This window comes from Epinephelus moara, chromosome 18, assembly GCF_006386435.1.
Source record: "Epinephelus moara isolate mb chromosome 18, YSFRI_EMoa_1.0, whole genome shotgun sequence".
Classification (NCBI taxonomy): domain Eukaryota; kingdom Metazoa; phylum Chordata; class Actinopteri; order Perciformes; family Serranidae; genus Epinephelus; species Epinephelus moara.
The window spans coordinates 20700207-20844385 of record NC_065523.1 but is presented as its reverse complement, the minus strand read 5'-3'; the positions used below and the strand labels follow the sequence as shown (position 1 = coordinate 20844385).

The 144179-nt window shown below is 43.7% G+C and overlaps 2 protein-coding genes across 2 annotated transcripts in view; one reads left to right on the top strand and one right to left on the bottom strand.

Moving 5' to 3' along the window:
• The first annotated feature begins 23254 nt into the window (after positions 1–23254).
• Positions 23255–134205, top strand: adgrl1a (adhesion G protein-coupled receptor L1a). The gene is made up of 25 exons (XM_050068817.1): positions 23255–23999; positions 72258–72442; positions 86987–87200; positions 88358–88467; positions 104190–104397; positions 104619–104883; positions 106680–107007; positions 108823–109119; positions 110545–110648; positions 113439–113624; positions 113813–113851; positions 117121–117301; positions 118029–118151; positions 119073–119281; positions 119385–119558; positions 120156–120365; positions 120873–121093; positions 121404–121470; positions 121652–121743; positions 122572–122740; positions 122932–123087; positions 124259–124355; positions 128680–128802; positions 131477–131494; positions 131638–134205. The coding sequence occupies exons 2-25, from the start codon at positions 72373–72375 to the stop codon at positions 132552–132554; spliced, it is 4578 nt and encodes a 1525-aa protein (XP_049924774.1). The 5' UTR covers positions 23255–23999; positions 72258–72372; the 3' UTR covers positions 132555–134205.
• A 6761-nt stretch (positions 134206–140966) lies between these two features.
• LOC126405223 (uncharacterized) overlaps positions 140967–144179 on the bottom strand; it is a 6722-nt gene continuing 3509 nt past the window's right edge. The window contains exons 12-16 of the mRNA XM_050068856.1: positions 144026–144082; positions 143867–143923; positions 142724–142813; positions 142335–142410; positions 140967–142235 (exon numbers count right to left, since the gene is read on the bottom strand). Coding sequence (XP_049924813.1) covers positions 142179–142235; positions 142335–142410; positions 142724–142813; positions 143867–143923; positions 144026–144082 — 337 coding nt within the window. The 3' untranslated portion in view covers positions 140967–142178. The remainder of the gene's footprint in view (positions 142236–142334; positions 142411–142723; positions 142814–143866; positions 143924–144025; positions 144083–144179) is intronic.

Here is a 144179-nt window from a genome sequence, read left to right as displayed (position 1 = left end):
CAGTTTTATTCCTATCTATAGTCTGAAAGTTTTTAAAGAGGGTTCTTTCATACATCATTCAAAGCCTGATTTATATAATATTTTATTCCTAAAAACATGACGAAAATGATTTTTTGATGGCTGTTAGCAGTATTTTCTGATTTATGAAGTGACTAAAAGAGATATCCAAAATTTCTTCTGTAAAAAAATATGACACTAATATGACGACAAAATGAAAAACCTGGCTTTATTCAATATTCAGATTTTTTTTTTTTCTTGAAATGAGTGCATATTTTATTAGATCATGTCTCACGTGCATATTTAAACATAACATTTCAGAAAACTTGTGTAGTGTAAGAATAAGTTTGAACGACATATTGTGATTAACTAACAGATATACAATGACATAAGGTGAATAAGTTTGAGATGCATGTTGAAGTTAATATCCCTGTTTATGCATTATTATATGTAACTATGCATTGTACTCACACACACTTTTACTGCATGAAGACACGTGGAACTAGGGTAAAGGGCACCTAGAACTGTCAATGTTTTTAAGTTCGAAAGTGCACTCAGTGTTAATGTATACTCAATGTTTTTTAAAAAATGTGAGACTTGGCTCAAACACATTGGTGGAAAATGATAGAGCCTCTCAACTATCTGTAGGACTTTGGACGCCAACGTGTCTCACATCCAGGTGGCATGAAAAAGAATACACCAATAGGATTGAACCCACCCAAAAAAGGAAAAACATGCCACCAGTGTGTTTGGGTTCAAGTGGGCAGGATTAAGGAAAAGAGTTGGAGATTCAACAGAATCTTCACCAGCATAAAAGAGGGCGCTCAGAAAGTGAAACCTCAGTCTTGTTCCGGAGCTTGACTCATGAGTTGTATGTGTTTTTGCTTGTGAACACATTAAACTCGGTTGCACCTGACTCTAAGTGTCTCCAGCGATTTTCTGAGTATTAGCTGTCTGATTCTAAGATACTTAATTAAGAAGAAGACGAGTCCAACCAAACAGTTGAAGACAAGATTGGGAGCCATCAGGCCCAGCTCCAGACATCCAAATCTGCTTCATCACTTGCAATACAAAAATAATTCTCTTCATGTAAGTAATCAACTGAGGAAGTTTCATGTTGATGCTAAACATTTTACCCTGTGCACATGGGGTGTCTCTCCTTATGTGCATAGCACAGCGACAACTGTAAGCAAGCCCGTGCTGAAATGAAATAACACATTCATTCACATGCACTCCCATTCCTCATTTACTACACTGAAGGGTCAGCTGTGATCAGTAGCTAATGCTAGCCACTTGCTTGTAGATTTGTCTCTGGATTGTGCCTTCTCTAGGGGTTCTTTGAGTTATAGGCTTTAAAATGTTCATAAAATTAAATTCTGTTTGTGATAATACTTCTTCAGTCATTCAATGTGTTTCCATTCAGAAATGACCTCTCTATATATTTGTTGTCATTGTTAGTTACAGAGTCTGCCACTCCTGTGCTGGATTCAAATTATGCTGACCTTAAACCAAATGGCTTTTTAAATTTCCAATGTCGGAATAAAGTCATGAAATTTTTGCTAGAGTTATGGAAAGCTCCTGGGATTGTTTGGCATAAGTTGGTCATAAAACTCAGTCCGAGCTGTCTTACATCAGTCTGTTTGTCGTCTTAATGTTATGACAAAATAATCCATATTTAATAGTATTAAAGTTTTTAGTTTTGGCTCATGCAAACAGTGAAGATCTATGATGTGAACAGTGTCAGCAACCAATAGGTGTGCTTTCTTCAGCAGCAAAGAGGAAGAAGCTGGGTTTCAAACGTAGGCTGTAAACTACTAAACTCTCTTCCTACTAAAATAGTGCAGCTAACCAACAGAGGCTGGTAGCAAGTTGAGGCGAACTGACAAGAACACTGTCAACATATGATGCCTTTTTATCTTGTGTTTCTGGAGTTATGTGTTTTTGCTGACACGTAAAGAATTATATCATACTCTTGAAGGGAGTTTGGCCTAATATTATCCACCAGGAGCAGGATGGGAAATAATCTCAAAAGGAATCTAGTCATAGTCTTGCAAATAGTGACACTGCAAGATCCCCTGTCTTTGCAAAATCTAAAAACTCACATTGTCTTCAGATGTGAGACTGTGTCAGAACTTTAAAAGTCCTTTCAAAGTCATCTAGTGTATGGCAGGCATTAGCTACATGTGTGAGTGATTTGTGGTTGAAATTATTTTTGCGTCTTCATTCAAACAATGTGGGTTTGTTTGGCTGCACTCGAAACAGACCAAACAGTTGCTCTTCTGTTGGATTCCTGATAAATTAGCTGCTCAATGAGTGTTAAGCCACATTTGCTGATATCACCATGGGTGTCTCTAAATCCATCAGAACTGAAATCTAAAGAATTACAACTTTAAATGCAGGATCCATCACCAATTGTGAGAGGGTATAAAGGAGAGCTCTACTGTGTGGTGCCAAATGAATCGTTACCAATAAGACTAAAGAGTGTGTAATCCGTACTCCAGTTTACACATGTCTGTTGGAAGTGACTAGCCACTTGTCTGCAGTTAACTGTGAAAGCCTGCAATTGTGCAAGATCATAAAGAGAGTGTCTCCTTCTATCTCATAGTTAGCCCTCCCTCAGTCTCAGCACAGTTATTTGCTGTTATTTGGAGACTGAACGGCATTGTTCTAGCTCGTCTAAATGAAACATAAACTGTTCCGAAGTTCCAATAAACTGCTCCAAACATGTTTGGTGTGATCACACTCTAAGTGTCCCCTCATGCCGGCTGCAATCGACACAAAAACTCCTGCCTCAGTCTTTGCTAACTGAGAAAGTGTTGAAGCTAAAACCTGGTCTTACTATTTCATACAAATGATACATGTTGTTGAGCAATGGACATTTCTAGTCACACATTGTCCCCTTCGTAAACCTGTGACTCCTTTCCATACAGTATGTTTCTTACTGTCATAAACCTGAATAAATCATTCATTTGATAGATAGATGGCCAATTGTGCATGAAGATCCTTTTCAGAAATGACAAACTGACAAATGTGCTTTATCTCTCTGCATAGGTGCAAACCTTTTTCAATCTACCAAAGGTCAACACAGTAAGAATAATTTTTAGCCTTTAGAACTTTGGTATTAAGATGATATTGGTGATATCTATAATTATTATCAGTATTTTTATGCCTCAGTGCCAGCAGATGCATTATGTTTTCAGGTTGTCTGTTTTATCCGTTCTCGTGTATGTATTATCTCAGGAACATCTGGAGCGAATTTCTTCAAATTTGGCACAAACGTCCACTTGGACTTAAGGATGAACTCATTTAGATTTGGTGGTCAAAAGTCGAGGTCACTGTGGCTTCACAAAACAGGTTTTTGGCCATAACTAATCATAACAAAATTTGACACAAATGTCTTTATATGATAAAATGATAAAGTGATGACTTTTTATATCCAAAAGGTCAAAGTTCAACTTCACTGTGACATCAAAATGGTCTGCAAAAACCCTTTTCTGGCCATTATATAAAACCATAAGTCAGGAACAGAATGGATTGCTGACACTGTGTTCACCTTGAAACTGTGGTGATTGTATAGATCTTATGCGCTGCCAGGTTGAAGGTGTGTGAAGCATCCACAGAATTTGAATTTTTACCATCTTTGCAGCAACATCCATATTTGATGCAGGGATGTCAACAGTTAACTGCTGAGAATATTTTTCACTGGTTACACATAGTGGTCTGGTGGTAAAATTTTGCTTCTCTTCAGTTTAATGCACTGTGCACCAACTTGGGCTGTTGGGAGCAAGCTATTAGCACTTCGGCGTTACAGCTAGTAATTCATCATTCATTCTGACCCAACAGCGTTGCTGTGTAAACATGGTGTTCACCCTCCGGTGTCCCCCCTCAATTTTGAGCTGCAAGTCCCCTTTAAAATCATTAACTACTGGCAGCATTCTTAGCTCTAGCAATGTAAGCACGGCTGGTGGTGCTAACATAGTTAACAATACTAAAGAGGATTTCAGGCTCAAAATAAAGCCGCTCACTCACCGGGGTTACTGAGAGAGAGAAGCCGGAGGACTGAATGGCGTTACTAGTGGTAATCGTTGAACGAGCAGCATCGCTAGCTTGCTTCCACCCAAACTGGATGGTGTGCAGTGCAGCACTGCCAAGGCTAGTTGGCTGTTGTTCAGCAAAGCCAACAGAAAATAAAATAAAATAAACAGCAAGACATTTACAATTTACATCACAAAGCTTTCAAATTTCCCCACCTCTAAATTGATAGTGCTTCAAAATGTGGCACTAAAGATCACTGAGTCAATGGAGTGCCACACTTAAACAAATGGCTTTGTGTATTTCACGCCATTTTGCACTTCTTTTTTTGTCTTAAAAATTAACCTTACTAATGGCTGTCCAGGATTCAAAAGCAAAATTAACTGAACGTGACATTCCTAATTTGAAGCACTGTCTACTGTCATGGCGACACATCAGTCTGGACTGACATGGATGTAATGTGCAGCGTGACTGGTTGGCAGACGCATAGCCTACAACAGAGAGACGGTAATCGTAGTATTTATTTATTACATTAGTTTTGATGTCAAATGACCTTATTCCCCCTCAGCAATCAGCTAGTGATTTTATTTTATCTAGAGACCACCTACATGCGTGCTAATATGATGGAAGCAGAGGGGAATGTACTGCAATTACAGTGCAAGAAATCCCATATAGGAGAGCTGTGTTACTATAAAGAAAAAAATGAACCATCCTTGCACAGAAAAAGGCACTGACAAATGACCTCTCACATATTGATTGCTGTTCACCCAGACCCTCACGCGCAGCATAATAACACCCAACAGCGAGCACAGTAGCGTTGATATTTGTTGTGCTTTTTTTTATATTTCCTATTTGTCCTCAGGTTTAGTTTTAATGGCTGAGCAAACCAAGGAGAGAAACACAACACGGTATTCTCCCACCATAAATTAGATTTGCACCTCCAGCAAACTTTCACTTTGCTACTTGGTAACTTGTCTCAGTTCTCATAAGTTTTCTAGTCTCCAGACACCCCCCCTCTTCCCTCCCCAACTCTCATCCTCCTGGTCAGTGAAACCGGTCCCAGCTGCACTTAAACAGAAACCCAGAGCTGCGGACGTAGACACATTCACACACTCCCACTCCCTCACCGATTCCCTCTGAGGCACATAGGGTTAGAGTAATATCCAAAGTGCAGGTGGGACCTCGCTTTCGTAGCGAGGCTGAACAAAGCAGGGCGAGAGCATGAGCCAAGTAATGGAGTGATGATCACTGCAGAGATTGAACAATCAAAGTGGGGAGGCCGGTGGTGGGGGCACTCATGGACTTAGGGAACTTGCACACTAATTGTATCTTATGACTAATTGGTAAATTAGTGAAACCTATTTCAAGGCGCCAGGCTTAGCTTTGGGGGACACCCACAGCTCATTATAGACTCATATTCTGGGCAGAGGAGGAGAAAAATAAAGGAAATTATACAATTGCTCAGGTGAGAATGGCAATTAAGCAAGTGCTTAAGAAGAGGAGGAAATGAAGCCTCATACACGCATAATTTACTATACTCTCTTGTGTCTGGCTTTAAATCACCGCCGATCCAGGGCACATATTTATGGTGGCATAGAGAGGGAACGAGCGCTGCATGTGTTTTTGTTTGCACTTATTTGCATCAATGTGCATATGTTTGTGTGCAGACAAACATGTGCATAAGTATGTTTTCCTGTGGTGTATAGATGTAAACACGCATAATTATGATAATAACTCAGGTTGGTGTGGTTGCACCGCAAGTCTGAATCTATTACTTAAATGCAAATGACTGAATTCTTTAATGATGTCACCGCAAGGTCCATAAAATGTAAGCCTGCTCTCCCAGTGCAACCATTACAAACCTTCCCTGAACAGTGTTTTTACACATTAATGCTATGATTTTGAGCAGTTTAGGCCTGATTTTGTGAAGAAGCCTCAGGAGGTAGACGATGTCGTCAAAGACCAGCAGGATTTAGGAGCGGAAGAGGCCAACTTTGTAGACAGATACACTTCCTAATGTAATTCACTGGAGATATGGTCATATTTTTAAGATTCAGGCCAGGAAGTATTACATCAAATAAAGCAAATTTAGACATCTCAACTAAACAGTCTTGATCCATGTAGAGCAATGGTTGCAGAGATGAGAACACTGGTTGAACTGGTTTCCCAGCTTTGAGAGCTCGCTGTTCGTTTTCTCAAATATTGATTTATTTGTCGAAGATAGCACAAATTACACCTCAAATTCTGTTTAAGGGTAGGTTTTCGCTGCTCCTGAGTGTAGCACTCTTGAGAAAACTGTGAGCTAAGTATTATCCAAAAATACACACAGAAGTATGAGGCTGTAACAGACCAGCTATGGGGAAGTGAAAGCTAGAACTGTTGCCAAGCAGATGGAGCAATCAAGAGGCGATATATGTGTTATGGAGTCATCTTTTTTTGGTGTCTTCAATCAAAAGATGTACTTTTCACACAGTCACAGCGTGTTGTCAAAAGCTGAAGAGGTGAGACAAAGAGTTCTTCTGGATGAGTTCTTATCTTTCAGTCTCACTCATCTCATCCCTTCCCCCTTAACACACAATCACCGCACGTTGAGTATTTCTTCACCTGGCCCTGCCTCCTCGTCTGCTTTTGTTCCATCTCTTCATCACTATTTGGAGGACATTTAAGATATTTCCACAAGGACACCATCGATCCTTTCAACCCCCCCCCAACCACCCTCCCCATCCAATTTGCCAGCAGTAAAACTAATATTGTCTTTAATCAGATGCAATTAGGCCTGCAAGTTAAGATCTCCTCCCAATTAAAACTCATTAGGCCCATAATGTCATTAGGGGAGTCTTGAGTAACCACTGCTTGCATAGGCGGCCCACTCATCACAAACAACAGTGCAAGTCAGTAGCTGTGGCCCACGTGAACTGTTTCTTAAAGGGTAGCACAGAGGAGAGAAGGCTCAGGCAGTTTTAGTGGAGAAATTTCAGACTAGAGAAAACCAAAAGTTCAGCCTCACGTCTGAGAGAACTACTTAAGATGGAAATGTTAGCTTTAGCACCAGCCAGAACAGCTTTCTAATCATGACTGCACTAATCTCTATAAACAGATATCTCAGATTCTCATGCACTGTTCATACGTTTACCTACAAAAAGTGATGCTCCACAACTCGTATAACCCACATAATCGGGAAGGCTGCAATCACTCTGTTAGGCGTCTTTAAGGACTCTGAAAAATGGTATATAAGTATGGCAATTTAATAATAATGTGAATAAAGAAGGAAATGGTATAAAGAGCAAAGGCCACATGAGGAGGCCAACACATTCTCACTCCCAACCATGTCACCTATCGACATTTGGTCATGGACTTCTTTCAAAATACCCTTCCATTTTCACAGGAAAGTTTGAAAGTCTCTTTCAAAATAAATGCACTACGTCTGTACAACACCGTGGATTTACGTTTTTTTCCCCCTTCAAACAGTAGCACATGGTCATGTTTAGGAAAAACAAACAGGGATTGGCTTTATAATCTTATGGGACATGAACACTCTCTTGGGTGAAAGTCGGTCTGTGTTCGATCCATCCACCCCTCCTGCTCACCCCGCTGGGACTTTCGCTGCCTTATTTTTGTTCTTGTTTCCCCCTGACACTCCTGGGCGCTGTTAAACTATTACAGCGACCGGCTGCGTATCATGGCAATGTTAAAGGACAGCTTTATTCGTCTGTGTCTGACGCCACAAGTCACTGCCCAAGCGCCAGATTTTGATGACTTCGGAGTGAGACCGGATTTAGGAGGCAGGTTGGGTGGTGGATGGGTCAAACAACACTGGACTTTCCCCCTGGAGACCGGTGTTCATGTCCTGTGTGAAACAACAACAAATTTAACTTTTGAGTTATTATGGTACATCGTTTTTATGAATCTAACCTACATGACTTTATGTTAACTACGTAACATTACGTCAAAGCATGTAACATCATTCGAGGGGTGCTAATTCATTAGATATCATATGAATTGTTTTATAGGGAAACGTTGAAAATTTGCATTTGTATACAAGATCTTTGGCAACAGGACAAGATTTTTGAATTGGAAGCATTCAGGTTTGTGTTTGAAGTCCGAGTAGAATTGACCTATCACGTTTGACTGAGGGTGCATGCAGGTAAAAGCAAAAGAGGTGGAATACATTGGCCGAAATGTAATCTCAAACCCTTCAGCTATTGGCTGAAGTTATTGGCTTTTGTCCTTATTTATCTGCATTCATATGCAGATATCTGATTATAGAGATTAGCCAAAATGTTGTCTGGACCTGTCTCAAGTTGCTAATCAAATTGTAAAAAATGAGTGGTGCACAGAGGAGGAAGTCTTTGCCTGGATATCTGCTGGCTACACCTGAACCCCTGAAATATTAGCTCTAGAGGATATATTGCCATCAAGCTGTCTATGATGCTAACTGTACAATCTCTTGACCTTGTGACTATAAAGTGAAGCTCTCTGTGTGTTAAAGTTTAAACAGTGCATGAGTCATTCTGTTGTCCACACGAAGACACTTTTGTAGCAACATAGTAACCATGGCTGCCTCCACCAGTTCATATCATTCTTGAAATATGAGTTAAACTGAGTGACCCTTTTAAATATTCCCTATGTGAACGTTTGTTTTATTTAAAGTAGAATCTGGTATACATTTGTGAACATCGTATTAAAGGAAGCAGAGCAGATAAAGTACGAGCAAAATGGAGCTTTCGGAAAATCTCACAAACATGCATAGAATCATCAGGATACTTTGATAAACTGGTGTCATTTGAAATGTTGTATATTTTGACCTAAAACAAAATGACAGCGATGATCATGGTATTTCAACAGTGATGATTCAGTGTTCAGTAAATTTCTCATGGTGTTAGTCATTTTAAATGTTCCATTTGGCATCATTTTTGTCCTGAAGTTGTATAAATACACTGCTTTAAATTATGATAATAGAGCACTGACGCAAGTGAAATGTCGTAGATCAGCTAAGCAGGGATTCAAAGCTTAATTATCCTAGAGTGAAACTATATAAAGCCGTCTTAAAGGAATGTCTTGATTATGATGATTTTTTGGAACTGTCATGACTAGGTAGTTGGCAAAACGAAATTTAACACATAGACCATCAGTTGTTTAGAAACCTGACCCACATATATGCACAATAATTGTGTTATTTGTCTCTATATATTTGCCCAAAGAACAACAAATCAGTTGGCAGAACATGTTACTTCTTTAACACGACTGTAAAGAAAAGCAGTAGCAAGGTCAAATTTTATATTTTCATAACCGACTGGAAAGTAAAGAAATAAACAAATTACCACATACAGAACCTAATAAAACATTAAATATCTACAAATGCATGACAAAATGAAAATATATGAAGTAACTGACTTTCTATTTTGCCTGCACTATGATGTATAAAAGTTTCTAAAAAAAACAAAAAAACAAACAAAAAAAACCCAGACAGTAAAACTGCTGAAGGTATATTATATTTGTGGGTCTCTGTCGTGCTCAAAAGCAGTTCATCATTGATTCCTGCGCCCACAGCTGAAGAGTTTTTTTCTAAAGCCTTGAGACGGCACTACCTTGAAGTTAATGTGCTAAAGGCACACAGACATGGTGCTCTGTGTAGACAGAAATATACACTATCTCAACAGTCTCTTTGAAAGCTCTCGCAGTGCACAGTTTTACTTGGCCATGTAAAAGACCCTTAAAGAATATCATTATGTAATCCTGCAAACTTTAAACTACCCGAGCAGGAACCCATTTAAAATGTACAGTATGCTGGTGATAAGGCAAGAGCGGCTTCATGGTGAAAAGGACATTTATCAGTACAAGGGTTTCAGTTCTGTGGGTAGGGCCTTTAAAACGTCTGTGTGACACCAATCAGCGCTAATTACCGCAGGGGTTTGAGTTTTCCTCCCGCCTCTAATTGGCCTTTGCTGTCAATCAACAAGTGATTTCTGTTCAGAATTGAACTAAGGGGAATGATAGAAGCAGCGATGGCGGGATAATTGAAAATAATTGAGCAAATTGCGGATTTGAGAAGTTGGCTTCATCAGCACTGCGGGGGCGGAATATGAGCATGTGGAGAGAAGAGAGGTGAACAGAGGAAAAGCCAGATCTTAATGATAATGAACAAAACACTCGCCTCCATTTTGCCTCCACCCCCGAGGATAGATCTGCTTATCTGAATAATCAGCCTGTACATGTCTCAATGTCACATGCATGGGAGAAGATGAGCACCTTTGATCTCTGCATCCTGAGCTTCAGCAGCTATTCAGCCAGCCTGAGGGCTTACATCCTGGCCCCAGTCTGAAAAGCCTCTCAAGCACAGAGGAAGTGTACCTCTGTGGTGCAACTGTGTTGGAGTCTCTGCATATAATTAAATGTGTGAATTCGGCACTGGGCATGTGTGAGACTGAGAGAGTGCGTGTGTCCATATGGAACATTTTTACATGTCCGTTTTGATGGCTCTGAAAGTGTCCGGTATTAAAGGGGCAGTGTGTAGGATTCAGTGGCGTCTACCAGTGAGGATTGCAGATTGCTGAAACTCCTCCCTAGTGCCAAGTGTGAACTCCTGGTTAGAATTCTTTCAGTGTTCTTTGTTCAGGAGATTTTTACTGGGAGCCAATCCGCAGAGGTGTCCTCCTCTCCAGAGAAAATGGAGGGCACGATCCCAGTCCGAAGTCGTCGAAATCCAGCGCTTCGGCAGTGACTTGTGGTGTCAGAAACCAACGAAAAAAGGCGTTCTTTAACATTGGCATAGTTTAACAGCACCCAACGGCTTCAGGGGAAAACGCAGCAGGACAAGGACAAAAGCTAGGGCGACGAAAGTCTGAGAGGGGTGGGTGGGAGCGGTGGTGGATGGGTCCAACAAATACCAACTTTCAACTGAGAGAGAGTGGCGTTCGCGTTCCCGTAAGATACTAAAGCCAAACCCTGTTCTTTTTTCCTAAACCTAACCACTTCCTTTTGTTGCCTAAACCTACCGATGTAGTGCGTTCATTTTCGAAAGAGACTCTATGTTAATGCTAAATTTCCTGTGATACGAACGGTGTCGCAGAACATCAACAACCAACGCACTCAGGGTACCTTGCACGTCGTATGTGGATGTGGAAAGTCCATGACCAAAACGCCAATATGTGACGAGGTTGGAGTGAGAATGTGTTGAAATGGAAGATGTGATTAAAATCTTTAAAAACACTGGATGAAGCAGTTTCATGCTCTTCCCAGACGGGCTGCTGGCCCAGCACCTGCTAATGTGTGTTCACCTTTTCCTCTGATAAATTAATGTGCGCTCACCTCTGTAGAATCATGGTGGTTGAGAACCAACTCCCTAACCAGATACAAACGTCTCATTCCAAGGTAACAAAAACACACCAATGCTTATTTTTATGTGATTATACACTAAAGAAAACATACTTATTATATTATATTCCTTTTCTGCCCATATATCCCCCTAAATCTTACACACTGGACCTTTAAGTTACATTGTAAATATAATATCATGGCTAATGTATGCGCTTTCTGTACAAACTTTATTTTGGTTTTGCTGTGTGTATGTACGCAGCAGCAGAAATCAGCCCCGGTCTACTAGATTTTCTTCCGTGGGTGGATTTGTGTATCTGATAGAGTAGCAATACTGACAAGCTATTGGGACTAAAGGCGGTCCCTCAGTTTCAGTTGTTTGTCATCTCTTCCTTTTCTTCCTCCTACTCTCCCCGTCCTCAAGAGCTGCTTACCTTCCACGGCTTTGAAAAAAAAACAAAAAAAAACATCTCGCCTGCAATTTACATTTCCATATGCTGCCAGTGGCGCCAGGGAGAGTGGATAATTGGGTTGAAAGTGGTGACGGTGAGAGCAGGATAGAAAGGGATACAGAGAAGGCCAACTGAAAAAAAAAACCAAAAAAAAACAAAAAAAAAACAAGCCATTACAGAATGGTTCTCTTTTTTTCCCCTTCACTCGTCATTTTGCCATGCTGCTCTTAACCACTTGTGTAGCTGAAAAGATTTACCTTGGCCTCCCATTCTCTCTCACTCCCGCAGAATCACTCTGTACTTGCCTCCCCCAGAGCCTCGCTCCCGCCCTGCATCTGCCTCATCCATATTCATCCTGCATTTCTCTCTCTCCCTGTCTCTCTCTCTCCCCGGCTTTCTCTCCCTCCCTCTCCCTCACTGTGTCACCCACAGCATGGCGTTAATACACCAATTAGTACTAAGAGCAGATAATGGACTATGTCATATTGCAAAAGGGAAAGAGGGACACAGAGACACAGCGAGTGAAAAAGAGAAAAAGAGAGGAAGATTGAGAGGTTGAGTGAGAAAGGGAGAGGGAGACAGGGAGAGGGGTGGTGGAGGTGTCTTTATGGATGTGGTCTCTGAAAATGTTGAAATGCTGCATTTGCTGTGAACATCCATCCAATGGAAAGAGCGTGATGGGAAGAGCGCTTCGGCGGTCACAGGGTTGCTATATAAAAGCTGAGGTGTTACACCAACGCTTTGCTGGCTCAAAATACTGACGTCTGTTTGGCTTTGTTGGACTTTTAAACCCTTTTCATTGGTTTCTTCCCCTTTCACTACTGGGAATGCCATACGGTTTCCTCTCCTGCCACGGTGCTCATATCTACGCCTACAGGCCTTGTACTCACTACGCTGCATGTACGGTACTGGGCATGCATGAAAGACCGTGAAGACTTCCTGCGGTGATGCTGCTTCTGTAGTACTATGTTCTTATTTCATCATAAATAGAATATTGATTTTTCTAAACCTTTACTTGTGATTAAACAACACAGCAGCATGATGAAAACATGCAACTTATTATAGAAGCATTTTTTATATGTTTGTTGAAATTCTTTTCACAACCCAATAGAAAGCAATAATGAAACTGTGAAAAAATACACAGTATCTGCATCTGTCACAAGCCTATAATATGCCCATCCAATCATTTTATCCCGGCAGAATGAAATGGTTGGATAGCTTACCTGTCTGTCAAGAGAGGGGGTGTCTCTACTTGTTGTTCTACAAATGGAGATGCTCGTGCACGTCCCTTTGATGAAAGCCTGAGACGGTGGCAGAGAATCCTGCAGAGGAAGTTGCTATTCCAGCACTGGCAACAACTGCCTACACTGCAGAGCAACCCAAAAAAGGAAGACACACCTATCAAAAAGAGAGTCTGACAATATATGAAATAAAACATGTCAATATCCGAAGTGTTTCAGAGACTGAGAGAAAGTGTTGCTAATAGTTTAGCTTTCTGCTAACCATTGCTAAAGGCTCACGGATGTGGCTTTGCATTCATGTTTATGTAGCTAACATGAGCAGGGGCATAAATATTGACAGTGCAGGCAGTGCGGTTGCACTAGGGCCTGTGAAATGGGGAGCCCATAGACAGAGTGGGCCCTTGCCACCTTGAAAATATGCCTGTGTTCATAGAAGAACTCTCATTGAATTAAAAACAGCGCCAATTGCTATATATGCTGCTGAAAATTAACAAATCCAACTCTGTCATGTTTATTTTTTCTTTTTTTGTGAAGTAGTCCATAACATCTATAACAAAATTATATTCTCATTTTATAGCTACAAATCAACTATTCTATAACTATTAAAATGTTAAATTAAATCAATAGATTCTTAATTTACTATTTTCTTTGGTATTTTTTGTTACATACAGATATGTAGTGATGATTGCTGGGTAATATGTATGTTGATGTTATCCAATGTCAAGAGTCTGATCATGTGACGAGATGATAAGTGCATGATAGGCGTGCACTAGGGCCCGCCATAGTAGCGTTCACTGGGGCCCATCGTAACTATCTTACGCCACTGAACATGAGCAAGAGGCTTGAATCACAGTGTGTCCTCTGCAAGCATGGTCCCACTCCAAAGTTGTCGAAATCCAACGCTTTAATGTCAGCATGATACGTAGCCGGTTACTATTATAGTTTGTCAGCGCCTGGCAGTGTCGTTGTTCACGTCCCGTAAGATTCTAAAGCCAAACCTTGTTCTTTTTGCTAAACCTAATCACATGTTTTTGTTGCCTTAACCCAACCATGTGTGTTTGTTGTTGAAGGAAAAGCAATGTCAATACGCGGTGTTGTACTGATGTAGTGTGTTTATTTTGAAAGAGACTGTACGTAAATGTTAAATTTCCTGTGAAAATGGAAGTGTATCTTGAAAGAAGACAATGCATGTAACAGGCAGAACTTGACATGGTGTCACAGAACGTCAACAACCAACGCACCCAGGGTACCTTGCACGTGGAAAGTCCATGACCAAACGTCAATATGTGATGAGGTCAGAGTGAGAATGTGTTACCTTTGCATCACTGCCCTACCACAGACCACTTCACTGAGAGCAGCTGCTCCGGAGCCTGACCCCCAGTCAGTGGCCACGGCAACCCTAGTCAAGCTAGCGCAAACCTCAGCTGCGGAAACTCGACTTCCCACCAGAACAGCTAACAGGTTTTACCCGGCACCACAGCCTGGGGGGGGTTTGCGCTGGCAGAATTCAAGCTGCTACAGCTGCAGACTGAAGGTCCATCTCTCGAGCTGCTGCCCGCTCACCTCCCTGGGAAGCAGTCCACAGTGGCGGGGGGTGAGGCGAAGGGACGGTTGGGTGGCTAACGTTAGCTTGATAATTCTTGTCTCATTTGTGGTCTGAGAAAGAGAGAAAGAGAAAGCGGGGCAAAGAGGGGCTGAGTGAATGCGCTGTGTGCAACTCCACAATGATACAAGATTAAATAAATTGATTTATTTATGGGATGGGAAACACTGAGTTGCTGAATGAATCGTGAGCATGTGGCTGGTGGGAGGGGCTTGGGACAGAGAGGGGAGAGCTGCAGGAGGAGGCTGACTACCCCAGCTTTAATGTGCCACCAATAAGCCTAAATACAAAGTACATAATAGTAATTTGTATGAAACAGCTGCATTTGAAGTAATGTGTTACAGCTTTTTCTAAATCACTGATCAAAATCAATATCAGTCATTAATTCATTAAAACTAATAAGTGTATGTCAATAAGAATACAACTTTACAAAACTACTGCATGAATTATTTCAGACTGCACCCTGGAAATGTGATGTACTTTCATAACAAGTCTTGTAACAAAAAAAAAAGGTTTTGTGGTAAGGAAGATAATTTGTCAATCACTGCAAAACAAGAAGCCGTATGACTGAAAATAGGAGCTATTTGCAAATAGGGCAAGGTGTTATGTAAATAATGGTGCTGCATAAACATGAGCTCTGACTAGGAAAAATTGGCATTAATCAAACATGAGCTAGAACAAATTAAAATATGCCAGCTGTATGACTCCATTTTCTCCTCCTTTTCTTAAAAAAAAAAAAAACATGAAATATTCAGGCAAACAGGACCACTGACGCTCTGTTGATAATGTCTGTGTTATCGTGCAAGACATCGCTCTATTGAGAATATAAATGCAACATGGAACACAAGTGAACAAAAAGAATTATTATTAACAATGACTGAAATTTTCACAGTCATGGTCGAGCCTGGGTGAATTTATTCAGTGCTAGAACGTCCCCGCACACGAGTACAAAACCACTACAAAGCTACACAGTGGCAGGCTCTTATCTTGGACTTCCTTTCATTTTTTTTCCCCATCCCCTGCGTATTTTAACCACTGCATTTATCAACACTTATCTGGATCATTTTATTTGGGGTGAAAGCAGGAAAGTAATTATGATGTGGTGTCTAAAAATTGAATCTACTTTGAATATAGCTGGACTTTTTTTTTTCAGTGCTCGATCCAAAAAAATCTATCAGTTTTTCTGTGTGTTCCTGAGATGCATCTATTTATTTCAGAGCCTCCTCAGACAATACAGCCACTGAATTGCTAAAATAAGAGACATTTATTGTCATCCTTAAAGGTATACTATGCAGGAGTTGTCGGCTATTGTTTGTATGTTTGTAAAATGTTTGTCCTCTTGGTGTTTCGTCTTGCTATATTTGTGTTTTTTCTGCATTGTGTCCGCAATTTTCATAGCTTCCTTTTGGATGTATGCTGCTTACGACCTCGCACCTGGGGCCTCTTTATAGAAACTTCCTAGTCTCATATTCTATCTTACCTCAGTTATCTTGGATTTGTAGTGTTACACAAATATGTTGCCTAATTGCAAAGAAAAAGAAATCTTTTGTGATCTTAGGATAGTTTGTCGGTGAAGATTCTCAGTTATCCAGGTCATGGTAATCTTAAGTGCTATATCGTCGGCAACTGGACTTGCTTGCCTTTCTTGAAGATGTTTCGCCTCTCATCCAAGAAGCTTCTTCAGTTCTAAATGACTGGTACAAAGTTGCAGGCGTACCAGTCATTTAGAACTGAAGAAGCTTCTTAGATATAGCACTTACAATCTTAGGATAGGAATTTAACTATTTCAGAACCGTTCTAACTCTGGGATATAGTAATCCTTATTTAGGATGTTAGGATGGGATAGATACTGTCCTAAATTGAAAATTCCTGCCAAACCAACACATTCTCACTCGGACCTCGTCACATATTGACGTGTTTAGTCACGGACTTTCCACACTCCACATATGATGGGCAAGGTACCCTGGGTAAGTCGGTGTTTGACATTCTGGGGCACTGTGTCAAATTCTGCCTGTTCCATGCATTGTCTTCTTTCAAGATACACTTCCATTTTCACAGGAAATTTACTGTTTTCATACAGTCTCTTTCAAAATAAACGCACTACATCGGTTTAACACTGTGAATTGATGTTTTTTTCCCCCCTCAAAAACAAACACTTGGTTGGGTTTTGGAAAAAGAAAGGTTTGGCTTCAGAATCTTATGGGACGCGAACAACACTCTCTCAGGTGAAAGTTGGTGTTTGTTTAACCCATCCACCCACCTCCCGCCAACCCTACTTGGACTTTCACTGCCTTAACTTTCGTCCTTGTCCCACTGTGTTTCCTCCTGACGCCACCAGGTGCGGTTAAACTATAACAGCAACCTGCTGCGTATCACGCTGATGTTAACGGACACCTTTTTTTGGTTTCTGACGCCGCTGGTTGGTTTTCTAATGCTGTTGGTTTCTGACGCCGCAAGTCACTGCCAAAGCGCTGGATTTTGATGACTTAGGAGTGTGACTGGGCTTGCCAAATTGGCAGCAGCACTTTTGTTAGGTCTGTATGGCAATGACAATGACGATGGGGAACAACAGGAAACACGAAATAAAATGATTGAAAGGCTACTCCAACCATATGATGACACACCAAATGTCAAATAAATGATTCAAACACATTAATTAATTAATCAATTCATTTTAATTTGCAATGAATTCAAATAATTAAGAAGTAAAATTCCCGATAGTGTGTCCTCCAACCACACAATTAGTGTCTCAGACTCCTCGTAGCAAAAACTGCGTGTCTATGATAGCAAGCTAGCAGGCTGGTGGCAAGCGAGAGCTGATGATTTTGTGGCATGTCCATCTGGAGTAACCTAACAATATCATTCTACTGAAACATACAGGCAGTGTGTACATTCTCAACAAAGATACAGGCGTGACAGGACGAATCCCGACTGAAGAATCAAATGTACAGTTATAGTCAGGATTTCTTTCGACAAGATAGGAGGTGTGAGATCGGGTAGGACACAGCAATGAGTTTAAGACTGCATTTTCTACCTTTGAAACTTAAGTTAAACTACAACAAACTATTAGGATATTTTTCTGTAACAAGGCCCCTGGTTGCTATCTTTTTAAAAATTCCCAACCTCACCAGCACACTGTGCCAAGCCATGTCCCAAACGCAGCAGAATAAGAACAAAATAATGAACCACAGACAGAGGGCAGATAAAAACACCACCACACACTTCTAGTGGGTCATAAGTTATGATTGAGAGGGATTGTATACATTGTTTTTTAACAAAAAATCCTGCATAGTACACCTTTAACATTCACCTTTAATGTATGGTATACTCTACTCTACTATGTATTTTGACCTCCCTGCGAAATGACAATCACAGTCATCATTTTGGAAAGACTGGGGGTCAGGGGATAGTGATATCTGAGGACAGTGAACTTTACACATGAGCAGTCCATATAGCTTTAGCTATGAGGTAACTGTGTTTCTATACATGTGTGGAGGTTTTTCAATAAGCTATTCAATGTGTTTATAGTGTTTAATACCTACTGCATTATTGGAGAATATAGTTCAGCCTCACAACCATATAATTTTATAATATCCAGCTTTGATTAACCAAGTTTGAAGCATCTATAAATCCCTGCAGAGGAACCTTTACAGGTATTTCTCTTTGACCATTTGACTTTCTATGATTACGTTATTTGCGAGTTAAGTGATCAAGCAGTGAGGGCTGCAGCGTTTCTAACAAGGGACCACTGCCTGTGCTTAGTAGGCCAATCAGCACTTAATCATGTGTAGTCACTACTCTTGTTGCTAAGAGACCGTGGTGCGATGAACAACCGGTCAGACTGTGCAAAGCATTACTTCATGTTTAGCTCTTAGCGGTCCATTCAGTACAGTAAGGTGATGAGGTCTGCATACAGTCTCCTCTGACTGAACAGAGCACTGTGACTTTGCATGAGTAACATCTGATCTTGAATAAAAACAAAACAAAAAATCCTGAAAGTGTGTGTGACTGCCATGGAGCACAAACTACATTATGCTAGCTGTTTATTGGCGCAATGAGTCAGGCGGCCCATGAAGGTCAATTGACTGGATTTGAGAGCAGTATAACAGAGTAGGTGCTGTGTGACAGAAGGCTAAGTGGCAAAGGCGTGTAGAGCCCATTCAGTAGAGCCCAATATTAGCTATCATAATAGAAACTGACAAAGGCATTTGCAGAGGGGAGAGAAAAATTGCAACATGCACTGCGGACTGGTGCAATTATTGCATGTGATATGGCAGTTAAATAATTTTATCTGACAGTGAAGCCTACGCTGTGTTCACCTGGAGACCAAAGACTGCAATTAATCCAGAATTATTAGCGCTCTTACAAAGGATGATCTTAAAAAATTAACAAAACAATATTACATATTCTGTGAACAGACATTTTTTGGTTATGGTGCTCAGAATTAGATTTAGTGGCTTCAATGCAGATACAGCAAAATAGTTTCCACTGAAAACATGTACCAAGATGCATTGAAAGAAAAATATTTCAACAAATCTGCCTCAAAATGAGAGTTGCTGAGCAGTGGCGACAATGTCCTTAAGTGGCAATTGAAGGATAATAGCACATTAGATTTCCTTTCAAAGTCCAATATCCTCACGTTTCAGGTACTTTAAAGACATCATCATTAGGCGCCCTGAATGAAAGTGAGTAGAATTGGATCACAAATGGGGAACGGTAAACATGTCTCTTGGGGAGGTGTGTTGTGTTTGTTTATTGTTGTGTTTTTGTGATAATGAACATAGTGAAACAGAAACACAAGCAGAGACTCAGAGTCTATGGACTGATGCAGTGATATCAGTTACACAATAGTGTCTAGTTTAAATTAGCAAACATGGGCTGTCATAAGGTACAGATCATACCAGACCAACCACATGAAAAGGTCACATAGTGTTTTCATTCTGAATGAATTTATGGGTTAATAAGTCAGAGAACATTGGCTCATGATCTGAGCATATGACCTAAAGCAGTGATTCCCAACCTTCTTCCCTGAGGTACCCCTTTTCTAACGATGAGTGATCTGACGACCCCTAAGTGAAATATTTTATGGATATTTTATGTTATATGTAGTGCATAACAATAGCAATACAAAAGAACTGATAAACTGTACAATTAACACAAAAACAGTAAATGCAATAACTTCAGGAAGTTTGTGAAAAATAAGACATTTGTTTGAGCTTTGAGCACATTATATCCTGTGAATATATAAATATATATTTATGTAACAATCATACACACTTAATAGGCTTCTTTTTTTTCACAAATTAAGTATTTTCTTCACCCCGACACTTGGCCATTGTTCTATTAGCTCTTTTGTTGTTTTAACCGCATACTTTTCTAATATAGAACAAGGCTGTTTAGCAGAGAGTGAAGGCTTTGCGAATATGGCTTGTGTTTTGGTCTTCACTTCATACCTTTTCCCGTGGGATATTTTTAAGCTCATAAAATTCAACTTGAGACAAGAAAGCTTAATGAGGTACACCAGTGGTAGAGAACACAGTTCATACAGACTGAGTCCTTATTCCTTGGGCTTGATTAAATAAAATGGTAAACTAAAATAAAAATAAAATTAAAAATAATGAACTAAACTAAAATAAAAATTTAATTAATTAAAATAAAATAAAATAAAATAAAATAAATGGACCTGCACTTGTATAGCGCCTTTCTAGTCTTCGGACCGCTCAAAGCGCTTTTTACACCACGAGTCACATTCACCCATTCACACCCACATTCACACACTGGTGGCCGAGGCTACCATACAAGGTGCCACCTGCTACTCAGTTTTTAACACACTCACATACTGATGGAAGCATCATCAGGAGCAATTTGGAACTGGAGGAGCCAGGGATCAAACTGCTGATCTTCCAACTGGTGGATGACCCGCTCTACCTCTGAGCCACATATTTTTTAATTAAATTAAATTAAATATAAACCCTAAAAACTATATGTACACATAAAACTATATTTTGTATGTTCTAGAAATTAATAATAAAATCTATCTCAGTTTTTTGTCCCATCATTAAGAATATCATTATCACAGAATTACCCTCCATTTTGACATTTTGGGGCCATATGGCCCACCCTTAACTTAACATCTTAAACCATTTGCAGCAAGTATAACAACTGTTACAATTAAGGAGGGAGCTTTCATTAACTGAAGTGTTTTTACATGGCATCTTTAAGTCAGGCCACTAAGAGTGCTAGTGAGAAGGCAGTGAGGAAGGCTTTTTGAGGAAGACAGTTAAAAGCTGGATGACTCTCCCCCGCACCAGTCTATTCTGATTAGAAACATGTTGGGTATGAAAATAGGCAGGCTAATCTTAACCTCTTTAATGTGAGGGCTGGCTGCATTCATGGAGTGCCAGGGGAACAATGTGTGTTTGGATTTTTCTGGATGTATATGTATGCAGTACATATGAATGCACTCAATGTGCTGAAGCTACTGATATAAAATATTATCATAACTGTATATTGCTGCGTCCTGCTGCTGTGCGATGATGTTGATGTAGTATGGTGCTGTGTATGATAAGCACAATACTGTATGCGACACATATGATTTAATGTGGTACAATATATAACATAAATGATGCAGTGGATATAAGGAGGAGGCAGTGTGCAGCATGTATGTACACCACACTACAGTATATCATATAATAGGGTGTATAGCATGTAGACATATTATTCCCAAACCCTTTATGTCTCTGATAAGTGGCCAGAGAAATAAGACAAGATAGTTAATTACTAACAAATACTGTAAATGAATAATTGAAATGATGATTACTTTGCGCCACATACCAAGAAATAGCATGCACTGCCACTGTGTTTTAACACACAGTAGAATAAGACTATTGTGGCTTCTGGCCAGTATTCTATTTATATCTTCAGGAGAAAACTGCAAGTGAGAAACCTGACTACTTAGTGTGGTGCATGCTGGTAGTTCAGCAGGCTGTGGAGTAACGTGTACCGTTCCAACTCCACTTGAAACTGTTGCTGTGTGTCATCCCCTGACTCACTCTCTCCCCACAGAGCATCTTGTATTTGCTGTACAGTAGCTAAATCATGTTCCAGTGAGGGCTTTTTAACTTGTTTTTGACGTTGTATTCCACTGATTATTTCCTGTTTTTGCTCTCACCTGTGAACATCCTGAGGAGCCTCTAAAACTGCCAATTTATGACACTCCTTCAGCCCAGTCACCCTGATTCTGTACCCAAAAAACAATCTTTAGAAAGATCCATCTGTGCCCATGCACATTGGCAGCAAACTATCTTAGAAGGATTTCGTCCCCTCTGAGAATGAGTGCTTTGACATTAGTCAGACACGTTGTCTGCAGTGCTGTAAAACTAATGAAAAAATATAAACAGCCCATTGAGACGCAATTTAATTCAAGATGGTGCACTTAAGTGAAGAATCCACAAGTCTCATAATACAAATGAGTTGTTGTAGTTGTAAGGTGGCATGTATGTGATTCCCACACAATGTTATTACGGCTTTGTTTATCAATTCACTGAGCGTACGCGTACGGTGTGAAAATGGTTGGATCTTTATAACTGAATCTGTATCACTCACTTAAACTATTACCTGAAATATGGGGTACAACACTGAGTCTACAGCTCTATTTTATGAGATATTGTCTACTTTTTCAAAAACTTTATGATTTTTTTTTCAGTTTAAACAACCCTTTAAGATTAATGCAGTGAAGTAAAGTATAGTATAGTAAAGTATATCTATTATTAATTTTTAAATATATTTATTATTCATTATTATATATTTTTATTATTATTATTATTATTTTCTAATTATTTATTTTACTTTATGTTATGCAACTGTTTGTTCCACACAAACAAATGCCACAGAGGAGGATATTTAAAAAAAAATAAATAAAAAATAAAATCATTTTTAGCATATTTAGTACTAATCTGGCAGAATATAGCATGACTGAATGGATGTATAAATTCAGAAAATTGGATTGAAGTTGCTATTTTTTCTCTGGGGGAGGACCCACAGATCCCCCCCTATGCCTTGTGTGTGTGTGTCTATATTTATATATAAGAATCACATCTGAGAAGAGTTGTTAGAAGCCACTTTATGAATGTAGTAATACATGTGTCACAGTGACAGTGGGGGCAGTTAACCTGTGAATCAACTATTCATTGTTTCTGTTACGTTGAGCTTTGCAGGCTAGTGTTTCTTATTCACTGTTCATATTCATGCTGATACTTGTGGAGAATTACAGTAGTGACTTTACCTAATTTTGCAGGGCAACCACAGCTGAGCATCTCAGGGACGCCTGATGGTCCCTGAGCCCCACCTTGGGAAATCACGTGAGTTAGGAAACTTAAAAAAAAGAAAAGAAAAAAAAAAAGAAATGTTATACAGAGGAATCAATTTAACTTGTGGGCGGGCAGAAGTGGCACATTTATCCTGCTTTAAGTCTGGGTTGGTTATAAAAACTGTCTTTACGTTACCAAAGTGTATGTGAAAGGCAATGATGAATGCGCTGGGTTGTAATAGGCCTGATGCAGAGCTGCAGTGGCTGAAAATACCGTGTGAATGGTCCTGATGAGAGTGTGCGCTGCCTGCCGACGAAGAGGGAAACTATAGACGAGTGAACCGCTCGGTGCGTCAGGACGCACAAGATAACCGCAGATGGCCTGTGTAGACTATCCGAATAATGACGGGTGATTTCAAACCGTAGAGCTTTTTTTAAATTTATTTTTCTGAGACTACAGCACATGAAGAGTCTGCAGTTTGAAAAAAACAGAAGCGTCCTGTGAACAGATACACACCAGACATCCAAGAGTCTGATTTGTCTTACGCAGACGTTTTGCGACGGTGGCACATTTGCTCACATGCTCACCATCTAACCAGGGACGGACGGACAACACGAATACAACTTCAATTGTGTTAATGCTGCACCTCAGCTTGGCTTGACCGTTGTAGTAACTCGCATGTTATTACTGTTAAGCAGGACAATGGTGTCGTCGCTGCTGTTTATTTTGAAGCCCACACGGGCGCATTTGCGTGAGAATCCGCTCTGTCCGTGAGGATTGTCCCCGATCACCTTTATCACATCTTTATTTTTTGAAGTCGGGTGGATTTTTTTATCCCCCCCCCCCCCTCTCCCGTTTTTCGTCGGTTTGTCTTTAAGATAGCAGGCTATTAATTTTTAATTCTTATGCATCCGCACGAAGACGGGACCAGAGAGGAGAAAACGAGTGATAACCAGAGGGGGAGAGAAGGAGAAGGAGGCAAGTGAGGAGGGAAGCGAGAATGAATGAGACACACTGAGCAATCAAGGAAAAGGAGATTGGAGGAATCAAGGTAGGACCCGAAGCACTGTCTGTATGTTTTATGTTCTTAACACATGTGATACCAGTGCGACAATAATAGCATGTAATGTGTGCACCACCCAGGCTTCCCAGTATCAGGCTGCGTGAGGTGTTCAGGCGTGTAAGCCGATTTATTTATTAATATTTTATGCTTTGACAGATACGGAGTTTACGGTGTGTCAACAGCAGTCGCTTCATATTTAAAATGCGTGCTAGATGCTCTAAATTAGTCGGGTCTGAGAGCAGTCGTCCAGTTTGTGGGCCTATGCATTGCACCGTGGCCTGCACACTAAAAGATTTTGCCAATTTTGATTAATCCATAGAGTCTGTGATCAGGGCAAATTCTGTTTTATTGTCCCATAAAAGCAAAGTAGTGGAAGAAATTTCCAGCTTTGCAAATGCAGGCTGTTTAATAGCCAACATAAGTGATGAACAAATTCTTTCTTGGACCCCAAAAAAAAGTAGATAAGGAAAAGAGGCGTCCTGGGATGCTGGTTAAATGTGCATTTTATTTGAGCCCAAGTTCCTTCCAAGAGAGAAAGAAATTAAGTACCTCATTGACTATTAGAGGAATAAATGCATCAGAGCGAAGTGAGCAGCCCCAAAGTGAACTCCTCTGCCCAATCCCCCATGTCCCAGACTACACCATTAATCCTGTACCTCATCAAATCATTACCTTATAGGCCAGCTGCTCTCAGAGGGGTCTGGGGAGCCCCAGGAGTCACTGAGGAATGTTCCAGGGTGTCCCCAACAAAATGAGAAGTGGTCTAATTTCCCTCAAATCCATCTGAAAACCCAATTAGGGAATGTATAGAAATGGCCGTCCTGATGTCTTAAATAATAAATGTGTCATCGTTGCTACAGCGTGAAACAACAGCAGGAAAAATCCTCCCTAATATCCAAATCCGGACCCCGTTATGTTTAAGGGGTTCGTATAATGAAAACGGAGGCGCCCTCATATTGTTATTATTCAGAACTAATTCCCAATTTAATAATAAAACATCTAATAAAAAGGCATCAACAGCCTGCATTGTAGTTATGATGGAAGAAATTAAACCTTTTTTTCTTTTGCGTGTTATTATGATAAAATTGAACCTGAGGAGAAGAAAGACCCTGAAAACAGTTATTTTCTGCTGGTAAGCCTTTTCCTCATTTCACCGGGGTGCATTGTGTTTGTCCTGCCAATTCTTTGGGAAAAATTGGCATGTCTACTATTCTGAAGGGGCTGAATGAAATTCAAATTCTTCAGGTGGTAAAACAGCAATATTGCAACTGTCTGATTGCGTTATCTGGGCATTCAAGAAGCCAGACTTGGAATTGGTTTACTGCCAAACACTCTCCCCGGGAAGACAGAAGGATTTATTTCCCCCTTGTCTGTGTGTCACATCACCATCAGAAAAATTATTCTCGGCTTTCAATGGGTGAATAATAGTCATACATTAGCATGGCATTAATGATCGTCAGACTTTTAATAAGTCACTAATCATAATTAGATTTATTTCAGTGTGAGTGCAGCTTTTTGGGAGGCTCTGCAACACCGTGGTCAGGATTCAGCGACCAGATGATTCTGTAGAAGCTTCGAGTTGGGACGGAAACACTGTATACAGACACTCTTCGCACAGAATAACTGAATTACTCTGATTCGTCGAATGCATTTCGCTAAAATGTGTGTTTAGTGCACGTGTTCACATGACAAATACTCATGCTTTCATATACAGTATGAATGTATGTGTACGCGCACATGATTTTTTGAATAAGAATAACAGTGCTCTCCTCCTCTCTCCAAAGTGAGTACTCTTATGTTGCATTTTTGATACACTCTCCCTTATGCAATATGTATGTACCCCCTATAGCTCTTTGACAAGGCTGACTAAATGAATATGTTAATAGAAAATAAGCAGAAAGATACAGCACTGCTATGAATTTCAAAAAATGACCTATGATGTTTCACACCCTCGGGACAGCTACATGTATTGCAACTGTGCTGCTTTAAAGAATAACGCGAGAATAGCATTCACCACATTTCATAAGATGTTGAAAGCTTTTTGTGTCATCATAACACGTTTTCTCCAGCATGGTTATTAATTACAGCGAGGGACACATATTGAATGCTACATGTCAATAAAGGAGTGTTGATTTTGACACTGCACGGAGATTTGTCCTTAACCTGCGAAGGACACTGAAATCTTTTTTTTTTTCACGCATAGGATGGTGTGAAATGAAAACGAGCGTGGTTTGTAGAAGCAGCACATTATTCTGGAGTTGCAGTGGGCTTTGGGGTAACAAATAACATCATTCAGAAGGCAGAGAAAAACAGATTTATATACCACGGCGGTAGGAGTTCACCAAATCCACCATTTAATAGTATTTTCAATTTTAAGATTTCTGTTGTGTTCCTCATCTGCACAGACGATTTAACTATAGCTACTATTGTTACCTTATCAGTTTCGGTTTATCCCAAAATAAAAGGATACACAAAACCATTATAGATAACAAAATGAGTACAATAATGTACTAATTAAAGCAGCCTTTCAGTCAACCCAAGTGTTTAGGTTTTGCTAAAATTCTTATGCACAGCACTGCAAGATGTCTATTCAGGGAGAAGCATTCAGCAGTGGAATTTTAGCGCACAATACAAGGCAATGAACGATACGACTACACAGCAGAAAAATACGTAGCCATTGGATTTTTTGTTCCCCATCGCGTTTTCGTTTTGCTTGTCTTGTAAGGAAACTTGGACATGTAGGTGCAGTTGTCAACCGATGTAGCGAAAGCATTGATCCTGTGTCATTGTCGAGTTTAAACTGATGTACATACATATATTTAGCATGTCCAGGCGCATTTAGATGTTTGCTGAAGTAGTCAGGCACACCTACACACACACACACACACACACACAAACACACACACATCTAACAGACACTTCCACTGTTACTTACTGTACACTCATGCTGCCACTGTAAGCTTGTCCAACCTCCAGGAGGGAATGATTGGACAACCTTTAGTGCCAGTACAGAACAGATGACTTGTGTGCTGGCACGGCAGTATTTTCTGATGATAAACTTAATCTCATCGTGGCCTTTTGTTGATGAAAGCCTCCCAGATATGATATCCGATTAGAACTACATGCTTTCCAAGCCACTCTGCCGGTCTCCGGCTTCTCGTGCTCCATTGTCGAGGGGGAATTTATTTTGAATAATCACGCTAATAACCCATATTGATTTTTCATAACTCTGAAGATTATTTGCAATTATAATCCATTCAAAGAGAACCATTTGCAAGATTGAATTGTATCTGGATGTCATTTTATTATTTTTTTTATTTTTTCAAACTGTCAGTTTGACATCTCCCTCAAAATCATGTTGATAACTGGGCTACTAGCTGCGACCTTTACTACAACAATTTTGGAGCAGCGACTGCCACACCGTCATTACATATTTGCTGACATTTGCAAACAAAATGGATAAGCATTGGTTGGCGCTATTATCAGAATAGGCTGGAGATGCAAATTGTCTGTTGTAGTTTCATGTTAGTGGGTGATCAGTGAGCTCTCTTCAACTGATTGCATCTCATTAGGGTGGAGGTATCCAGTGATGGATATGGCATGCATTTTCTTTTATGCCCTTTACAGTTATGTCAAAATGCTGTGTCTCTGTAGGGCAGTTTTTCTCTGGACTGACCTAGAAACTGTTTATTGTGGAGTGCCAGGTAGCTTTTCCTCACTGCTTCCCTTCGTAGGCACCACTGTTTACCTGGCAGTGGCAGCTCTGTGGTTGTCACCAGCCTGATAAGGCTTGTCCTGACAGGAAAGCCATTATGATTATAATGGCAGTTATTGTGGTCCAGTGTTTTACCACTGCCGACAAATCACACTGGAAATGGTTTTAAACAGCTGCTGTTGGACTAATTATTGCAATCAAAAATACCCTATTATGTTTTCTAAGGCTTTTCGTAATGTGTTGGCTGTTTTCTGCTTAAATGCTAGATTACATTTTGGGAACATGAACATGCAATAATGGATGGGAAAGAGAGGGATAAGGCGAAGGAAAGAAAATAGAATAGGGCAAAGAGTGCAGTAGCAGGAGGGGAGAGGTACATAATGAGCACCCAGCAGAAACTGTCGTTGCTGTGGTGCCGAGGTGCAAAAGCGATGGGCAGTGTGCGTCCATTTTGAAGCTTGTGGCCTTTGTGCAGTGGAGTTCTCTGTGAATGTAGACATGCACGCAGCACTCTCCTGGCTCCGGGCTCTGTGGTCCCTGCTACATCTGGAGAACGACTGAAGGTGTGGGATTGGAGGAGCCAATCTTATAGGAACCCTACCACACATTAATTCAATTCAATTGCTGCAAGGCTTTAGCACGTGTAGGCGCCGGCATGGCGAAAATGAGCAGGAGCAACAAGAGCACATGAACAGAAAAAATCGATGAGGACTCGTTTTCATAAATGGAGTGGGTGTTAAATTAGCTGGATGGGCCCATGTAGCAACACATTGGATTGAGTGCCTGCTTGGTGTATTTGGGTTGTGTCTATCGACTGAGAGACGACTTGGTGTACAGCAGTGAAAAGACTCAGCGATGCTCAATCAATGTGACCAATCAGCCTCACCAGCAATTCATTTGGTTTTACACAGATTTATCAGGGGGAAGGGGGACTCTCAATTGGTGTTTGAAAAGTGCGTCACTGCAGTTTTGACGACCGCATTCTAACTGCTGTTTGTAATGGTCGGCTTTGATTGCCCTTTTGAGCCCGCCTGATTTTCCTATTCATGTTGTTAAAAGCAACTTCCAATACCAGTTATCAGCTCGCCCCGTGTTTGTCAGTTTTCATTTCTTAACATGTATTTAATGGGTTTTCAAGGCCCTGCGCCAAGATACAAATTTGAAGGCACTTGAAAATAATCATGACAAATCAATATAATTTTGCCCTGCTTGTTGTCTGGCATTTTAGGAAATCAGTCCTGGCAGCTCCTGCCAAAGGTGTATAATGGCAAAGGTGCTTTTAACACTGAAATGGATTCTGATCCTTCTGCACCTGTAAGCAAACCACACGAACAATCAGAGAGTCAGAGTAATGTACGAATGTTGATGTACGCATTAGAGAGACAGGAAGCCAACACTAGCAAAGAAGAACAACTTTATTTCTGCAGGATTAGAATATATTTTGACACAAATTGAGTGCTAAATTGACACAAAAACTAAAATCACTGAACAGTGAAAGGGAGAGACTTGGAAGGAAAACCTTGCACACAAAGAGAAAGATGGAGAGGAGGTCCATCAGGCCATCTTCGTTAAACCCTTGTCCTCAGGTAATTGGAGTAGCTTTCCACGTCCAATCTGTCCATCTGAAAAAGGAGGAGCACACAGATGAAAGGAAACAGGGATCAATTGACCTAATAGCTTGTCCAATCAATCCTTATGTTTTTCTGATAGCTTGACGGAGGGTGCAGACCAGAGTGGCGGATGAGCCCCTCTAATTGGCTCGGCCAGAGCGGGCAGACCGGGCAGAGCAGGAGGCTGAGTGATAATGGCAGGGGTAGTCGCCGCTCCTCCTCACACCTGGTGCTCTCACTCTACTAGCGTCAATACTGACACCTTTGTCCTCATTACCTTCAGCTTAGTGCCATGTACAGGCCCTTCATCGGCTGCTACAGGGCTCCAGTGTTCCTTCATTACACCTCCGTTTACACGATCCACTTCTCGCTTTCTGCCACTGACCCCTCACACTCACTGACTAATACAGGGGCTACTCAACATCGTCTAAGCTATCAACACGTTCAGTCAGGCAGCAGAATCAGAAGAGACTTGTATATAAACAGGAACTTCATCTGTCTGTGCTTGTGTGTGTCTGGCTGTCTGGCCCTTACAAGCGGTGATGTTCACCGAATGGCTCACCTGAGTCATTCCACTGAGAACGGCTCTGGTGGGTTCTTATTTGTGTCAGCAGCACTCCCCTCGGAGTATCTGGTGTTGGACTGGTATGAGCATGTTTGTGTTTGCGCGTCTGTGTCCTTGTGTGTGTGTGTCCGTGCTGTGAGCTGTGAGAAGAGGCAACACCAAGAAACAACACGGGACCAAAAGAAGCTGTTTGTTTGCTTGTCTGCCAATATGGGAGTTGGAGGGGAGCAGGTAGAGAAGCGAGAGAGGAGGTAGAGAGGGGAGGGGGAGGGGGAGGGGGAGGGGCAGGGAGTTGAGGCTCCAACACAGAGGTGTGAAAGGGCACGTATATTCATAAACAGCTGAAAAAACACCCAGAGCATTATACATACAGTTGGCAGATGCCAGATGAGACAGAAAGGGGGGAGGTGCACCATGATGGAAAAAGTCCATAAACACCTAGAGCAATGAACTTCAAGAGAGGGAGAGAGGGAGAGAAAGAGAGAGCGCATCCGGAGTGGATTAATTAAGGATTATAATTATGTTGGGACTATGCATGTCTCACCTGAGACTGCCCTGTGCCGCTCCTCTCCAATCCTCATGCCCTCTGCTCCTCTGCACATATGGACACAAACCACAAGAAAATACTACCCACACTTGCGGTATCATAGGTTCACCTCCCTGACACTGTGCAGAAAAGTGAATGAGCAAAACAGCGTATTAACCTTTCTGCTGCTTTTTTAATCAGTCCACTACAACACTGGTCTTATAATGTTAGTCTCTGTGTTCACGCTGTAATTGTGCTGAGTTAATCAGTGGGCTGCAAATTGTTAGAGTGTAATAAGACTTAGGTTTGTGATGAGCTAAACACTGGTTCAAATCCCAAATATCTGGTTGGGGAGATCGAGTTAGTAGTTTATGAACACCGCTAACTGGTGTCGTAGAGCAATTTTAAAAAAAAATCAAATTTACAGTTAATCAATTTAAACCTTAATTTTTTTCAGCCACTAGGGGGCATCGACATGATATCACCTCATAAAAAACGCAATGGCATTAATCTGGACACATTTATTTCTGGCCACGTGATGAATTTAAGTCCAGTATTCACCCTCTTTTAGCTCTGCTTTTGGTCTCCTCCAACTCCTGAGGGAAATATCTTAAAACGCTGCACTATCTTTATCAGCTATCAGCCACTAACTTTTTCAGCCTGTCATTTAGTGCTGAGCAGGAAGTGTGCATTGGGTATACCAAAGAATTTTTACTTTACTTTTATTTATTTATTTTTTTTCATTTTCATATATTGTGTTACCTACTTTACATGCCTCTGCAAATTGCCCCCAGGTTTTAAATTGAATTTGAATTGAATTGAATAATAAGCTGCTCTTACTGTACATGAGGTTGATTGGAGTGGTGAGACACAACCGAAACAGTAAAGCTGCAGGCCAAAACAAAACAATACATCGCAATATTTTAATTTTTCTGTGGCTGGGAGGCAAGTTTGAAGAAAATCGTTCTAACGTAGGTCAACATGTCACAGGAGTTACAGGACTGTTTACGATTTAGCTGTGGCTGTTGCTAAGCTACATTTGGCTGCTAAAAGTTAAACCATCACCAACTTTTAGTTTGGCTACACTTTGCCGTAGAATCAAATGGTCGCACTCAAAGCGGTTCCTGCTGCTTACCATAGCCATTGTTTGGCAGCTCACGGCAGGCCGCACTTTGCTGCTGCTTGATGTCTTTTTAGCCTTAGCACTGAGAGCAAGAGTCGGGTAATATTTCTCCGTTCTCTGTTCTTCATAACAAGTGCATCCTTTATTGACAGGAATTCAAATGTGGTGCCCATTTTCAAGACTCTTTTGACCACATGATGTGCATTACATATAGAATCAATGGCCTCTTTTATACAGTCTGTTCAAGGTGGGAATGTTGCAATGTCATTCCACTTTGCTGTTCTGTACAAAACGTGGACATGGAATGCAGGGCATTGTTGTTCTGCGATTAAGCCTGCAGGAGATGTAGTAACAGAGCCAAATTGAGGTCTGTGTAGTATCACACTAGATGCTGACGCTCTCTCCACACACGTCAGGCCACATACCTCTGCTTCTGGATTGTTAACATGCTATCTGAAATCACACATTTGGGCAGCATTATGGAGCGTCGTTCAGTCTGGTGTTAAACAGCAAAGCTGGCATTATTGCAGAATCTCAGGTTACAAAGGGCTACTGGCAGAGCACCCATCGTTGTTGTGTACCCTTAAATGTTTTACTGTAGGCTGCATCAAATTGGTGCTTTTGTCAGTATGCTCAAGATTAGGCACACTGTCTATGACCTATATTGTTTTCTAATACTGGTGAGAAAACACGATAGCAGAATGATATCTCTGTTGTCAAACTGTGGGGACATCTTGGACCTCCCTTTGAATTTGACCTGCTAAGTATGAGGTAAATAAAGCCTGTGGTTCAAGCCAGGCCACAGCCTTACTCCGACCCTGCTGCAGAGCCAGGCAGTGCTGATGAGCTCTGGAGACACAGGCAGCAGAGGTGAATTTAAGTGTCACATTTTCTCCCTACAAAGATAGGATTGAAGCTGTAATGCCCCATGTCATTAAGGGGAAAGAGCCCTGTGTTTTCCAATGAAGCTGCACATTGGAGAACAACAAGCATCCAGGTGTGGATTTAACAGCATTACTGTGAGGTAAGATGCTGCTAAAAATGACCATGCGTGCTCAGCAAATCTTCCCTGGTTATGTGAAGTTTCATCTGATTCTACAAACTACAGTGGGGGCGGTGCAGCAATTTTTAGCAACTGAATGCTTTGTGACTTTCATTTGGGGCAAAAAATACGTAATGTTTTCTGAAAAAAAATCAAAGTGATGGGCACCAGGCAAAGCTACATGGCGGATGGTGAAGGACATATTTCTAATAAAACACACTGGCTTGTCTGTCAGGATATGAATGTGCTCATAATCCAATAGCGATTACTATCACACCACTTGTGCTCCCATCTTGTAGTGCCAATAAAGTATGAACATGAACCACATGTCATACGTCATCTGACCACAAAAGACACTTGCCAGACCACAGCTTAACCTCTGGCCATCTCATTGCCCTGAGACGACACAAAAAAGACACTCGCACACAACATAAACTGACCAACAAAGGCACACACAGACACACAGACACACAGACACAGACACACACACACACACACACACACACACACACACACACACACACACACATTCGCTCTGCAGCCACAGACATGAGGCATTTAGGGAACAGAATGGAAAAGGATTTAATTGAGTCTTTGATCATTATAGAATTACCATGTGCCTTCTTGGCACCCTGGTTATTGTTTCATGGATTAATCATTTTCATTCCACAAATTGTGGAATCCACATAGCAAATCAGTGTGCTGCCTGCATGACACAGATATGCAGTTGTAGCGAGGGAATTTTAATGTGTTCTTGCCCTCCAATTGGCTCAAGCCGTCCATGCAACTTGATTTATTTGAAAGATTGGTTTTATTGATTTACTGAATTAATGCTGTGCCAGTTTAATCAGTGTGCTATGGAACTATGCAGAATTTGACATCTCTGTGAACTCAGATGAATTGAGTGTACAATATTGATCTGGTTATCCACAGTATTTATTCAGCTATTTGTCTAAGAGCTGATTAATTCAGTGTGTACGAAATAATGTAGGTATGTGTTTATGAGGCTGCACGAGTGTTTATGTTTGTGTGTCTCTCCCTCTCTCTGGCTGTATATTTGTGGAGCTGGTAATTGCATCTGTTATAGACCGCAGGTTTCACCCTTGTATTGGAATAGCAGCAGTTACTGTTTATAGCTTTCTTTTTTGTTCATGCAAAAGCACACCGCTACTGTATGTTATAAAAATGACACATCATATGCAGGCTCAGCACATGCTCGTTCAACATTCTGCACATGCGAACACATGCCACACACAGAAGTACAGTATACGTATGCATGTATGAGTACTGTGCTTAGATGTGTGAGGTATCATTGTGTAACAGCAGTATGTGCTATAATTGCAGGCCGTATATTGCAGAGCTGGAGCAGTGCTCAGCACCGGTGTAGTGATTGAGCAGTATCTGTCGAATAGGGCCAGAGGAGGGAGAGTAGTTCTCCAATTAGAGCTAACTCAGGATGGATGTGGATGCTTTCTGACAGCTGTCTCATCTGATTCGGCTGCATGTGGAAGAAGAACGTTTGTTTGAAGATGTTTGTTTAGGCTCATTATGGGTAAAAGCAGAGACTTCACACATCTCTCCTCCTATTCCGTGTGTAATGGAGGACCACCGGTGTTGATATTACACAGGAGAAAATCTCAGCTGTCGTTTGGCTGCACGCATTCATAGAGCTTGTTCTATTCACAGGACACTGTGCTGTCCTAGCTGTAATCCTACAAGGATATTTAAGTACACGGGTAAAAACAGTTGACTGGATTTGAGAGATCATCAGGGGTGTAGTGCTGCTGGAGCGCATGCTCCGCCATTCTTTATCTCCAATTGAGGAAATAGAAAACTAGAATTTGCATTTTGCGTAATCCGGTTGAAATTTATATCCTTTTTTTTTAAGTGCTTTGAAGTTCCTGTCATAACTGAGCATATGTCATGTAAGAGAGACAATATGAAGAAATGGTACAGTCAGAGTTGTTATATTGACATTTAAAGGAGCAGTGTGTGGGATGTAGCCACGTGTAGTGGTGCAACCGGCTCAGACTTCTCCGGTGTGCCAAATGTGAACTCCAAGTGTGGATTCCTTCGGTGTTCATTGCTCAGGTTTTTAAGGGAGCCGAAAAATCCTCCTCTCCCAAACAAACGGACCAGGGGCCTCATTTATAAAAGAGTGCTTAGGATTCATACTAAAAGTTGACGTGCGCCCAAAACTAAAAGTTGACGTGCGCCCAAAAGCTGAAAATGGCATGCGCCAAAAAATAATCTGATTTATAAAATCGTGCGCACGCAATGTTCTCTTTATAAATCACAGACCTCCTGGAGTTGTGCGCACCCAGATCTGCCTCATATTCCGCCCTCTACACACCCTAGTTTAACCATAAATGGTCATGCAAATCACCTCATGAATGCGATCTGCATATAAATAAGCCGGCATGCGAGTGTTCTCTCGTTGTGTGAGTCACGGCGACGGGTGAGAAACGAACCAAAAAACGGAATTTCTCCGAGACTGAGCTAGAGACCCTTTAACGGGAGGTGGAGGACTGAAGAAAGATTTTATTTGGTGGCCACAGCAGCGGGATCACTAATAAAAGAAAGCGAAAAAAAGTGGCAACACATCAACGCTGCTGATGCTGTCAGCTGTGTCTGTGGGACTGCACGGACAGTGACAGAACAAAAAAAAAAGTGGTCTGATCTAAAGGTAGACCAAATATTTCTACTCCTTTACCAACATGTAGTTAATGTGTTGCTTTTAAATTTGAGGATGTTTGACATTGATGTGCGACATAAAGAATCACATTTATTAAAGGTGGAGGCAAAAAGGAGTATGTGCCAGTGCCATCTTGCGCAATTACGCACGAGGGTCACCGCAGTATTTATATGTTTATGGCAATTAGTCTGATCAGACACCCGGCCTGAATTACAGCATGAACCAGTGGTATCCCTGTCCCAAAATACAACGTGTAATTTGAAATACAATTCAAAGATGAAAGTGTAATAGGCGAACACGTTTCTTCATGCCGGTTTTGTCATGAACAGCACATGTCTAAGTAGGGCTGATGAAATGAGTGTAACGGTTGTGCTTAATGGCTGTATTTCGAGACATGATAAATGCACTGGAAATATTTAGCTAAATAAATAAATATATTCCATGCAGTCGCGCCATCCTCTCCCCCTCCTGCGCTCACAGAGTGGACAATGAGACGTTAGAGGCAGTGCGGATTAAATACGTATTTAGAAAGAATTTCAATTCAGGATTTGAGTTGGATTTTACAACGTTTTTATGAAACAATTATCACTCACTCCAAGCGCAAAATAAGGCTGCTGGATTTAATTTCAATGATAACGTGGATCTAAGGTGGATATAGCGTGACATTAAATTTGTGTGAGACATCAATAAAAATCTGACTCCACTTCTCCACCTCGCCGTCTGCGTCGCCACTTCCCAGTGTCTTCCAAAATGTGCGCACGCATGACTCAGAGTTTGCTTACAGGTGCGCACATTCTCCCGCCAAGTTTATTTTTATAAATCACAACCTTTGCGTGGTAAGTGGCGTATGCCACTTTCAAGCCCCATTTTGTGCTTAAGCAAGCTTTATAAATTAGGCCCCAGGTGATTAAAACCAGTAAAAACACTCAATAAAGCAGTTCCAAGTTGAAAATTGGTGTTTTCATAAAATTGGCTCTTCATAAACAGTCTGTCAGCCCAGCGCCTACTAGCATGTGCTAAACTTTTTCTCTGATAACTTAAGATCCCGACGTTCAGGTGGTTTTTTCCCGGGAGCCATATTATCTGCAGATGTCTCTTCCTTTCCAAAACAAATTAATTTGTTGATTTAGACCGGTAAAAACAGTAAAAAAGCAGTTTCAGTTTAAAAATCTGTGTTTTTCCAACACTGTTTGGCTCATTGCAGATGGGCTGCTAACTGCTAACTGCTAAATACAGTGACTGACATGAAAATGCAGAAAAACAAATGACATAGACCGATTTAGAACCAGTGTTTGTTTGTCCATTCTGGGCTACTGTAGAAACATGGCGGTGCAGCATGGCTCCGCAGACAAGGACCCACTCCCTATGTAGATATAAATGGCTCATTCTTATTTTCAGGCAATTACACACTAAAGAAAACATACATAATTATATTAAATTCAATTTCTGCCAAAATAGCCTCTTAAATTTTACACACTGATCTTAAAACCTTAAAAGTTGCCAGTGGTAGTCGGTAAATTAGATTATTTTGTCTCAGTCATAGATAAATGTTCACAAGTAAAGATGAAAAAGATCAAAACATCCTTTAATTTTATGTTTGTAGTTGACTAATTTATGTAATCTTGCCGCCATAGGGACAGTGGTTACATACTCTTTGAAACAAGCCACAACTTAAACATATACGTGCACTTATGCCTGTGCATTGTGGGTGGCCCTGCAGTACTTAAACAAATAGCACTACTCCCCTGGAGACCACCAGCAAAAGGAAATGGCGACTGTCTGAGGCTCTGCATGTGAGTCTACAGTAATATCCCCGTACTGTACTGTATGCTATTATACTGTACATCCCGAAAGCTATTGTGGATCCAGTGAGAGCAGTGGTAGGTTGTTACTGGAGGGTAAACTCAGCCATGTAATGAAATACAGCAGAAATTTTTAACTCCTACTCCATGCGTTTATTTAATCATGTGATGTGGACCGCAGCTCAGGTCGTAATTACCATACAAGTTCAAATAAATGCAAAGGGCAGCACTCTTTATTCTACTGGCATTTCTGCTGTGCATTATGTTAGAGTGAATATGAAAAACGACTCAAGATACTGGAGGAATGATCCTTGGCTTTACAAATAGGCATATGGGATGGGGATGTACTTCAATTTTGTAAGGAATATCACTGACTGTAATTCATTATGTTTTATACTGGCTGTGCAGCATTGCCAGAAATTATACTGTGTAGACTCTGCATGCCAAAAACTCCCTACCTGCTTTTAAAAACACAAAAGGAACCATTAACCTTCAGCGCTATGCAGCATTTTCACATGATTTCCTTTTAAGTACAGAACTACTTTACACTCACAGAGGCCACATGGATGCCAGTAACTTCATTATAACCAGATTCAGGCAGTACTCAAATGATTGCAGCTGTCATGTAAACATGTTAACTGGATTACCTTAGTTGAATTAAAGCCAGAACTGAAGAAAGGATAACTCAATTGCCTGACCCCGAAATCAATCTTTTTGCTGTACTCTGGTAGACACCTCTGTTCTAATTTCCTTTTGGTGTTTTGACTTGGTGCAAAGCAGTGTTTTTGTATGAACAGTAGCATGGCTAGCGGTGTTAAACAAAGGGAAACAAAGGAGAATTTGGGGCGACAGCAAAGTGGCTTTCATATTACAGCTACCTCTGCAAGCGAGGCAGCCTGTGTTACGGGGGCTCTGTATATTCATCATCTTAATAAAACAGACACATATTCCCTGTGTTTTATTTTGTGGTGCTAAAAAGATGCTCTGCACGGCCACTTCGCATCAAACAAATCATGTAAGCACCGGCTACCGAGCTAATCGAGTTACTGCAAAATCATAATCGCACAATCACCTTGAGGTGGTTATTCACAGTAAACAGGTTATAGTGTGTATTATTTAAACGAACTGTTTCACACAGAGCCACTACTTTTGGTCTCTGCAGAGCAGCTCGACTGCATATTAAGCTTCCTCTCTGCATAAACCCAGTTGTTTTCTCTTTGTACTAACCGTCTGAAAGTATCTACATTAACCTCTTTTTCTGTGCTCTTTCTGTTACCCTCTAAACAATTTATTCTGCCCTCGCAGACTCTATTTGTCAACTAGTCTAAATAATTACGGTGCTTCAGCCCACATACGTACCTGTTTGCTCACCTACCATTTGCAGTGTAGGGACCTAAATATCTGTGTGCTCACTGGTCCTCCTAATATGTGCCTGTTTACACTCTCTTGCCCCTGCACCCTGCACTTACATGCATCTGTGTGGACTCCCCTTCCTCTGCGAGTGTGCTAACATTTGCCCTACACTCACCTTCTCTCCTGCTCGTGTGCCCCCCCTCACTCACCTCCTGATGGTAGCAGATATGGATGGAAATACAAATGACCCCCGATGAACCCAGATATTGAGCTGTTTTAAAGCTGGAGGCTTTAGACAATATCCTTTCCTTGCTCAAACGTGCCGGAGAAGGAGGGGCCTGGGTTTCTCACTACATCGGGGTTTTATGGGATTTATGACCCCCGTCCCCAACAGCTATCTCTGCCTCTACTGGCACTTCTCCCACTGGCTAGAATTAGCAGGCGAGGAAAACAAACAAATTACAAGGAAACAAACACAACAGCTAATAAGCATGTAGTGACATGAAGAGAACGCTTTCAGCAGGATGCAGGCTGAGAGAGGGAGAGGGGAGGAAGGGCAGGGTATAATCTTCTCTCCCTCACCCCTGTCTTCTGTTTTTGCATTTCCCTCTAATTTCCTCCTGCCCTGCTGTCCCCCTCCACCCTCTGCGACTCGCCGGTGGGGCTTTCCGAGGAGATCATCTCCGAGCATGGGCAGTGTGAGACAGATGGGCGGATGATGGATCTGACGTGATAGACAGCGGGGTGATGGATGGCTGGCTGGCTGATAGGGGATTAATGCAGTGCTGAGGCCGCTGCAGCACAGCGGATGGCTTAGTGATAGATAGATAAAACTGACGAGCAGATAAACAAGAGACCGCTAATCCACGCCCCCTTGATGGACAGAAAATCAAAGTGAGGGAAAAGAACCACCGAGGGAGAGGTGGACCTTTTATATTGCCATCGCAGGGTGTAGAGCTTTCATGGGAGGGAATATAAGTGGACGCAAGGTGAGATGAGGCAGAGGCCTAAGGAGAGTTAATGAGGAGCATCGTGTTGTAGTACTGTTGGGTCAGTGATAGCACATGTCTGTCGAGCCAGGCTCAGTGCTGGATATATTGGACGAGGGCGGGAGTTTTGGTGACATGGTGCGGCGGGTGACTGCGATGGCTGGTTATATGCTATTTCGAGTGATGGCAAACAGTTTGACTGCGGAGGAGAGATTGGGCATAGCGGTAAATTGGCCGTAGTGGGATGTGATGGGATGATTCGACAGCAGAGAGTGTGCTGGTTGGGGATTGAAGATAGGAGTGCTTGTTGTGTCTGTTGGTATTTTTTAATGCACTTCCCCCAGCGCAACAGCTTAACCTTCTGTGCAATGCACGAAAATAAAGGTTTCGAGTCTCTGTGTTTATGCAATTCTGCCAACTGGCGAGTTGAAAAGGCCTGTCGTGATGAGAGAAAGAGAGGGAAAAAAGAGTGAGGGGAGTGGAGGACAAGCCCAGGGAGAGTTCCTCGGAAAATAGGGAGCAAGCTGCCTATCCCTGCATTATTATCGAGCGCTAAGCTTTGTCTCTGTTCACCGTTTCAGGGGACCCCAGGGGTTCTGGCATCGATCCGGTGTGCTCAGAATGCACTCCGGTGTCACCTATTTAAACACAGTGAGCCGCTAGCCAACAGAGACAAGCCTTTATTTATCAAGCCTCTGATTTTGGCTGCACGGATGACAACCTGATTAGCACTTAAAGGAGCTCTTAAATCTTTTATTGGAATGGGTGGAGGCAATCTATACAGAGAGGGAGACAGCAGTCCTAGCCGAAGAGAGTTATGGAGGATGAACAGTGAGGTGAGGTGTGGGACTGTGCCATCTAGGGGGTTAATGAAGGGGAGGGACAGACTGGATGTGCAGAGTGTAACAGATACAGTGCGAGAGGAAGAGAAGGAGAGAGGAAGTGTGTGATTGGGAACAATGGGTGAGAAGGAGAAGGAGTGAGTGGGTGACAGCGAGAGCGAGCATGTGACTGAGGAGTGGTGGCAGAGATCGGGGGACCAGATGAGGGCACAAGTGGCCGAGACAATGAACGAATGTCAAATGAGTGGGTGAGAATATTGTGATCAAGTGACGGCCTGAGCAAACGAACAAATTGCTGAACAAACAAGTGGGTGATGACTGTGTGTTTGTGTATGTTTGTGCAGATCGCGGGGGGCACGCCGCGCGCATACACGTGCGCCGAATGAATGAGTGAGGCGCGATGGAAGAGACTAAGTGAGCGAGTAATGGGGGTTAGTGATGGGTGTGTTGACAGAAAGTGTCAGCTTTAACCACACTGACCCGCGCGTACAGGCTGCATGCACAAGTGGCTGAATTTGAGTGCCAGCTTGGACGTGAACTGACTGTAAAATTGGATGTGAATTTCGAGTTGGATGTGAAATGAATGCAAATTTGGAAAGTAGGTGGATGGTGTTTGCACATCTATCTCTATGTGTCAGTCTCCTGTCGTTTCTACATCATTTTAGACGAGCCCAGGAGATGAGCATCTCTCCAGTCTCTTTGGCACATAAATGTAGCTACATTTGAACACCTCATTTCATGTTCTGTGTAATAATAGCAAGTGGGAGTGCTTGCTCAGTGTCTTATTTTTCAGGGAGGCTCCACTTTCTGTGCCTCTTGACATCATCAGGGTACCAAAATTAAAGTTTGCATATTTAGTTCACATTTAAATCTATTAAATAATAATCCCAACCTTCTTGGCACACTGTGACTGGGAACCATTTTGTTTCGTGTAATAGATGAGTATATTTACTCTCGTAGGGAGAGGAACACTAAGCGATGCCAGTGCTCGATTAGAGAGGAGCTGTTACTAGAGAGCTGCAGGATAATTTATTCTTGCTCTCTTTCCCTTGGGATGCCAGTGGCCGATTCACTTTCAGCGCCAAGAAGGGTGTGTGTATACATTTGTTTATGTGTGTGACGCTGACGCCGTGTTGATGTAGAGGCGTTTGGGACGAGGCTATTGTCTGTCCTGCAGCCTGTGTCCCCCCCTCCCTCTCACCTCGTCTCTGTCAGTAACGGCAGCAGCAAAACAATACTGCCCGTGAAATGTCAAGAGAATTAGCGTGGCATAAACGTGCACACATTGTTTACCGTCCCCTCTTCTCTCCCAGCCTTTCATTTTTTTCTGCTCGCCTGTCTCACTCACCTTCTTGTCCCGCATGGCCCCGTCTCAATGCCCTCGCCACCACCCTTGGCTACAGCATGCTTGTCTGACCCTGTCCTAGTCTCCTTCAGGGCCTGTCTCTTGGTGATCAAGCTCCATTATTTATGCTGTATCGTGTTTCACCATCAATTCCCGCAATGGAACAATTGAGACAGATTTCCTTGACTGTCACAATAGCAGTGAGACTCGGCAGAGGTTGGAAATGGGATTAGCTTTAAATGGAATTTAATTTTCACCGTTGTTGTCTCCGAAGCCTGTCTACCACCCAGACACCATGACGCGCTTTGGTAGTGCTTTCACCATTGTGTGATGTGTGTGTGTGTGTGTGTGTGTGTGTGAGATTACTGCTGCTTGCTGCACAATGGCAAGTGTAGCATTTGTAACGTGATCCACATGTGCAACAGTTTTTTTTGAAGCATTGTAATGTAATTGTGTTGCAGTTTTATTCAAGAAAGTCTAACACTGACAACTCAGATTGTAAGACGTCAATGCCTCAGTCCGTAATACAGCAGGAGATTTTTCTTTTGATTGATGAAAAAATACACAGCTGCATCACAGTCTTCCATAACAATCGATAGAAACTTTGCTCTCATTTTTGAGTCCAACGAGTCAATCACAAGACTTCAGCCTCGGCAGATGGCTCCTCTTTGATGTGACACGTATAAGCGAATGAATGAGTAAATAGATAAATGAATAAGTGCTGTCGAAGTGCGAATCAATGCTTATGGATCGGCATCCAAAGACCTGCTGTGCTGCAGATGAAATTAATGTAGTGCTGGTTGTGTGTGTGTGTGTGTGTGTGCGTGTCAGAGTGTGTGTGTTTGTCAGTAAGATGCGGTGGGAGCTTGGTTTTGAGGCTGCTGTGATGCTTTGAATCTGTCTTCAACTGTATAGGTGTAAGTATACGTGTGATGTGTTTGTCCTTGGGAGCCGAGGAGTGTGTGCCAGTGTGTGTGCTTGTGTGCAGGCAGCATTTTTGTTTCCTGAATGGAAATGGTTGCTGTTGTTTCTGATGAATTCTGTTTGGGGTTTTTCTGACTTCCCTGCTCTCCTTTTCCTCACTCTTAACACAAACATGATCAATACTTGAATTAATGTCTAAGTAAAGAGTCAAAACATGTCGCAATGGCCTTGGCACGGGCTGCCGCCCCGCCCCCACCCCGACAGCCTCCAACCCAGCTGGGCTTAGAGAAGTCAAGAGAGGAGTGAAGAGAAAGAAAAAGCAATAGAGCGTGTGGAGGAGAAGAAATGAGTGTTCGTCTATAATGAACACATTATGAGGGTAAATTGGAATGCATTCAGCTTCTAGAATCTGTCTTTTTTTTGCTGCTGTATTAATTTTACTAATTATTAGTTGAGAGGTAATTATGTCTTGCTGCATGGGTGATGCCTCTTGTCAGGGAAGGCAGCGGTGTGGTGAATGACGTGTGCGCTCAAGTGTTACCATAGTATGTAATGCTGGATATGAAGAGCAGCGACTACAGGATGGCTAGACAGGCCACAGGTGTGGGTGTCGGCTCAGGGGAGGGTGTGTGTTTGTCTGTGTGTGGGTGAGAGGTAGTGTTTGCGTGCGAGTGACAGGGTGTGAGGCTCAAGAGAACGGTGATTTGTGAGTATTGTATTCCTGTAATCTGCTCAGATCAGACCAACCAGAGCCAATAATGCAACACTGAGCCAAATACCACACTGCTCTTTCTTCATCTCTCACTTCTCTTTCTCTCTCTCAGTCTCTGTGCCCCCACACCCTCTCTCTGCCTTTTCCCTTTTCACTGCAGTGGGAGCCAGCTCTGCTGCAGAGGGAAAGATGGAGTAAAGATGGAGAAGGAGAGAGAGATAGACAGACTAGAAAGAGTCAGGAAGATGGATGGTGAGAAATGGAGATAGGACTGAGAAAGACACTCAGAGAACAGAGGAGGAGATGGGAGGTGGACGGGATTGAACAGTAAACGATTACTGCTCTGCTTGTGTGTGCTCCTGGTAGAGCCTGATACCGAATCAAACAGTGCTCTTTCTTTCTATTGACACACACACAGACACAAACAGACACACACACACTAGTGGCCACAAGCATTTGAGTTTGTTTTTGGCCAGTGCTGGGTGGTGCTTGGCAGAAGAAATTAAGCCTAACAACCGTGGCATCTGTCTCAGCAGCAGGAGAGTCCCGCCTCCCCACCCACACATGACCTGCCCTGCTTTCATTCACTGAGCCGCCTGCTGCCAGCCTCAGGATGGGCCACTGCCTTCGCCACTGCCCGCCACCCCCCCTCCATCCAGGCCTCTCTGCACTGCCAACCACTCTCTGCCCGCGCCCATGTTTCCCCCCTCGAGCAACAACCAGGAGCCTAGCGATATGGCTGCTTCAAATATTCATAACAGCCACGCTGCAACACGGAGCTCTCTGCTCCGTGTTGCAGCCTCTCCATTTTGAGAGGCAATTCTCAGGCCATTGCTGCTGTTAGCCTGAACACGGTTTCGGTGCTCCGAGTCAACTACTCTGCGGTCAGTGTGTATTAACAGTGCTATAAGTATTAAGCAGGGCTTTGAATCTTCACTCTTCGCTCCCAACTGATTGTGCATGGAGCTAAATATAAACACTCATCATTTCTCTTTGCCGCCATCCCTCCATCCACTGCCTCCCACCCCACCCTTCCACCCAGCGCTGAGCACAACTGCCAGCCTGCTAAAGGGGTTGTGCCGCTTTACACTACACTGAAACCCAGCCGGAGCCAGGGAAGAGCAAACTAGCACACATGCAAAAGAGGCACCAATGCTATACTTAGACAGGCACAGGCACACCACAGGCACGCATACTGGGCCAGCGCGTAATACATGCAAAGACTATTAAGCACAGAAATGTATCTGGACGTCTCTGCACACACAAACACGCAGGCCCACAGAGTGATGTGAAAGGCGGCTTCCGGGGAGAGAACTTCTACTATGTGTCTCCCAGGAAGCTACAGGCTGGATAAACATCCATGTGGAGCAGCAGCAGATGCCTCCGTCTCCCTCTAATGCCCGCTCCTTCCTTCCTCTCCACTCTCATCCCCTCACATCCTACCACCTACTCACTCCCTACGTCTCACATCTTTCTGTCTTGCTCTCTCCTTTCTGCCGCCTTTAATGAAGACTACCCCCCACTTGTTTTACTCTTCCCTCTCAATCTCCCTTTCATTCAGCCACCTCCCCTTCCTTTACTCACTCCCTATGTCGTCCCAAATTTTCTTTCTCTCTCCATCTCTGTCCCCCTCTCTTTCATTCTCCTTCTCTTCTCATCATGCAGGCCGCCTGCTAGCCCTGGGCCCTGCTGCTTATCCTCCGTATTCACTCGTTGTATCTCCAGATTATTTCTCTGGGGGGGCATCCTGTGTGTGCTCTCCACCATGCTGTGTTATCTAGCTCATCAAGTGGGCTGGAGTGGTTGAGGATGGGTGGGGGTTGAGGCTTGATGCTCTGGCTTGTTGCAAACAGGTGGCCCATAGGGACGAACACTAACAGCGATAAGTACGAAGGCATGGGAGGATGGTTTCTATAGCAATCTTCTTTGAACTGGCATGGTTTCTAAACAACAAGCCATTATTTGTTAAGGCTAGCCATCAATATCATGAAGTTGGGAAGCTACACGGTGGGCCCACCAACTGCTAGTGTGCCACAAGATGGATGGGATGGCTGCTGGAACTAATGTGGCAGCTGAGTCTCAGGGCATGAGCTTGAATAATATCTGGCTTAGCATTTAAGTTCTAGAGCTTGCTTTTATGTGATTATTTTAACTGCATTGGGGCACCTGCAAATTGGCATTGATCATTGTTGGTTGGCTGGCTTTTAACGGCTGGGCCACTGTTTAATGTTCCTGTCAGAGAGGGTTATCATGTAACCTGTTTCTCCTGTCTCCTGTCCTCGCACCTGCTAAATGGCAAGCCATCTTCCGACGAGAGAGGCAGAGAGAGCATGAAAAAGAGAGTGGTGCAGCACGGAGCCCTTATTAAAGCTGTCCTCCAAGGCTGCCCTCTGACTGATTCCCCCTGTAAATCTCCCCTTTAATTGGAGAGGGCACAAGAAGAGAGGTGCAATCACAAATGTATTCTGTGTCTCTAAGGATGGACGGAGAAGAGAGAGACAGAGACAGAGACAGGGAGAAAGAGAGACAGGTGGAGAGAAAGACGGACAGAGAGGTCCTCAGAATGTGTGGGTGGAGACCAAACAAAAGTCAAGGATATAAACACGATGAGGGTTTGAGGAGTGAGATGACATATTTACGTTCGCCTGGGAAGTGGGAGGCGGGAGGTGAGAAGATGAAAAGGTAGCACAGTAATGGAGAGAGACGGGCAGAGAGGTGCGCCAAGGGTGATGCAAGGATAGGAGGAGAAGGACAATGGGCTAGGAAGAGAAAGTAATGGAGGGAGACAAATAGAAATGGCTGGCAGTGAAAGAAAAGGAAGGTGTGTGTGTGTGTGTATGTGAAGGAAAGAGAGAGAGAGAGGTAGAAGAGAGACAGGCTGATTTCACCAGAGTTGCAGCCTGAGTGTCCTCCCTTAATGGGGTTGCCATGACAACAGTGTATAAGAGAGTCAGTCTCCAGCAGAGTGTGTGGTATGTGGAAGTGTGTGTGCGCGCGTGCTCTGCTCCTCAAGTGATTGATTGTCTGTGAGACAATATACAGTATGATACCGTAACACAAGTGCACCTTGGGCATTTTTTGTAAAAAGGTGGGCGGGAGTTTATTTCCTTCCACTGTTTGTTTGGTCGTACGTCCTTGTATGAATGACGGAGGAAAGGGATGGTGGGAGGGCGAAGCAAAGGAGCAGCTTCTCTGTCTGTGTCATTGCCCTTCCTGGCAGAGCCAAGTCGGTGTGCAGTAGCTGTTGTGCACCGGCCGTGTCTCTTGCACCGCTGGCAGCCATGTTGAATGGGGTTAGGTGATGTCATGCCGGTCAGGTGACGTTGTTTGGAGGGCCCAGCTGTCACGGAGCAGAGGCAGTCCCACAGGAGCGCCAATCTGTCATCATTATATTAATGACACGCATAGCACTGCTAGCAATGTCATCTCTTGTGTGTGCCAAAGCTAACGAGCAGCGCCCTAATTGTAAAATTAATTGAAAAACATTTTGATTAAAGACTACCCTCCCCACCCCGGCCCTCCTCCGTCTCCATCAGCCCCCCCTTTCACTCCATACTGCCATCTTTTATCCCCCTGGTTATGTCCTTTTGAGTTTCCTCCCAGGCCCAGCAGCTCTCACACTATTCTCACTTACTTTCCTCTGTCTCCTCCCACATTTGCATCCCTGACCTTCTCCCATTTTCATCCGTGCTCTGTTTCTCCTTCAACCTTTTCTAACCCGCCAACACACTCCCCATAGCCCATCATTTTCTCCTCCCTTCAACATACGCATTTTCTACTATCTGTCACTCTCTTCTTTCGTTAGGCAAATTACAACTCTTTTATGTGCTCGATCTCCCCCCTCATCCCTCCCCTCCTCTTTGTCTTTTCCCATCAGGCACCCCTCTGCGCTGCTGTCTCTCTCGTCTTTTCTCCTCATGTCTCCATCTGTTTTACACCCTCAGTATGTCTGTGTGTGTGTGTTTGTATGTGTATGCAGTGGTGGAGTTATGAGTGGAAAAGAGTTGGCAAGGTGGTTTTCTTTGCCCGGCTTTGCCTTTTTTACTGCACGCCCACTCCCCCCTCAGCCCTTTGCAGCCTCAGAGAGCGGTCAGTCTCCCGTCCCTGACTCGCACTCACTCACTCCAACACTTTCTCCTTCCCCTCTCTCCAGCAAAGCTCCAGAGCCAGAGGGAAAGAAGGAGAGAGTGATATGGCTAGTGTACATCTCCATTGGTCTTTAATTCTCCAGCCTCTCCTCTCATCTCGCCTTTCCTTCTGCTGCTCTCACTCTCCATCTCTCCCCTGTGTGGACTGAGGTCTGGGTTATCATTCTGCCACAGAGTCCATGGCAAGATTTCTCCCTTTTGTGCATGTGTGTGTGTGTGTACACACACACATACACACATACACACATACACATGTGTGTGATATCTTGCACATGTCATGATCTAATTAAGTCAATAACACATTAGGTATTGCAGCTCCCTCTGTGTGCCTGAGAGCTTACAATAAGTGAGTACAAAATACAAGGTGTGAGAGTATATATATATAGGCTGGGATAATGAGAGCACCAGGGCTCATTAATGTCACTCTTTGCAATAATGATACAGACAAGGAGGAGACATTGATCATCAACGGATGATCAATAATGGCCCGTACTGATCGTGACAACAGTTTGTCACCATGCAGATCGACGTCCCTGCAGGACACCAGGCTCCCAGGGGAGGGTGTTAATGCCTCACCACAGGCTCCTGTGTTCATTTATTCAAGAGGAAACATAGGCACAAACCAGTGCTGCTCTGATGAATTACTATTTTGTGCATAATTAGGTAAACATAGCTCTTAGTCAATAGGAGAATGGATTCATGAATTAAATCTTCCTTTGTGAATAATAAGCTCTAAACATGGTTATTGAGCAGCACAGGAGCATCCCCAAATTTTTCATGTTAGCCTTAATAGCTAAGTTGAGAGCGAGAACGAAAGCATTAGGGGAAAATACACAAAACAATATCAGGTGCATGCACGGGAGACTTGAGCCTGCCCTCTTTTCCTCGCTCCCTCTCCACAGTCCACTCCTGTTGGCCCTTTTTTTTTTTTTTTTTTTTTACAGGACCCAGACTGTCTCGGAGAATAGCTGGCAGTGAAAGAAAAGACAGCAAAATGACTGTAACACCGGGTGGAGTGTTGCCATAGAAACGCAGCGTCACAGCTCCTAAGCAGATAACACATTCGGTGCCATTCCCTTCATCGTAATTCCCACATCCAAGGATGGAGCGGGAACAGGTGTGATCAACAGCTTTCTTAAATATTAGCAGGGAGCGGTGAGGGAGTGTTTGGCACTGGGAGGGACGGTTTCTCTCTGAATTTAGAGGGAAGCTTGTTCTGTTGTAATGACGACCTTGGGGAAAGAGCGTGAGACGGGTCTGAAGCCCTGCCAGCGTGCACTGAAATGCAAAGCAAGGCGGCGTAGATGGAGGTACAGTTGCAAAGCACATTGTGGAGGTTACAGTTTCTAATCTGTTACTTCCTGCTTATAGTTATTTCAAAACAAACACTGTCTGTGAAGTGCAAGTGCTTGTTAACTGTCGGTATAATTTTAATCCCATCCCTCCCTATCCACCCTCCTTTTTCTCCTTTCTTCTTTGTAGTCTACAGAAAAAGAGGAGATGGCAATGTTGGACATGATGTTGAATGTGTTCCTCTTCATGTGTGTGTGTGTGTGTGTGTGGAAGGGGGGGTGTTGGCCCAAAGGCAGATCACCAAACAGCTGTGTGTTAGTGCCAGTGAGTAGACATTTGGTCCACTCGACCCGTAACGCTGGCACACAGGGCGGGTAACGGTGTCCAAGTCCTCCTCTCAAATCCTCGGTCCATCCGTCCATCCCCTCTCATTGTCCCCGGGGCAGCAGGCGGCCCCAGCTAAATACTGATCTGCCTGAACGGGCACAGGTGCAGCAGGGGGTTTGTACCGCTGCCAAATGTTGTGCTTCTGTTTCCTTTGGGCTTATGAGAGGGTTGTGCGGCTCTCTCTTTTGCTTCTGGGGGGATTGCAAAAGCTGCAGATGCAAGTGTTTGATCAGCCTGCCGATACAACAGGAAAGAGGGGAGAGAGTGAGACTAAAGTGCATAAAGAAAACACAAGATATTGAAACAACAGAGAGGAAAAATCCTGAGAAGGATTTTTGCAGGACTGAAATAAGTGACGACAGTGATGTGTTTCTCGGAAGTCGCCATAAATGTAGTGGAGTGAGGTCTGGTAGTATGGACGGACACTGCAGTGTGCCTGCAGCTGTCCTCGGGGAACTGTGTTTGGTGCGGATGCGTGTGCCAGGGGTATCTTTAGAGAGGCACGCTGCAGGCATCCCTTTGGGAATGCAGGAAGGGGAGGGAATAGAGGAGTGCTCCTGTTTCATGCCTCAATCAGGAAAGCTTCAGGAGTGCCTCTCAGGGCTCAAGTAGAAGCTAACGTCCATTTGTAGTGTATTTAAAAGAGAATGCCTGCACTTAAGGGCTACTTATTGCTTCACGTAGCCGAACAGAGACAGTGAATGAAAGTAGATACATGCGTAAAAGCCCTGGTATACTCCGAGACTGACACATAGCACAGCAAACCTCTCTCTCTTTGAATGCCCTTGCTTTCTCATTCGCTTTATGTCTCCCAGGACAGTGCTCAGAAATGTTGAAATGGGGCCTAACCCACGAAGCAAAGAGGGAGAGTCGTTTAAGCTAAGTTAAACAAGGGCACTTAGATTTTAAAGGGCCATAATCTTCAAAAAGGGGCGCTTTAAAATCAATTGACAAGACATATAAAAGGTAAAGACAGATTGAGAGGAGGAAGGTGTAGTTGTTGGCAGCTAAGTGACTTATTTTTATGAATGAGCATGTTTAATTGAATGTCATTGATACCCGTTCTGTGTGTCTTTGCTCATGTGCACGTGTCTGCGTGTGGGCTGCATGTGTGTATGCGTGTGTGTGTTTGCTGGGCAGCGCAGGTGGGCTGGATCAGTATCCAGAGCAGCACTGAGCCAGTGATTCAGCCCCGCACAGTTTGGGCCAGAATCCAATCAGGGCAGCCATCTGGTGACCAATCAGGGCCCTGGCTGTGATGTCACAGCAACAGAGCGCTAGGTTCCATAGGAGCTGGGAGGGGTAAATGCCATGAATCACATTGGACCTCTGTGCTGGTAGAGCTGGCTAGTTGGGCTGCAGAGCAGACTACCAGGCCATAGCTATGTGAGCGTCAGTGGACTGGATGATGATGCGTGAGGGGGCGAACTGAGCTGCTGACCAGGATGCTGGGTCACTGAAACCAGGCTGTTGTGATTTCTGTGCCTGCAAATGTGGGAAGCGTTGTGTTTGTGCTTACTGACAAGAAGGAATTGTTGGCCGGTACACAGGCTCCTTCTTTCTTCATGGCCCAGCATTTTAGTACACAAATCTTTGCTTTCAGTGTGTTTACTGTAGATGTCTTGTGGAGAAAATTGGCATTTCTGTCTTTGTTTCACTTTGCAGATGATGGCAGTGACACTGGAGCCCACGCAGTTAGGGCACAAGGACAATGTACTGTATCTAGCGTGATCGACAGCTCCGTTAATTCTAATGTGATTAATATTTCAAGGCTCTCCTCCCTGCAAATGCCTCTATAATTTTAAACAGTCTGAGACAGCACGAACCAGATCTCTAGCACCCAGCGAGTTGCCCTGACCCAGACCTAGCTACAGTGGAAATGTTCCCAGCTTTCTCTCCACTTGCGGTTAGCAGGCCAGAGGGGTGGCGGATAGCTGGGTGACAGAGAGAAGGAAGTCTCAGGAGAATGGCTGTCACTACCCAAAGGCCCTCTGCAGGGCATCAGAGGGGAAACAGGACAGGGTGACAAGAGAGAGAGTCTCAGTGGAAGTTGACCTTAAAAAGCTTCACAGCACTAGATATTGCTGTAACACTCAGGTCTGTGAATATTTCATTAGCCCTTAAGCGAGTTGTAGAATATAGTCAGTTGGCAATGGTAGTGCAGCTATAGTAGTAATGCAGTGTGTCAAAGAAGCTTGAAAAATCAATGCTAAATCCAGGAGGCCTCACAGCCCCCATAAGAGGAGAAGGCCAGACAAAAGCCCTGTTAAGGCAAACACAGAACGAGCGAAAGCCAGGAACAGAAAACCCTAAAGAAAAAGAACAGCCACAACAAATCTATTCTACTACTGGAAGACCAGAACAAGAACCAGAATTTTGATTACTTGATTTGCACGTCCCCAATTGCTGACTTGTCACCACCAATGGAAGAGCCAGTGAAAAAGGGGAACCATCCCAGTAAAACAGCAGTAAGAGGAGATGGAGGTCAGACTGAAAAACGATTTTTAGTGTCAAAGAAATAAATGTGATGATAAACAGAAACTCCGAAACACTCTGTGAACATGTGTGTGATCTATCCAACACATTTACACTCCTAACTCATCAACACTTGGTCAGTGGTCCAACGTGTCAAAATATGATGCGCTAGGTACACCTCCTGCATCAGTTTGGGATGCTCTGTCATGGTGTGTCAGTTTACGCTTGTAACATGCATTGTGCCTTTTCAAGATAAACTTCCATTTTCACAGGAAATGGACAAATTCTGCTTGTTAAATGCATACAGTCTCTTTTCAAAATAAACTTTAAACACAGGTAAAACAGTTGGGCTGCAGTTAGGTTTAAAAAAAACATCATGGTTTGGCTTAAAGTAAGTTAGTTTGATACTAACATAATGTGGGGACAGAAGCAGCATCGTTCTGGGTGAAAGTCCGGTGTTTGTTTGACCCATCCACCACACCTCCTACCCACCTGCCCTATGCAGACTTTCTTGCTCTCTATACAGCGGTAGTTGCCTGGTGTGTCAAAAAATATCCCCACCCAATGCTTCTCATGTCACTGCTAAAGGTTACCTTGATGTCTGGTGCCGAGGGCCATTGACAGAGCATCGGTATTTCATCAGTCAGGAGTGAGATCAGGTTAGATTTATCCTGTAATTGTATCATGATAATAAAATTAATTTATTGGATCAAGTTCAGTTTGATAATGTTGAACTATTGATGATTTTAATGAAGAAATGTTTAATAATAAGAACTCAAATTATTGTAAAGTTTACTAAGAGCAAATGTACGGTGACTTTATGAGGTGTGTGTGCACAATGAGAAAATAGAAAAAACAGAGAACTGGTGGAAAGTATACAGCTGAGCAGGCGCAGATGTCTGTTAGAAATTGGAGGAACCTGGATTAAAAAATATGGTTTGTTTAACAGATCAGCAAAATATTGGTTCATGGTTCAAGGTTGTGTGAGAGTGACCTAAACTTGACCTAAACTTCCGAGATATGGGGACAATGTTTTTGTAACGTAGCACTTGTTTGCTGTAACAAAGTACATCTGTAGCCCCACCCGGCTAGCCTCATGCTTTGCTCTAATGTAGTACATCCATATAGGGACAGTAAAGGAGGGGATTTAATGAAGGATATCATGTAGGGATAGTGAAAAGGTAAAATGACCTTAACGCTCAGAAGTCTCTTGCTGTTGCCATGGACTGAGATGAGCCAAGGTTTGATGAGACTTGGGTTCTCTCAGGGTTGGAGATCATCCTGTTCGCACCCAATCTGCTGAGGGAGTCACTGTTGTTGATTTTAGAGATTTTTTGACTTTTTTAATTTCTTGTTTCCGGCTTTATTCTTCAGAATCCAAGGAGGTTGTGAGTAGACATGGGGACCAAAATGATTGTGTTTGATTCTGTTCTGACTGCATTTATCACGTGTGATTGATATTACTGTTTATACAGCTGTACCTGACTCAGAATTATGTCCGTTGAATCGGATTTGGCTTTTAATTACAAATATTCGACAGTTGGTGCTTCTTTTTTTACCCATAAAGAGTTTGAGAGTTTGAAAGGGGTTCAGCGGGACATTCAGGTTGACAGCTGAGGGCGGAATTGAAACAGTAAATTACAGCAGATATCTGAAAGTACAAACAGGGTTGCAGGAGAGAAACTAACTCCAAACCACAGAGATTCAGTTAGAAGCTACGAAAGTACTGAGAGCTGAACATACAGAGACTTTACAAAACCTCTTTTGCTCTGGTTTCCTGCACTGACATGATTTGAGTCTCGCGACACGCTTGATTGAGGGGGAGAAGGGAGTTGGCTGTGCGAGACGTCACCATTACCCGCTTGGAGGCAGTCAGGCTCGCTTTTGGCTCGACTCCGGAGATGGTCCATCCAAAGTGTGGCACGGCATGTGGAAACTGACAATGAAAAAGCAAATTGGCGCAGCATGGTTTGACTTGGCGCGGCCAGAAGTGCCAATGGAAAAGCTCTGTAAGGGTGCTAGTGAAAAGGCAGTGGGAGAGGCTCTAGAAAGAAGGCAGTTAAAAGCTGGATGTATCACCATTACCCTAGTCTATTCAGATTACAAACTTGTTCCGTGAAGCTCCTTCCCACTGGACAAAAGACCCACTAACACTCATGAACATCATTTGTTTTTAATGAGAAAGGTTACAATCAGCATTCACTCCTGGGACAAATAACTCTGCAGTAGTCACAAGCATTTATTGGCTCCAGCTCCAATCGTTTCTGATAGGCTGTGATGGAAATACGAAACCTGGGTGGACGCGCTAATTTTAGTCCCTTTGCTGGTGCAATGCGTGACGGGCTGCCACAAGATACTGGCCGTCTCCACCCAAGTGGCGCTCGAACATCGTTCAAAATTTAGTCGGCACTTGACTGAAAAAAAAAAAGAGACTGAATAAGTAAGTAAATCATGGTAACATTTTCACTGGCCTTCATGCCGCCTTCTACTGTTTACCAACCTGTTTTCCAACCTGTCCATGATGTCAAATGTGACACACCAGCCAAAAAACACAAAACAACAAAAAACAGAAAGGCATTTTCATCTACTGGAAATGGGTCAGCAGTCTATCGCTAATCCATAATGGGTTTTTCTACGTAATAAAACCTACATATATGTGCTAATTTTGGTGAGAAAACTGTAGAAGGGTGCTAGTGGTAAAGCAGTGGAGAAGGCTTTAGGAAGAAGACAGTTAATAGCTGGATGAATCACCTTCACACCAGTCTATCCTGATTAGAAACCTGCTCTGTAGTTGAACAGGCAGGCTAATCATGTCCACTTTAATGTAAGGGCTGATCTGGACTCTTGTACCGGAGCCTTACATTATGTCTCAGACTGTGTAGAAAAGGGGGTTTACATTTATAGGGTAGCTGAGTCCAAAGTAGCCCACAGTATTAATGCAAATCCCTTTGATGTACTGTACAGTAGCGTGGGTAGAAGTGGGGCGGTGGACTACTCATCCTTCAGTTGAGATGTACAGTAGCGTGGATAGTGAAGGGGGGATGGACTGTTGTGATTACTAAAACCAGTTAAATCCACCCTCTTTCCCTCTGCTGCTTATCTGATCAGTGGAGCAACCAGCTAGCCCCTCAGCATGGGATTTAATATCAAACACAGGCTATAAGCCGTGTTCAATAGGCATGACAAGGATAAACATCAGTGGGAACACGCAGCGTATCGCTGGCCTCGCCTGCATATAAGGGCAGCAGGGGTGAGACACGAGCGCAGCGTCTTGACATCAGCACATACGTAAGTAAACAGGGGAGAGCCCACAAGCTGGACCTCGCGTATATTTCACACAGAGAGTGCGAGTGCAACAAAGAGAATAAAATTAGGGAAAGAGAAAAAGAAGAGGGAGAGGTGGAGGCAATCATGCAGAGAGAGACAAATCTGAGAGCCGAGCATGGAGGTGCAGGAGGTGGGAGGTGTGTGAGCTTGTGGTACTGTTTGTGTGTGTGTACTCTGTATGTGCGTATGCCCGCTCTGCCGCCCTGGTGACTTCAGGTGTTATCTTCTTAGCCTCCAGACGTGACAGTGAGATAATTAGAAATGTTAACACTCACTGGAGCTTGTACTTCTATGAATTCTCAGTTTCTTTCTCTCTCTCTTTCTCTCGCTCATTTGCTCTCTCTCCTGTCTGTCTTTCATAAACACACACACACGCACGCACACATACACACTCTCAAATTCTATTATCTCCCTTAGCCCGTGTTATGAATGACACACTTAAAGCCTGGAATGACTTGGCCATGCAGCAGTGGATCACAATTAACGTCAGCGCCAGCATCTGTGGAAATAATTGTCACAGCTCAATTTTAATGTGCTGATGACCTGTTTTTCCTACTTTTAATTTGAAATATGTATTTCAATTCACATTTATTTGTACACAAGATTATTCATTCATTCAGTGCATTTGTTGTATATTTGCTATTTCATTAGAATCGCAAGAGTCAGTTGTTAAAGGAAGCCTATTATGCTGGTCCTTATTTTTTGTCATATATACAATGTTACAGTGTCAGATGTTCATATTAAACGTGGCCAAAGTATGTAAAGGTAATCCCTGTGAATGAAAACCTCATCAGATGGTTCTGAGTTGGGGCTGCCCATTGTTCCGACGGCCCAATATTCCGAAGCCCAGTTAATCCGTAAATTGTCCCATTGGACCAAAAGCCTATGTCTCTGCCAGCCTGTTATCCCTGAAACAAATGCCCATTGCTCCGAAGTGGGCCAAAGTTACACACTCTCTGCAATTGGACGACCCAATCGGCAGGAAAAAATGTTAACATTGTATGTTTCTAAACCACGGACAGATTTGTTAGCCAACATTTGTCAACAAAACTCTGGTGAATGTGTGGTTACGTGTAGGCACTAAAAAACACTTGGTATGGTTAGAAAAAGAACAGGTTTTGGCTTTAAACACCCAAATTCGGGGGCACAAATGTCGCTCGAAAAGCAGGGAAGTGTCAGTGCAAAACACCCGTGTACTATGGCTCAAACGCTGCTGGGGAACGCTGCAAAGGGTTGGTAGAGACACCTGGGATTGGTGGCTCAAACGCCCCGGGAAACTAAAAATAACTGCAGGGAGTGTGTATCTTCAGTGAAATGGGACTTGTGTTTGGATAGCAGGCTGTCGAAGAAATGGGCTTTTGGTCCAATGGGACTAATGGACCTTTGGGCCGTTGGAACAATGGCATGACACTCTTATTAAAACTCTCTTAAAAGATAAGCTGACGTCAACTAGTGACAGATTTCTTTGTATGGTCATCTACTCCAGGCACATTACTGCGAGTGTTGATATCATGTAGCCTACATTGCTACATGTAGCTTCATGCTGATGTCAGGGAAACCTGTACTCTTGGTTGCTGATATAAATGTTCCCCCATTTTTGGGGGACATGTCCAGTTGTGAATATTTTGGTTTAGAAGCTCTTATTAGTGATTTTTCATGGCAGGTACGATGGGTGCAGACACTGAGGGCAGCTGTGGAAGACTTGAAATGCTGACCAATCAGAGCAGACTGGGCTCTTTCACGAGGGGGCGCTTAAAGACACAGGCACTAAAATGGAGCGTTTCAGACAGAGGGTGAACAAAAGATTTCAAGCACAGACAGTGTGAGGAAAATTAAGTGGTTTTTTGGACATGAAATTATGTCAACATGCTTTAGTAGAAACCCAAAATACAGCTGTGAACCTGAACATTAGCATAATAGGTCCCCTTTAATTACAATATTTTCAAAATGGAATGTTGAAAAAGGGTGAAAATTGAATGTTGTGAAATAAATAAAATTCATAGTTGGATTAATCAGACTGACTGTAGGGTGAGAATTAAAGATGGTAAATAGTTGCATTTTATTCCCTTGAATGGACATAGACATCTATTTTTGAGGCAGTCAACAAACAGGCCGGTTTACTGAAGCAGTAGGAGGACACTGTTGAAATTCTGACAAATGTCTTGGCTCAAGGAAAGGGGGAGAGATACAGAGAAAGACATGCTCACTGGAGTGTTTCACGTGAAAAAATGAAAAGTGACAGAAAGCTGACGGAGGGATGACAACCTTGTTTGTCCTTTACTGGATGATCAACATGTGTTACGCGGATATGGGTCCCCAAGGTGGACATGGGGCGGCTGATACAGAGGGTTCCACGCTCCACTGGAATTCCCCTGCCTTTAAATTAGCATCCTAACTCCGCTTACTCAGCTAGCGGCACAAGCTGTGGAGCAGTGTGCGAACACTGGCGATAATGAAACTGCACACCGTCGACATCATTAAGGATAATCTTGGCTCATTTTGTGCTGGGACACATAATCCTAGGAAGATGCTGTGAACATCAGGAAGAGCTCATTTTGCCTGAGCAGGGCACATAAACACCTTCCTGCTATCATCTCACTGGCTCCTTCTACTCTCACACCTCTGATGCTTGGTTGGAGGGGGGGATAAGAAGTACTATAGGTTGGTTTGCAGGAAACAGATCCCAGGTCAAGGCAAAGGCTTGTCTGAAGGCGTCTCCAGCGTGTGTCTAATTGAGCGCTGTGTAGTTAATTGTTTGTGCGTGGGAGGGGAGAAATCAATCTGTTTTCTCACTGCCGTGACTTCTAGGCCCCGGGGTGAGAGACTGGAGCTGGCAGACACAGACGCACACATACACACACATGCGCAGCTCTGCCAAAAATCCCCAAAACCATGCCTTGCAAGCACAAAGTTGCACATGCAGACCCAAACCCTTCCTCCACTGGCACACACACTCAAACACGCACATGCACACGCGCTCCTCAGAGGAAGAGGATGTGCATGCGGGGTTATCGAGTCAGGGTAAAGTCAGATTCATCTATCGATCGGCTGCTTGCTGAGAGACGAGTCAGGAACGTGAGACCTGCACAGGTCAGAGGGCCAACAGACAGAGGGGATGAGAGACAGTAAAAGAGAGAGAGAACCCTACAGAGCTTACAGCGAGCAGTCTTCCCCCCCACACCCATCCTCTCTGAATGCAGAGGCAATGTTCTGCTTTGACGTGGAAATTCAGAGAAGCTCTCCGCAGCTTCATGTACATTAGAGCAAGATTTCTTCAATTTGTAACTTGGGTCAGTGCCATATGTTAGATCAATGGGAGAGAAACGTGACTAATTGTTATCTTTCTATCTGTATCCATCGCTATAGATTATTCTTTACTTAATGTATAATATATACGTAATTAATCTACAGTGTACCGCCGTGTCAATTAACATATAAATGCAAATAATGAATTCATTTGCATATTCGGCTAATCAACTCATTTGCATGTGTTTAGTTATCTATAAGGGTGTTTCAATTTATGACTGAGTGCTGCTGTCAGTGAATGCCTATTTGCATTTTAAATCTTTCACTGTGTGGATAAAAAACAAAACAGCATTCTCTTCACTGCGGCGGCCTTCCCCACAGAGCAGAAGCGGTAGTGCTAGTTTAGGGGGAAATTGCAGCAAAAGAGTGTCACCTAAATAATTTACTTTTCCTCTCAATGGGATCAGCGCACCGGCTCACATCTGATCTCATTTGAGCCACCAAAGCTGCTTTCCATTGGCTAAGAGCAGCTGGTGGGATGCCTGCAAGCACCCCCTTGATTGGCTGAGAGTTATTTATTTTCATCCAGTCAAAAACTCTTCCATTATTGATGGGAATGAAGCAAACTGGGATCTGATGATGAGATGTGAAAATAGGATGAGAACTGCAGAGGGATGGAGGGAGCATGTGAGTACAAAACAGGGGCAGTGGGGGGTACGAAGGAGCAAAGACATGAGGCTGAAGAGAGATATGTAGAGGGGGGGAGGGGAGATAAGGTGGATGAGTACAAACAGTACTATCCTTCACTTGGATAGCAGCAGCAGGCGCCATGAGATGTCTGTTGATTCATCTCCCTTTATGCGCTTGGTTCCCTTTCTCTACCGAACCTTTTTACCCGAACAAAGGCAGACGGAGGGAGTGATTCAGAGTGACCAGACGCCCGAGACTCCCGGAACAGAGGGGGAAAAGGTCACATGAAACAGGAGGCTCCATGGAGACCACCGACCAGAACGAAATGTGTCGATGAACTGATGTACCCAGGCCTCCGGGGACAGGAGGAGATGGAGGGAAAAATGAGTATTCGAAAAGAAAGAAAAAGAAACTGTGGGTAGAGGCAGAGCTGTGTGTGTGTGCACACGAATGTGTGTGTCTCAAGGCATAATCATTACACCAGCTTGCATATCAACACAAAAATATGCAAGTGTGTTCAGAGTGAATGCACGGGAGTGTTCATGTGTGTTTTCTGTCTGTGTGTGTAAACTTGCTTAGCTTCAGACTATGAGCAGTAGTTGGGGGAGGCGTTCGGCACAGACCCTCTGGATCCTCTCCATGCACTAATGGGTGTTCACCTGGTGTGGATCCCGGCAAAGCGTTTCCAGCACTGCGCTGTTGGTAATTAACAGAAGCAGGCAGTGGAAAGCAGCACCTGTTACAGCCTGACTGACTGAGGCCCTGAGCTCTGGGCTCTGGGCTGTGTCTCCCACAGCTCCTCTCTAATAATCAGACCACCACAGCCCATCCTTCCTCCGGGACCTCACAGCGTGAAAGTATGCACTTCTGTGTTTGTGTGATTATATGTGTAAGATAAAAGAGGTGGATTAAGAAGAGGTGGGGACAAAGAGGGAGAATGTCTACAGTCATTTCAGTAGCAACTGGAAAAGTGCATGCAGTAGAGTGTAGATCTCGGTGGTGATCGCGGCCATTCTAGACAATTCTTCTAACTCCAGCAGACACGTTTAAGAAGCTCCCAGAAGCTAAGAAAATATACACCTTGTCTATTTGTGATGCAGCCGTGGCATAACTGGACATTGAGCGATACTGACTTCATCTGTGGGCTACAGCACAACAAAGTAGGAACAACAATCACAATTAAAGCAGACCCAAAGAGAAACCATTCAGCTACAGAGCTTACTTACTCTTTCTAGATGTCAAAATAATCTACAAAATGGGGCAGGCAAAACACTCTGCTTTTAAAATGCTCCTGGTGTGTATAATGCCGTGCAAGGACAAAACAAAGCCAGGTTGCAGCCAGACCATGGAGAGCTGCATCGTCCCTTCCAGCTCCCTTAAAAAACAAGGACTAATTCATCATGTAACATGCCAAACTTTAATGGATTATGGGATTTATCTGCAGATGCAGTCCAAACTTTCCTATGGATGTCAGCTTTTAAGCCACGGTAAAGGCCAGAGTGTGGCCTGCAATGGACCGGGTAAGGCTTTTTTTTTTTTTAGCCGCGCTGATTTCATGAAAACTGGTTGAGAGGAGTCAGCAGTCAATGACGGTATAAACAGGCAATAAAACAGGTTTTTCGGTAATCATGAACCACTGCGACCACGAGAGGTCCTTGAAAATACAGGCATACATGTGCACCCAAAATATTAGGCTGATTGGTACAGTTGTATTCGAGATTAGCAGATGGATACACACAAACACCCCTGGCGGACATAATAATGGCACTCCACACATAGCTTGAGACACTCTGTGTGATTCTGAGTGTTATTTCCAGCAAATATGAATGCTAGTATCAAACATTAACCTGTCTCATTCCCCGACAGTTGAGCAACAGCAAAATGCACAAGGCTGCTGTGTGACGATTAGACTCTTGTTGTTTTCCAGAGACTTGATTTATCCACCTCGCATGAACGTGTCAGCGGCCTATTTTTGCCACTTCTGTTCATTTAAATAAACCCTAGCAATTTCTCTGTCACTGACTCAGTTGTGTGAGATTACAGATACATGTCATAAATCAGTGGTTTTCAGCATTAAAGGGATACTATGCTGATTTTCAAGCAGCGTTGTATCACAATAGTGTGGGAAGTGTGTGTGTAAATGAACTGTCGCAAAAGCGAACGTCACAGCCTTTTTCCTCTGTTTTCTCTGATCATGTAGCACCAATTTCAAAAGTATTTGCATCTTTCTGCTGCATACCCAGGCCCATTTTATGAAGAGACCATCTTTCCAGCTGTAAAATACTTCTTTAAGTTGAAATTTAGCTAAGTAAGATGCTTGCGCTCCTATGTGTGTACGTATCTCCTGTTATTCCTGAGAAGCTACGAAGGCTGCTCCTGTGCTGAATGTGGGACAGTGTCAGTGTGCCTTCATGTATGTGTGCGCAGGGGTAGAGCCGGGTGGGGGTCGTGCATATGTGTGTGTGATGAAGGTAGACGGAGAGAGGAAGCAAGAGAGGAAGTGACTGACAGCCATGTTTCAGAATTGGGGCATGCCAGCCAGGCCTGCTGTGTCAGAATCTCCTGATGCCCACTCTGCCCATCCTAAAGCTGGATAACCTTGGCAGGCAGATTGGGGTCACTACGATCAAATTAGATACATCACTCACACACACACACACACACACACACACACACACACAGGCATACACACACACCGTCGTACAACACAAATCACTCCGACATGTGCATTTGGAAAAGGTAGACATCCACATAAGCAAGCAAACTCCTACTCACTGTTCTTGTGATGCACGACAAAATCATCAGGATAACTCCAGACAGATAGGGAGGGTCAAGGAAAATTCACTCAAAGTTGGACTTTTGGTTGAATTGCTAAAGTCACCCTAAATTGAGTTCTGGGCTGCCCAGCTGTCACGATGAGAGAATGCACTGGGTTGATAAAAATCCAGATATACTCATCTGAGGTTTAATTGATGTGCGCTCACATTAAAGGGTAGAAGCATACGCTCACAACGCGCTCAGAATGCAAACAGCTCCGTGTCTCCGTGTGGGTCATTTACATGCTAGTGTGAAGCTCTGACATTAAGAGTGTTGCTATTAAACAGCACTCTCGAGCTATCGTGTCAGAAATCCGAACCCTGAAAACAAACATAAACGCGGAATATCAATCAAACATTAACGTTGTTAAAAGGATATCATAGATTTTTTTTTTTTAAGGCTGCTCTTTATCAGCTGTGGAAACTGAATGTTCTTACAAACAGTGAACGCACCGCAGCACAACAACAATGTGGGCTTCACGTTCAAAGAGCAGCCTGCGGCAAACTTTATATACCAAATGCATTGAAGGGATGAAGCATGTTAAAGCCCAGTATAAAGTAAAGAGGAAGAGACAGTTCATACAAAATATAATATCAGTGCTTTACACTCAGACGTTCCAACTACTCAGCTCAATTCATACTCACACCTCTTCATACAAATCAGATATAGAATATTTATTGTCAGCGACGATGAAGCAAAGCACGATCAGTTTGTTTTTGGTTTTTGGACTGTCAGACCCTCCCGACTCCAACTTGCCTCCCTAAAACCAAACCTTTGCTTGTGTAGAAAGTGGATCTCTAAAGTGGCAAGTTGAAGATGTGACGGAATAATTAGTTGATGGTGCCACCGACACAAAAGATGGATACTTCTATTGTATGGGCCTCAGCAATGAGATGAAAAGAATGTCAACCTATTTTTAAATGTCACTGTCTCTTTTTGTTCTGAATCCCTGCTCCACTTTGTGCCACAGATCTAAACTGGGTCAACATCACATGTGGCGCCCCGGTGGGCCCTTCTGTGTGTGTACATGTGTGAGTGTGTGCGTGTGGGTGAACATGTATGCGAATGCTCTGAGACATGTGCATGTTACCATACGCCGACATCAACACTTAGGAGGGGGTGTCTACAGTTTGCCTCGAGTGAGTCCCAATAGTAGCTAAACAATTAGGAATTAGTTTTTTCCACACATAATTATTGTCTATCATCCCCAATTAGGAGTGAGCATGCATTATCTGCAAATTGTTTAAATGTGTTGCTGTGCTCATTATTAGAGAGAGCTGTGGATAGGCGCGAGTGTAAAAGGATTGTGTGTGTGTGTGTGTGTGTGTGTGTGGGTGTGTGTGTGTATGTGTGTGTGTGAATGCATAACAAACTTTGCATGTGATTGTCTGTGTGATGCTTGGCTATAGCGTGCTGTAGCGCAACAGTGAGGCGGGGGTTGCCCTGCTGGAGCTCTCAGATTAATAGACACTGATAATAACACACACAACTCACAGCGCTTCTGTCCTTAATGAAGATGGATCTAGCGGAGCCTGGCGGTGCACAGGCACTCGGGGTGGCAGCCTGCCAGTCACAGCCAAGTGACATCTGGGAACAGCTCAATGCAAAGGGCGGGAGGGAGCAAGATTCACCAGAGAGTACAATTTCATAACATTATCATGTTATATCATAATCCATTGTTGGTGGCTCATAAGATTAATGTCAGGGCCGGCAGTTATCACTCTTGTTGTGTAGACTTAATGGTCACAGTGAATTATTCATTTCCTCTCATTGATTTGCGACGCAACTCATGCTGACAAACTTGACAGCGCAGGTTGACTGATATGAAGTATATCTAATTTGACTGTGAGGTTGGGACGCGGGGGAATAGAAACGGAGGAGGAAGCGTGAGAGGAAAAAGTCAAAAGCCAGAAACAAGATGAAGTTATGTGTCTCGGTGCAGACAGACGCGGCACAAATTGGGCTGTTCAACTTTCGGTGACTTCTTTGTGTTTTTAAAAAATAGATTAGAGTAGATCTACGTATTTAGATGACAAAAGTGACATTTGTCATTGCCAAATTGCAGTCTGAATTAAAGGAGCAGTGTGTAGGCTTTAATGGCGTCTAGCTGTGCGGTAACCTCCCAGTCAGGATTCCTTCAGTGTTCATTGTTCAGGAGTAGACAGATTATCCAGAGCAGTCTCTGTCTCTCCAAAACAAACAGACCAAGGTGATTAAAACTTGTAAAAACACTGAATAAAGCAGCTGCAACTCAGTGTTTCCCAGGTAATGTTTGGTTCATCACCGATGAGTTATTAGCCTAGCACCTGCTAATATGTGCTCACCTGTTTTCTTTGATAACTTAAGATCAGATGTTCAGGAGGCTTTCACTGGGTATTATCTGCAGAGGTCTCTTCTTTTCTAACACAAACAGACCAGGTGATTTAAGATGGTAAAAACACTGAATAAAGCAGTTTTATTTTAAATCAGTAATGTTCGGCTATGGCACCTCGCACCTAGAGCCATTGTTTGGTTTGTCCATTCTGGGCCAGTGTGGATATGTGGTGGTGTAACATGGCAGACTCCGTGGATGAGAACCCACTCCCTGTGTAGATATAAATGTCTCATTCTAAGGCAATAAAACACAACAGCACCTATTTTTTAGGTGATTATACACTAAAAAGAACATTATATTCAATTTCTGCCAATATATCCCCCAAAATCCTTCACACTGGACCTTTAATGTATAATGTTTCCACTGATTAGTGATTGGCTAAGAGATGGCTGCCAAACTGGGTCAGAGGTTTCATCCCTGTAAGACATTAGATCCCATTAGAGCGGGGCGGCAGCCAGTGTTTGCGTTAGAAGACAGGTGGGTGCTGAGGTCACTTCCTCTGGCAGCTGTGGCGGGCGTCACAGGGCAAGCATTGATGGGTGGTGGCATTGCCTCCTGTTGCATCAGTAATAATGAACAGTGACAAGCTCTCCACCGCCACAATAAATCACAGGCCACACTGGAGACACTGAAGACCAGGCCGGAGGAGCACGCGCTCTCTCCGCCGCGCGGTGTCATCGCTGACGAACTGACTGACTGGCTGGCTGGCTCGGGGCAGACTATCTCTATCACTCATTCACAGATGAAGCCCTGTTATCACACACACAGCCAACCGCCTTCAGATACTCGTGCACTCTGATTAGTATGTACAACTGTCACTCAGGAATATTGGACTCCTACTGGCTTCTTTACAGGCAGGCCTTTTTTTTTTTTTTAGAACTACTACTGTTTCGGAAACATACAATAGTTAAAGTGTAGACTCTAGAGATGAGGAGGTGTGTGGGTTGGGGTTTGTGGAGAGCTGCAGCCGAGGGCGGATGCTGAAGCAGGAAAAAGTGCTACAGGAGTGTCTATTGAATAAAGTGAGAGGGGCTCTCTCTCTCTCTCTACCCCCCCCCCTTCCCTTTGCCTTTACCTCTTTGACAGCCGCACTAGCCCTGTTTGATATCCCTCCGCTGTGTTCTGCAGCTCTGCAGATTCCCTTGTCTCATTTGCATTCCCTTAAAGCACACTTCCATTAAAGTCTCTCCCTGTTTTTTTTTTTGTCTCTCCTCTCTTTCCTTCTGTTTCTTCAAATAGGTCTTTTTTTCCCTGGGTTGCTGTTTTGGAAGGAGCCTTATTCCCTGTTGACTACACAGCCTATCCCCGCTCTCCCTGAGTCAGTAATCAAACACATTGGCCCTAATACACAGGCCATTACAAGAGCTCTGATGTTCCATCTGCACACAGTCGGCACAATGGTGTCATTATATAAACAGCCCTGCTGCTGCAGCCAGCGAGATACTACCACACCAGAGCTCCGGCCTTAACTGACCTACCCCAGTAAATGGAGAAGTGTTGGGATGATCTGACCTGAATGTGCCTGTGCTGTCGCCGCTATCTTAACAACATTATCCATCCTGAATGAATGCTCCAGTGTTAACATCACAGTTCTCACTATGACCGAGACCGTGTGGGCTGCTCGGCGTCAATGCAAATGTAATAGAATCAGGTTGTTGTGAAGGAATAATATCTAATGCTATTATGGTGTCTTTGCTAGCGATAGCCTCACCAAAAAGGATTAGGGAGATTAGCGATAGGCCCAACTGGAAGATAACAATGAAGGGGATTTTTACGAGCTGCTATCTTTTTTTTTTTTTTTTTTTTTTTTTTTTGCTGTGACATTGATTCGATCTTGTTGTGGCATCTGTTAAGTGTACAGAGGTGCTCTGGTACAATTTGTAGAAAATTATGTTATTTTTTAACTTTAGTTTTAGGACATTAAATACTAGCAGGGCAGAGTTCCTGTTGTTTTGAATGTCATAGATAATGGTGTCGGATTGTGCCAGCCACTGCCCTTGATGTCACTTTTAGCGCAGTGATTGAAGCAAACTCTTCCTCGTAATCAGAGTTTATCTGATTCCACGCGCTCCGTTAATGGGTGCTTTTGACACTCACACACACAGTGTGGAAGTGGAAGTGTGTCCAAATCATCACTTTGGCTAATTTGAATAATCATTGAATTAAATTCGACTGTCATACCTCAGCATCCTGGAAGGCAGGTTTGACAGTAAAAACACAGCCTCCCACTCAGCAAAGCCCGATCACAGATGGTGATGGTAATGATATTTCATGGTATGTCTGTTACGTTTCCAAAGGAAAAGTAGGATAATTATATTCACTTTGGCGAGTGATTAGTTTTATGGAGGTGAAGGAGTAATTAATGAATTCTATCTCATCCTCATTTATTGTTACACTTCCTTGTATTGCTCCCACTTGCCTAACTCAAGAGAGTACAAAAGAGTATCGAGTGTGACAAAGCTTCGGCTCCGATGACTCAGAGGGAGAATTACTTAGAGGCCCCCAGGCGAAGCATACGTTTTTGTCGTTCTCTGCAGTCTCATCAAACTCTAATACTACATGGCTAGCCTTCACTGAGTCTAGTGATACTTTCCTCTGAAATAAAGTGCCTGTCTCAGACCTGACTGAAACCAAATCCCAACAGCCCTGAATAAAAGAAAAGTACTTGTTTTCAATTCATTCCAATTTAAGTGGATGTTGGAAGTTTATTTGAACTGAATTTTTACTTGATTACAAATATTTAATGCAGCAGTTTGCATCACTTTCTGATTTGTAAGTGAGATGTGATTGCCATTCAGTTCTGCACGCTCGACTGTGTCGGTTGCTAGGAGGCAATCATTTCCTTCATAGCGGGAGCTTTGCTACTGAACCAACTATTTGTTGTTGAAGCATCTGAGGCATAAACATCAATCCTAATAGCATGGGAAATGCTGGTGCTTCATCTTCGGATGCAAAGACTTCTCTTTGCATGGAGCAACAGACCGTCAGAAGTTATGACTGTCAAATCTTTAAATCAATCACGAGTGTTTTTCTAACCAAATAAATTTGTGTGTTTGCGTTTTCCCGCTCCCCGCTTTGCTCCCTGTTGGCCTGCATGATTTTCACTTGTTCATACAACATACCTCATCTTCAAATATATTGAAATGCTAATTAAGAGCTTTATGCGGGAGAGCATCTTTGGCAAGCTCTCAGTGGAGAATATACTTTTAAAGCTGCAGTGATAGTCCAATCAGCTGTGTGTATCTTTTGCCTCCTGACCACGGGCTGCCCGGTCACACACACACACAGGCACGCTTATCATACTTGTCTCTCCCACCTTGATATCAGATTCCCCTCGGAGAGGGAAAAAACAGAGGAGAGAAAGCCTGAAGCTGTAGCAGCTCTGAGAGTTGCACCAGCTTTGCTAATTATGCAGCAAAAACTGTCGACGTAAACTCTTTGTTCTCGCTCCTTTTGATTCTGGTCGGGTAATGTTCCTAAATGCCTCTTTCCTCTGTACAGAAGTGATTTGCGTGATGTGCTAAACATGAATGGTTCCCGTGACAGACACACGCAGCCTATAACAGTACCCCCCACCCCGTATAAAAAGGACTTGTGACACCCTGTTCTCGATGAGCGTGTCTGCTAAAGCAAACAGATCCTAATGATCATGGTGATTATCGTAATGATCCAATAGAAGTGGATAATGAGGTTATTTGCTTTGGATCAAGGCAGCCTGTAAATTAATAGCTGAAGAAACAGAGGGTAGCATCCCAAACAAGATGACGGAGCTGTGCACTTAAGTGTAACTCCGCCATCACTTCACTCAGACAGGCGCACGTCTGTCTTTGAGTTGATACAGCTGACTGTCATTCGCCCTGCCTCCCACTGTCTCCCCTGCTCGCCCTCCTCACCTTTCCACCAGTCCGGTGAAATTGCTGTCCGTTCTCCCATTTTGTGGGCTCCGGTCTCATAGGGATATGATGTTCCGCTCTATTAGAAGAGAAACAGTGATGATAATAATGGTGGATGTGATCAGTGCAAAAGGTCAGCCCCTGGCCTCGGGCGCGTAACATCCTCCAAGTAGGGAGAGCGCGGAGGGTGAAGACACCCATCTCACACCCTCCAAAGACTCCTAACCTTCCTCCACCCAGAGGCACACTGACGCAGAGACACAGACAGAAGAAATGCTCTCTCCTTTGACATTACTTCCTGCTTTCTTACTATTCCTTTACTGTCCTCACTTGGCTATTTTCAGCCGTCTCTCCTCCCACTCTCTCTTATTTATTCTCGTTATACAGAAAGTCATCCCTCCCTCACTTCATTTGTTCCTTACTTCCTTTTGCTCCTTCTGTTCCTTGCTTATTAGTTAGTCAGGCTGCGTGATGCTTCCTGTCTTTTTTTTTTGCTCCATCGTTCTGTCACTCCTTTGTTCTGTCACTCCTTTGTTTCTTCTTTTTCTTCATTTTGGCCATAACTGCATTCTTCTTTCCCGTCTGTTCTCCCTTCCCTCCACATTGAAATGGAGTGTTGTGTAATGCTAGCTTTCTTTTTGTCACAAAATAAAAATCAATTTATCCACCATGCACTTTCCTCTCCCTCTCTCCCTCAATCCCCAACCTGCCCTCCCCTTCCTTCTTCCCTGCCTCCCTGCACTCTTTCTCCGGCCCTCCTCATCTTCTGAGATCACAGGAGAGCTATTGTTGAAAAGTACAGACAGAAGCACAGTCAAAAGAAACAAGAGGAAAGACAGATTTTTCTTATTAAAACCACAAAAGTTGGAGGAAAAAAACGACAGCCTGTCACCGCACAGGAGGGGATCACTTTTTGACCATTAATAATACAGAGAGAGAGGAAAGGCCGTGAGAGAGAGCGGTGCCGCCAAGGCTTCTACAGTACCACATCACATGTCTATTGCTATTTGTTTACTGCTTTTCTACTCTTTCTTTGTCTCTCCTGCCCTCCCTCTGAGCGTGTCCTTTTCTCTCAGCTTCTGGTCATAGAGGGTGGTCGCAAACAAACTCAAATTAAGGCACAGGCTGCACTAGTGCAGAGGTTGTGTGTGTTTGTGTGTAGTGATAGAAATAAACGCTGGTGTAAAGAACAGCTGCTGCGGATGTGCTTTGTACTCTATGTTCTGCTTGCGTACTCTCTCTCACTCTTTGCTGTTTGCCCTCCCTTTCTCTCCCGCTCTTGCTCGTACTCCACGACATCCAACATACTAATCCACACAGCGACACCCAGGCAGGTCGGTGGCTGCGGGCCGGGCGTTGCCACTGGGGAGGAGGGTAAATATCAGAGAAGGTCAGAAAGAGGAGGGGCTGAAGAGGTGGAGGGGAAGCCAAATCAGTGATGATGAAGAGAGGGGGTGAAGCCACCCAGTCACTCAGGAGCTGCCATCTTGGCTGCCAGGAGAAGAGAGCTTGGCCATGGCTACATGTTGATGTGTGTGTCATTGAGCAAACAGACAAGGATCAAAAGATTACAAAAATGTAGAGACTTTTTTTCTTTTTTTATAATTCCAAATGTCTTTCTCCATTTTAAATTAAAGTTTAAAATCAAGATTAGTGTTTGATTTAAAAATTCAGCACTTATTGTCCTAGAACAATGAACTCCCGCACACCGTCTGCTACACTTGCAATAATAGAAAATTCTTTGGGAACAAGAACATTTTGATTCGGAGACCTTCATCGGGTCTATCTTTTGTTTTTTCCTTTTGAGCACTTATTTTCCCAGACGTTTACTTAGAATTTTTGCCTTTTTTTTAATTTAAGATACACATAACACAGAACACATCCTCCACACTTTTGAAAAAATAAATTATAAATTATATATATGTGTATATATATATATATGTGTGTGTCAAAGAATCAACCAAACAATATGACCAAACCAAACCAAACAACCAAAAAATAAATAAATAGTTAGTTAATAAATGAGTGAAGGCATATTGAGCACATAAACCGTGTTTTGAGACCCCATCATTTCCAATATAGTCCAGAAAAGAGTCCCAAATGTGAAAAATCTGGTCCTTGAGCCAGAGGCTTACAGTTTCTAAAGGTATAAGTTCCATAATTCTCCAGTAACAATATGAAACCGTAAGAACAGTATCTGAAATCCTCTGAAGTAGAACTCACGTCCTTACACTAAAAAGAAGCACCTTAATCAGCCTCAGTGAAGAGGAGCTAAGGTTCAGGGCTGCTGACTATATCCCAATTTTCTTAAAAATAATATCAGTTTCTTTACACACCTTGACCCAGAAGACAGGGGAAGAAGAAATTTACAGCCATAGATAAAATGGAAATACGAATCTTCAGAGTTTTTACACTTATTGCAGTATTTTGAAAGCGAAGGATTAAACTTGTTGCATTTCAGTGGGGTAATCTAGAGCCTATATATAACTTTAAATTGCAACTCCTCAGCTTTGTTGGTGAATAAACAACCTGAAGAGCATGACCAGATACTGTCTCCAAAATAAGCTTCCCAAAGACATCTGATTCAACCCAGGTATTCATGATTTGGGATTGACAGGGCCCCGTAAAACCTGGTGGCAAGTTTCTTGGCGTCAGGATTTTGAATCACCTTTTTTACTGCTGAAAGGGAGAATCCGTTGGGGTGTAACTTAGTAGCAGAAGGCTTCAATATTTTTAGAGTTAGATTTTGATTTCACATGTTCTGCTCTAAGCTTCTGTAAGCTTTATCACTTTATATCACCGAAACATTATAAGAGTTTGGATCTGCGTGCGGTGGTTATTTTGTAGGTTAGCTGAAAATGCAAGGGCTCAGGCTTAGGAATAGAGTTAAGTTAGCAGCACTGAAAGTAGCCGAAGCTTTTTGTTTGAGAGAGTGCGTGCATGCTAAAGCTTCAGGCGGCAACTGTCATAATTGCTCAAACCGTCACTATATCCACTATATCCGCCCCCTTGAATTGTTCCAATGGCATTTTGCAAGTATCCTCAGCTCCGGCCGCTTTTGGCTCAGCTGTTTTCAACATGGCGGCTGGGTCACAAACCTCATTATCAGCTCAACAGTACACTAATATATGTTGCTGAAAAATATTTGAGGCGAAATAGGCAATGCAGTAACAGAATCCTGATACATATTTGATCAGTTTGACAGTGTCACTGAAATTCACAAGCAGTGATTGACATGATTGACAGCTGCGTTACAGGATCCTCGGCTCTGATTGGTCGTTTTTGTTTAGCTGTGGCGAAATCTTGCAAATGCCATTAGAATGAGGAGGCAGAGGAGCATGATTTTCCTCACAGATCGTCTGTCTCATCTGTTTTTGTGTGGTTGTAGTGACAGTTTCAGCAAATGTGACTTTTTTTTTTGATAGAAATTACCAATTAGAACTTACCGCATTATATTATACCCTCCGACAGTATAGGATCAATCAAATAAAGGGGATAGAGGGATGAAGAGATCAAAGGAAATCCTCTAACCCCCATCTCCCTCCAAAAAATAGGAAAAAAATACACACAGATACAGACAGATGCAGTCCAATCTGTCTGTTTCATCAGCAAGCTCAGCAGGAGGAGTATTAGCTCTAACAATACCGTCTCTACTGTTTTCTGTCTTCCAACCCCTGGAGGGGGCAGAGCAGTTTCTACCGTCAAAAAATCAGAGCTAAAGTTCCAGATTATGATTTATTTCATTAGGCAAATGAGATGTTTGAGCCCTATGGCACTGCTGACTGAGTCACCACTTTTCACTGTCTCGCCATGTGTGCATGCCCGCTCACAAACACACACACACATACACACAGAGGACATGTATTTTTTTCACATGTTGAACATAGCCCCGTTAACATCCCCAAAACATATGTAGCATGTCTGATTCAATCAAGCGTTCAAACACTGTAGAGTGATAAGCTGGTAGTGGCAACAGCTGTTGCCATGCCATCCTGCACAAAATGGCCTCAGATCTCCCTGTCTGATCATTATACCTGACCACCACAGGGGGAGCCTCTCCTCTCCTCTCCTCTCCTCTCCTCTCCTCTCCTCTCCTCTCCTCTCCTCTCCTCTCCTCTCTTAGTATGCTTTACCACTCATGAGGCTCTCAGTTTTGTGCTGAGTTATTATCACATATTCCAGTGCTAAATGCAGAATAAATTAGTCAACACTGTCTAATTCAAACGCCGCACTGAGAGGTGTACGCATGAACAGCACAACAGTAGAATGATTCCTCTTTATGGACACACAGTTACATACAAATGTTTACGAGGCTCTTACCTCTCTGATGTTTCTTTCCCTTGTTTTCTGCAGGATCACCCTCAGGGAGGGTGTGAGCTGAGGAAGTGCCGCCCCACTCACCTGTGCCTGCTGACCGCCTCTACGCTTTAGCCCCACCCCTTGCCCTGCCCCCTGGTCGGCCTCCAACATGGCTCTGGCAGTATGGGTCATCTTCACCTGTGCTGTGGCTATCAGCAGCGTTGCTCCGTCCTCGGCAGGTGCGTAATACATATTAAAATATTATGGGATTTTTTCAGTATTGTCACATTACATTACAAATAACTACACTCATGTCTATTCAGTATTCTGTAAGCCTTTATTTATACATGCAGCATATACAGTACAATATGTATAATTTCGTATTGCCTCACTGAGCCAGCTTGTAATGTTGCACTAAGCTCCTGTTAGGTTCACCGTGCTCTGTAACTGGCCCGACCAGGTTATTGCAAATGAGGATGTAATATTTTACGTTAGCTACGTGATGAAGGTTGTAAGCGTATTGACTTGCTGACCAGGCTAGAAACGCTGCACTTGATTAACCAAACTGCCTCGACAGGAGATGGGGAGAGATTGTGAGCGAGGTAGAGAGTGTACGTGTGAATGTCAATAAAATTTCTTGTCATCTCGATGTTACTCGGAGCGTGGCGAGAATATAAGGGGGGAATCCGTGCATGTAACAGTGCCATATGTGTGACCTCTTTGAATGTGCCATGTACCATGAGACAGTTCATTTTGTGTTTGTGTGTGTTTGTGTGTGCGCTAGCTGTTGTAAGCCTGGCAGCAGGTGACCTGGTTGGGCTGAAGTGATGCTGGAGGGTGTGTGTGTGTGTGTGTGTGTGTGTGTAGGAGGGAAGGAGCAGGGATTGCAGGGGGAGGCAGAGGGCCGAGGAGGGAAAGGAGGGGCTGTTGGGTGTCCTGCTAGTGGCCTGCCACACAGACAGCAGCACACCATCTGCTGTATGCTCTCAGTCAGCTCTGTGCCAACGAGCCGCTGGGTGATGGACAGCTAGGACGAGCAGTGGGAGGAGCGTCGGGCAGAGACACAGCCGCCACAGGGAGGGGCTAGTGATGAGGCGGGAGGAGTCGAGGAAACCGAGGGAGGGAGGTTAAAATTAAAATGTGTTTGTGTATGCCTGTGTCAGCATTGGTTTCCACTTTCCCTCCGTGTAAGCTCTGATTGGCCAGGTGCAGTTCTAATTTGAGTAGGTGCTGTTTTTTTCCCATCTTAATTTGGCTGCTTTTGTAGCATTGGATTTGAGTGGCGTACGCTCTGTTCCATCGGACACATTTGGCCTCTGGCGCTGTGTTGCTTTGTGTTTGTGTGTGGGTGTGTGCATTTGCGTGAAAATAATCCCACTATCTGTGTGACCTGGCACTTGGGGGGTATTAATAATGCATTAATAATCAATTGACTGTTATCTGTATTCAGCTCCAAAGCAGAGGTGCAACATTCGGTTTGATGAAATTAAGAAAATCTTCTCCTAATGGGATCAGGCACACAGGCACGCACGTAGACAAGTGGTTGTGGTGCACAGAATTTTGGCAGCTGATTTTCAGCTGAAATGTATTCTCTTTATTCTACAGTAGTTCAACCAGGGGAGCAGGGGAGAATAAGAAACGAGAGCAGGGGAGAGAGAATTTAAAGGAAGAGGGCCGGGCTTTGATGTGACGAGAGCTGCTGAAATCACTCTCAGGCTAATCAGAGCTCATTTGGAAACCTGCAGGATCATCACACATGGCTTCACAGTCTAATGTGTACCCCTGCTCCTCCTCGGTGTCCCGACTAATCTGCCATGCTTTAACCTCACTCTACTCCTGGCTGCACACTCTAATATTTACCCCTAACACCCACACATTTATTCTCTTCTGAAACCAGCTCTTTAATGCAAATGTTCCTAACCAGCGTGAGCTTTGTACACATATTTCCTTCTTGCTTCGTCCCACAGTCCTCACTCACCTGCCCTATTATCTTGTAAAATCGCTGTGCAGTTCTCCATTTCTCTTTGAAATGCACTGGCTGTGTGATACAGAAACAATATTTTCATCCGTGAATGCAAGCTCACACTAACCTAGGGAAATAAAGTCATGTTCCTGGTGGTATATACAAAACCCTTCCACCCGCCCGGCCCGGCAGGCTCCCCGACAGACTGACACGCACACCCTGACAAACTGAATGTCCCGCTGATTCCACAGAATGCTCGAGAATGTACAACCCTTCATACGCAGCGTTGTTGCTCTGAAAGCCCATTAGGCTTGCTTAATGTGGCAGGCATTGCAGGCAGCTGCGCCGTATGTGATGAAGCCCTGACACAGAGCTTTCATTTAGCACAGCACAAGCATCGCTGTGTGCATCTGTTAGTGTGAGTGTGTATTTGTATTTCTGTGCTAGTGCTGTCCCAAATACCAGTTTGTGGGCATTGAAGCTTCAGTGAGAAATGTCCACAATTAATTGAAGCTTTGACTGAGGTGGGGGGGTTAATAAGAGACTCAAGGACTCATGTCAGACTTTTTGGAAACATTGGTTTTCAGTTGTTACACTTTAAATAACATGACAGAGTGCCACTTTGTTAGCATGCAGGTCGCAGTCACGTTTTTCATAAAGGCTAGAAAACAGAACACTTTGCGAGACGGCCTAGCTGTTACTGACAGATTTCAGGTGATTTGCCAAACTCGTTGTACATTTGTGATATGTCAGTTTCCTTTGGCATATCTGGCACTCAACATTTTGGGAGTCATCTTGGTCAATTTTGAGAACATTGCAGACACTTTTTTGACATCTTGCTGGTGGGTCTGTAAGCCTGTCATGTGAATTCAAACTGTCTCAGTTTCAGCAGTGCTGGACTGCTGGTGACTGCTGGTCGATCTGGAGTCACAAAACGATCACTAAGTTCAAATGTCCCTGTCTGAGAATAACTAATAATAATTAATGTTGATGCATAATAATAATGTTGGATTACTAGTCCTTTATTTATGTATCGTTAGTTTATATATAGTAGCATTCCAATGCTTGTACCAGTGCTTAGTTCAAGATCAATAGAAGCAGGGGTCTACCACGCCAGACAGGACCGCAAGTGCAGGCTGTGCAAAGATGCTCTTGAGACAGTTCAGCATATAATAGCAGGGTGTAAGATGCAGGCAGGAACAGCATACATATGACGCCATAACCAAGTGGCTGGCATAGTGTACAGGAACATCTGCACTGAGTATGTGCTGAAAGTCCCAAGGTCAGAACGGAAGACACCTCCCGAGGTGGTTGAGAAAGACCAAGCTAAGATCCTGTGGGACTTCCAGATCCAGACTGACAAACTGGTGATGGCTAACCAACCGGGCATTGTGTTGATCGACAAACACGAGAAGAAAGCAGTGGTGATACATGTAACAATCCTGAGGGGGATTTTTTTTATATATGATTTTGTATATGTTAGGGGTGTAACGGTACATTAAAAGGGATAAGCTGGGCTCCGGCACATCTGGATTTTCAGTGTTGGGGAGGTTACTTTTGAAATGTAATATGTTACCGCACTAGTTACCCTGTTAAAAGTGTAATAAGTATCCAAATATGAAAATATTCTGAATGTGATAAGATCATGTGAATAACATATTCTGTTTAGATCATGTGATTTAGGTCTTTTTCCGAATTTAGCATTTTCTGATTGAGTCATGGGTTGTTAAAGCATCCTCTGGGCGTGTATACAGCACCTTCGTAATATGTGTGTCAGTTGGGGTTTTCACTGCAGTTTGCGACACACAGCTTTGATTTGTTTCTTCCCCATCCTGGTGATCGGCACATCTGGGTGATGCGTGTTGAGAGGGTTACTTTAGAAATGCAATAGGTTGCAGATTACTAGTTAACCCTGTTGGTGATGTAATAAGTAATGCCACTATTTTAATTACCTTATCAAAGTAATGTAACTTGTTACATTTGATTAGTTTTTGATTACTTTTCTGTTTTGAGCTGGGGAATAAGGCTGAAAAATGTCCACAAATAGGCTATGCCAAAAGAAGTTATTCCTGCATGGTGAAAAGATGCAAAACTACAGAATATATAAGTTATATGTTTTACATATTAACGTTTTCCCGAAAGAGTATGGTGGGATGTAACCCCTTTGTAATTACCAACATTTTGATTAGTGCGTTAGTATGTTGGGTGCGTTTCCATCCACAGACCCTACAATGGTGGAGCAATGTCAACATAACGTCCTCCTCTTATACACACCTCTCTCTATGTTGCAATGTGTCCTCCAGCTTCGGTGTTTCATTTGCGCTCATTTGCACTAGGGTTATTTATACTTGCCTGCCAGTCAGCTCGCTGTGCTAAACCTGTTCCCAACGGCCTACAGCTAAAGTTTACTTAAAGAACTCAGGCTTGTGAACTTTGGTTGCACATTATGTGCATCAGTCTACATGCTGTGTATTCTGTGTGCGGCTGTGCTGGTCGTTGGTTCGGCACAAATACTAGACAGATACAGCTATAGTATAATATGTGTGTGTACAATATGTCTGTGAGTGTGTAATGATATGTAAGTGCAAGAGTCTGTGGGTTTTTGTGTTTGTGTAAGTGTGTTCATGTCAGACGGTTTGTGTGTGTGAGAGCATTTATGTCAGTATGTGTGTTCCACTCATATCAGGACACCAGCGCCAGCTGACTGGTGGAATCTGTTCTCATCTCTCCTGTATTTAAGCCTTTGCTCTCAGATCAGTCGCGTGGAAAGGCCCCTGGTCCTTTAGTGCACACGCAGACATTTTTATCTGTCTTCCCCTCCTCTCCCCAGCTTTTTTCTTCTGTGCCTTTTCCCCTGAACGATAGTTATTATTTAAGGATGGGGGCCTAGCTGTTTTTACACATCTTCTCAACAAAGTGCTTTAGTCTCCCGACTGTCCTTGGATGGTGACAATGTCTGAACGGGGACTGATCTCAATGCAGTATTTTGCTTTCTATAATGCAGGGGGGGTAGTTATTTTTCATGGAGGGCCACATGAAGAATTCACTGTGCCTTTGCAAGCCAGATGCTTTTTTATGACTGAGCTGACAGTTCTTTTGGGTTTAAGTTGCTCAACCCGAGATTTAAAATTCTGAATAAAGATCTTCAAAAATACTTGACCTGGAACCACATCCAATATTTAATTTTTGCACAGGGAGAGACAGAGTAGACTCTCAGTCCCGCAATACTATATTATTAAAATGATAATTTCAAAACTGCAACCTACTCACTAATTCATAAGAATTGATTCTCTGACAGGGTTGTAGCAATAATATCTCGAGAGGAGGCAATAAAACGGTAGTGCCGCCAACCTTGCTATGTGTTCTTGGCTCCTTGTTGTTGTATAATTTGCTGAACAGCATATTGCTTTAATGTGTGTTTTGTAAACTCTCTGCTCTACACTTTTGTTGCTATCAGACAGGTCTGAAAAACTGAGCTTACTTGAGGCAGAGCACTGGAATAAGGTGACACTAGAATAACTAACTATATTCTTAATGAGCCAATTGCTACGTTTATAAGCACACTAATATTCCACTATTATTCCGAATATGATCAAATTTGATATAGTTATGTAAACAGCATATTCTGATTAGATATTCTGATTGTTTTTGCATTTTCCAATTAAGACATATAATTGAGTTTTAATAGCATCCTCTGGACATGTATACAGCACATTCATATGCCTCTCAATTGGGGTTCTGTTTGTGACGCACGGCCTCTTGTCTGTTTGCAGTCAACTCTGTGTGTTGTCATGGATACGTTGCACACAAACCAACTAGCCAACAGTTTGCAAGGCTGGCGTGGGGATGCATGCCCAAAAGAAACGCCCACATTGCTGGTCGAAAGGACAAACACGTCTACTTTTAAAGATTATGAAAGACTTTGACGTCAACAGGTTTTTGGATATGTGCAGATATCTCAACACTGACCTTTTCAAGAAGGTGGTTGAGGAAATGAAAGAGGGAGTCTGTGCTCGCACGGTCAAACAAGTCCTCCGCCTGTAGGAAACTTTGAAATAACTCTTTTTTTTGTGATGCAAAGAATATGAATTTTTATTATCCATGAAAACCGCTTCACAGGAATATTCTACTTTTGAAAATAGGGGCAAAAACCGGAATATTTTGTGCACATAAACATCAGCGAGGTGAACTTTGTAACCTCTCAGGCTCATGCTCTTGTCATTGCTCCTACATGCTGCACCTGCTGCTGTTAATTTTGAATTCTTAATTCTGAATTCTTGTTACAGCATCATTATCATACATTGAAATTAAATGGGAAGTAACCTTTGAAGTATTGTTTTCCCCAAATACAACAGTACTAATATGTGTTGCCACAATTTAAGTAGACTATTAGTGGCACAATCATAGACAGCCAGATGACTTACACCCACTTTAATGGTTTAAATTCAGAACTATACAGACAACTCGCATTTTCAAGTTTCTAATAATTTTTTGTTTTATAGACCGAGCCCATCAGAACCGGCTAGTTATGTATGTGTTTATAGAGTCAAGTAAATGCTCTCATTGTGTCTGAAAATAGCATTTGAATATGTTTTACCATGTTCCCCCCCTGCCATAAAGCTGAAATCCACAGGCTTCACTGACACTAATTGCTAATCTAGCAGCTTGTGAATATTGCTGCGTATCATCTGGACTTTGCAATAAAGAACTGCTGTAAAGCCTTTTTCCCCTGTTTCTCTATTTTCGCTCATCGTGTACGTTTTCAAGCTTTCGCCGCCTCCTCCCATCATACTAGCAACAGTCGCTGCTTCTCACTTCTCTCACTCCTAATGCTCACCTCTCATTTTCATCCAATCTCTCGGCTTTCTCTCCCCTAACACCTCAGCTATTACTCCCTCTCTCTCTCTGCATCGTGATGTCCTTCCCTTTCCCTCTCCCTCTCCCTCTTCCTATTCCCTCTTCCATTTTCCTCCTCTCCTCCCTTTCCGCCCCCTCTTTCACCTCCTTTCTCTTCTCCCCATCGCCTTACCCCACTTTCTATCCAGCCTCCCTCCTCGAGTATCATCCCCCTGGCTCTGTTTACCTTTCCTTACCCTCTGCCTACTATCTGTTAACAGGGCACATCTCTTGTTATTATCATTCCCTCCTTTCCCTTTTCCTTTCACTCTCTTTTGCCTCTTTCTATCGTCTCTCGTTTGCTACCTCCCCTGCTCCCTCCTCGGTGCTGGGGGTTGCTGTGCTCTTCAAAGCCCTTGGCTGAGAGCAGTAGATCACAGAGAGGCCTGTGTGAGTGAAAGGTTAATGGATGGCCTTTGAACATATATTGGTAGTCGGGGGCGGGTGGGAGAAGGAGGGAGAGGCCGGGGCGGAGTGGCGGTGTGTTCTTTCAAACCTCCCTTTGAAGATGACGCACACTGCTCTCATGTGTCTGCGCCTGTATACAGGGGCTGTGGCTTTTTGTTTATTCATTCGTTCACGGTGTTAGTGTACGTGTGTTTGTGCGTGACTGTGTGTGTGTGCCTATTTTGTTTGTGTGTTTGCGCTTGCTTGTAGTTGTGTGCGTCGGGTATGTTAGTTTGTGTACATTGATTTGTGTACGGCAAACAAGCTCCTACATAAAGGATTGGGGACTGTGTTCCTGTTTGTGCAGTCGTGTGATAGCTGCCTCTTTTCTCTCAGGGCCTAGCTGCGTAACTTTGAGGCTTTGTAGCCGTGAAGGACTGTGTGTGTGTGCCTGTGTGTGTGTGTGTGTGTGTGTGTGTGTATCCGGGGCTATTGGTGCTGGTGTGTATGTGTCAAGCATGTCATGCGCTTGAGAATGTGTGCATTTGCTTCTCGTGTGTTTTGTGGACTGTAGATTGATAATTACCAGCAGCAGCTTACGGCTGGCAGCCAAGGGCAGAGAGTGTAGAGGAGGGGGAGAGAGAGAGAGAGAAATGTAGGGAGGGAAATGGATGAGTGGAGAAGCTGGTAAAGCTGCGAGAGGGGGTGAAGAAGGAGAAGAGGATGGGAAGGTAAGAGGGGAAAGCGTGAGGTGAAGGGTCAGGACATGAGGGAGTAGTGGAGACATGGAGAGAACGAGGGAAGGGTGAAGAGGACGGGTGGGGAGGGTAAATGAGAGAGTTTCCGGGTGGGTGAAATTGGATGAGGGATCGAGGGATGGTGCTGAGGTGAAGAAGAAAAAAAAACACAAAGAGAGGGGGAAGCATACAGTGTATGTTGATTGCATTGCAGGTGAACACGATGGCGTAAAAGGATAAGAGGTATTGAGCAGGGTTTTACAGCCAGATTCATTTTTAATTCATAGATATAAAATCTAAAGGTATAGAGGCACCTGAAACGCTGCGCGCTGTGGCTGCCTACTTGCATACAGATTGATCCGCTTATAAACATGCGCAGTAAAAATACACACAGACACACTCTGTCCACATGTCCAAGCCTTTGGCTTAGCGTATAAGGAGGTTAATTAAGTGTCTAATGCAGCGGCAGGGTTGGGCTTTGACACTCATCTTTCCTAACTGGTCTCTTGATGCGACTTGCAACTTCTCTAAAAAGCACACACACATACACATCTCTCTGACAGCACGCCATGCATGGTACTCACTCAGTATCCCCCAACCCCCCTCCTCTCTCTCCTTCACACTTTATTTCTCACTCTACCTCCCTTTTCTTATCACTTTCTTCTCCTCAGTCTCTCACCACCATCTTAACTTTTCTCTCTCTGCTTCTCCCTCTCTGCTCTACTCTCCCCTCATCCCTGTGGCTGTTTCCCTGCATCACCTGCAGTTTTACTCCACCACAATGTTTGTATGAATCTAGGTCTGACTCACTGTCTGCTGGCCTGCCTCTTGTGATATGTACTGGAAACAAAAGAACAGAATAGAGTTGTGTTGGGCCTGTAGCACAACTCCCGTCCCTAGGGAGATGGAGGATATTTTACACCGGGTGAATCTTCTACTTTTTAGGCAGGCTGATTTTTATTTTGGGCTATGCTGTTTCCCCCCGCTGAGGCGCTTTTATTGCATAATTAGGCGCCAGGGCCAGCAATGAAGTGGTTTGACAGTATGAGCACGTCCCGTCTCGCCTCCTTCCTCAAGTTTGTGTGTGTGTGTGTGTGTGTGTGTGTTGCTCTGTGTCTCAGTGGCTTTTTAACCGCCTGTCTTAATCTCTCTGCTATGCCTGCTAGTTCCCCCCACAGCAAAGTTTGTCAACACACACTGAGAGTTCTCGAGGTTGAGGGTGGATGAGGGTTAAGGCTTGTGTGTGTCTGCCCGCGAGAATGCTGGTGTGTGTGTGTGTGTGTGTGTGTGTGTGTGTGTGTGTGTGTGTGTGTGTGTGCAGTCATCATTGCAAATGCATGAGTATGAGTTGCATGAGGATGTGTGTATCCCCTTTCCAACGGGGGCACGTTTAATTCTCTTATGAATGATGTAATGTTATGGGCTGTGCTGTAATTCAGTTCAGTTAGAGGACCGGGCTGCTGAGGAGAGTGGCTGCCTGTGCTGAGTGGATCAGAACAATAGGAGGTCCTCTCTCCCACGATTCTGTCTGCCTCGCTCCTTTTATGTCGGCGACCTTGTGCCTCCACAAAGAACGGTCGTCATGTTCATCTTCTGCCAGCATCTAGTTTGAAGGTTTCTATCTTTTTCCCATTGTTACCCTGTCTAATTTGCTCTGCCGGTCCATTTCTCCCTCCTTGTCTGTTAGCTTGACTCGGCTCCATCACAGTGGATGTGTGTCATTTTGGCGCTGCTTTGTGTTCTGACCTTATAGCATGGCTGGTGACTCCCTATACAGTCGCTCCTCATCTCATCTCCTGTGAGGAGACGGGCGAAGGAGTCAGAGGAGATGAGATAGCATCCTAGCTTTGAGGCCAGCATTACCCCCTCCCATCCACGCACACACATACACACACACACTGTCCCACAAGCTCGCACAGTCCCCCCACCCCTGGCACCCTCATGTTAGGCCTTTAGGTTTGTCTCAGGATGTCACTTTGTCACAACTCCTCAGCTTGAAGGCTGCCTGGATGTGACAGCTCTGGCCGCATCGCCTCAGCTTGTCTGCGGTGACAGGCCATGCTCCAGCGAGTCATTACGTTAACTCGCAGTGCTAAATGAGTCGCTAAGATACAGCGCTAAGCTGATAAAGTACTGGAGAAATTGGTCAGGATTATTCTCTGCTAGAGAGGCATTCCCATCACTGAGACCTCTCAGTTCTGTCCAATGACTGTAAAATTACTTGTTCTTCTTCGCCAGGTTTACTAAGGAACTAACCTGAAACTCACGAGGGAGGTGTCTCTTTTTGGCCAGAGCTGAATTGGAGGGCATATGTAGATGTATGCAGTATACTTTTAATATTCTGCTGGTATCTCTGGGCAAAAAGAGGATACTCACCTATTAGCCTTAATGCCACTTAAAGTTCATTTTAAGGACGGCAATATAACAAGAATCCCCACCTCATCAGAAGCATGCCCAGTGTCTCAACTACCGCTTGGCGAGAATGTTCTCTGGCACTATGCTTCAGTGCTATGCTAATGAGTAGCATTAGGAGATGACTGCTGGAACAGACAGAGGGGCTAAGAGGGGCTGATCACATTTCGGCCCCCGAAAGACAGTCAGCCATCCAGCTAACAAGTCAGCCTTTGGGCCACAGAGCTCCACAAGTATAATCTCTTATTGTGACTCAATTGCAAAGTCGCTATCGCAGTCTCTGGCTACCTGCAAGGCCAAACCTTCTCTACTCAATTATATCTGAGATAACACATTATACAGTGTCTGTGATAAACCAGTCCAAGGTCAAATTGTCAGAGACGTTGAAATCAAAGTGCTGTTATGTTTGAAAGCACACCATCGATGATGGAAAGTTTTTTGGTCATGTTTCAATGAAGAGGAATCTTTGTCTATTCATACTGTGAAGTTTTCAGAATTCTAAATGTGCTCTCTCCGAGTCGGTCTCCATACGGCAAACCAGGTTTTCTTTTCACTTTCCTCAAGTGCTGGTCACAGCTCTCGGTTGCAGGTCATGTCCCTTCATCTCCAAATGATGTTGGACCTTGGCAAATATTTGTGTGCATGTGTGTGCGTGTGTGTGCAATAGTGAGCATGGATGCAGAGACTCATAATGGTGGAGAAAGAGCGAGTGTTTGCAAAGACTGGCTTAGCTTCTGCAAAATTATGTTCTTGTCTGAGGGTCCAAGCATCTATCCACCCTCAGGCTTTAATTACTGTGTGAGGATAATGAGTCAAATCCAATCAGTTCTCTCTCTTGCTCTTAATTTGTATGGAGCTTCTATTATGAAGCCAACCGCTTCGGCCACTCACACCAGCTGCCCTGGAGTGACACCAGGCCCCTGTCTGTTGTGTGTGTGTGTGTGTGAGAGAGAGATCTCTGTGTCTTGCACACTGCCACATTCATGCATATCAGCTCGCGTAATTATCGTATTGGCTCATATCATTATCAGTATGTGTGACAATTGGTAACCATTTCTTGTGGATGACAGATATTAACACAGTTTTATATACCACGGGAGATGACTCATAGTCCCACAGTGAGGGATTAGATCCACCTATACATATGGCTGCTGCTGAAAAAGACACTTTGTCATCCAGCTATTATGAGTCTGACAGGCACGACTAAATGGCCATGTGTGTATGTGCGTGAGTTTTTGTGTGTGTGTGTGTGTGTGTGTGTGTGCGTTGGCTGAAGAGACCCTGAAACCTTAATGGATTCCTGCGGAGTGAAGGACAATCGTAGCCCATGGCCAGTCCAAGCTTATCCTCTGCTCATCTCATCTCAGCTCAGCTCAGAGCCAGCCACAGCTCCAGCTAGGCCTCAGGCCATCTGGCTGACACACAACCGCGTACGCACACACAGCCTCACACGCAGACACACACACTCATGCGCACAGAGACAGACACTGAATCCCTGAAGTTAAGTTGCACACTTGTTTGTGAATGCACCATTCAAAAAAACTCACCGTAAATCTCCATGTGAGGTGCATCGTGCTGTATTTACACAGTGAGTTCCACCTTAAACCTGGATCTTGTCAAACAGTGGGTGCGTAGGTGTGAAATATGTAGGTGTGAAATACGGTACAATATGGCAGAAGTAGAGAGTTGCAGCGGTGCCAGAAATAGGCTAGTTATCATGGTTGCTGCCACCATTGAAGTGTACTGGCTCAATAATGGCTGTGCTCAATTATGGCTAAATATATACTGTAACACCCGAGCCTGAAAAAGAGGGGATTTAGTTCATACATCACCTGCTTAAAATCGGACTGGTGAATTTCATCCTATGTTTTCCGTGTTTACATCCATGTGATTTAATAGACTAATTATATGTAGTTTGAGCCTTGACTTCTAACACATCTGTCTTGATAAGTGTAAGCTCAGTTTGACTAAATAAACACCAGGCATGTCACTATCCAGTCAGCGAGCTACAGGCGATATACCACACATAACAGTGATGGTAACAAGCTGAAATTATCTGCACAAAAACAAGCTGATCAGCATAAGCACCAGCAATGAAACGGCCCATTATTGATCAAAAACAGTCCAGAAATTATCTGTATTTATTCTGTTCTGCCGACACAGCCTTGTGCTAACTCAACCAACAGCCAGGAAATGAAATGAAACTGCCTCTTTGGGCTGTTGTGCCCGAGAGCTGAGCCCTTCCACCGTAGCTATTTGTATTAGCGCTTAGTGGCGTGGCAGTAGTTGGCCCTGAATAGCCAGGAATAGTTACCATATAAAGTGTGTTTGGTTTGTAAAGTATGTTTAACGTGCGGTCTGCCCCCTCTGATAGGGGCTAAGTGGACTGAGTGTGATCACTCCTGGTGGCCCCCTTCAGTTTTACATTCCTCTTGGCTCACTGTGTGGTTCTAATCGCTGGCCAGCTGTACGCTGCTGTGTACTTACACCACAGGGTAGTTAAGCGAACAAGGCCACACACTGACACTATGCATTGTAATCCCACTGTGACACCAGGACTCTGTGTGTGTATGTAAAGCATGCAAGTATGCTTGACTGTGAGCGTGCACTCTCATCTGCCCAGCGCGTCTGCGTATGTGCTAATTTGCTTGTGTGGGTTTTTGCATTTGTGTGTGGATTTGTTTGTCTGGCCTCGCCTGCTGTTTGCATCTCCGTGTGCTTTAATTAGTATGCGCTTTTGCATCTAGGCCTTTGTGATTTGGCACTGGCACTGCATGCTGGCGAGGCATAAAGGATTTGAAGTCTGTCTGTGCTAGTCATTCAGCCTTAATGGCGTTAGTTACACAACTGAACTCAAGTCCCTGCTGCATAAATGGGTGGCATTTAGAAATATGAGCAAGTCCGGTGGCAGTGAATCATGTAGCGCACCGCTGCAGAGCATGTCGGGGATGACTGACATTGACATTGACCCAGATGGGCACTCCTCCTGAATGGACAGCGGCTGAAACCTAAGCAGTGTTAGCTCGGTGTCAGGAAGGGGAAAACAGCCCCGCTCTGTGGGTTGCAGCACTAACAGAAGCGGGGCTGACTCAGTGCCCTCGTCTGCTGCTGAGCCCGTCTGGCAGGGGGGAATGCTGTGCCGTGAGAGCCTCAGTTTATAAAAGAACTTCTAAAGTCCACCCTGCTTAAGTGGCGCAAGCATTTCTCTGTTTAGATTTGACAGTATGCCCGCCATCATTCTAAAATGTGTCATGTCGTTCCTACTGACAATGGAGAGGAGAGCTCAGTCAAAGCCCGCTCCTCCTTCAGGACAGCGGACAGCTCCGCACCTACTAGTCTCTGATGCAGCTCCAACACTTCGGTGGTTATTTTCCCAAAAGAAGTTCAGGACCATGGATAGCAGCTCTCACAGTCGCTGGCATGAGTCTCAGCACAGAGAGACACTGGCTCCCACTGGCTGTCTCTCAGTGCCACAGAGACCTTCACTGCCAGATCACTCACTCTGTCGCCATTCTGTTTCTGTGCCCCTGCTTCCACCTGTGCTGTAAAGGAAGCCGGCAGCCATTTTGTTATTCTTTTGTGTGTGAGGCTGAATGTTGAGGAGAACTTGGATAGGTATGCGGTTATGGAGAGAGCTGGAGAGACAACAAGTGTCTCTCTCAGCGCCTCTTTGCAGCCCTCTTTCATGCCTCTCAGCCTGGCTCAGCAATTAACCCAGAGTATCCCGCTGTCCCTGCCGACCCTGCTCCACACAGAGTCCCGCTGCTGGCCACAGCAGTGCATTGACATGCCTCTCAGACGGCTGATTAACAGCAGTGAGCGTGCAAATGGTGTACACACCGGAGGTGAAGGTGTACACAGACGCTAATTCTCTTTCTTTGCTTGTTCCACCATTACTTCCTCTCTCCTAAGGTGCCGCTCTGACACCTCGGTGAGGTGGAATACACTGAAGGATGCTGGGAAGGACAAACAGTTCTTCGCTGGTGTGGGGATGAGTATGATACGCTGCTGACTGGCTGTGTGTAGGAGTTTGTTAGCATTTGAAACTCTCACAGTTTGTTTCACAAGTGGTGCGATATCTTATTGGAGAAGCTGGTATGGCTGCAAATCCATCATGCCAATGTGTGATCTGTGATGTTCCAATGTGAGAACCGGCTTGCCAGGCTGTGCATCAACAGTGCTGAGACATTACTGCTCAGTGAAGGCGAGTCGATAATAGCTAATTTGTGTTTTACATGAGGACAATAGGAACCACTTTCATTCCCCCTGCTCTTGTCAAATACTACACATCATATTTACAATGTGGTCGAATAATAAAGTGCCTCCTAAAAGTATTAAGGTTCATTGAATTATCAATAACTTTGCCTCTCTCCCTCTTTCCACTCCAGCTCTGAGCCGGTCAATGATGCCCTTCGGCTTGATGCGTCGAGAGCTGGCGTGTGAAGGCTACCCCATTGAGCTGCGCTGCCCTGGAAGTGATGTCATCATGATTGAAACGGCCAACTACGGCCGCACCGATGACAAGATCTGTGACGCAGACCCCTTCCAGATGGAGAATGTGCAGTGCTACCTGCCCGACGCCTTCAAGATAATGTCACAGAGGTAACTATTGATCTGTTTGGATCTTGTGCGTGTGTTTGTACAGATTCGGAGCCTGTTATTGGCCGAGGAAACGAGATACTATTTCACAACATAATTCGTCCAGAATTTCCTGCTTTTCCTCCTGAGGTGTTGATATCTTGTGTGAAATACTGAACTCAGCGTCCTTGTTCTGAGCAGAACACCGCTGCATCTCGGCGAGACATGCACATGCATGGCGGTGTGTACGTGTGCGTGTTTAGTGTGTGAGTGTGTGTGCCAATGCGTACATTTCGGATTGTTGTTTGAGTGTTTGTAGGGCTTCCTACAGCTGCTCTCGGTGTTTGCGCTCAGCATCTGCTTCCTCTGAGCTCAGATCAATGGAAGCCCTCTCCCAGCTATCCATCACGCATGTAATGGAGGCACAGGGTGCTAGCTTTGGGAGAGAGCACGGGAGGGAGGGAAGTGGCAGGGGGTGGAGGAGAGAATTGAGGGGGTAAAGGAAGGAGAGAGACTGCTAGAGATGATGGGATGATAGAGTGAGTTCAGCAGAGATTTGAGATATGAAGGGAGTGAGAGACAGCACAGGGGAGTAATGCTAAAAGCTGGATAGAGAAGGATTATGTGACGAGAATGAGTGAGTACATGTGTGCGGACGTGTATCTATTCTTCAGTGTGTTTATGTGTGTTTCCCGGGGTGTGCAAACGTGAGGAGGCATGCGGCGATGCGGTTTAGATATAGGTATTATGTGCATATGAATGTTTTGCTTGTGCGTGTGGTGTAGAGTATTTGCCTTAGCCCCTCTCGTCCTTCCCTGTTCTCTCACCTCTAATTGCTCCCACTCACAATCCCCCAGGAGAGGAGCCTCTTACGTCACTCGCCCTCTCTCTGCCTCTTCCCTCCCTCCTCCCTTCCTTCATCCCACTCCTTCTCCCCCTCCCTCCTTCTCTGTTTCCCACCTCCCCTCGGGTGCAGCTGTCACATGATCTAGTCTAGTGTGAAATTACTCCCTTCCCTACCGTTCTCTCAATCCTTCAGAGCCTGAAGATGTTTTTTTTTTTTGTACCCACTCCTCTTTGTCTTTCTTACAATGGCACTCGTCATTTTTTTTCATCACTTACTTCCTCCTTTCTCTCTCTCTCTTGTCTCCCTTCCTCTCCCCGTCTGTCTCCTCTCGCAGGTGTAATAACCGCACCCAGTGTGTGGTGGTAGCGGGGTCGGACGTGTTTCCAGACCCCTGCCCAGGGACCTACAAGTACCTGGAGATCCAGTACGAGTGTGTCCCCTACAGTGAGTACCGAGACCCTGCCACCCCCCCTCCCACCTCCCCAAACCCCTCACCCCATTCACCGCCCCTCCCATCCCTCCCTTTACTCCCCCACCTGAACCTCCCACCCCCTTTTCAACCCCCTCAAAAAACCCTCGACAAATGACATTCTCACACTTACACGTGCACACTTGCTCTCTGTGGCTTTTTTTTTTCTCAACACAAGCAAAACAAGACAGACAGTCATCCTCACCAGCTTTCTCTCTCTCTGTCTCTGTTTTCTTTCTCTCTCATACACTTACAATGCACAGACGCACACACGCACACGCTCGCACAGAGCGCTAAACCCTTTTTTTCTTCACCGACAGAGCAACGCAACAGTAGCTGAGAGGGATTTTCACATGGGGGAAGGAAACACAGGGTCCGATAAGCACTTCACACACACCCACTGCAAACGTGGGGTCAGCCCTTATTGGCGATCACAGCAGTGTAACACACACTGCCCCGCACTCACACACTGACTGACCCAGGGGCATGCCACTGCCTTTATCGGCTGCCAAACACCTTTGCTGTCCCTCTGATTTCCAATAAAAATTAAAATTGGGCGCAGTGAGACAGGGAGGCAGGGGGGCGTTGTGTGTGTGCGCCGCACCTCACAATAGGAATGTTAACACAAACAGCAAAGGGCTTATTTTAGACCACATGACCTGGAGCGCCACACATTTTAACATCCCCATGGTAACGGCTGACTTCCTCACGGCACTGCTCAGAGCTCCGTGGCAGGTGTGACACACGCACACACACACACACACACACACACACGACTACCTCACACTTGTAAAAGGGGGACACACGGTTGCTCTTTCTCTCTCTCCCTCTGACTCGTCCTCCCCTGAGCGAGCATGCACACACAAACAAGAGCACACTCACTCACGCAGCCAAAGGAGCAGACACAGAAAGGATTATATGGTGTTGTGTTGATCCTCGTTCATGTGAAAATCTCCGCTCAGTCTCCCCTCCTCCCTCTCATGTATTATTACTCTCAGTGTTGATCCCCTCACTGTGCAGGAACACCTGGCTGGAGGGGAGGGGCAGTGGCGCTCCCCTCCGCCGGGCAGAAGCAGAATTGGGGTGCAGGAAGGGGTGGAAGGACAAATGAGGGTGTTGGGGTGGCGGGAGACATGGGTCTTCTCGGGTGCGGGGGCTGTTTGATTGATCAGGGTGGAGATATGGGGTTATTCTCTCTGCTTTTTCCTCAGGCACAGATGTTGTGGCGAGCCACGGGTTGGAGCCGATGCCGAGCCACTAACCTCCTTTGCTCTCTTCTTCCTTCTCATCTCTTCTCTCTGAGGTCTCTCACTCATCCTCCTTTTGCTTATGATCACACAGTCAACATCACCTCTTTTCATGTCTCTTAACTCCTCTTTCTGTATTCTGCTTTTCTGTCTCTCACCTCCCATCTACACTCCAAGGTCCTTTAATCTCCATCCATCGCCCCTTTTCTCTCAGTTTTCATCTATTTTTGCTCCCTGTCCATCAATCTGCCACAGAATCTTATCATTCTATTCAGTCTCCTCCGCTGTCTCTTTCGTTTCTTTTCTTTTACAGGTGGGACAAATATTCAAATACCCAACCATCCAGCTCTGATGGAGAGGCTCGGAGAAACTCAGGGACTTCCAAGCACCTCTTTCAGTCTTTGCCTTTCCTCTGCTCTGTGCTTTTGTGCCCTCGGTTTACCTTTTGAGAGACTTTGTTGAGTCAGGTTGCAGCCACAGTCACAGATAAGAAGAAGTTCGCTGAGTTTCTTGCCATTGGGGATTATTCTCTAGTGTGAATCTTTTCTTCACCGCCTTCCAAGTGGCAACAAGTGTTCCTCTCGAGTCTCCTCTGCCCTCTGTTCACCTGTCTTTCAGTCGATGTTAGCCTCAGCACTGACCCTCTCCAGGCGCGTGACTTTGTTTGTTAGTCCTCTGGAAGTTCTGTGTTGGAGCTTGCTGTCCTGTATTGTAATGTCCGTAGAGGGTAAAGGTAGCATTGCTTAGTTGTACCTATCTTCTTCTCCTCGTGCATTCTAACCTTGTTTTTTCTCCCTCTGACTGCACAAGGGAGCTTGCTCTCTCTCCGCGAGGCAATCAAAGGGATGATTAAATAGCTGCTGACTTGCATTTTTTCTCCCCGTGTTTGAGAAAAAAAACTTTGTTGATTGCGTCTGAAGTATGGCACGGCTTAGAAAATTGGAAGCTGATCCCTCTGTGATGAAAAGTCCTGCCTGTCTGAGGTGACAAAGAAGAGCCAATTACCCCTGTCCTCTGCCACTCTCCTCCGCCGGAGATGCACGACCACGTCACAGTCACTCACACACCCACACCGAAATAGAAATGTGAACGCACGCGTATGTACACAGCTTATACTGCGGGCTGCTCTACGTGTTTGTTCTCATCTGACAAAGTAAATACGACCTGACACATTCAGACTCAGAGCTGGAACTGTTCATCCCAAAACCTAGTCACCGTCGCACCACACGCCACTCAACTCGGCCACTTTTAATTACCAGGAGAGGGGGCGCGTCGCTCTCTTCAGTTCTGCCTCAGCAGAGATTTGTCAAGATTAATTGAATTTGCTGCTGCTAATCGCTCTGGTAATGCCCCATCGTTCACGTCTGGCTGGGAACGCTGGGCACTCTGGCATCACCCAAGGCTGACGCATGTTTTTCATCGGTTGTCTCGACAAAAAAGGTGAACAATAGAGAGATGATGTGTTGAGGTTGTGTGTCAAAATGGGTGAGATGGTGTGCAGCCACGTTGATGGCCGTGTGTGATGTTAACGTCTGACAGGGTCCTCTATGTGCGTGTCACACAGGCGCCATGTTACCAGTCACCTGAAACGGCGAGGTGACAGCCACAGCCGAGATGACACACACACACCTCTGTCGGCTGAGCTCAAACAAGTGTCCGGAACATGTGTGTTTGTTGCTGTGCGTGGGATCGCCTTGGCAAAATACAACCTCCGCCAACAAGTCAAATCATATCTCATCGAGCCAAAAAGCCCTGCGAGGCCTCCCCGCCACATAGCATTGTTTTTGCCAGCAAGAACAGAGCAAGACAAAGCGGCTCAACAGAACTCTCATTTTGCACTGTCACAGCCGGCTGTAGACTGCTGGATTCCATTAAGACATCACAGATCCATGCACACAGCTGCGGCACGTATTTACTGCAGTGGAAACCCTACACTGCAGTCTTAGCACAGATGTACACTGAGTCAAAGTAAATCTACCCTGCGAGAGAACTCTACCTGTCCCCCCTCCTCCTCCAGGACACAGTGCTACATCATTATTGACTCCTAATGCTCTCCATTCGGGCCATCCATGCTAGCCATGCCAAAGCCATTAGACCTGGTGTTGTGCCTCTGCTACTTCATCAGCTGTGATTTATCTTGTTGATATGCACAGCGCGGGGTGCTGAAGAACTGCCTTTAAAAGCGCCTACTCAGGCTGTACAGTAGAGATTCTGCAGAGCTTCTTAGGTAACTCCATATTCTCCACGTTTTGTGGCTCTGCCACTGTTTCACTTTATGAAATTGATTCTTCCTCGCAAATGTATTCAGCGCTGCCTATTCATTACGAGACATCGCTTTTTGGACACAAAGCCGCCAAAAATGATAGCGGACTTGTTGGGAAGAGTTTGTCAGTCGAAGGAGTAATGGCATTGTAACGTGACAAGTTTTCAGGGGGAAGAGAGGGAACACTTTGATGTAGCTGGAAATGAAATTCTATTAATATGTATAGGGGCACAATTAGACGTGGGGCTCATAAATGTTTGGTGAATGAGAAGCAGGAGGCTTTGCTCAGGCCGTGGAAAGGGATGACTCTTTACCGTGAAAAATTCGAGAAGGAGAAAAGAGAAGGGAGAGGACGGAAGAAGCTGGAGAGGACACGCTATCTCTCAGCACTGTGTGAAAGAGACAGAGGAGGCTAAGTTGTCCTGCAGTACTCCAACACTGTGTGTATGTGTGTATTTGAGAGTGTGAGTTTCTAGCTGTACTCATTAGTGTGGGAGTAATTGATAGGGTTGTAGAGAGCGCCGAGCAGAGTGATTAAGGGGAGAGAGGGCAGTGGCTTATTTCTCAAAAGGGCCCTGAAAGAGAAATGCTGAATGAATCAGACAAACAACCAAGGTGGCCTTAAACTAACCTCCTGTTCACTGTGAGGACAGTTTGATGAGTTTCTGTCTCTTTTTTCTATGTTTGTCGGTGTGTGTGTGTGTGTGTGTGTGTGTGTGTGTGTGTGTGTGTGTGTGTGTGTCCTGAGGTACGTGTGATGATCTTGTGTGTCTGTGCTTAGTGTCTATTTTTCAGGAAAACCCAGAGTAGAAGAAATGAAGTCAACAGTCTTCCACCGACCCTATCTTCTTCTCTCTTTCTGCAGCATTGAAGAAATTTTCTTTATTTTTTCCGCTCTCTCTCTCTCTACATGTCACTGCTGTGCATCACACGCATCATTTTCCTCCTCTTTAGCAAATCATACTCATTTATGACATTTAGGGTAATGTATTTTGAGGACACGCTTGCATGAAGTGGACAAGGTCTGCTGTCAGTAGATACGTGTGTGGAAAAAAAACACAAACTCTGGAGTTGTGCTGAATTCTGGTGTTCCCATGCACTCCCCTGCAGTTTTTTCACAGGGGATGAAAGCTCTAGATGCTCCCTGGTCGGTCTCTCCCTCCCTAACCTTGAAGCTAATGATTGCACTCACAGTTGGTGGCAGGGATGTAATGCTTTCTTACCCCCTGCCCCAGCTTCATAGGACTCGCATTCGTAGCTTTGCCATGTTTACCCCTCCAGGCTGAATATGGCTACCATTCCCCAGGTCTTCATGGAGGTTGTTTGTCCAGTTTGATCTCGGCATAGGGTGATAAATGATCAGTGTTGCTGCTGATACTGATGCCGCCTCTGCTGTATCGCTGCCAAGATGCGAGGCCACCCCCCGCACAGATCAGGCTACTGCTGCTAACTCTCCCTTTTTCTTTTTTTTTTCTTTTTGCTCTCTATTTATCTCTTTACATCTCTCCCTCTCTTGCTCTCTCCCTCTCACTTTTTTTTTTCTGTCTGTACGGGCAACCCTGCAAGGTGTCGTGACAATTTCACAGGGCTCCCCGGGGACATCAGACTTCCCGCGACACATACACGACAATCACGCCCGCAGTGGGGATCCACCAGCCACGCGCCTTTTTGACACGTGTCTTCCCGAGAGACATGACGATCCACTTGCGCACCACTTGCACCTCAGCAAACACAGAGGAAAGGCACGCGACCAGTGCTGTAATATGGAAGGCGGAGCTGAGATCCTTGCTAGCGTCTCCTTTGAGTCTCCAGCTCCTCCCCAGACGAGGCGACACAAGCAGGTGCCAAACAGCGTCATGGATGTGGAGGGGGGCCACGCCTTACCTGCTCAAGTCAGCTGAGGCCTCAGTGTGACTCACCACACCAACCTATTGATTGGTGTGTGATGAGCGCGCTGTAGACGTTCCTCTCATCTCTCTTTTGTCTCTACCCTCTTTTTTTTTCTCCCCTCCCCCCGACAGTGTCTCTTGGTTTCTCTCTGTGTTTCTGAGACGTTCCACTCTGTCAAGCCCTCCCTTTCCCCTGTTGTTTGTTCTCTTTTTCTTTGATGAGCCAGCCTCGGCCAGGCAAGCCGGCAGCTCCCCATTGATTGGACGGTCGATGGGTTGAGTGTTTTCGCTGGCTTCTATAGCGAGCATCCTGACTCTGTAAATTGAGCAAAGCCAAAAGCACCGCTTTCTTTAGATCAAGGGACCGCTCTAATGTCAACACAGACTTTGAGAGAGAGGAGTGGAGAGAGGGGATTCAACGATCCCTCTGAAGGCAACCAGCCACAGATAGAGACATCCTCATCGCCACCTTTCCATCTACCCCCCCCCCCCCCCCCCCCCCCTCCATCTCTTTCTCAACCTTTCCCACTCTTTGTTTACTTCCACAGCTGAAGAGGACTACAGCGCCAAGATGCTATCTGCCGGTTTCTCTTTCCAACAGGTTCCCGGAGCTGCACTTTGGGGTGTAAGGGAACGTGGGAGTGAGGGAGGGAGGGATGTGGCAATAAGAGTGGTGGAGGTGGGGTCGAGAGTGTGTGGTTGGGGGAGGATTGTATTGTTGGGGGGATTATTGATAAAGCTGAAATGAAATGGAAATGGATTTAAACCCAGGTCAGGCCATTTTCCCCTCCTCATTTTCCATTTGAGCCATCCTTTCTCTGAGTAGCCAACCATAACACAGACAGATAACTTGCTTTTTAAAAAAGAGAGAGAGAGAAAGGACAGCGTTTTATTTAATCTCAATTTTCTCTTTTTTCCTGCACCTGTTTTTTTCTTTCGTTCTCTTCACTTTCCCTCTCTCTTTCTCTCTCTCTCTTCCTTACTGTCTTTCTCTTTTATCTTCCTATCTCCTTCTTTCTCCTTTTTCCGATGCTTGAATAGAAGTGGATCAAAAAGGTAAAGACCACAATGAACATAACAACCACAGCTCGCCCCTTCCTCCCTTCTCCTCCTCCCTTGTCTCCCTTCCTCCCCCCATATCCCCTCCTAACCCAGCACCTTGTGTAGTGGTCATGTTTGATGTTGATATCCCTCCCTTTTCTTTCTCGATCTCTAATCGCCTCCTCTGCCCTTCTCTTTCTATCTCTCTTTGAACTATAACCAAAACTCTAAAATCCTTCTAGATTTCCTCCTTGGTTCTGATGACACCAGCCTGACCTGCACGCACGCACACACACTCACTCGCACAGACACACACAAAGGCATCATGGGAGGTCAGTCCAGTGTCTATGAGAGATAAACGAGAGAATAACTTCATTCCTTTCCTGTACAAAGTAGCACATCTCAGCCTAATCTTACAGACGACATACGTTCATATCATCTCATGGATGGCAAACCTCTCCTCTTTTTTTCCATCCCTTCCCAAAGCTATCTCACACTGTTGCCTCACACACACCTGACAATCCACATTTCTCATTACATCTCTCAAGTATCTTTCAGCTCATTTCGCTATTGCAATTTATTTGTCCCTCCAGATCTAAGAAAAAAAAATCCTCTCTCTCTTTACATTACTCAGCTGCTCCTTCTCTCCATACTGTATCTCTTTCCCTCTATTATTTTTTTTGTTTCTCAGGACCGATTCAAAGTTTGTTGTCGCTGTAATCTTGAAGCAAAACTTTGTGTTAAGATAACACGGAAACTAGCCAAAGTTGCTCTCAGTATCATTTTTACAGTATCCCATTTCCAGGTGCTTCAGTGTCCTTCTGTCATTCTGTCTCTCTTCCTTTTTCAATTAATCACACTTCCATTTAACTCCCTTTTCTCTCGCTGTCCCCTTACTTCTTATTTTTCTCTGTTGCGTTCCTCATCCTCCCCTTTCTCTTGTTCTCTTTCTGTCACTGATTGGTTTATCTCTCAGATCACATCTGGCCATCACAAGCAGCTGCAGGCTCTTTTGAGCATCTCTTACACTCCTCTTCCTCCTCCTCCTCCTCCTCCTCTCTTCTCTCTCTATGCCTCTCTTTCTACAGTTTGTCACTGCCACATCTCTGGTCTCTTTATTGCACATGCACTGTGAACTTGTGCCCCTCTCCCTCCCACAACCCCTCCATACCCATACACATCAGTCAATCCCTCCTGGTTCCTTATGTGTTCAATGAGGCTCCGGATGAGGAGGAGAGGGGAGTGGATGGGGGAGGGAGGTGTATACCCTGTCGGGAGTGCTCCAGCTTCATGTAATGGCCTCTCCGATACAGCAGGGCCTCGCCACAAGCACTCCTCCGAAAAAGCCCCAATCAGCATGGTCAGGCACCTCAATCACTAGCCTCTTAAAGGGGAGAGATAGACCTGACCCATACCCAAGGTCACGTTGAGAATAGTGGCCATCAGTCCCAATGAGCCTTAACTCCCTCTCTCGGGTCCTCACCCTCCTCAACTCTCTCTGAACCCACCTACTCACATCTGTCTCGGCCTCAGCCATCTCCCTGTCTGGCCCCATGGCTGGATCCATATGTTGGAGGAATTAACTCCTGTAGAGGCTGCCATTAAACGGTTTATGGACCCCTCTGTCTGTCGTCGTGTCCATGGCTTTTCATTAACATGGATCATTGTCTCACATTTTTCTCCCACCACAAGCAGCCATTTTAGCTCACTCTCCCTGCTTGCGGTGGAATAGCAAGCTACAAAACCATCCTCCTCCTCCTCCTCCTCCTCCTCCTCCTCCTCGTCCTCCTCCTCCTCCTCCTCGTGCTTCTGCCTCATCCAACTGGTTATATTTATTTACTACTCTTCCTCCCACTAACACTACGATGAAAACCCCTTTCCTCTGTCTGCACTCCTGCCCTTACCCACCTTAATCCATCCCTCCACTGCTGCTAAACACACTTCCTTTCTCTGTTTATGGCTGAATTAACATTCCAGACTTGTGTCTTGTCCGTGTCTGTCCAATTAATCCTCACTGATTGATCAGCTGGTTGACAGATTTGGATTGGGATGACGTGCACCGCGTGGTGATGATGTCACGTGCAGGAGATCCTGTTCAATGAATGTCCAACACTACCTACCTGCTGTTAGGCTATTTTAAGACGATGTTGGCGTCAGCTGCTTCTCCTTCTTCTCATCAGTCCCTCTGTCCATTTTCTCACCCTTTCCGCTGACAGTCTAGCAGGGTACACTACCCACATCATTACAGTATTTCCTTTATCACTGCTGACAGGACCAAACTAGTGTCCGCCATATTTTTTCTCACCTCCAGTCTGTTTGCTTCTAAAGGAAAACAGGCAAGAGAAGGAAGCAGTGTAAGACCACTGTGAACAATCCTGGTATTTCTATAGAGGATTGGGTGGGGGTGCACACAAGGACAGAACCATCGCTCACAAAAGCAGCTCTCTACCTGTGATTTGGAAAAGTGAGAGGGAATGAGTGAGAAACCACTGCATCGTGTGATAGGAAAACACAAAGAATCTCTGCGAATGAAGAAGGAGAGGGAGAGCGGTCGCTATAGAGACGATGAGTCAGGCAGCATCGCCTCATTAGGAATGACCCACCACACACAAGCACAGTCATGTGACCGAGGCAGTGCAGACACCCTATTCAGTGGCACAGGGAGATAGGGAAGAGTGTGGGGATTGACTCTACATGCAGAAGCCATTGCATTGTTAGAGCCAAAGAACAGAGAGGTGAGTGTGTGAGGCAGGTGGTCATGAATATAAATCACAACTGCTTTCAGGACCTTTATGGAGAGACAGCACCTCTGGGAGGCCTGATTCAGAGCAGGAACATGAAGGGCGGTGGCGGGCTAGGCTAGGCTAACTGCTACCCTACAGCTCACGCTTCAGTCAGTCAGTCAGTTTATCGTATGCCCCCTGTCGTCTACTGTATCTGCAGCCTGTAGCCTCTGCAGCCATGTCCCGACCAACTTTCCTGTCACTCAGTGTCAGCTTCACTCCGAGGCAGATAAGACTTTGCTTTCAATGGACGCTATCTCTAGCTGTTGCCAGCTTTTGGTCTCAGTGAAGGGTATTCTCTGGGGTGAATGTTTGGGTTGATAAAGGTGCCAGTTTGACACCTGCCTCTTCCACTGTCTGGAGAGTGTGTATGTGTGTGCATTGTCTGGGAGTTTGTGTGTGTCCTAAGGGTGTACGTCTCTGTGTGAGTGTGTGTATATGTCTGTGCATGGCTGTTTGTACTGTATTGTGTTTTTACTCCCATAACTTGACCCCCCTTGTAGTCTAAAAGGAAGCGGAAACACAATGGGAGCCCCTCCCGTCTCCTTCCTTATTTCTCTCTTCTCGCTGTCACTATATGTCACTCCTCAGCAGATTAACTCACTCCTAATTCTCATTTCACAGGAAATAACCTATTTACTCTCTCTTACTCCACTCCTCTCTCTCCTCTTGTTTGCACACACAGAACACGCTCACATCCTTCTTCACGCTTTCTTCTCTCTCTTTGCCTCTCTGTCTTCTCTGAACTGCACACATGCATGCCTACACACACATACACACACACTAATACATGGTAAGACACAGCTACACACACTAATGGGCTGATGAATGCACATTAACATACCATCAGGAGACCCACTGCACACTCATGCACACACACTAACCCTTAAAGCCCATTAACCGTCCAGCATGGACACGGGGTACCATGCCATGCTCCATTCTGCCCCCTGCTGCCCGCATGCTGCACCTGCCAGTAACAGGTGTGGGATTCAATTAGAGCAGCATGCTCTCAGCAGTCAGTCCTGTGAGCAGGCCATGACTGCGGACTGGGCAAAGGCTTGGGCCAGCAGAGCCCTCAGATCCCTGTAGCAAAGAAAAAAAAAAAACCTACAACACAAACACTAGGAGGACGCCACTTTAGAAACAGCTGCCAACCATTGGCAGGGGGTGTTTAGATCATCAAAGTCGTACATTAACCATCACCATGACGCTGTCAAATCACACATAAAAACACCATGGATTGCTGAAGACAACCAAAATGAAAAGTCTAAATTTAGCCGAAAGCTGTCAGCGCTCACTTTTAATTGCGTTACCAGTCGATCACAAATTGCTGCGAGACACTAATGGGAGATATTTACTGTCATTTCCAGGAAAGTACTGGCGCTTTAATCATTTTATACTGCAGCCTCATATTGACAAGTAACAGCTGACCTGTGCCTGGGAAAGGGATTATGGAGATAAATAGTCAATTATTACAGCAGTATTTCCCTGTATGTGTGGCAGTAATTGGCATGCTAGAGCATGATAGCTACAGCCTGGGTTTTAATCCCTGATAAGGTAAGTTTCATTAGCCATCTGGCTAGTTTGTAGGGTAAAGAAGTGTTGTGTCTGCGCTGCCTTGCGACTTCAATGGGATGATCATGACTGCAAGATTTCCATCCGCACCAAAACGGGTATTAATCTATTAATCTAACTATCTCACATAATCCCAGATGGCTCTTACTCGTTCTAACCTGCTCTAGCCAGACTAGGATAATGCCTAATCTCGAGATTTACGCCTAATGCCTAATGCCTAATGCCTATTGCCTAATACCTCATTCATTCTGTGGTCATAATAGCCTCTTGTACTGTAGGCTCTACTGTTAGGGTTTGACTGTTCCGGCTTCCCACTGCTACAATCACCCTTCGCAGTTAGCGGGAGGGAGAGGGAGGTACGTAGAGTGAAGGAGAGGCAGAAAGAGCTGGTAAACAGAAAGGCAGCCAGGAGGGCTGGGGAACGCAGGTCAGAGTTAATGAAGCCCCCTAGGCAGGGTTTGCAGGGTGTGAAGCGTGGCCACTGTTTCTGTTTGGCCTGTGAGTGTGTGAATGTGTATGTGTGTATATGTCTGTGTCCTCGTGGCCTGCGTGTATAGCCCGGAGGCCGCTGATGAGCCCCTTTGACACCGGGCCCACCCGACGACCGGGTTCATTAGAATAAACTGAGGCTCGCTGGTCGGTAGCGGGGCAGGGTTCGGACAGGAGAGGAGGGAAGGGAGAGGAACATGGAGGAGGAAGGCGGACGACAGACTGTTAGTCTTTGCTTTGCCGCAGTGTTATTGTGATGATGAGCCCAATAGAGAACAGTCTGCTACCAATTTAGGACAGGGCTGGAAGGTTGGGTGCAATAATGAACAGAATCATATAGTATTTTGGGGGGACACTGTGGCAGGCACAATATAGTGAGAGTAAATTGTATTGCAGACAACAACAACTATTTTGGTGCCGTGATAGATTGTAGTGCATTCTTGTCTCTTACCTGTTTAGGCTGTTACAGCCAGTCAGGCCTCAGTACAGTACATTTTCCTCTAAAACTTTGGATTCAATCCTAAACTTTATTTATTGCCTATATTTGGTATTCAAAAATTTAACTAATATAATGTTAATATTAACGATACTATATCAGAAAAACACAAAAACTATTACAGATACAATGGTTATATTATGCTCTCTTCTATATTAATTAGCTTGAAGGCTCAAGTTGGTAAAGACAACACCAGCAAATGTGATTTATGTGCCACACTCTGAAACCAACAGCATAATTCCTGTGATATCACACTTTGTAGACATGCCTTTAAGGTATTCCTTCTGTGACCCTCTTTATGCCATAGTTTTAGCCTTCATTCAGGTGGCACTCCAATGTTCAATTTCGCTACACTTAGCCCTTACCCCTTATTTTAGCAGGGGTTGTCGAGGGGAGGGGTGTTCCAATTCTTGCTGGGATAGAGGTGTAGGTAGGCTCTCCGGATTGAGTTTTTTTTTAGAGGCGCACTCCAAACCGAGTGCTGTGAGAAATCATTGGCAAGATGGCTGCACAAGCAACAAAAGAAACCCACATATTTATTTTCTTTGTTAGTAAAGATTAAAAATAATAATAACCATTGTATTGTCTTATTTAATTCCAATGTATTATGGTCCCTTCTTATATCCTCCTGAGACCCGAACTTTTTTTCAGTATGCATTTTTATCATTTCTCCTAGCTATTTGGGATCAGTAGGACCCAATAAGTATAAAAACTAAACACTGTCAACGATAATAAAGTCCCATTGTCTTCAAACGAGTACTTCCTAACAGTGTCTTAGCTTGTTACTGTTGCTAAAATTGGTCAAATTTGTTGCCATACCAAACTACAAACATTATTAATCATAAATAAACAAGTTTCAACCATTAAGTGTGATCAGGTTTTGGACCTGGTCCATGTTTGTGTCGGGATCGGCTGCAGACTGACTTAGCAGATATGGCTGCCATCTTGTTTTTACACGGAACAGTCAGTTGTGCTCTTACTACCACTAGATGGCACAAAAAGTGTCCACAAACAAGGAAAACAGGTCTAAGTTAAGTAGAATGAAGTATATGGTCAAGGAAACCCAAAATGTGATGGACACAAGGTAGTAGGAGGTTATAGCAAGCATAACAAAAAATTGGTAGTAGTAGCCTATGCAAATGCCGCGGCAGCTAACTAGCTATCCAGCTGCTTAACATGACATTGTTATTGTTGATTTGTACATGACAGTCCTGCAGTTTTCCATGTGGCATTCTCCCCCTTTGGTGGCATATGATGCCTGAAATTTAACTCAAGTCCAGCAGTGAAGTCGCTGCACTTTTAACTTTGGCAGTGTAAGAGCATGGGTTGCTAATGTTAGCATTCAGAGCACCACTAGTGGCCTGGTAATGAAGCAATGTTCTTTTTTATCTGATGACTTATTTGATAAGTTGATAGCGTGAAACTGAAATTGTGAACAAATCACAACTGCCCGTGGTTTTCTGTCAGTCCATAAGATAAATTGCGAATGTCTGTGATAATACTGTTATTGCCTGTTTATGTAAACGCCATTGAAACCTACTGATGATGTCTCAGGGCTTCGATGGGTTGTCCCATTTCGTTTTTGTAACTCTGTCCTGAGGGTCAAAGGGCACTCGAAAACGAGGAGTAGGGTTAAAAATAAATGCAAAGAATTGGAGAAATGGGATCAGGCCCAACACATATGGAAGCTATTCTGCCCTTTACTGTACTGTAATAAATATCAGTTTCACTGTACCGTGGCCACAGATAAATTGGATGCTAGCATTCATATTAATACTTAGTTTTCTTTGGCCGGTCATCCTTTTTGTGGCTGTAGAGAACAGCCTTGCGTGTTTGTGTTTCTTTGTCCTTTATTCTACCTTGAGGCAGAGTGTTGCTGGCTTTGTTTATGGGTCACCTACATGCAGAGCTGCTGTATTGCTTTCTGCATGCTGTTTATTTCTCTATTTACAGTAGCATTGTACTTTTGAGGCAGTGTCCTACTTTTAGTGGTTGTTTTTTTTCTCCCCCCCACTCTATAGCTTTCTGCTCCGATAATACCTCACCCTTTACGGCCTTTATTTGAAATGCTTTGGAGCACAAGTTCCGTTTATTCGCAGCGAACTCATGCTGTGTCTGGATTGATAAAAATGTCATTTTATTGTGGTGTGAGGGAGAGTTGGCACAGATGTTAGTCAAGAAATCCATTGTTAGGCTGTCTGAAAACGCTAGATTTAACCATTGCTCTGAACATTATTTTGCATATTTCAGTCACCCACGTTCATATTTGCAAAGCAAACACCTCAGGCGTCCCTGCTTTCAAGGGAGCATTTTGGTTCGACAATGGAGCATGACAAGCCTGCTCCCCGTGAAGAGTTTGTATTCAGAGTGTTTGTTTAAGCCTGAGTTTGATTAGATTCCTGTTTGGCTGCCGGTCCCAATCCCTGTTGGACCCCCTCAGACAGAGCGGGCTAATGTCTGAGTGGCCCAGCACCACAGATCACCAGCCACTACCAACAACAGCACGACAGGCAACGGAAAGAGAAAGCTGGATTTCCAAAAGCCCGAAGCTCCTCCATCTCTCTATTATGATTCTCCTCCTGTTCCAGACTTCCATGCAATATTCAAGACAGTTTGAGCCTACACTGATCCATCACTCTAACAGTGACTGTGTGACAGTGTATGTATGTGTGCATGCACCATCCTCGCGTGTATTGGGGTGGTATGTGTGTGTCTGTCTATTCGTGTGTGCTCTATGTCATCTGTGTCCAAATGCCCCTGCAGTGTCCAATTAGTTCAGAGATGCGTTCAATCATGAGGTGACCAGCAGGTGTCTGGTTCTGTCGCAACCCCGAGCCAGAGAGCCACATAAATAAGCTGGCAGAGGAGACGTGGGGACTCCTCAGCTGTTTTATTCTGTAGTGCCTCCAACTCTCCTCTCTCTCTCTCCCTCTCTCTCTCTCTCTCTCTCCCTCTCTGTCACCGGTACCCCTGTGATGTCAGAGTGGCAAGGATGCCAGCAGCTTTCCTCATAGATCACCTGACGTGTCTGGTGGTCCCAGGGTACTCTCTCTGTCAGGCAGGGACACACTGCGTCAGCCAGCCAATTTACACCAGTCCCCAGTGGATGACCTCCACCTGCCTAAAGTAGACATCCTGTGTGTCTGTGTGCTTGTTTGGTGTATGGATTGTGTGTAAGGGTTCCCAAGTATTTGTTGTTGTGTGGATCTATGTCTGTTTGCAATAGGGACTGTTGTTTGTGTCTGTATTTGTGCATGCGTGTGGGTGTGTGAAGCCGTTTCGGACGCATGGGAGGCCTGGCCAACCTCACATCTTTACCCCAGGATGCTTTTTTCTTTGAGGCATTACTCTTGACTGAGAGCCAAATTTGAGTCCTAATAAAACAAGCTGCACAATTACTGTTTTACCACCCAGTAGCAGAGCAGAGAAGCACAGGCCTTTGAAATAGAAAATGCACAATCAAATAAAAAGTAGGCCAAGATAAATTAGATTAGAGACTACATCCAAGCCGCGGCGGCAGCCAGAAATCTCCCATTTATCATATCCAGACGCTTTCCGACCACAATGCTGATGTTCTACAAATGAGCTTTTATATGTTCCTTCATTTTAAATCTGATATTGTACCTCACCTCCCTCCCCCCTCTCTCCCCCCTCTCTCCCATTCTCCTACTACTCTTTGTCTCCTTTTCAATTCTCAACTTACTTTTATCTACTCACATCTTTCCTCCATCCCCTCCACGTCTCTCTCCTGTTCTATATTCCATGGTCTTTGGCCTTTTCCCATTCCCCTCTCTGCCTCCCCTGCCATCTCCATGATACCTTTCATTTTTACAAAACTTTGTTCTTATTTTCTATGCCTTCCTTTTTCTCCTTCTTCTGCTCCTCTCTGCTCCAACACACCTCCTCTGCTCCAGTCTTTGTGTGTCCGGGGACACTGCTGCGGGTTCAGGCGGCCAGTTCTCTGCAGGAGGCGGAGCACCAGGCGGGGGCGTGGTGTAAGGACCCGCTGCAATCCGGGGACCGTCTGTACGTCATGCCCTGGACCCCCTATCGCACCGACATGCTGTATGAGTACGCCTCCTGGGAAGACTTCAAACAGAACCGAGCCACCACCACCTACAAGTGAGGGCGCCTCCCACTGTCCTGGATGATCAAATAGCATCTGCTGCTGTATTGATTTATTGGCTTTTGATGTGGATATGGATGGTGATAGCAGAACGGTCCCACTGTGGTGTCAGCTTGCTCACAGTGAGGACATCTTGTAGGATTGTGTCGTGCAGAGTAGATGAATTGACTTGTTCTCTTGAATTTTCTGCACCACTCATGTGATACTTTCTCAACAGGTTGCCCAACAGGGTTGATGGCACGGGGTTCGTGGTGTACGACGGCGCTGTGTTTTACAACAAAGAACGAACACGGAACATTGTCAAGTATGACCTAAGGACACGAATCAAGAGCGGTGAGGCCATCATCACAAATGCCAACTACCATGACACCTCGCCCTACCGCTGGGGAGGGAAATCGGACATCGACCTGGCTGTGGATGAGAATGGGCTGTGGGTGATCTACGCCACTGAGGCCAACAACGGACGGCTGGTGGTCAGCCAGGTGGGAGAGCAGCCCTGCACAGAAGGGGATGAGATGTGGATTATAAACGCAGGAGTGGATTATATCAAAATCTCATCTGACTAGTCAGGCGAAAGGTCATATGTCACACATGAATGACTTACTATGGAGATTACACAGGTGCACTGACAAATGAGATGTTGTTTGCCAAGAAGAAGAGTCACATAAATATTATATGCAAAAGGTTAAATTTTAAATCCCATCATATCCAAAAAATTAATCTTCACTAGTAGGGTAAATATTTGATTTATTTTGTTGGTCCACAACCAGTTTCTTTTAGGCTTCAAACATTTCATAATTTAATAACTTAAAACTTATAAAGAAAATGTAGCATTATGTTATCTGCTCATTTTTATATCAATAGTTTAGATGCATACTGTTTTAAACAAAGTCACATTACTTTGCACTGCTCACTTGACAAACTCAAAACATAATCCATCACTGTGAACTTTGGAACATTCATAATTTAATGCCAGTCGGGTCTTTGTTTCTTAACAAACAAAACTGCAATCAGGCAGCAAGTTTCCACACAAACGCAGTTTGAATTAATGTGCTGTTCAGATAGACGGCTCCCATTTATTATCACTATCTTTGACCTAACCAGGAAATTGTTTTTCTAACTGTATAAGTTAAACTATCCATCTAACATAATATCAAACCCTGCATGAGCTATGAGAGTGTCGAGTAATGGAGCAACAAAGTCATAAATAAGGAAGTGATCACTTTCATCATCAAGGAGTTGTCTGGGTTTTGGGGGACTTTTATTATTTTTCCGCAAACCTTGAGTGCAACAAACACATTGAGGTCTCTATTAAGCCTCGGCATGCAGTTTGAAGGTATATTTAGCAGAAGCAGCTTTGCATAAAGGCATAGACATATCTCTCCTTCAAAGCCGGAGCTGAGGGTTTAATTAGTTTTTAAATGCGTTTACAAGTGCTTATAAATCTTAACATTATTTTACAGAAGCACCATTTGCGCTGCTGGGCTTATGTTAGCGTGAGTAATATGGGCGATGTTACATCAAATCATTTCATTTTAAAGGAACTTTATAGATAATCTAATAGAGCATGTAGTTCTGTTATCTAGACATTCATCTTTAGATTTTTGTTTTTGGAAGTCCCAACATTTGAGCTGCGTCTGTAAAATAGACCACAACTTATTAAGCTACTGTAAGAAATAGGGATGATCCTAACGACCAATTTCCCTGACGTTTAAACAGATGTTCAAATTAATACTAGTAGCACAACTGAATCTTTAAGTTTAAATATTTTCCCCAATTTTTATAAGTGATTTTAAATTATTAGTCACATTTGTCAGTAACCAAAGTGTATTTTAAATACCACTGAAACATGTGACAATCTGCATTGTGCATTATGAAAACTGCATATTATGCTATAAAACATGACAAAAAAACAACATTTATTTAAAACAATATTGTTTAGGTAAATACATCTAGAGTGGCATTTTCACTGGGTTTAGCTATTGCATAAAATAACAATAATTTTAGTAATAAGTATAATTGACTAGTATTTCTTGTGCCAACTAGTGAGGGTAGCAACATATAATCAACTAGTCAACTACTCACACACACCCTTAGTGCCTTTAAAATACACATATAGAGATGAAAAAAGGATATTTATGTGAATATACATTGATGATCTCTATAACTAAGATTTTGAATAAAATCCCCTAAAAACTGATCGTCTCTCCAAGCTTCCCAGAATGATCCTTAAGCTACATAAATCCTCAGCCTAATTCAACGTTCCCTCTCCCCATAGGTGAACCCGTACACCCTGCGCTTTGAAGGCACCTGGGAAACCAGTTTCGACAAGAGAATGGCATCCAACGCCTTCATGGCATGCGGCGTGCTTTACGCAGTGAGGTCGGTCTACCAGGACGATGACAGCGAAGCTGGTGGCGACCTGGTGATGTACGCCTACAACACCAACCGAGCCCGGGAGGAGCCTGTCAACATCGCTTTCCCCAACCCCTATCAGTATATTTCCTCTGTGGACTACAACCCTCGAGACAACCAGCTTTATGTCTGGAACAACTATAATGTGCTGCGCTACCCGCTGGAGTTTGGGCCACCGGACCCCACCACGGGTAAGGAGCGATCCCACAGACACATTTTTAAAATGTTTGAAGTGATAGACAATTAAAAGCTAATCACATAAAAAGTATACAGATGTTTCCCCATTTTATACCTGTTAGTATCTGGGCCCAAGTTAGAATGAACTATAATAGTTAACATCAGACAATTTAGTAGTCAGGTATTATGATTTATTTATAAAGATTTAAATGAGAATTAAGTAGAAAAGTAACATCTGTTACAACAGAAAATTGTGAGGCTGTGGCCATGAAGTCAACACTGGAGGGGACCAACCTGCCAGGTGGTCTGTGGTCCCCCCACTCTCCAAAAAAAAATCAAAATTTGAAAACTAATTTTCTACTATATTACATTATTTATCAAAAGCAAGTACAGCTGTACAGTGAACTAAAAAATATGCCCTGAATGAAAGCTACTACTGTCTATATAAATGACACTTCACTGCGACTTGACATGGGCTGTCTGACAAATATAACATAACAAAGATATTAATGTCAGTAGAATACGCCCAAGAGCCATGTTTCCCTGGGGTACGGCAACACTATTTGGACAAATGACACATAGAGCTGCAGCCCACCTTGAATTAGAAAGGGTAGCAATAATTATGACAATTCTTTGAGTTTATTTATGATTATGATTACATTTTTGATGATTATTTGGACAGCAGTGCGTGGTTGCCTGTCGCAGAATAGCAAAAATGTGCATGTATGTATGTATGTATGTATATATATTCGTATATTTAAATATTGGTAGATCTGTGCTGCCAATTTATATTATAATAGAAAAATTAAAAATACACTTTTCAGACCTCACAGTTTTCTTACAGAAGACTTTGGTGACAAAATGACAGATTTCTACCTGATAAAATATTTTATTTACTCGCACTAACTGCATTCCTCTCATGATTATTTTATATTCATACTGTAGAACATTAAATTATGGAGAAGCACTTTATGCATCTTATTGTGAATGATGTTTTTTTCTTGATCAGAGAACACTTCAAACAGCTCGTGCAGAATGTGTTTGTGACTGTTTCTTATCTGACATTTGGGCGCCTCAGATATCAAATCATTGTATTCCCATCCCCAGCCATAGTTACAGTAAAGAGCAGCCTCTCAGGTATGACTGCTGTAGCACTTCATATCAACTTCTCTGTGTCATGTATAATGAAAAAGTCATTCTGAAATGATAAGGGGGAGGATGAAATGAGAACACCACACTGCATTTTGGCAGTCCATCAATATGAGAGGGAGGTTTGGATGTATTGTATATCTGAGCTGCATAAAGGCCTGTATAAAGCTCGGATTATGCCCAGAGAGAGTAGAGGCAGAGACACACGGGCGGCGGCACTCACAGTGTGCACGCTGCCTCTGCGTTTGATCAGTTAGGATTTTGTAGTTGTGATGTGCTGCTTTTATCTTCGCATTAGGTTTGGTTGTTAGTGATGGTGACTTCTCTGATACATTTGATCAATTATTTACTTCTCCCTGACTTGTGATGATGCGTTCTCTCCATCTCCTCCCCTGCTTCTCTCATCTCTCTGGAGAGCCCGCTTTGAGAGGCTCCGAAAAGTATTTGTCACCCCAATTATTGTCAGGCTAACTTTTGAACTCAACTTCTAAGAGACATCTTAAATTCACATGCATGTGTCCTTCACTCTCTTGATCTCTTTTTTTTGGGCTTTTGCTGTCGGCTTTTGCTGCTCTCTAACAAATCCCTTTTAAAACTCTAAATGTCTCTCACTCACTCTGGGCCTCATTTGTAGCCTCCAACTCTTGTGTTCTCTCTGTGTTACTCTGGGGTTACCTCAGGCCCTCTCACCACCACCCAAGTGACCACCACCCTTGCAGCCAGGCCCTTCACTTCCAGCGCCAGCCCTTCTACCGTCCGCCCTCTGGCCCCCACCTCACGCCCAATCGGCTCCATCAACAAGCACCCGGATCTTCGACCGATCACAGCTACTGTGCCTGTCACCCGCCGGCCACCCCGCCCTCCTCCACAAGGCCTGGAGCCTCACGTCTGCGAGGCCAAGCTAGTCCGTGGCGTCCAGTGGCCCACCACGCAGAGAGGAGAAACAGTAGACCGCCCATGTCCCAAAGGATCTCTAGGTGAGAGCATTTGCATGTGTGTATTTTTAAACGTGTGCATTTTTCCACTCCATAAAACAAACACGTGCATTTCATGTCGTACTTCCACAGTGTGTCCTTCATGCGTGTGTTTGTTTGTGCGCACATTATATCTCTCTCAGCGTGTGCCCAAGTGATCAGCGTGTTTGTGCTCTCACACTTGTTTTTTTCCGCTGTTGTCTTCTCCTGTCCCCGCGTTGGTCCCACCAGCAGGCACAGTCCCAGAGGACTCGCAGATGAAAGCCCGTCCTCCACAAATGAAAGGCTCATCTCCCACAGAAACAGAGCTGATTGAAAGTGGCAAATAATGAAATGAAAGACTAGACAACACAGGCTTCACCTCCCTTCATGCTAGTTTCTATACCTTTAAACATGCAGCAATCAAAAAGCTCTCGTTAGTCGCAGGGAGAAAAAAAAAAAAGACATCTCCCCCCATCAAGCTCTCCAATGCTTTTTCGCTGTTTCTGTATGTTCTCTCTGTAAACGGCACTAACATTAAATTAGCAGCTGGCTTAATTGCCACGTCTTGGCAGAGCTCTCAAACCCAATCTGTGGTCGATGGAGGAGAGTATAGAGAAAAGCGGGAGAGAGGGGGGGGTCGGTGGGAGAGAGAGAGAGAGAAGAAGAGGGTATGAAATGCAACGCCGCATCTGCTCAGATCCCTCTACAACTGCGAAGCGTTGCTGCATTGTCTCTGTCATCTCTGCTCCTCTGTTCTGCTTCTCTCTCTCTCTCTTACTCTCTGTCTCTCTTGCTGTGGTCTCTCCTCTCCTCTTTTCCCTGCCTTCTCTTTGTGACTTGATGTTGGTTATTTGTGTTAGCAGCAGCGCATAGACCCTTCTCTGGTTTTATCCCCGCGTGGTGTCCTTTCTCTGAACCCACGTAACTAGAAAAACCTAGCTGGAAATAAGGGTTGGTGGAAGGTGCTTCCCTTCAGGTGTTTTTATTTGACAGTGAGGTATCATACCTGATGTCTTTGGTGTGTGTGTGTGTGTGTGTGTGCACATAGTAAATGTTATGTGGTATGTCTGCATGTACTCCTTTTAAACCATTCCTTTTAGAGCATGAAAGCCCGTTCCAGCCCTGCCGTCTTCTTCCTCCCTTTCTCTTCCCTCGCTCTCTCACTGCCCTACACTCCATTATTGAACCTTTTCCACTTCTGACCCATTTTACTCTACCTCCTCCCTCCGTCTTCCCTCTCATCTTCAAACACTTTGAGTATTACATTTTTAAAATTCATTTCACTCCGTTTTTCTTGGGTAGGGAGGGAAAAAAAATCGTATCACATTTTTTTTTGTGCTCATCCCTCCTCTGCACACTTTCCCCTTTAATTGCAGACACCTAACGCTTATTATCTCTCCATTACTTCCCCCCTCCTCTGTTTCTTCTCCCTCTGCTCGTCTCCAGGCATCGCTTCATTCCAGTGCTTGGTGGACCAGGTCATGTGGAACCCGCGGGGTCCTGACCTGAGTAACTGCACCTCCCCGTGGGTCAACCAGGTGGCCCAGAAGGTGAGACCTGGAGCCGTACCCCCCGGCCCTGAGTCCGTCCCCTTCGTCTGCCCCACCGCCCCGACCATCCTCCCTGTCCACCTGCACACACACATTAACATATCTCCAAGGCTGGCCTGATTAAAATACAGACTCATTTCAACTGGCCCTTCATTACAAGGCATCTGCTCTTGATACTTAATTAACTCTCCTTTTTTTTTAGTAATATACTTTAATCACAGACAGGTAAAATTATTTTTAAAAATCAGGCTTAGGGCCTTAGGCCTTGCAAGGTATTTCAGTTTCTCCATCATAGTTTCATATAATGCATTATACCTGCAGTGGCAAAACATCATTGTCTCCAGCATGGGTGGATTATGAAATAGTGGGCCCCTGGGCACAGATATGCAAAGGGCCCCACCACCTCTCCTGCATAAAAGCAAGACACATAGACTTTGTGGTTGTTTTGTGTCTTTTTGTAGTTGTTTTGGCTGCTTTGAGGTAATTTTTTATGTCTTCTTGGGGTAATTTTGTGTCTTTTTTGTCATTTTGTGCCTTCTTTTAGGGTTTTTTGTGTTTCCTTGTGGTTACTTGTATCTTTTGGTAGTCCTTTTGGGCTCTTTGTGGCAATTTTTATGTCTTATTGAGGTAATTTTGTGTCTTTTTGGTGATTTTGTGCCTTCTTTTAGGGTTTTTTGTGTCTCCTTGTAGTTATTTGAATCTTTTTTTAGTCGTTTGGGACTCTTTGAGGCAATTTTTATGTCTATTGAGGTAATTTTGTGCCTTCTTTTAGGGTTTTTTGTGTCTCCTTGTAGTTATTTGAATCTTTTTTTAGTCGTTTGGGACTCTTTGAGGCAATTTTTATGTCTATTGAGGTAATTTTGTGCCTTCTTTTAGGGTTTTTTGTGTCTCCTTGTAGTTATTTGAATCTTTTTTTAGTCGTTTGGGACTCTTTGAGGCAATTTTTATGTCTATTGAGGTAATTTTGTGCCTTCTTTTAGGGTTTTTTGTGTCTCCTTGTAGTTATTTGAATCTTTTTTTAGTCGTTTGGGACTCTTTGAGGTAATTTTTATGTCTATTGAGGTAATTTTGTGCCTTCTTTTAGGGTTTTTTTGTGTCTCCTTGTGGTTATTTATATCTTTTTGTAGTGGGTTAGGGCTCTTTGAGGTAATTTAATTGTCTAATTGAGGCAATTTTGTGTCTTTTTGGTAAATATTGTGCCTTCTTTTAGGGTTCTTTGTGTCTCCTTGTAGTTATTTGAATCTGTTTGTAGTCGTTTGGGGGTCTTTGAAGCAATTTTTATGTCTATTGCGGTAATTTTGTGTCTCTTTGCTAATTTTGTGTCTTTTTTTTAGGTTTTTTGTGTCTCCTTGTCGTTATTTGTGTCTTTTTTTAGTCTTTTGGGGTTCTTTGAGGCATTGTCTATGTCTAATGAGGTAATTTTGTGTCTCTTTGCTAATTTTGTGTCTTTTTTTAGGTTTTTTGTGTCTCCTTGTCGTTATTTGTCTTGTAGTGGTTTTGGGCTCTTTTAGGTAATTTAATTGTCTTATTGAGGTAATTTTGTGTCTTCTTTTGGGTTTTTTGTCTCCTTGTGGATATTTGTGTCTTTTTGTAGTCATTTTCGGGCTCTTTGAAGCAATTTTTATGTCGTATTGAGATAATTTGTGTCTTTTTTCCTAATTTTGTGTCTTTTAGGTTTTTTGTGTCTCCTTGTCGTTATTAGTGTCTTGTTGTAGTGGTTTTGGGCTCTTTTAGGTAATTTAATTGTCTTATTGAGGTAATTTTTGTAGTGGTTTTGGGCTCTTTTAGGTAATTTAATTGTCTTATTGAGGTAATTTTGTGTCTTCTTTTAGGGTTTTTTGTGTCTCCTTGTAGTTATTTGTATCTTTTTGTTGTCGTTTGGGGCTATTTGAGGTAATTTTTATGTTGGGTTTTTTTGTCTCTTTGTGGTCGTTTTGCCAATTTTTGCAGTTATATTGTATCTCTTTGCTGTTCCTTTGCATCTCTTTGTGTTTCTCTTTGTGATCTTTTTGTGTCTCTTTTTGGTAATTTTGAGTCTCCTCCTGGTCGCTTCGTGTTAATTTGACATTTTGAAAGTAAAGGCCAGGGGGGCCCACCTGACACTTGGGGCCCTGGGGCCTGAGCCCAGCTGACTCGTTCAGTAATCTATCCATGGTCTCCAGATGATGCAAAATGATTTTAACTTAGCTCCCTGGAATCTAAATTGCCAAACTGTGTTATAATATCTGCTCTAGTAATTTGATCAATCCCGATTTTGGCAGTTATCAGATTTCAGTGCATGTAAATGTGAATGAATTCTAAGCTGGTTCCATTTCCGCAGGAGAAAACTGTGATTATTTAACCATGCCTGCCCTTGACTGGCTTTCTTAAGGGTTGATTTAAGTGTGTTTATGTGTCTGGAAGGAAAAGCAGCATCATGGTGAAAAGTAACATCGTTGTAAGAATCCATTATACCTTCTCCTTTTGGCAAAAATCAATTGCAATTGCAAAGTGGTTGCTAAGGGTGTGATTTGCAAGTGAAACAGCACTAGGGAGAATAAAAAGTTCACAATGTGTTCTACAAGGTCCATCTTTGTTTACAATGATGCAAGAGGGGCTGATAATACAGATCCTTTTTGGAAGGGTTCTGGGGAAATCTGACTACTGAACAAACAGTATTTTGTTGGCGCTGAGACTAATTCAAAGCATAGTTTCATGTAATGGTAGTGTGCATCAAAACATTAACAGTTTTTTTTAATTATCATCATACTCTCACTGTATGTAAACACGCATGCATGTGTTGACGTGCAGATAAAGAGCGGTGAGAATGCTGCCAACATAGCCGGAGAGCTTGTGAACCACACCCGGGGCCGGATCCAGGCGGGAGATGTCAGCTCCTCCGTGCGACTCATTGAGCAACTGCTGGACATCCTGGACGCCCAGCTTCAGGCCCTAAGGCCCGGAACCAAGGAGTCAGCTGCACGAAACTACAACAAGGTAGAGTGTAAACACACGCATAAGCACACACACGCCTGCGTCTATATTTAATTCGAGCATTAGAAAAGGATGCTGAGGTTAATGTGAATTTACCCCTCTAGTGCACATGCAAGGACAAGTAAGTTTTTAATTTACAGGGGTTTTTTTGTTTGGCTGTTTAATTCCATGCTTTGTTTTCTCCCTTCCAGCTCCAGAAGCGAGAGCGGACCTGTCGGGCCTACATCCAGGTAGCTTTTCTCTTTTATCTGCCTGCTTTACATGCCTGTGGAGTAGGACTGCTCTGCGACTTAAAATAACTGAGGGGAGATAAATCCTTGAGTAGACTAGGTTTGTGGATGAGATTCCTCTGGCTCAGTGCTCTGTATTATGATTTATATTGCCTTTGGAATCATCACTTACAGAATTTCTGTTTTTTTGTTTTTTTCCGGAGAGCAGCGTGAGTAAGTTTTTGGTTTAACTCCTGGCAGGCATTGGTGCAGAATTTCCCAGAGCAGTGAAAGCTGATTTGTAGTTTTTCAATTGCTCACGGTGTACATATGGTTAAAATATGGGTTCAGCTAATGTGTAAGTCATCTGTCTTTGACATAATCTTAGCTTTGTTGGACTGTGATTGAGCCTAACTGTATAATATCGGCCTTGGCCTCATTTCGTCGCACAATAAGGTACAATATCTGCAGCTCTGAGCAAATGTAATTTGACGATAGCACTGTATGGAAGGCAACAGTTTGTGTTACTACACCCTTCTGTGCTTTTCCAATATGTGTGCAATATCTCTGGTTCTGAGAAAGCTGTAATCTAATATCATGAAAAGGCCTTGTGTATGCTCCTCTGTAATGATGAAATGCGGCGCTCTGCAGCACACAGTCTTTTGTGTATCTTGACCTGTCTGCAGCATGCTGTAATATGACACCACATCTTTCTGATCTCTGCTGGTGCAAGATGAATTTAAAGGCTGCTGTGTAGTATGTAACTGACCATTATGTTTTGGGTTTTTTTTATCACTCGCCGCAAGTTAGCTCAGTACCGTTCAGAAGATGAACCAAAAATCCCCCCGTGTGTTTTCCCCTTGTAGCGGATGGAGTGCGTTCTGATACGAGATTCATTTTGTTAACAGCAAATGCTCTTTATTCCACACAGCAGTCAATCCTTCATTTTGAGAGGCCTGAGCAAGAGAATTACATGATTCATCAAGCAGGCTACTCCAATAAATTGGATAGCTGATACAACCATCAAAATTGCCATTAAATGAATTGTAAGTGTGAAATAGAAAGGTAATATGTCTGACATAGCACAGTAATAAATGTAGTGCAGGGGAGTGGTGAGTTTCTAGGAAATTAGAGTGGGGTAGTGGTGACTTAACTTCAAAGAGGTCATGTAATACACGTAACACTATGGTACAAGAGAGAGTAATTACCAAGGAGCGGGTGATAAACATATCAAAAACTAATCAATAATTACTGAGTAGCTAATTAACATTATTACTAGCATTACTAACATCATTATACCTTCACCCCAGTGACAGCTGTGGCCTGAGGCATTATATTTTGGGCCATCCATCCGCCCTTTTCATTCTCGTGAGTGTGAAATCTCAGAAAACCTTGAGGGAACTTCTTTAAATTTGGCACGAACATCCACAGCTGATTAGATTTTGGCGGTTAAAGGTCAATCACCAAGGTCACCGTGACCTCCCGTCCATCCCATTCTCATTAACATGGTGTCTCATGAATGCCCTCAGGGAGTTTCTTCATATTTGGCACAAATGTGCACTTGGATTCAAAGATGAATTTATTAGAATTTGGTGGTCAAAGGTCAAGGTCACTTTGAACTCACAAACATATTTTTGGCCATAACTCAACAATTCAGATGCTAATTCCAAAAAAATTCCGCACAGATGACAAAATGATGACGTGATGACATTTTATATCCAAAAGGTCAAAGGTCATCTTCAATGTGACATCATAATACTCCACTAAAACACTTTTCTGGCCATTATTAAACACCATAACTCAGGAACAGAAGGTGAGACATTTGGTCAGATACTGAATAGGTGACACTAATCTTGGGTGTCCATCTTGAAACTGTGCTGATTGTATAGATCTTCTGTGTGGCCGCATCCACATTTCGCCAATAAAAATACACTTAATGCCTTTAATTAAATTCTTTTAAAGTCTTCACTGCATATATTACAGAAGTCTGGACAGACATGGATGTAAAATGCAACTTGACTGGTTGGCAGAGGCAAACAACCACAAGGCAGTAATTCTAGTTTGAGTTAAGTGAAGTATAGTCTCTATATACAGACTCTACATTCAGTGAATGTAGAGTCTGTAGGCAAACCCTGGAGATCTTGCCTCCGGAAGAAGAGCAGAAGAGCCCTGGTTTCCGGTGCTCAGTGTTGCCAGGTGGGAAATGTAGGATTATCGTACCAGAGACTCAAAATTATCGTATTTTGAGGGAAATTATCGTACATCCGTCATAACCAAAATAACTATCCTACTGATGCGCAATAGGCAAATATAGTCACTCTAGTGTTTACTTTTTTCCATTTTCCTTGCTTTTGTTTTTCCCCCTCTTCTTCTGTTTTGAATCTCTTTCTTGCTCGACTTCCTGATGGGTCTCAGCGTCTCGTGGGGCGGGTACAGCTGACCATTCAGCCAATCGTTGTTCAGAGACAGCGTCACCCGTATCTCACGCTAAGCACAGTGCGATTGGCTGGAAACATGTCACATGGGAACAGATGCCTTCAGGGCCCACAAAAAAACTCTGGCATACTGATTACAACCACACATTCATGAAATGGTCAAATTATCGTACATTTGGCCTTTTTTGGGATTATTGATCGTACATCGTACAGAGGGCCAAATTATCGTACAAATACGATAATTATTGTACACCTGGCAACGCTGCCGGTGCTAGGCTGTTTGTAGTCCACGTGATATTGATCAATGACATTTGAGCCGGCTGCAGTTGTTGCCAGGTTAAACGCTCCATGCAGTGAACGAACGAGGCAGAACATAATTGGCGTCACGGCAAACTCTGAATCCATCGCAGTGTTTCAGCATATTTACTTACATATAAACGGAAGTCAGAAACGGAAATTCGCCTCCTCAAACCGGAATGCCAAAAAATCAGGGGTCTGCCCCCAGAGGCTGTATCGCCGTCTGCCAGAAGTCAGACGCCGAATACAGCCGATGGGTTCCGAGAATGAGTGAAGTAAAGCAAAAGCCTTGTGAGCTTAGAAATAGCTACTCGGTTTAAGTGGGAATGAGCTATTACTTCAGGCATGACACTAGGATGCGAAAAAATCTAAACATACAATTATTTTGAGCATTAACATCTTCTCAAATATCGACATCATATCTGTTACTAAGTACGAGCTATTCATTAATTATCAGCTACTTCCTGATTTGTTTGTCGCTCGTTCCTTGTCAGCTTCCTTGTGTTGTAAAGTGTTCTCAGTGATTGTAATGAATGCTTCACCCTCTGCATGTGCCAGGCGGTGGTGCAGACAGTGGACAACTTGCTCCGTCCCGAGGCCCTGGAGTCGTGGCAGGACATGAACAGCACAGAGCAGGCGCACACTGCTACCATGCTACTGGATGTCCTGGAAAAGGGAGCTTTCCTGTTGGCCAACAACATGTACGGGAATCGCTTTACTGACCGAGCTCCCAGCATTGGTAAGAAAACAGTGCTGATGGTGTTAATTAGAGACCAATTCTAGTACCTGAACTTGAAAATTGGTGGGTATCGAGCACTGATCCGATACCATTGTGTTAAAAAAAATAATAACTAATAATTATTATTCCAGTCCAGTGTCATCGTTTTGAGTCCTGTATAGAGTCAGTTTTCCCCATTTTTTTTCTAGCTGTGCTTCTTGTAGTCTCAGTGTGTGTGTCAGTTTCTCCATTAAAAAGATTTCTTCCCCAGTTGCTCGCCAGTGATCCTTCGTTGGTGGTGTTTCTTTACCCCAGTTCCTAGTGGTAGCTTTCTTGCTTGTGACTAGCAATATTTTGATCAATTATCTATCACTAGCAATAAAATCTTCTTCAGAAAAACCAAATATCTGTTAGGAACCTTATATCCTAGTATGTGCTTGATCTCTTTACATACCATTTCGCAAAATACAGAATTTCTGTAGCTACTGCTTGAAAGCAAAGATGAATAATTGATTAGTGTTTTATCAGGGTGTGAAAGTACTTTAAGGTTAATTAATAAATTACTCGGTATTGGATCGGTTGTATAGACTTACGGACTTGTAGAATCAGAGGCATTTCTGAAACTGGTGTTGGTCTCAGGATACACAACTGTGTGTAGAGCTGTACCACCTACATTTCTCTTGGTGTTTTTTTTGCATTTTTTGACATGTCTTCATATAATTTTTGCGTGCTGTGTTTCCACCATCAGATCTCGAGGTGCATGTTCTAAACACAGAGATGGACCTGCAGGACTTGTCCTTCCCACAGACCTACGCCAGCGACAGCACCATCCAACTCTCAGCTTCCACTATCAAACAGTACAGTCGCAACGGTCAGCAGCCTGAACCCCCCCCACCTCTGTCCCATCCTCACCCCGAGGCCTGAGAAATCACTGTCCATCTCAGCCTGCTCTTATGTTTCCATTTGCATTTTCATGCAAGCTTAAAACAATCTGCATGCAGTTGACTAAGTTATTGGTTCATAATAATAGGCTAATCAGATTAACAAAAGTGCTGAGACAATTTCTTTTCTTGATGGTTTCTTAACAGCAGTCTTAATAGAATAGCTGGGGAGGCGTGTAGATTACAATCGGCCCCAGTCTGACAGAGCAATCTCAGCACTCCCTCTCTTCTCTCTCCCCCATTCCATTCCCTCGCTCCGTCTCTTCGCCATCTTATCCCCCTCTCTCATCTCTCTTGTTTCTACCCATCCCCCCCACCCCCCCCACTGTCATCCCCCTCTCCGTCGCTCCCCTCCTCCCTCCGTGGCCCCTCATCCCATACCCTTTTCTGTTTTCTGTCTCCACTCGGCTCTGCAGTGGGAACGAGATTAGAATGATTGAAACAAACGCACATGAAATATTCATATGGAATAATAAGAGATCTGTGAATGCTTGAGGGATGAATGTTCCATTGCCCTCCACATTAAATCTCGCTCTCTTCCACCAGTCAAAATGAAACGGTCCTTACCATCATTCTAACCTTCACTAACTCTCTCTCTCTGTCTCCCTCCCGCTCGCCCTGTCACTCCCTACTCTCTATCTCTGTCACTCTCGCCGCCATTACCATATTATGCCCCCATTCCTTTATTTGCCCCCCACCCCACCTCTTTAACGTTATCGTCTGCATCTCCCCTTTCAAGTAACGTCTGCCTTTTTTTTTTTCTTTCCTTCGCTCTTGCTCTCACACTGTGTCTGTGTCTCTGTCATTCTATTTCTCTTCATCTCTCTGTGTTTCCCTCCCTCCACGTGCAGGACAAGTCAAGGTGGTGTTCATCCTATATAAAAACTTGGGATCCTTTCTGTCCACCGAGAATGCCACAGTGAAGATGGAGGTGGATGGGCCGAGCCACGATAAGAAGCGCCTGGCGGTCAACTCCCATGTAATTGCTGCCTCCATCAACAAAGAGTCCAGCAGAGTGTTTCTCACTGAGCCGGTGGTGTTCACACTCAAACACCTACAGGTGGCCTAATTCAATCCCCGTCATGCTCAATTTTCTTTCTGACACATACGACTTCCATCGACGTTTTCCATCACCCCTCACTTTGGTTTTCTTTTTCCTCCAGTTGGAGAATTATTACACTCCAAATTGCTCCTTCTGGAACTACTCTGAGCGCTCCATGACGGGCCAGTGGTCGTCGCAGGGCTGCAGGCTGCTGGACACCAACAGCACGCACACCACCTGCTCCTGCAGCCACCTCACCAACTTCGCCGTGCTCATGGCTCACCACGAGCCCGATGTAAGTAAACAAGGGCGTGGCAGGCGCACGGTTAAAATGGAAGGCCGGGTAATTTATGCAGACGTTCATTCGTGCGCGCATTAGTGTTCGCTCACTCTCAGTCACACACCCTCACACACATGCACATTAATGTACCCTCTCAAGGCTGACAAGCTCTTTGTTTTGAATTTTCTCTTTTCCTCCTTTCACTCCGACATTCGGGGAGGCACATGCTTACAAATTCATGTCCTGCTACTTCTAGCTGACATTCACATGAATTTGAATGTCATGTATTTTTTTTTTTTCAGGACGTCTTGTCTCTTGTCTCTACACTTTAGCTCCTTGCATATATTTACAAATATTAAATAAAGCAATTTTGCTCTTTCTCTCCCCTCCCCCCTGTTCTGTCTATCTATCCCCCCATTGTTTCTCCCCTCCACTATTCTCCCATCTATCTCTGTGCTCCTCATCTCCAATTCTGCTGTCTATTCCCATGTTTTCCCCTCTCTATTTGTCTGATTGTGCTGTGTATCTTTGTCCCTCTGCCCTCTGTTTGTACCCCGTTCCCCTCCACACTCTCAACTCCCTCCCCCCCATCTTTGTTTACCCGGACCTCAGTACCAGGGGCGAATGCATGAACTGATCCTGTTTGTGATCACCTGGGTGGGGATTGTCATCTCCCTAGTGTGTCTAGCCATCTGCATCTCCACTTTCTGCCTCCTGCGGGGCCTGCAGACTGACCGCAACACCATCCACAAGAACCTCTGCATCAACCTCTTCATCGCCGAGCTGCTCTTCCTCATAGGCATCGACAAGACAGAATACCATGTGAGTTTGTAGCCATGTGTGAGCCTGATATATGCCGAAGATGTTGGGGTCTCACATCAACAACATGACTAGTTTTGCTTGTTTTATTGCAAAGGAAATATGTTACTGCTCTTTTATGAAAGTAAATCATGAGATCAGGTCAGTTTTTTGTATTCTCCAACTTGAAAATGACATCGAGAGTTACAGCATAACACAACTGACAACTTTTTTATTATATTAATAGTGACTGTGAAACTAAAATTGAGGCAGTGTCTCAATACGTTACTCTATAAAACATTTACTGCACCGAGTAATGAATTACCACTCAATAATACGCACTGAGCAAATCACCCAGGGGGCAGCTTTTCATTTTTCCTTCATGAATGTCCAAAACTACTTCTTGATAGTGACTCTCCTCTGTCCTCTTTGGTTTTTCAGTCAGTTATATGCCTTGATCTTCACCTTCATCTTCACATTTTCACCCCTTCTCTTCTCCTCCTCCTCTCTCTCCCTTGCTGCTGTCCTCAGATTGCCTGTCCCATCTTTGCTGGCCTTCTCCATTTCTTCTTCTTGGCTGCCTTCTCCTGGATGTGTCTGGAGGGTGTGCAACTCTATCTCATGCTGGTGGAGGTCTTTGAGAGCGAATACTCCCGCAAAAAGTACTACTATCTGTGCGGCTACTGCTTCCCCGCACTGGTGGTGGGCATCTCGGCGGCCATAGACTACAGGAGCTATGGGACCAAGAAAGCGTACGTGTGAAGACAGGTCTTTTGCACCTGCAGATTGAGAAGTAGGATTATGCTATTCCCCCAGCTGGAAATGTAATACGCAGTGCTGTGTGAACGGCTCTTGCACCTCCCCGCGGACTGGCTTTTCTGAACACACTTAGCCAAAGCCTGATGATTAGCCTTCGTAAGATAATCCGCTGAGACAGGGAAGAAGTGTGTGCATGCCTGCCTGTGTGTGCGCGCGCGTGTGCGCACATGTCTGAGTATATGTGCGTGTTTGTTCGTGAGCTTAGTTGTGTGTAACTCTCTCTTCTCCTTTGTGCCACTCCAGATGCTGGCTGCGAGTGGATAACTACTTCATCTGGAGCTTCATTGGCCCCGTTTCATTTGTTATTATGGTATTAGCTTTACTGTCAGACAGTATTATTCTCCTCTCTGTTTCGATATCACCCAGTCAAACCAAAAATATTTCACCATGCTTGCTTTGGGAGGTTAATTACAGTGCAAAGTCAGTATTTTTGGTGCAGGCTGTGAAGTTCACCGCACGTTTATTTGATTCTTTCTATTTTCTGTCCCCAGCTCAACCTCATTTTCCTCATGATCACTTTACACAAAATGATCCGCAACTCTTCGGCACTCAAACCTGACTCAAGCCGCCTGGATAACATTAAGTGAGTTCAGATTATTCAGTGGGGGTCATACTCCTTGAAAAATGTTTTTTCTTTTGGTGTTGTTATTTTCAAACAGGTTTCCTGCAGATCCTTAAATAGTCTTAAAAGGCATTGGATTAATACATCTAAAAATAAGGCCTTAATTGGTGTTAAAGTGTCTTAAATCAATTTGTTAAAAGTCAATCAAAAATGGGAAGTAAGATTTTATGATTTTTTTTTCTTACACTGCCTTGTAAAATCTCAACATTTTTTTTTTTTTTTTAAATAATTGACCAAATGCCTCCTGCAGTAACATCATACAGGTCAGGATAGCTAAGAGCAGAGAATCCACTGTCCGTTAGCTCACTGTCACTGTACCCTGGACGACATGGGGAAGTGAAAATTCAACAAAACAACTTAACCAAGATTTTGCAGCATAGCTGGAACCAGTACAAGACGATGTATATGAGGCTTGGTATATATTATGTAAAAAGTTTTTCAAAACCAGCATAATGGGAATCAAAGCAGTGGAAGCCCACATGCAGAGTGAGAAACACAAAAATTGCCAAGAAAACCCGCCAACAAACGCCACGTATTACCCAAAATAATCATCTTCCCTACCCTACATAAGTGATGTTGATTCATATTTTTTGTCTCCAGTTTTAGTTTTAAAATTGGTCTTGAATTGCATCCGGAATGGCAAAAACAACTTGAAATCTGATTTGCCTTAAGCTGCAGGAAGCCTGTCAAAAAAACATTAACTTCTGATAAATAAACCAGACTATTAAGATTGTTTTCTCAGTGTAGCAAGTTGTTATTTGTTAACGTTTCCTTGTCCACATCCATCAGGTCATGGGCTCTGGGGGCCATCGCTCTGCTGTTCCTGCTAGGGATGACGTGGGCCTTTGGCCTCCTCTTCATCAATGAGAACACGGTCATCATGGCCTACCTCTTCACCACCTTCAATGCCTTCCAGGGCATGTTCATCTTCATCTTCCACTGTGCCCTGCAGAAGAAGGTAACGACCCAAGTCTTTGAAGACTGATTAATATTTAGCATACAAGTTCAGAGTGATTGCATTTTGCTGTTTGACGCGTGTTAAAAGCCTCCGCTGCTCCGCATTGGGTCCAGGCTATTGAAACTAAGTGTTTGTGTTTATGAGTGGCTTTAAAATCCGCCCGCTGTGCCCGTGGTATTATTTCTTTACAGGTCCATAAGGAGTACAGTAAGTGTCTGCGTCACTCCTACTGCTGCAGCCGCACCTCCACCACCAGCTCCCACGGCTCCCTGAAAAACTCCGGCCTGCGTGCCAACAACCGCTACTACAGTGGCAGCCAAGCTCGCCACGCAGCGGCCCACAGACAGGTGCGGGCAGGACATACCCACGCACATAAATGATGGCACACACATAGCACTACGCACATGCAGGCGCATTTTTCGTTCATTTTTAGGCATCAGCCAGAGTAGTGTTGAGTTTTAAAATTGTGGGGTTTTTTTCCAAACAAATGAAAAGTAAATCTTCCTGTGCAGTGAGATGATTTCAGTGGAATGAGACGAAAAATCTATTTTCTTGAATCAAATGACTCTCTTGGTAAGATCTGACTTTTTTTTATAAACACTGTCAGAAAGAGTGTCAAAACAAAATAAGAAAGGGACATTTCCTCACCCTGCCGGTATATTTCTCCCTTGTTTAAAAGGTCTGTTATGTAAGATTCTAGAGCACGAAATGAGTGCACCTGTGGGGGTTTGATCGCTGATCAATACCAATGACTCACCGATTACTTTGCGAAGCACTTGAATTTACTTACTTACTTTCCAGCCCACAGTCAGCTTGCTCTCATTTGCCAGTGACAAAACGATGTGCAGCAAGTGAAACACCACTGTTACAGTTTAATTTGTTCTCAGTGACAAAGCTGTGTTAAAGTATGTTACATCACGATATATGACGTGTTCATTAGATGTTTCTGTTCCAAAAATCTACTCTAATCAGCCGGCGTGCTCACCTCTGTTGTGTAAATTTTACTTTTATGTTTCCCTCCATTACTGGCAGCCCTGTGCATGCGAGAGTAGATGACTCATTAATAAAGATATCCTTTGAAGTCCATGCACTATATATAGACACAGGCACCATAAGAGACATCCGGAAAATACTGTGCATGCTGGCTTATGCGCTACGGCACAGACACATACTGTACACACACGTTGACAGTTTGTCTTCACAATCAACAAACAAGCCTTTCCCACAATGCAATAAGACGCTTCTAAATAACAATTGTATCAGCAACTGCAATCATGTCTTACACATCTCGAGTTTATTAGCCCCCCTCGTGATAACATGACATAGCTGTGTGCCTCTTTACCCAACGCCTCAGTCTCTTTGTCTGCCATGTTTGCCTATTGTTCTTTGCGGATTAGAGCGAGCCCAACAGTTTTGATTACAGCAGCCCCGCTGAGTTACAAAGTCTACCCGTCGCGTTTCTATATTTAACTTGTTGTCTGTTTGCTGCCACTCACTGAGCTCTGCTCCTTCTTCCAGAGTCGGATCCGCAGGATGTGGAACGACACGGTTCGAAAGCAGACGGAATCTTCTTTCATGGCGGGAGATATCAATAGCACCCCGACACTCAACCGCGGTGAGGGCTCACTCTATCACTGCTCTGCTTCCCCTTCGTTGAGTTACGCACGCTCAAATGCACACAAACACACGGACTCTTGCACACTCATATAGACTTACACATCTGACCAAGAAGAAATAGATCATGGGAGTAGAGTGGACAGAGCAAAGTGCTGTTATCCAGTGTTAAATGTGCACATGTGACAGTATACAACATGTATGTGCTCATGCCTGGTGTGTTAAGTATGATTCAGGTTGGTGGGCTGGACAGCAAATAGCAGTTAGCAGCAGTAATAGCTTAAATTGGATAACACATGGTTGAAAAGTGGTTGGTGGATTCAGTTTGTAGTGCAGTAGCAGCTGGTGGTCAGTGAAAGCACTTATATGGAGCTCAGACTTTCTTTCTTTTATGTGACTATGTGTGTCTTGGTGAACCTACGCGATGAAATCCTGTTACTGTAATTAAGCAGATTTAACTGCAGGACAAAAGTAGGATGTACAATGAGGGACAGGGGTGCATGCATTTGAATGCACTTTTCTGCACTGTGTGTGTATGTTTATGTGGCAGCCTTTATGTCAAAGACCAATTTCCCTCGGGACGAATGACGCAATCTTGACTCTTGAATTTTGAATCTTGAAAATTGAGTCATATCTGGTATTAAACTTTTGAATACCGGTTCTATTTTGTAACAAAATTTCCTGGTTCAGTCTTGTTCTGTTCGATGGACACAAGGGTGTAGAAATTGCAGTAGCTACAAAATCCAACCAGAATCCAAGGCAGTGAATGTAGTTACTGCAGTCTGCTTTGGGTTCCTGGAGATTTGGGATTCTATCAGGCCAAGGAAAACCGCAGTAAGCATAATGCGGCGAATGGTGAACCTGAGAATGAGGATGATGCCGCAACATAATACTCAATAGCATGACAGTGACTGTAGCAAGATCACTGGTGAAGATGATGATGATGTCAAGTTATATTAATTTAGCTGATTACAAAAAAAAAAAAAAAAAAACTTAAGGGGTGCTTAAAATTTCCTCTGTTATTACTTTTAAAACAAAGATCTATATCGCTGGTTCTCAAATGGTGTGCCATGATGTACATCCAGGTGTGCTGTGGGAGTTTGTGATAACCACACATTATTATTGCAATATTCAACTGGGCCTATACAAAAAGTTATGAATAATTTTTTTAATTGACTGTATCAGTATGTTCTAATAACAAGGCAAACTCCACCCCCAAAAAATGTAATTTAATTTAATTTAATTGAAAAAAAAAAAAACTTCGAGGGGAACCTTCTTGTCGCTGTTCTTGTGAGGGAATTATAAATATGTGACTCATCACATTACTTTACATTATCTTAATTATTTTCCATTTAAATGGATGTGTCATTGGTGCTTAGATGTAATTTTAAAACATTTAAAATGAATCCTTGAATCATTTTGTTAATAAATATTTCATGAGTAACAGTTGGTTGCCAATAGTTATTTGATATTAGTGAATAAAAACAAACATTTATGTCATAAGACATAAATACATTATAATGATATAAATACAGGTGTGCCTTGGGCACAAAAAGTTTGAGAACCACTGATCCATATGTTAAACAAACATAAACTGAATCTAGTAAACAATGAAAACAGTTTTCCTCATGCTGAGAAAGAAAATAAACTAAAATGGTGCACTTGAATTTTGCATTGCCTTCGTATATAGCTGTTAATACAAAGGCAGAGTGCACTAACTACAGTTATAATGCATTTTTGGGCTCATTGGTCAAACTATTGATCATGGTTTTTAGGCATAAAAATTACTTTATAAATCCATATTTAATAAATAAATTACTACTTTTTTTTTTAACTCTAACACATTTAGCAAGACAGTCAAAAAACTCTGAAGCCATTTTCCTCACTTTCAGTGTTAGTGTAATTACTGCTGTTAGGCTTTGTAGGGCAGTTTAAGTGTATTTCTAATTTTTGAGTAGTCAATAATACTAATTTAACTTAAAGAAAAAAAAGGTAGTGTAGGAGCTTCACCGCATCATGGACCACATCTATCACAGAGTATAATTCTTTTCACACTTTTAACAACCACCAGAAAGGGTTTGCAGCCATTTGCAGTGAAATAGTTCATCATCGAGGACAAGTCATCTGTCTTTGCTTTATTTGTTCATTCTGTTCTGTGATTTCCAAGTTTTTCAATTAAATTAAAAAAAGTAATTCCAACCAGGATCGAGACAAATAATCAATATCACAATATATTGTGTCGTTACCCAAGCAGGCATATTTTCTGTTTCTCCTGCTCATACAGGGTTGAGTCCTGCTTCGTTAAAATGTGTTTTTTTTATTGTCTTTACATAAGTTACACAGAAGTGTTGATGTGTGAATGTATCATTAGAATTATGTGCTGTGAAACCATCATTATAGGAAAAAAGATATTGTAATAGCTGTGAGTTATCCTGAGATTGCCAGCCTTAGCTTGAACTCTGCCCTCTCAGCCTTTTTATAGTCGCATGGGATCGATTGTATCCGTGTCTTCTTTGCCTGAATGCAGTGACGCATGCAGTCCCCTCTGAACTCCGTGCAGCACATGAATAGCACTCGAGCAATTATTTAAGGAGTGGGGAGAAAAAGTGTAAGAAGTCACTGATTGTCTCGGCCTCTGCAACTGGTGGCGTCACCGCTGTAGCCATCAGTAAAACGGAGACGATGGGGGTTGGCGCAGGTTCCGGATTTGGGGGGCTGGGGGAGTAGGTGGGGGTGTTGATGATGACAACAGAGGCAGTTGCTAAATCAGCTGTCACTCTTTATGCTAATTTCATCCATTTTGTTTTTAATGAACTGATTAGCGTGTGAGCGAACAGGGGGTAATTATTCTAATTGAGGAGAGTGACAGGAGCAAGGCGGGGGGCTAGGAAGAGGGTGCTACGAGTAAGCTGGATGGATGAGAGGTGTATATGTATGTATGTGTGTGTGCATGCGTGTGTGTGTATGTGTGTGTGTGTGTGTGTGGTCGGGCGGGTCGGTTTCCGGGGCTTTTCGTCACGACAGAGCAGTCACCAGGCCTGTTGGAGACACACAATGTGGATCATTCCATGTTGTGCTGTCAAACACAAACAACTGTGCTGTGAAGCCTTTATTTTCTGTGCTTCTGAGAAAAGTTTGTCAGTTGGCAGAAAGTGAAAGACGAAGGGGAGCGCAGGAGGGAAGGAGGGGAGAGGAGAGGGAGAGGAGAGGCACTATCATGGAGGAGTAATTAAAGAGGCCAAATTCAGAGAAGAGATGCTGCGTTGTTATCACTCGCATCTCAAATCTCTTTGATTTCTCCACTTCACTTCTTTATGAACCACAATCTCTTCCTGACAATAGTAATGTGTCCAGAAGACGCACACACGCACACACACTCCCTTGCCCTACTTTCTCTCCCCACTTAAAGCTAGTTCCTTTAATTTCCTACAGGATATTCCTATGAGGTACACACAGACAGCTAATCCTAACTAATTTGGTGTTGTTTGTAAAATTCTGGCACGAGGAACTGAGAAAATGTGGTTGAGTCAAGACACGGCAGAACGAGCCAGAGAATTGAGGGGTTTGTGCGGCATGCCAGAAAGATGGACAGGGGGAAGTGTAAGAGGAGGGAAAAATGACAAATAAATAGCTGTGTGTGAGTGCATATTTTATATATATATATATATTTTTTTAGAATTCCCCACTCCCTTGCTGTGTGATGAACGGTAGGCGTGAGACCTGAAGGTTGCACTTTGCCTTGGACTACTCTCCGTCATGCTGTCCTATTTTTAATTTCATGGCATTTCTGTTTGAGTTGCCTCAGGCTGGAGCCATACATGGGCATTATACAACATTCTGTGTGCCATTTCTTTGAATTATATTTGTCTCGTAGTGGCATTCACATTGCACTGGGAAATTAACTGTGTTTCAATGGCTGCACCCCTAGACTACATAATGGCATGCATTACTGTTCTACCCCATCTGACTACAGTGTCAGGAGCCAAAACAGAGAAAAAAATAATGGCAATGCTCCAAACAGTACCTTTCCCCTGCAATTGTATTTTTACTCAAAGGTTACAATCAGCAGTCATAAACACTGAGGAGAACACTGTGAAATGCATTACTCCATAAAGGACCGGCATAACAAAAATAACCCCATCTGAATAAACAGTAAATATTTTTACGATTCCAGATGTTATTACTGAGTCTTGAAACGTGAATTTCAGAGCGTTACACCTATTGTGTGCAGTGTTTCTGCTTGTGATTGCTTTGCATACATTTGAGGCAAAGATAAGGACCCATTTATGATTCTCTTTGCTTTTTAAAATGTTTGTGTCTTACAGCGACCATGGGCAACCACCTTCTGACGAACCCAGTGTTACAGACTCGCACTGGTACCTCTCCCTACAACACTCTGCTAGCTGAGAGCTTCACCCCACCCTCACCTGGCGTCTTCAACTCTACCGGTGAGCTCCTCATTAACACCCGAGTCTGTGTGCAGTCTTGTTAGCATGTTTGTGTGTGTATGCAGAATGGCGCTCAGCTTAAAGGGATACTTTGCCATTTTTTAACCAGTTTTGTATCATCACAATGTGGGTAGTATGTGTAAATGTACTAAACTTTCATCTAGCTTGCCAGTGATTCGACGTCCCTGCTCATGCGTATCATCTGGCAAATTTCGCTGGCTCTTGTGCTGTTGCTCAAACTACAGATTGTTCTTCTGTTTTTTTCATATGCCTGCTACCACGGACACAAAGAATAAAGAAGCAGAGAATTCAGATTGAATGATAAAAGTAGGCAGTGCTGATCAAATATAAAAAAAGACTGTAACTGTATTGCCTATTTCTCGCCTAAAATGTTTTCAGAAACATATTTAAGTGCACTGTTTAGCTGTAATACAAGAGTTTGTGAACAGGAACTGTTTCCTGGAGGCTGAAAAAACTCAGATCAGACAGTAAAAGTAGGCAGTGCTCAACAAATATAAACCAAGATTCCATCACTGCGTTGCCTATCCCTTGCCTAAAATGTTTTCAAAAACCTTTTTTAGGTAACTGTTTAACTGTAATATGAGACTGTGATTGTACTAGCTGGCTGCCATATTGTTTTCAGATGAGCCAGCTAAAACCAAGTGTCTTTACATCGCCCACCAGCAGGAGTGTAATGTTCCAAAGTGGCCAAGCTAAAACTTCCAGGTCTGAAAAATGAGGCCGACATGAAGTGCCAAAAACTGCAGTTCCTCAAATGGCCACTTGAGGCTGGCTCCGGAAGTCGATCCACATAGACCCCATGTGAAAATGCCCAACTTTACAGCAGAAATAAACACGTTTACAGCCTGGTACGAAAAATGGTTGTGGTCTCTATAGCTAAATTCCCCCTTTGTGACAGCTGTGCTGGGGGTGAATTTTACATAACTCATCCGTTTACATTTATTAAAGCTTAAAGTTACTCATTATAGACGTGGCAGCTTTGAGTGACAGGCCATCTATGAGGTATAGCTCCAAAAATCCAATCCAAAATGCCAAACTCGAGCCTTTGAAACAGTCCACAAACCAATGAGTGATGTCACAGTAACAACATTCATTATTTAAACAGTTTATGAGTGTGCAGTGCATTCTGGTAGTTGTAGGCTTTCTGCCTCTTGAGTAAAAGCAAATGCCACAGCCCTTTTTTCTGTTTTCTCTCGTCATATAGCACCAATTTCAAAAGGATTTGCGTCTCTCCACTGCACAGACAGCCCACTTTTATGAGAACACCATATTTCCAGCTGTGAAATGCTTCTTTAATGTCCTTAGTCCCTTACCCTGTCAGAAATATGACAAGATATACATGAACTCACTACTGTATTTGGGTGCTTGCACATGTGTGTGCATGCGTGTGCGAGACTGTTTGTGTGTTGTTTTTTCAGACTTTGTAGCTGTCAGACGGATTCACTAGGCTGAGCAGAACAGAGCCAAACAGTGCCTACAGCCTAACCAGCCATCTGGTCAGATCTTGAATCTTCATGAGAACAGCCACAAATTGATTCGAAGTTTAGCTACAGCTGTGACTGCCAGAAATCTTGAGGACAGTTTTCCTGTTCCCAGGCAGAAAAAGTAGTCGGCTCAAATCATCACGGTCGCAGGAAAGGATCAGACAGCTCAGTGGCCAGGGACAGTCCATCTGGGTGTAGGTCGGTCAGGTGTGAGTGTCGCTGTGTATGTGAGTGTGTGTGCTTCTATCTCAGAGTCTCTTTAAACAGCCCGATGGCTGTTTTATCACATTGCTGCGTTCCCACACCCCTCCTCACATGCATATAACTGCTGAATTAGACATGTTCTGGTATTTGCTCCACTACAGCACCGACATTCACTCGGTAAGGGAGTACTATGACTGCGTGCGGCTGGTTGCTGCCTGAGTGTGCACCCGCAGAGTATCAAGCCTAGTGTCTGAGGACTGAAATTTAAGGCGGCGTTTCTGTTAAATATTTTAAAGCCTCTCCGCACAATACGTCAAGCCTGATGGCCACAGGCCTGGCAGCTGAGACATTTTTAGAAGAGAGTGGGAGAGGAAGTAGGGAGAGCACTTCATTAGAATGTCTAATTACCCACACCACCACCGAAGAACGTTGATTAAAGTCATAGTACGCATTAAATTTAAAAAATGAACACGCTTCTTGCTTTTTGGGCGCCGTTTGCTTTGCTGTGTGATGGTAATTTGGGAGAAAAAGCACAACACCTTTGGTGTGCTGAAGGAATAAACATTACTGCTACTGTACAAGGTTTTGTATGAATTATGTATGTATCCAGGTATCACTGACAGTAGTAAATAAATATACAGAGTATTTTCTGTGGCATAGATGTAAATGTTGGAGGGATATGGTGTCAAACAAACAGAAAAAAAGTCTGCATAAATCAGAGATAATGTGACCGTGTGTGTGTTTGTGTGTGTGGTAAGAGTTGGAGGGTTTGATGTGAGAGTGAGAGACACAGAGAGAAAAGAAACGGCGCGGATGGACAAGGATGTTTTTTATTCTGTTAATGGTTCCCTTTTGAAATGTCTTAAAAACGAATACATCAAGTTAATGTTACACTATTAAAGAACTCTCTCTGACTTGTGCCTTTCATTTTATTCACTCCACATGACTTTCTCTGGGACGCACAGGAACCTTCCGTGACCCAAGTAAGTGTAATTCACCTCGGTGCTCATCATTTTAGCATCTGATATTTCTTCTTCTTCTCTTACTGACACTTGAGTCTGACTATATGATAATTATGCCAAACCCCTCTGTTTCCTGTCTCTCTTCTATTTGTGTTTGGGTCCAGAGAGTACGTTATCCAAGGCCCGCGACCCCTGTGGGATGGAAACCCTGCCCTTGAATGGTAACTTCAACAACAGCTACTCCCTGCGCAGTGGCCCAGGGGGTGTGGGCGGGGGCAGCTGTGACTTCCTTGGTGGTGGTAGCGGAGACAGTCCCCCGCCCCTCATCAATCCCCGCGGCTCAGATGCACTGGGAGGCGGAGGCATCCGACGAAACCTCTCTGATGCCGCGGCCTTCGAGAAAATGATCATCTCTGAGCTTGTGCACAACAACCTGAGAGGTGGTGTTGGAGGAGGAAGTGGAGGCGGTGATGCAGGGGACAGGGTGTGTGGCAGCCTGGCCAGGGGACGTCCTCATGGTGGGGTTGGTCGGGGGACAACGGGGGCCGGGCCAGAGCCGTCTATGAGCATGGATGAAGACGAGGACTTTCTGAGAGAGGGGCGGCAGCGCACCCCGCAGGATGTGGAGCTGCTTTATAAAGCTCTGGAGGAGCCCCTGCTGTTGCAGCGAGCCCAGTCGGTCCTCTACCAAAGCGACCCAGAGGAGTCAGAGAGCTACACGGCCGACCTCACCGAGAGCCTGGGCCACAGCGGCCACAGCGGCCAGAGTGCTGGTGGGCAGGCAGGCAACAGAGCGCCAGACTCCCCTGCCCGTGACTCCCTATACACCAGCATCACCAACCTGCGAGACTCACCCTACCCCGACAGCAGTCCTGAACCTCTGGAGGTGGTCCCCCGTTCAGCTCAGCCCCCTGAGGAGCTGTACTACAGCTCTGGGAGGCCCGCCCTGGGCTCTCGTGGGGCCCCCATGCAGACCTTCTACCAGGCCCCACCCCGGAGACCGAGTGGGGAGGGACACCAGGCCCAGGAGCCTGCCCACAATGAGGGAGACGGACAAATGCAGCTGGTCACCAGCCTGTGACTGGAGTCTGAAGGAGGAAGTTGGGGACTAACATGATGGCCAAAGCCACCTCCTAGCCCGCCTTGTTCTCGCGTCTCTCCACTTTCTGCTTGTTTGGTTGCCTTTCTTTCTCTTGACTTTTATTTAACTAACAGATGAGCAAACAGAGTGACCTTCAGGGGGAGTCGTGGCTGACTCTGCAGAATCAGCCTCTATCTTTAACCCTCCCCGATCTTACGGAGATGAGGGATGGGTGTTTCTCTGCAGAACGTGTGTTGGCTCTCTCCAGCCCCAGTCCTCCCCCAGTTCCTATGGTACCCTAAGGCCAAGTCCAGCACTCTGAATGTACCGATCCACCCCCTTTACCTTCAGATATTTAAAAACTTTAAAACTTTGTTAAAGTTTTTTATGTAATTTCTCTTCAGACCTGCCTCCGGAGATGGGAATATCATTTTATATTTTATCTCATTTCCCTTTCGTACCATCCATAGGTCGTTTTTTTGAGTCATCATTTGATAGGAGTAGTTAGCTGTGGAGACAGGGAATATAGTACACTATTATAACCTAAAAAAATGTCTCACAGAAAGCTCTTCACTGTTGCCAAAAATATCTTTTATTGAGCCAGGACAGAAACTAGAACATTCACAAGGCAAACACACACACACACACACACACATATGCTCACTCATCCAGAAGTGCTCATTACTGAACATCAAAAGTGAAAACAGTACTCCATCTAAGTAAAAGGGAACAAGAGCTTTTGTTCCAAGCAGGCAGTGGGAGCTGATTCAGAGTAGTTGCCTTCATTTTCTCTTGCTGTGAATCGACGACTATGTACAGAAGTGGAGTAGAGGCAGAGACGGAAACTGAGGAGGCGCTGCACCACCCCTCCAGAGCAGGAGAAAACCTGCATCCATGAGACTGGCCACTCCTCTCCACTGTTCTCTCTGGTTGTTTGCTTTAGGCATTTGAAAAGTTAAATGACTGCCTTGCTATTGTTTTGAAGAGAGTATTCAATTTGTTGACTTTGGGTCTGCATCCTCTGGGGGCTGCAAGAGCGGACTGGTGTCACCCACCCCTCCCCCTGTACTTTGCTGTTAGAGCCTAGCCAGTTGAAGTGGACTTGTTTCCTGTGTGCGGTTGTGACAAGCAAAGACTGTAAACGTCGCAAGCACACTGGTCGACCAATTGGTATAACCGTGTACATAGGAACCACACATGAATCTACTTTATTCCTACTATGTAAATAGAGACACCAGATGATCAAAAGCAACAAAAAGTAAACAAATACTATGAAAAATGACTTCTTGTACTGCAACGAACCAACGAAAGAAAAAAATAAAATGTTTTGGAGTTTGTGAACTGAATGAAAAACTCTTATCTCTCTCCCCCGTTGCTCGAACTCTCGCTCTCCTGCTCTTCTGTGCCATTCGGTGAGAAATCCGACATGATCCAATGCAGAGATGAAGGCAGAGAGAGGGAGGGACAGATTATAATGTGTAGTAGATTTTATTTATACAAATGAAAAACGGAACAAAAAAAAAAAAATCCTGGCACAATTTTTATGTAATATAATCCGTTACATGTTGTTAATGTGTGACCTTTGACATTCCCCGGAGGTGGAATTGCCAAAGGCAGCGGGGGGGCGGGAGGTGCGAGGCGAGCGAGATAGATGTCGTCAAATGTCATACTGTGCCTCACAGGCACGATAAAGCATTGTGGGTGAGCGACAGCATCCATACAGTGATTTGGTTTGTTCTTGTATTATTTGGAAGATATAACCAGATTACATACTTTTAACGACATGGGTTTTAGCATGTATGATAATGACTTTTGTTTTTGCTATCAGAGAATATTGCATTTTGCTGTTTCTTAAAGACAGTCTCAGCATTACTCCAGAGCCTAATGTGACAATTCATTCATTTCCTGTGTGCATGTGTTTGTGTGCATGTAAGTATGAGCGGCTGGTTGTGTGTGGTCAGTGTCCAGTGTGTGTGTGAGTGTGTGTGAGAGCGTGCACCGGACTTTTGTATGTGCACACACATCTGAAAGGCTATTTTTTTTGTGACATGACTTGAATGCACATCAGACAAGGGGGGATACTCATCTCAGAGAGCTGCCATTACTTCTCCGCCTCAAATGGAAGTTGCTCTTGCCGTGGCGTTCAGGTACAAGGAGGACAGGAGAAATCAGACCGCCTCGGGAGACGTGAGATAACCATATACCATGAAAATGACAAGCAGGGTTGACTGATTGGGAGGAACATGTTTCCAATATGCCACCTTATGCAAGCGATACATTTGAGAAATTAGCTGTCAAGAGAGAGCCGCTCATGAGGCTCCTTTCATCCAGCTGAAATCTGTCTGACCTTTAAAAAACTGGGAGTTTGCCTTCTCCTACGCTGTATTTATAGGTATTTGTTATGGTTTATTTATCAGTTTTTATGTATTTTTGGGGGGGAATATTTATTCACATTGATTTATTCATGGCATTGTTTTTTTTTCTCTTTCACTGTCTCCCTCGTAAACCTGCGCCAAGCAAAAGAGTGTGATGTGTGGACGGAACGTGAGCAGAAAATAGATGCATCTACTGCAGTGTGACATTTGGCGAGGGCCTGACTGTCCCACTTCTAAGAGAACCCAAAGGACAGCTTTTAGCTGTGGCTCCCGGGGCTGAAAGAGAGAGAGGGGTTAAAGACAGATAAGGGAGAGGGATTACAAGGATTTGCCACCATTTATTCTTGTTATTCAAATCACTTGTGAAAAGTAACATTGTACGGGCCACGGAGCGCGATGAGGCTCAGAAAGAAGGCCCTAGTATCATCACTTGAGCCATAGAGGGAACATGTGCAATACTGCTGTGATGGTACATGACTCTGATTTGCAGCTGAACCTGGGAGCTGTCTGTGTTTACAAATGAAAAGACAATATGCACATGTATTCTGCTCTGCTGCGGCGCTGGACAATGTGGAGCGCGGATGTCGCGGCTCGGTGGTGGGGCACCATGTACGCGGGCAGCGCTCGCTGGTCAGCTGAGGACAACTGAATGTATTTTAACAAGAAGATAAAACAATTCACTCCAGGGCGGAAGTGTTAATGGGAAACACAAGACGGCCATCATCATCTTTATCCCCATCATTCTCATCACCATCATCATTAACTCCATCCCTCCCTCATTGTATTTGACATAATGTGCTGATGCTGATCTCTACAGCTCAGCTGGGACCCGCCCCAGGGAGAGACGCTGTTTAGACAGGCACTCCCCATGAGAGGAGGAATGTGCGTCACCTTGGGCCTGCTTCTCTTTTTTTTTTTCCAGCACCTCCCACCTCCTTTTCTTTTCCTCCCCCCCACCATCTCATCCACATTTTTAATATCAATCTCAATGGACTCCATTAGTGCAGCGCTTCTTCGAGAGTGTTAATTTGTTTTGTCAAAAGCTTTGTTTATCCCAGATTAATATCTCAATAAACAGAGGAGTGCTGTACTGTGGTAAATGATAGTGATTATACAGTAGAAGGTCCGCGGCCCATGCTGTTGGACGGAGGCTCGCGCAACGGGAGTTTCTCCGCCATTCAGATCCCACCAAACCTGTGATTACAATAATAACACAGTGGGTACTAATTTACTGCAGTGAACTCGCCCTCACTCTCTTTTCTACTTTTTTTTTCCAGTCTCTGTTGGCGAATGCTTGACGAAACTCCTGCCATACACTGGTGGAGAACCTGACATGCATGTGCTCCAGTGGTTAGGTGGGAAGTTGTTTAAAAAGGTGGGACGCCCAACCTTTGACACAGCACTGTCTCACCCCTGCAGCTTAGTGTCAGTGGAGAGTGAGCTGTGGCATTGTTCAGTCTATCATTAGACAGCGGAGGTCCCAGCAGGCCTACAGTCCGTTTACTTGCAGTTGACCCTTTCACACACAGAGACCTTTTTTTTTTTTTTTTTTTTTTTAACTAGTGGATTTGTGTGGCCTCATATCACACCAGGGTGGTCGCTTGGGAGGATGGGGGTTCTGGTGTGTGAGTTCAACAGCAGCAAAGGAGCAGGGGGTCGTTATGTCTGCAAAGACTGGCCCAAGAGGGGACAGAGCGGGGACAACATCAGCAGAGATGTCACAGATGTCACAAATTCATAGCCATAGGCAGTTCTACAGAGAGCGAGGGTGGCTGGCTGGTGAGGGGGGTTTGCAGTGAGGCTGTGCAGGACTAGATCTGGAGATAAGGAGATGGATGTGCTGCTTTGTTTCAGAGGGCTTTCTGTTGGTGGTTTGCAGTCCAGAGGTTATCACGTTATGGTTAGAATTGATCAAGCCGGCATGTCAGATCTCAAGTGTATTCATTGAATTAAAAAAAATCTGAACGAAATATCGTCGTTTGTTCTAATGGATGCTTCCTTAAAAACAAATGTGAATCCACTGCCGCATCAGCCGATTAAAGCGAGATTTTTAGAGCGCTAACAAATGCGACAGGATTTTCCTATACTGGTTTTTAAAAGTCAAATGTAAACAAAGTAGTACTATTTTGTTATTGGTCTCTTGTTACGTGTCCACATGACTACTGAATACAGAACCTATAGAGTAGTTTTAAGAATATATATAGGAGTATGGCATAAACCCAGTGATGAGGATTGTGCTGTTTCTCTTTCGTGCTGAATCTGTGTCCGTGGAGCTGTGCCAGCAATTCAGGCCATCTTTGATGCACAGGGTGGGACCAACATCAGAGGGGCTTTTGTGTAGGATGGGCCTCTCCAAATGTTAAGCCTGTGAGGCACATTCTACATAGGGACCCCGAGGTCCGAAACAAACATATCTTTTGACACATATATGAAACACACATCTTCAGTCAGGTTAGTTTTATACACTGAAGTGGAGAAACATCTACACACATACAGCAGGAGCAGGCTGAATCTGTTGGCATGATTTTTCTTTTTCTATTTCTTCCTTTTCCTCCACTGGGTGCATTGTCTCTGAGAAAGGGGAGGAGCTGAACTGTGCCTGCATGTGCCTGTCTATGGCTGTAGTAGGACGGGCCAGGAAATGCTGCCCAAGACGACCTGTGTCCATCATCAGAGGTAGAATAGCTGGCTATAGCAGGTGTGAATGGGATATCAGCTAAGGGCTGTGTGAATCAGCTCAGTACAGTAGAACCTGGTCAGTATTGGACGCCCCTGAAATGCTTCATTTAGGGGACTACATTATTGGGTGCTAGTGGTTTTACATAACAGGCTGTAGGCATTGGTAGAAACAACGAGTACTGACATTGTGCCATGTGGGGTTCTGCATATCGCATCATTTCCAGAGCTTTCTGTGATTTTCTATGAAATAAATAATTTATCATGTACCACTGAGACATTTGTAAAGCGGGGTAAATATAACCCCTCTGATTCTGTTTCTTTTTTTTTTTCTTTGAAGATTGTTATTTTTGGTTTTATTTTCTCACAGTCATTGCTTTGACAGCTGTCTGGGCCAAAGGGGATGATTTTCTGTGAGTGTTTGCGTCATCGCAGGTCAGAGCGACCTTGTATCAGCACATATTAATAAAAAACTATTGAAAATATACACTTTCCATGCTTTGGGGTTTCTCTGGGTAAAAGTCTTAAAGGATAAGTTTGGTGTTTTTCAACTTGGACCCTATTTTCTTATGTTTTTGTGTCGAAGTGACAAGTATTGAGCGAGTGCGCTGCAGCCGACAGCGGTGAAACAGGCTGCAATGTAACTACTGAGGGCGTTCATGCACCGTCAATTTACTTCCAGTAAAAGCTCTTGTTTTTGCCACTAACAGGATCAGATTATTACTATCAGTGTCTGACAATATTATCCCAACAAAGATAGAAAATAGAGTAAAGTCTTTTTTTAGAGACAGCTTCAAAAGCGCTACCGCCAAACTCACCAGACTCCATTTAAATAAACAGTAATTTTATCATCATAAAACCCACTTCATTCAATGTCAACAGAAACAAAATAAAACTCACAAAAGCCGCCTCGGTTCGTCTTTCCACTCTTCCAATAATTGCTAACTCTGGTTTGGTTGAAATAAACCTGTAATTCATCTAGTCAGATGTGACAATATGCTGTCTCTATTCACGCTAAAATTACTGTTTATTTAAATGGAGTCTGGTGGGTTTGGCATTTTGAGGCTGTTTCTGGTTAAACAAAAAGGATCTTACCCTTTCACAAAAAAAGTCTGTCTCAGTTGGGATACTTTCCATAATGTTGTCAGACACTTCAAATAATAGTCTGAGTCCGTCAGTGGCAAAAACAAGAACTTTTTGTGGCTGTAAATTCGAAAATTGTTGCTCTCATCAGTCACTTAGACATAAAAACATGGGAAGAAACGGTCCAGGTTGAAAAATACCAAAGTTACTCTTTAAAGGGGCTCAATTGTTCTGTGTGTGTGTGTGGTTATGTGCAGCATAATTACTTGTGTGCTTACGCATGTGCCAGTGTGATAAAAGCATAACAGCACGCAGAAATTATGAACAAATTAATCTTTCCCCGTGCCATATGCATAAAAACTCCAATATACCTACCTCGTGATTCAAACTGGAAATGAAAAGACGTCTTTAAAGCACTAATACAGCACTTATGTTTTATTCATGTGCCGTCCTGCAGGTTACGACAGCATTGTGCTGCTCATCTGTGTACCATGGGAAGCAGGGGACTGAAGCCAGGCAGCCGAGCCCCTTCCTGAGTCAGCTCCCCTTTGAAACACACACTGTATGCATATGCAGATTTGACCCGCTGGTTTGGATGATGATTATGTCAAATAGCGGTCTGTGTCCAGAGCATGCTACACAAAGTGATCAAAGAGATGCAGGGGGAAAAAAAAGCAAGCTGTCAGTTTAGGAGGCAAAACCCAGAGACCCAACACTCTTTGTGTTTGGACAGGGACTAGTAAGAGCTTTACGCCGGATGGGAGGACTGGTCCCATACTAATCTTGAGGAAGCAAGGCTTTGTTTCACCACAGTAACCCTGAGTCAGTGTTACCATCAACCATCTCATATGTATCTGTATGTACATGCAGACCTGTGGGCATACTTGCTCAGCTGGATTCATCTTTACAAAGCATCAGTCAAGGTTAATTAATCATACAGTGTGGTGTGATCCCCGATGTAATCTTTTAATAACTGCCGTGCGAGTACCGCTTACTGACTTCTGAATGCAGCACTGTTTGCTTGCAGCAGTCTGTGAAGCCACAGCGGCACGCAACTGTAGGCGACCTTTAGTAGACTCCAGAGTGAGCATAAACATTGTGATCAACCAGAGATCAGTTAGGGATAACATGACTAAGTGTCTGGGTTGTTGGGGCCCACGTAGCTTCCCGTAAGCCACCTGATGTGGTGCTATCAGTATTCGCGTCCCGCTGAGTTTTGTTTCCTTGACTGCTCATAATACCGTTCACAGTGGAGTGTGATTGGTAACTAATTAGCCAATATCTAATTATTATGTGCATCCAAGCATAGAGGGTTCATCCATAATTACAGCTTCTCCCATGTACTTTCTTCCCTCCACGTTACACTGTGCGCTGCACATGCATCATGGCATGTGATGACCCACCCCCTACCCATCCACCCATCTGCCCAGCTCCTGCCTTGTCCCCTCAGTGGAACTCCCAGAGAGGGGACGCTCTGAGGCTTTGACCATTCAATCACCCTCTTTTCACTGGTGGTATACAGTAACGCTTTCACACACTGACATACCAAACATGAGCAACACAGCCTCTAACCTCCGACACACTCTCCTCTTGGTACTAAAAAAAAAGGGGCTTTTTCAAGGTCATTGCACATTTAGGGGAGCTCAAAATAGAATCAGACATTGACTAACAGCAACTCTCAGCAGATCCCAAGAGATAGAGAAAGGGGATGGATTAAATTCAGCCTGAACCCCTGTGTGTTTGTGTGTAACTGTAATTACTACCATGCATCAAGCCACAGGGGCAACAAATCTTTTAAGTACTGTAACACACGTACATAACATTTAAATTACCAAGTGATGCGAGCGTACCGTTCCTCTGTTGGTTTATTCATAAATCAGAGAGCTATATTAGAAGATACAGCCCAAAACATAGACACTGATTAGCATTAGCATAAAAGAATCACACAGTAGTCAATCAGAAGTACAATAAGGAGGGTTAGGGTTCATTAAAACAAAAGCATTTTTACCCTGCAGTGGTTGATCAGAGAAAACAGTATGGAAATCTATATTTTGTAGGTGTATGTATAATTCATTTTGAAGCTATTCTATCTGTAATAAATAAGCATTAATTGCGTTTGCATCACTTAACAAAAGCAATAAGAGGTGTAATTATGTGGCTTATGTGATGTTGGACTCATGACGATTTACTGCCCCCTTGTGGCGTAAAGCTGATACTCCAGGTTCACATTTGCCTTCAATAGTTTGGAAACCAATGTAAAAATGAGCAGGAAGTGAAATCCTGGATGAAGACAAGAGTTTATTTCAAATCTCTTGACAGGAATTTATCATTTTTTACATCATAGGTTATCATAAATCATAGATTTCAGGGGTCACATCCTCCTCAACATGTACTACCTGCATTTGTTCACCTCACCAATAAAAACATGAACATAGACATGGACTTTAATTTAAAATTTAAGGCATTTACACCATAAATCGATGCAGAAAAGGCACAAACTGGTGCATAAAATAATCACCAGGAAATGAATTGTCCGATGCTCACAATTTTCTTGCAGAGGACCCTAAATCCCACATGTGCCCCCACAATACTGAAACGAACCCTACTCCCTTGGTGTTTTATTATTATCTATATTTAAATTGAACAACTAAAAAGCAAAAGCAATGCAGCTAAACACAGGAGTTACATAATAATTTGCCAAAGCAGAGTGAATACATGCACTGTAGCTAACACAGAATAACTGATACAGGTTACACACACATGTTGCTAGATTACACAGAAATAACTAAATAAATGCAGACTTACTGTACTTATAATTGTTTGGATAAATGATAAAGTACATAAAGTCAACTCAAATAGAAAAAGAAAAAAATATATACATACTGCACATATGTATTATGATCTCCAAACTATACATACTAATAAGGTTATCTATTTAGTCCATAAAATGGATATATAATATATATTCTACCTGCTGCTCCTTCATTTATACTAGTACATCATCAAGCTGTCGCACAGCTGTGTATGTGGTACATTTTCTGACAGGTTTTCGGACCACCCGATTCTTTGGTCAAGCCATGCACTTAAAATTCAATCTCCCATGTAAAGTAATAAGTGATCTGAGCCATCTGATTGGCAGATCAAATAAATGAATAGGCTGAAAACGCCGCATAGACAACACCAATTTCCATCGGGATTGTCTCATTTTTTTCTTTGATGCAAAACGTGTCGCTGAACAATTTGAAGATGTTGCAATTATATAAAATAAGGTACACAGGGGTTGGAAATAATGTGTCTTCTAATACTGTGAGAAAAGACAACTTGCTCATTAAGAGAGCAAAGCATCATGGGATGAAAATGATTATTTAAACAAAACGTTTTGGACTTGACCACAAAGGAGCTGTCAGTAAATGTACCACATACTCTATCTTGTATTTATAATATATATATAAGAGATAATTATCATCATTATTATTATTATTATTATTATTCAGTTTATATGTTGACCACAGTTTTTGATCTTGGGTGTTGACTCCACGTCAGTGTCCTGCAGAAAACAAAACAATCGCCACATCAGAGCCAAACAACATAAAAAGAGCATTTTAACAGAAATAATAACTCATACACAGAATGCTTCCTTACTTACCTGTGCACTAGAGCACCTGCTGACCTGGTCTGAAGCTGCGGCTCCACCTGTCATGTCAAAACCTTGGGAGGCAGCTCTGGAGACAGAAACAACAAGGAATGGAGACATGAGCCTCTGCACAGGAACAGCAAAGATCAGTTAATGCTCACTCTCTGAGCAGACGTCAGGCAAGCTCTGAAGTTCAGATTGGCCCTTCACATTTGGGATGGAAGTTGCTGGGGGGGGGGGGTTGGGCAGTTCATAAAGTTACTCCTGACAGCTGTCCAAACAGCAGCAACAGGCAAAGTGAAACAAAGTATTAAGGGAAGTTGGAGACTGACAAGCGACAGAGATTTCTCTGTGGGCTCAGTTATGAGTGCAGAGTGACAGAGAGCAAGAGGCAGTCTCACCCATGATCTGACAGCAGCGGCTGTACTTCCCTCCCGTGATCTTCACGACCATGACCACCATGAGTCCATCCACTGGGCTCCTTCATGATCCTGGGGAAGAATTCACAGCCATGATCAGCTAACAGATGGGCATAGACGGCATCAATCTATAGTTTGACTTGACTTTCCAGGATGAACTTGTTGGTTCCCCGCCTTTTTCCTTAAGGGAACCCTTATCTATCATTAAGTAAACTGATGACCTCTCACTCAGTGACATGTTTTATGGATATTTCACATTATATTCAATGCAGAATGATGACAGTAAAAAACAGGTGATAAACTGTACAATTAACCCGAACAGTGAATGCAATGACTGCAGGATGGTTGTTGTAAAACGAGCAATTTAAATGCATTTTGAGCCAATTATTTCCTGTGAATGTTGCATCAGAGACGAGATTTCCTGATGTTTTAAGTAACTTTTTATACGGTTGTGTGTCAATATAACTCATGTTCAGGTCTGCCCTTATCTGTGAGATTTTTTTTGATAATCTAAACTTATAAAAAAAAAAAAAAGATTTGAAACAAAAATAGTGCTGAGATATAGGCCTACTGTATTTTTTTTAAGGTTTCTTACACCCCTTAAATTCAAAAAGGCCTTGTAACACACTGTGAAGCTTTGGTGACCCCTAACGGAGGTCAGGACCCGCAGGTTAGAAACAACTGATTTAGGAAATAATAATTTTATCTGTCAGCCATATTATATGAAAATATTGTCCTTAGTTTTGCCACCTTGTGGAGTTTGGGTTTGGGCATGCTGGTTTGCTGTTTAATGATAATTTTTACAAATTGATGCTGCGTACTTTCATCTCTCTTCTTCCTTGCTTTCATTATATTTTATCACTTTGAATTTTTTTGTATTTTATTTTTTCATAATTTGCATCCTAAATGAAGGCTAATATAACCTGTAGGTTGCTGTGAAGTAATTACATTTAATACAACAATAATTTTGTATTGAACAACTAGTTCTACTAAGAACTGATTAACCTATGTAGGCTATACATAATATACATTTATAATCACACACTTTAACATTACTTAAAAGAGTCATAAATGCAATGCAACTCTATCACAGTATGATATTTCCAATTATCTCTACAGACTTACTGAACAACGTCCTTGTCTTTATTATAACGCACTCCTCCTGGATCGTCCCTCAAGCTCCTGAGGCAGACAGGTACAGTCATGGTAAATAATAGTGTTGATTGAATTAAAAAAAAAATCATAATAAACACACAGACAATACATCAAACACCAAAAGCTCACCTGTGCATGGCTCGACGATTAGCGGCTCCGTTAACGTCAGGGGCACTTACGTCTCCACTGCAATACAAAGGCAAGATAAGAATCACACTGAATCTCTTCTGAGAGTTCTCATCCAATGCTTGCCCAGTTAAAGGGCCATTTCACATAAATCCTC

What these genes read in the sequence shown, in the direction of transcription:
- adgrl1a (XM_050068817.1), top strand. Translation starts at nt 72,373, where the DNA reads ATGGCTCTGGCAGTATGGGTCATCTTCACCTGTGCTGTGGCTATCAGC. An exon ending in GTACGAGTGTGTCCCCTACA is followed by an intron (nt 88,468 to 104,189) that starts GTGAGTACCGAG and finishes CCTCTGCTCCAG; the next exon opens with TCTTTGTGTGTCCGGGGACA. An exon ending in TGGCTCACCACGAGCCCGAT is followed by an intron (nt 119,559 to 120,155) that starts GTAAGTAAACAA and finishes CCCGGACCTCAG; the next exon opens with TACCAGGGGCGAATGCATGA.